Genomic DNA, 142,585 nt, shown 5'->3' with positions numbered 1-142,585 from the left:
TTAGTTTTTGGATGATGATATTAAAAATATATTTTTCTAAAACATATTTTTGTTTGCAATTAATATTAATTTTATTAGTTTTATTTTTTAGTTTAAAAATATTAATATAGTTTGACAATATTTTGTTTCCTTTTTTTAAGAGATACTGAATATGAAATAACGAAATCTTATTGGTTGGGTAAACCTAAAGGTTCACTCTAGGGGTGAACCCAAGAATTTCTCGAATAACAATCCAAGATTGTGTTTAGATTTAAAATCTATTAAAATACATTATTGAATAACATCACCTAAATAAATAAAAAGTGTATAGTAGCGAGGCTATGTTGTGAGCGGGTGGGGCATGCTCACCATGATTTATTTTAGTTAGCTTAATTTTCTATAAATTTTTTGTTATGCCCCTATTGAAAATTTCAATTTGTCAATATATTAGTACTGTTTTATAGTCTTGCCCTAGATAAAAATTGTTCATAGATCCGCCACTGTGTAAATTTGATGCCTTTCTTTTGTTATTTTAGGACTCAAGATGATGGAAAGAGCTGCATTTCTCGGTTTTGCTGTGCTCTTTATGTTTGTAGCGAGAGCATGTGGGAGAATACGGAAGAACAAATCAGGTATGCGACCGTACATTACATGTTATGCGAGCTCCTTAGGTTCTTTGATTAACACATTCTTCAACTCGATAATCACTTTTGCCATCAAATCGATCAACGCGATTCTCATTTTTAATATCGCTCTGGTTTAACTTCCGGCTCGAGTACCACTTATTTGTAAACTGCAGCCTTACTACCGTTTCATCTAGAGTTGAACATAATAGACGCTATAACTATGAGTCTATATCTCGTTGACAAAACCATTCGCTCTAATGCAATAGGAGAAGATAATCGAAAAAATAAATTATAAGGGAAGATCCCTTACAGTCCATTTACACCTCCAGTTAACAAAGTCTATTCATGGGTTTAACCCTTGAGAGAATTAAAAATCCAATACGGCGAACCCGGATTCAAACTTCACCGGCCACACGGATATGGACTATTGTTTTCGGCTCATTTGAACGTCCAGGAAAGGATCTATCCGTGGACTGTATCTCCACCCGGAGGTTAGGTCTGTGTCTTTAATAAATCTGAGTTTAACCTTTTTTTGCAAAAAAAAAAAAAACAAAGCCTATTCCCCATGATACATCTTGCTTATTATGTTATCTTGTCATAATTTGTTCACTAGTCTTTCGAACATATGTAGTTTGTATATTGTCTAATATAAATTCACCTGAACAAAATTATATTAGAATTTAGAAGTAAGCTACTACATTTGCTGTAGAAAAAGAATTTTGGAAAGACTAGATAGCCTGCTAGGTCCCAACCCAAAACATATAAGAAAACAAGAACACTAGTGTTTCCATGATAGTTTTTCTATCTACCCTTCTTATTAGTTTTCATCAGTTTTAAAACAAAATATATACAGCTTCTTCAAATCAGGAAAATATCAAAGGAAGTACTTTTTTGATAACTCCGTTATGAACAAAAAAATCAATTCTCATTGTAGTATGAACTCTATAAATTAATATCGGACAGACTAATAAATTTTTCTGAGGTCAAGTTGTACCATTGCAAAAATGAAATGCCTTTATACGATTATAGAATTTTGAATTTTTGAGAAATTATATATGACCATTTGATCCAGTTAAAATCACAAGTTAATAATTATTATGTACAGAATTAAGATAAATGATAAATCTTATATACACAAACAAAATTGTATTGTAAATTTGTTGTTTCTTCAAAAAAAAATCATTTCTTATATTTAGTTCCAGAATTTTTTATTTTTACCGGATTACAGCTGAACATATATTTGTATTCTAGGATACATATCATTGATACTAAAGTATAAAAATAATATAATAAAAGAGTTAAAAGCTAAATCTATTAAATTTAATCAATATAGAATACCAAAAATTTATTTGTCTTAATTTTAAATATATATATAAACACTTTTTCTCATGAAAGCACATCATCAACTAAAACACCCCAATTTGACGTTTCAGCAAAAAAAAAAATTAAAGTTTAAGAAATCTCCAATATTTCTTACTCTCTTATTTTTTTGGAGAAATTATTAAAACAAAACATCAGGTAGTCCATAAATACCTTTTACTCAATAATTCAATTTTAATTAAAAAAACTAATAATTAAGATTATAAATAATTATTTAAAATAATTTCTTAACAAATAGTAAAAATAATAAATTGGATAATACTAATATATGTATATTTTATATTTTAAAATTTTATTTTATTTTATATTAAATATTTTATAGTCAATACTATCATTTATATGTATTCCACATTATTTTAATATTAATATTATGTTTTGAATATATATACTTTTATTTATTAGTTTGAAATGAATATGGAATTTTATTTATCATCTATATCATTTAAGTACACGTAAATAAACTTAAAAGAATATAAAGTATTTATCATTTTTATATTATGAACTAAGAAATTAATATAGTTAATCAAAAATAATAAAATATAAATTTAATTATAGTATTAAATTTATAATAAATGTAAAGTTTTCAGTTCAAAATAATAATTTGGATAAGTAATTTGATTTAATATCTAGATTTATGGTATAATAATATTTTAATATTGTACTATTTAATTATTTATTTTCAGTAAATTATAACAAAACTGTTAAGATTTAATGATAGTTTTATTTAAGTATTATTTATACATAATTTTCGACTAAAAAATTTACTCATTTGTATATCAAAACATAGGCACATTACCATTTCATCAATTGTATTATGATATTTCGTTAACCACAACGAGACTGAAGCTTAATATTGTTACAACAAGAAGTTTTAAGGCAAAAACATGATAAAATAAAGCAAAATCAACCACAAAAAGAACTATATACCCAACGTAGAATGTTATATCTTCTCATGATGCCACCCATCAGGAGGTTGTCTAAAAATTTGACATCTATTCGTAATTTTTAAATTTATTTATTAACTACTGTATCTTTTTATTTTTATTTTATACTAAACATATTGATAAAACATTTTAAAATGTATAATTCCTTTTTAATTAATTATTTATTTTAATCTAATAAGCATTTGATAATTAACACGCTATCAAAAAATATTTTAATGAATAATACATATTATAATCCAAAATACACAACCTGTAAAGAATAGAAATAATTATAATAACAAAAACAGGAATATCCATTTATGATATTTTTTCATGTTTTATCAAACACATTTCAAACAAAAAGTAAGAATGGATTTTTGCAACTACAATATAAATAGTCAAATGCAAAAGTAATCTACGATTTTTTGAATTTTTTATTTTTTTATTCATCCTAAAAGTTCAGGGCATTCACGAAAATACCATTATTTCTCTTTTCAAAAATGTTTGTTTTATTCAATTATTCCTATCTTTCTTTTTTATTTACAACATTATCATTATCGTCAATATACCAACCACTATGAATAATCAATTTCAAAAACTAAATGTACTGAAAATCAACATTTACATCTTTATATTCTAACTTTTTACACACAAACAAATCATTTCTCTTTCACTTCCTCTCTTATTTCATCCCAAATTCCAACTCTTTGATTTCAATATTTCTTAAACACACTTGGTCAAGAAACGTGTAGAGAACTTTCATTAAGAAGTTATGTGTGCATGGAGAAGTTAAACGTGACCTTTACAGATCTAAGAATGATCTTTCAATTTTTCATATCTGTTTTGCGAAAAAGATTTCTTTGGAATTCTTCTCTATCGATAAGTTTTTTGGAGAAGTCTTCTAATTAATGTATATGTTAGTTTTATAATTTTCTTTTAATTTTTTCATAGAATATTTTTTTGAAGTTTTCTAACTTTTCTTTGTTTAAAAAGACCATAAACAGTAATCTGTTTTATCCAAAAAAAAAACAGTAATCTGAAGATTTAATTTGTTATAAAAAAAATTTCTCGACAAGTCTTTTTTACTGTTATATGAAATGTTTTCGCTGTCACCAGAAATTTGAGTAGGTTAATTTTGCAATTGATAATAAATAGTAAAACATTAAATATTAGTTAAAAATATACATCGGCAAATTCGGGATGTAATTTGCATCTATGGCCCGAGACATATTGCTCATCATAACTAGTATATAATCGGCAAATTTGGGATGTTTTCATTTCATATGTTCAGTTTCTCTATTTAGTTTTTAATTAAATACATAAATTTTGCACATACTTCATAACCAACATAATATATTACTCCCTCCGTTTCAATATAATTGATGTTTTAGAAGGATAATTTTGTTTCAAATTAGATGATGTTTTGAGATTTTAAGGTTAACTTTAACTTTATTGGAAACTGTTCAACCAATTAGATTTTATTGTCTTTTTTATTATTGGTTAATTGATTCTAAAGTAATTTTTTAAAATAATTTTTTTTAGAAAAATCTAGTTTTCTTAATCTTTGTGCACTAAGTCAAAATATCAAGTATTATGAAACAGATGGAGTATTTGTTTTAAAAATTATTTGCAGCAAAAATGATAACAGGAGCGATCATTACACTCGTATGTGTGGCAATCTTTATAAGGAAGTCAACAGTAGAATACATGCCACCTATGCCAACACCAACATATTCGTCCTCTCCATTTGAAAGCAGCATCATTCGTTCGAAAACATTTGACGTACGGAAGATCGTAACAAAGGTGTTTATCTTCTTGTTCGTTTCTATATGTGCTTCTGTTGGAATCTAGAAAAATAAACGTATGTATGATTGCTATGTATCTGTCTTTATTTTCCGAACTTATCCAAATTAATAAACCACATTGAGTTTGTTTTCTTGATTACTGATTTTCTTTTCTTTTTACTTAATTGTATTTATTGATTGAAATTGTTGGGGACAAAATTAGTCATGATGAAATCAATACCTAAAAATCCCTGGAAAATATTTCTAAGAACAAAATTTTCCATATAATTTTTTTAAAAAGTTCTCAAATTAGAAGATCCAATCTCTTCAACAAATAATTTTCGGAAAACAAAGATCCAACCGTCTCAACCACTTGGGGAAGGCCAAGACTCGGTCCGTCTCGACCACCTCGCTGGTGGCTAATCAGCAGCATAGCATTTAGAATTGCATTTTAAAACCAAAGAAAATCATTTTTAAAGCACAGTTTACATATGCTGTCCAAGCATATAAATATATTTCCCGTTTTATTGCATTTCGGATTTGCATCTTTCATACAACATATAATGTAGTTTAATTTAAATTTGGTTCAGGTGTTATGTATTCCTTTGATGTTCTCATTGCATAATTTGCATCTTTTAAGGCACATTGGAAGAAAAAAAAACCTTGGCAGGATGATCAATACATGTCTGATGAGGATGATGACTATTTAGATGATCAATGGACAAAAGACTGCCCAGACTTTGAAGAAGATCCAGATGGTGGAGATCATGAACCATAAGCCCCAGACCCTTACCAAGATGACACCAGCTCCATTAATTGGTACAGAGAAGAAACTGAATAGGAAGATCATTGAGAGGAAGACCATGAGAGCCAATAATGGCAGGAAGAGTGATTGTAATTACCCTCAAGAAGAAAGAGTCTTATGCTGAAGAAGAGACCTCTAATGAAATAGATGCATGTGTTCAAGTCATGCACTCTTGAGGAAAGAAATGATGAGTATGAGGTAAGATTTAGGAGATTGATTGACTTGGATTGAACAAGCACATGAAGAAGAGGAAGTTTGGCAAGAAGAAATATGGCCTGAGGAGAATCAAGGAAGCATAGACATTGTTTCAATGGAGAAACAGAGTTTGGATCAGAGGAAGAAACATAACCATGAGAACATCACAAAGGTGAAGAGACTGGTTTTCAGAACCGCCCATGAATCAGATCAAGATGTTGAAGAATGGCAAGATGGATCTTAGCAAGAATACAAAAGCCAAAGACCAATCGAAAGAAGATCATGTCCAGAAACTATATCAGCAGAAACCATGCTAATGAAATAGTTCCACTCAAGACAGGAACTCAATAGAAGATGAGTTCTCTACAGAAGATCAGACCTCAAAAAAACTTGTTAGTTATTTAAAGGAGTTTTACAACTAGATAAAAAAATAAGGCAGATACGTGGCCTACTACTCCAACAAAGGAAGAGCCCCAAACTCCGAAGCACAAGCAAAAATTAAGAAGAATATTGATCCACAAGGAAAAACAGTGTGCATTGTAAGTCTTCCGAACTTTCAAAGTTAGCTAGCATAACTTGTAATAGATGTCATTTAAGAGGTCATTATGCTATAGTTTGTCCGACTAGACCAGTGGAGACTTACCACATAATAGAAATCAAACTGATGCATCTAAGGATAATCTAGCTAAACGAATCTCTGAGATTTTTATTTCTAATATGATGCACTTGTGTTTTTCCAAAAGAGAGTATACATGGCATAATAAGGAGTCAGAGGATATAGAAGTTGAGAGAGAGGAAGAAACGTTGAGGAGCAATGTCTAGAAGCAGCCTCATTACAAGCATGTGAGATGATCAAATCTCGGAACAACACCAGCTCCTAAAGTCACTGGTCCCAAAACAGAGATGCTACCAACCTTCACACTTGCTATCCTAGTAAGTAAAACCTATGAAATCATTCAATATTGGAATAACCATTTAGCTAGTCATAGTTAAGAAAACACCACGAGCCAGATCTTAATTTTGGAACAAAGGGAAAAACCAGAGACACAGAAGGAGATTACAAAGTATTTTCAGATAAAAAAAAAACAAGAAGTTGACACAAGCAACATTCTTACTACAACATAGATAAAGTGATGTCCTTGGATCCACGATATGAGAAACATCCCTTCCACTTTCTATCAGGCAGTCAAGTTCTCCACTCCTTAGGGCATCAAGGGGATTAAGAAAATTTCCAGCTCTTGCTATCAAACAACCTTAAAGGATAAAACCAAAGTCTTATAGTAATTACAACAAAAAAAAACTCTAATCCCACATACAGAAGAGTCGGAGGTTAATGAACTCAACCAGCTGCCATTGGTCCAAGGGGACTCCAACATGAATCTCAAGATAGACTCGAAACTCCCAAAGGTCTAAGGCAGAGATTAATGTGGTAGTAGTTCGAAAAACAATCTGTCCATCAGGGTTGTTTAAGTCCTTGACAGCTCGGTGCTTACATCAACTTCTAACTTCTAAGCTTGACTTCTTCATTGATTTTTAGAAATTGGATAGATTTGGTAACAACTTTTAGTTACAACATTTTTGTGTTTAAAACAAGTTATTCGTACGTCTTACAGGAAAAGGATCGCAAGAGCTGGGGTTTTCGAAGCCGGTACTGTTTGAATCTCTGTCTTGAGTACTCAGCGTAATCGAAATCGATCTTGTTCACATGTCCCTGCACAATGACATTCACATTTCAGAACATTTTTCTTATTTGGTTTGGTAACATTATATCAGGCCTGGAAAAAGGAAAAGATCTTACAGAGATGATTCCCCATAATCCCCAGAAGAGATGGCTTGCCAATGTGTACTTCTCAGCATCTTCCAAGAGCTGTTCTATGTCTTCTTCTCTATGATCCTCCCCTAACAAAATAACCAAGCGCATTGGTCCACTTATGACTAAAAGAAGAAGGAACTATGATTCCTTGAGAAACTAACCTGAAGATCTGAGATAGTTATGTATGAATCTCCTCCGTTCTTCTTCTCCTGCAACCCAAAACCAATCGGTAAGAAGTCAGAACCACTGAGAAGTAAAGAAAAACTAGTCGCTAGTGAATACCTGGGTATAGAGAATAATAATCCAAGATATGGGGAGTGTCAGAATGGTAATTTGCAGCCATTTCACAGAAGTGATTTGCTATGTCGTATGCAACTGGGTTATAACTAGCGTACTCGTAGTCCTGTTATAGAAACTCAGGTTAGTTAATGCGTGATGATGATATTTTTTTGTAAGGGTAATGAGAAACAACTTACAATGATAGTAATGGCATTGGTGTCTTCATCAACCATGAGGTTACCATACTGCAAATCATTGTGACAAAACCCAATCTCCTGATTCTTATACTCATATTGCAGCTCATGTTCCAGCAAGTTGATCTCAGCTTCAATGTTGTCTAGACCAAACTCCGCTGAATCTTCAGGTGTACACAGACTCTTGGCTTGTCCAAGCCAATTCCTGTTTTTTTTAAAAAGATTTATGTTATTGATTTGACCACTTTAGTACGGAAAATCACAAAGATTAGTTACCTCATCCTATTCCAAAGGAGTACATTTCCATCACCAGGGACCTTAATACCATGAAATTCTCTTAGCTTGGCCGCAACAAGAGCAGATAGTTGCGGATCACGTAGATCAACGGTCGATAAAGTCTGTTCAAAAAATCATAAAAAATTCACTTTACATAGATTAACGGTCGATAAAGTCTGTTAAAAAAATCATAAAAATGCACTTTACATAGATTAACGCAAATCATATGTTGATGAATCAAAATGACTATCATCAGCATCTCAGCCAGTACACAGCTAAACCGGGTATACTTCAATTGGTATTTTCCGGTTCGACATTGACTCAAAATTCAAAATATCCAAGAAGAATTACAACAAAAGGGTTAATGATATCTCCTTCAAAGTTAAAATCAGACCAAACACTATCATGTGCTTGGAGTTAAGATCAGGTTTAGTTAGTGGATTATTGCGCAAGAAATCTGGAGTGCTACAGAGGAACATACCCGTGCATGGATAAACTCCTCGATCCGACCGCCGGAAAACCGACCAAGGAGTCTAGGACCGTGACCGTATCGAGAGACAACCTCGAAGGTACGAATCTCATCTTTCCTGTCGAAGAAGCGATCGACTCCGTCGCCATAAACGCGAACAAGAAGCTTCCTGTGGTGAAAGTTGTTATCCTTAGTGGGCCAATTCACCATGAAAACTTGGTTAGTCATTGCACCTTTCATGGGTTTCACCTGAATCCTCTCGAGGTCTTCCACTACGTCTCCCCATTTTCCCGAAAGCGTTTGAAGTACTTTCCGTAGGCTGTCTGGTGATGAAACTGGGATTAAACCCAACACTCCTCTTCCTATGCCCATTATTTCTTTTCTCTCTCCTCAAGTTCTGTGATGTCTTGAAGAAGCTACGACAGAAGCTCTCTGCTTTACGAAACATTTTGGAATTATTACAGATTACGAAGAAAACCAGAAAAAAAAACAAAGATCGAGAGTGAGAGGGACAGTTTCGATTTTAATTTTAAAGACAGGTTGAAGTTGAAATGACCCAGAATACAAATGCTGCAGAAATTTATATTTGACTGATTGTCTTAAAACTTAAAAACCCTAAATATTTAAAGGATTAAAAAGTAATTATACAAATCACAATCATACCTAGACTTCCAAAAAGTCCGAGTTACTATGTTTCTTTTAAAAAGTTGACTTGTAAGACCAGGACCAAACCGTGATCAACTTGATATTTCTCAACAGTGTAATAAATATAGAGACTGAATTTTAAAAGACACAAATATCTGGTGTGAAGTTATTTTATATCGAAAAGGTAGGGATGGATAGCAAATCAGAGGGCAGGATTGAAAGAAGGACAAGTTTCCCTGATACAGTGCATGCTGAATTTTGAAATCGACCATAAAGAAGAAAAGAAATGGGAATACGAATCTTTACCTAAAAGATTGCAGATGTGAGGATAATTAATTCTGGAAATATTATTATTGGAGAAAACGAAGAGAAACTCTCTCTTTGAAGAATACCATTGACAAAGAAAGTGTGGCATGTGTTATTATCTTGGTGCCTTTGTTGGAGATATGTTTTTGTGACTTTGTCAGAACTCAGAATCAACACACACACACACATCCGATTCCATTTTTCTTTTTGTAAAGACAATTTAAAGGGTGTTGATTAAAAGGACCGGTCGAACCGGCTGGTTCGATTTGAATAATTAATTTCCGCTTTTCGAGGAGGGTTTATTGACTAGAAAACCCCTCTGTGAGACTTCCGCCACTGTTGCTCTAGGCTCGCTCGCTCGGTTGCTGTGTAAATTTTGGGAGTTAGATTAGATCTTCATCTTCCATCTATCGTTTGATTCTTCGCATTTTTTTTTGTTTTTTGTTTTTTTTTTGCATTTCTTGTAATTAGATGGATCGTGGCATTGTTTCAAGTAGCGGAGATGAAGGATCTCAGACAGCTTTGCCTGGTAAAATTTTCCCCTTCTACTCAACCCGATCTCCCTCTCATACTTTGCTCGCTCTGTATTTACATTTTGGTGGAATCTTGACACAAAGTTTATTTTTTTTGTGCTTCCATTTGAAGACGTCGCTGTTCTGAATTTAAATTTGATTGACCACTAAAAAACAAAACAAAACAAAACAGAACATTACTCTTTTTCTTCTGTAAATTACTAAAAGTGGTTTGATCAAACTCCTGAGAAACAATTTTAAGACAAATTGGCTAAGTCTAGTGAACACATGCCTTCTCTAAATACAATCAGTTTCGTCGCAAAGTATACATTTTTAATTGATTCTCTTCATGTTTATGCTAATCGTAGATAAATTGGCATTCAAGAATATTAATAATCCTATCAAGAAGCAGACCAATGGTTGTGGCACAATCTTTGTTAAACAAGATGATCCATGCCATTTCTTGCGTCTCCTTTATGGTACAGTTGCAAAACAACATCTTAATGAGACTGTTTATAGAGAAATACCAATTTTATTTTTAATCTGATGAACTGTGTTGTTTGTAGAGAGTCTAATAGCAGGAGGATTAGCTGGTCTTGTTGTAGAAGCTGCTCTATACCCAATTGATACAATCAAAACTCGAGTCCAGGTACGTTTCTATAAGCTCCTTTTCACAGTTGTGGGAAGAGTCTCACTACGGCGTAGAATGTTTCTTTGCTTGCATGGAGAAGCCCCAATGTTTGACTTTCAGTTACTAACTGTATGTTTGTTTGGCACATGGGGTAGGTAGCTCGAGATGGAGGGCAGATTATATGGAAAGGGTTATACTCTGGTCTTGGTGGCAACCTTGCTGGTGTCTTACCGTAAGTATTTTAGTCAAAAAAGGAAAGAAGAAGAAAAAGACATGCTCTTACTTGATTGAAACGCTTCTGACACTTGTTTCACATTATAATAATGTTCTTTTTTCTTCTTCATGTGTAGTGCTTCTGCCTTATTTTTCGGTGTATACGAACCAACCAAACAGAAGCTGCTGAAAGTTCTACCTGAAAAGTTTAGCGCGGTTGCACATTTGGTATGTACAAACTTAAAAGACTCCTACAATAACGCATCAATATCAGTGCCTGACTACTATTTTTGCATAAAGATGCATGTTTTCTCAGGCTTTGTACATGAGGTTCAAAACTTACTGATCTGAGACAGATGCCCTTAGAATCTAATGTACTCTGTTGATATATTATAAGTCTTAGTGAGTTTGAATCAGGCTGCAGGTGCTTTAGGAGGTGCTGTTTCATCTATTGTTCGTGTACCAACCGAAGTAATCTTCTTTTTATTATTCTGAATTGGTTTTATATGCTTTGTATAAATCATCTAATGGGAAACTATAACAGGTTGTTAAACAGCGGATGCAAACTGGACAATTTGCTTCGGCACCTGATGCTGTTCGACTTATTATAGCCAAAGAAGGATTCGGAGGCATGTATGCGGTATATATATGTTACTTCTTGATTTATAATTCAACTGTTTTACTATTTTTATTTTTGAATTAGCCGTTCAATTAATCACATCTTGTAAGATGAACAAACAATAAAAGCGCTCCATCTTATTTCAGGGATTCGGATCTTTCTTGTTGCGAGATTTGCCTTTTGACGCGCTTCAGTTTTGTGTATATGAGCAGTTACGGATCGGATACAAGTTGGCTGTAAGCTTTTGTTGCTAAGTGAATCTGAACATCTAATTCTGCTAGCTTATGACCGTTAAGATAACGATATGTTTAGAACAGGCGAGAAGAGATCTAAATGATCCAGAGAACGCAGTGCTTGGTGCAGTTGCTGGTGCTGTCACTGGAGTTTTGACCACTCCTCTGGACGTAATCAAAACCAGGCTAATGGTTCAGGTATGTCATATAATAGGTCCCAAAAACTTAAGAGAACAAGAACACAAAGTTTACTTCAATTTTCTTTTCATATCTCATCTCAAATGCATCGACATCTATAAATACATTAAATAACAAGTAACTACTCTACTATCCCCACTAACATCACACGTAGACAATTCCCCTATTATAGGAGCAACACTAATACACGTGCTTTCTTAAACCATAATATTGGTTTAGTCTTATCATCATAACTAATGAACACACACATACTGAAAGAACAACATTGTTCTTCTTGGATGGATTTCCATTTTTCGTTTTTTGACATTTGGCAGGGCGCAGGAAATCAGTATAAAGGGTTCTCGGATTGCGTTAAGACGATATTAAGAGAAGAAGGGTCATCAGCTTTGTGGAAGGTGAAATTCATTTCTGCACTTTTAACACATTCAGTAGGCGTTAACATGATGGAAACTTTTGGGTATATGTTTCTCATATCTGTGCAAAGTTGCTGACAAGTTGGAGACTCTCTGTATTATACAGGGGATGGGTCCAAGGGTATTGTGGATAGGTATTGGAGGTTCTATTTTCTTTGGAGTACTGGAAAAGACTAAGCAGATTCTTTCAGATCGGAGCAGCCAAAAGATTCATAAGGCTTAAACACTTAGATTCTACTTCTGAGTGAGATTCTACATCATTGATGTTCCTGTGGAGATGTTGATTCATTACCTATCTTGCTTGATTTTAAGGTCATGTCTTCTATTTTTCGATCAATTTACACATTTTTATCGTTTTGCTCCATAACGACTTCGTTTCTTCCGGAAGGATTGCGATCTTGCTGTCTTATTAGAATCGCTAGAGAGTGATAAGGAGGAAGACGGCAGATGCCCTAATCTAAACGACGTTAAGATTAAGTCCACATATATCAATTAGATTAAGTCCACACAAATCAATAAGCCCACACATTAAGTCAGCCCACTCCATAAACCCATTTCGTTTTGAAAAAAAAAAGTGAAGTGGGGCCCACCTGATGCTGACGTGTCGCTTCATTAGCTTCTGGAATGAAGACACTGTCCCATTATATTATAGATTCCAAGTCCAATATTATCAATATAATCTATCAAATGACCAAAAAAACCTGGATATTTATTGGGGAAATTTCATAAATACACTTTGTGTAGTACCACAATTCATGTTTACACTTAAAAGGAGGACATTTTTATAAATACACTTCTCATTAATAGTCAAATGACCAAATCACCCCTTGACCTATCTCTTTGATCTTCATTCTTATCCTCACACTCTCTCTCGGGATTCTGTATTTCTGTTGATTTTCCCACCGGAGATCAGCCGTAAGTCCGCCTGTCTCTCTCTCACACGCCGGAGATCAGATGTTGAATCCTTCTCCTGTTCAACTTTCTCAGGGATGATTCGGTCATCGATGCGAGGACCGTTGACGAGTCGCTAGCGAAGATGAGTGTTGGGGATAGCCTCCTCGTCGATCGCCACCCAGAGAAGAGGCTCAAGGCTTCCTTTAAGGTTTATACTTACTAGTGTTTGATGTTTAATTGTAGGAAAATCGATTGGATTGATGTATATTGATATAGGCTTATGAAGAAGCTGAGATGCCAAGGCTGAAAGAGGAGAAGCCAGGTCTTACGCACACTAAGTACAAGGACTTGATTTGGAAGATGTAGAGAAGTCTTCTGATAATCCTCTTAGCCAAGAGTACACTGCAAAGTGCATTACGGTGATGGTGGTGACGAAGAAGATGCAGAGCTAGAAGAGTTATATGACTACAGCAGCAGGTTTCTCTCTCTCTATTCTTCTTCCTCTGTTTTAGTATCTTGTTTATCATAGAAACTGTTTGTTTATATTGAATGTGTGTGTTTTTGTATAGTTACGCCAATGAAGGCGAAAACCAGATGGTTGTAGCTGGTGAATCAGCTAATACGGTAGAGCTATTTGGTGGGTCTGAGCTTGTGATCACCAAGAGAGGGGAGAACAAAGTAACGTCCAGGACTCTTGGGTCTCGAGAGTTCATGCGTTACTACAGAAGCCACCACCGTCTTCTCAGAAACGCATTGTCAACTCTTTAGCCATGAGGTTTGTTTTTGAGACCCATCAGAGATGATACTCTCTTTCTACTCTCTTTTCTTTAGAATCTGATTTGTTGAATGGATGGTTAAACAACGCAGGTACAAAGAGCATGGGTTTGGCAACGGTGCAGTCAAAGGAGGATATAGTGAGGATGAAGGTGATGAGAGAGATGAACAAAAGAGGAGCTAGGATGCGTGTTAAGCTGGGAATGAAGAGCAACGTCATCAGAAATCTGCCCAACAACGTTACGTATTAATATCTCTCCAAACTAGTCTGCTGTTTGGTTTCTGTAATGCTGGTTTATGGATAAGCTTTGTATACGCTCGAAGCTCTCTTAAGCTTATGTATCCGACGTATCTGTCCTAATAGATCCACACAATCTTCTCCTCCCGAATTTCATCTCAGCTCTAAACCATGCTCACGAGCTTGATCGTGACTGGCTTCTCGTTTCTTAATATATTATTAAAGTATAGTTCATTTATAAGAGTTTATAAAATCAGTTTATAATGCTTTATAAGGATTATAAATAATTTATAAATGTTTATAAACCATTTATGAAGATTTAGAATCATTTATAAACCTTTATCAATAGTTTATATATATATATATAAATATTTATATAACTATTTATAAAGGCTTATAAAACCATTTATAAAATATTTATAAATTTATAAGAGCTTATAAAACCTTGTATCAACCTTGTATCAACCTTGTATAAATCTATAAAGTTTATAAAACGCATATAAATATTTATATTACTATTTATAAAGGTTTGTAAAACTATTACAAGAACATATAAACTATTTATAAGAGTTTATACATTTATTTATAAGAGTTTATACATTTATTTATAAGTGTTTATAAATTAATTTTTAAATTATTTATAAGTGAGAAGATGAACTCTTATAAATGATTTAAATATCTGCAGTGTTCTTTTTTAATATCTTCTCATGTTTTAATGTCAGTTGTAAACATTTTCGTTTTAAATAATGAAGATGATTATAATAAGGCCTCACAAGAGGAATGTTTCAGGTGGATTGGCACAACTTTTTCCCAGGTCACTTTCTTGCCTTTCTCCACTTAATACTCGAGAAAACTCACAAACATGTAAACACTAGTTATTAGAAACTGATAGTGACTAAACAAACACAAAAGAAGCTTAATGTATGAAAAAGTAGTACATTATCACCATTTATATGTTAATAAACAATTTATAAATGCTTATGAAAACATTAAAGTTAATAAACAATTTATAAGGTTTATATACGTTTACAAATCAATTTGAAAATCCCTAAATCATTCATAAGAATCTATAACCATTTATAAAGGCTTATAAAATAATTTATAAGAGTTTGTAAAATAATTTATAAGGGTTTACAAGAATATATAAATAATCAATAAGAGTTAATAACAGTCTATGAATCTTTTGTAAAGTTTATAAAAATAGTTTATAAAGTTTGTAAATCATTTTTAAATGTTTATAAATTATTTGTAAGAGTATATAAACAATTTATAAAGGCTTATAAAGAAGTTTATAAAGTCTATAAACAGTTTCTAAATGTTTTATAAAAGAAATCAGTTAGAAGGTCTTTAAATCATTTATAAGAGTTCATAACCATTGAGAAATGCTTATAAGACAATTTATAAGGTTTGTAAAATATTTATAAAGTTATATAAATAATTTATAAGAGTTTATAAAACATTTATAAAGTTCATAATTTTTTTTAGAAAATTTAGAAACTATTTACAACGGCTTATTAATCATTTATAAAGGGTCTATAAACCTTTTATAAAAGGTATGTAAACAATTTGTTTCTTCATGCCTTTATAAAGTCCATAAATCATTCATAAAAATACATCATTTGGTATGATCTGTCTTTCAATCTATTTATGTATTCTTGGATGGATTAATTGTGTTTGCAAGAAGGAAGTATTTATAATGATTAATAAAATTATTTATGTGTGTTTATACAGATTTATAAAACCAATCATATGAATATACAAAAACAGTTTTGTATATAAACAATTTATTATAGTTTATAAAAAATTATGAACCATTATTTATAAATTTTTATAAAGTCATCTGTAAAGTTTATAAAAACACTTGAAAATATTTATAAAACTAGTTATAAGGGTTTATAAAATAATTTATAAGAATTTATAAATCATTTATAAGAGTTTATAAATCTATTTATAAGAGTTTATAAAGTTTATAAAGGGTTTAAATGAATTTATAAAAAAATAATATAAGATTTTAAGGGTTAATAAAAGGTTTTAATGGGTTTTGAAGAGTTTATAAAAAATTACAAAGGTCTATAAAACCATATAAATATTTATATAACTATTTATAAAGGTTTGTAAAACTATTTAAAAGGGTTCATAAAACTCTCTATCTTTTCTTGTGTCAAAGCTCTCTATCTTTCTTGTTCTTAGAAGCATCAGTTCCTGAGAAGAGCTCTCCTATCAAACCAAAGCCTCTCGGATAAGCATCCTCCTCTGACAAATTTCCTCCATCATCTCGACCCACACTGTTTACAGAAAAGGCAGAAAGAATAAACTGCATTATAGCTTTGATGGAAGCAACAACAAGAAAGAAAGGCAAAGCAGAATTCAGAACTTGGGAAGCTTGTCACAGTCTGAAGGAATCCATCCAATCATCTGCTTCTCATTGTCGTAGATCACCATTATCCCTTGGAATGATATGTCTATCACACAGACACACACAGACACACACACACACACATAGCCGTAAGACATTTGATGTCAAAGTAAACATAAAACAAACTTGGTAATATCTCTTTACTTACCCCCAATGATGCTGTAGTTCTGAAGCCCAATCTCAGTTCCGTTTAGAATCCCCAAACACACGTTTCCTTTTTCCTGAAAAAGACAACACACAAACTCTCAGTCTCAGACTCTCAGCCATGGATCATACAGGTCATTTTTTTTTTTGGATACATACAGGTCATATGTGAGACTCACAGTGATGATGAGATATGACTCCGGTTGAATCTGAAACAGCTGACCCTTCTTTCGACTCCCAAACCGTAAAGTAATCGTCTTTAAGTATTTCTTGACATCATGTACTGTTTTCGAAGGCTTCTTGTCTTACCAACACACCGGTAAGCTTTTATCTTCTCTTGTGTCCTTCAAAGGCTTCCCTTTCAAATCTTTTCTTATCTACAAGAGATGCATGGCACACCAAATCAGTCATAAGACGTGGTTAAACACACAAAAACTAATTGAAACTGTCTCTTACAAGATCAAGAATCGCCGGGTATGCTTCGGAATTGAAGTAAATGTAGGAGCTTTCACTATCGAAAATGAAAGTTAATGCCTTTGACACATGTGGTCTTGTCATTAAAGAGAAGCTCTGCTGGTCCAGTCTTATAGTTTTTACTAAAAGAAATCACAAGAGTGTGCAACCAAAAAGAAACTCATTCAAGAATCATGATAACAAGCGATTTCGACAGCTTGTGAATTTCGAAAACTAACCCAAGGTCAAGTGGGGATGCATAGTGGAGCCATTTTTGAGTCTGAGAGGGAACTCATCAGAAACGAGAGTACCAACAGAGGATGCATGATCTGAATACCCAATTTCGTAGTCACACTGATCCTCAGGGTCATCACAAGGTTTGCTCTGAGGAAGGTCAAGGCCAGAACACAAGAGGTGGGAACAAGGCAAAGTGTTGTGATTGGGCTTGTACTGACTATCACGAGGCTGCAAGGGCAAGAGATAGCAATAGAGATTCAAGATATGGTATGACACACACTCATACTAAAAAAAGCAAAGTCAAAAAGGTGTGACCTTAGTGCAACCGTTGCAGGGAGCATCACACGGATCGTTGCAGGGAGCATCACACGGAACCCAAGTGAGGTCACTGCCAGTGTCAATGTCCAAGTCAAAGAGCTTAGGTGGATTTCCTATGTTCAGCAACACATAATAGTACCTGAGATGTGATAAGAAAAAAACATGAGTTCTTGAAAAAAAGACCTCAATGTCATCGTCTCCTGCTGATTCATCTGAGTAAGATTCTTCTGTTTTCTTCTTGCAAGCTTCTAGCTTCTTCTTACAATTTCCATTTAAAAAAAAAAAATGGAACAGTAACCTTTAATAGAATCCTCATCGCAAGCGAAATAGAGAGCTTTTTAGTGGTCCAAGCTTTGTGATACGACGCTGAATCCGTTCTTGGAGTTCAGTAAGTTGATCAAATCTCAGCTCTTTGTAGGTCATCTACACTCGCCACGAGTCCTATGTTTAACCCCAAAATCACACTCTGCAACCCGCACAATATCATAATCACAAAAGAGATTCTTCAAATTTTAATTGAATCAGCCTCACTCACCAGTAACTTGAGTTTCAGTGATTCAATTCCTTCGCTATCTCCCGATGTCTTCGGTTCGCGAAAGGAAACCTCCCCGACGGTTGATTTCACGACGAGGCTTCTCTTTTCAGGTGTAGTGAAGATTAAACGAGACGATCTCGGAGTGGCGATGAGCACCAGATCTCGTCGGACGTTAGTATCGTCGATTCTCGTCGTCGGTATCGTCGATTCTCGTCGTCGGAATCGTCAATTCTCGTTGTCGGAGTCGCAAAGAAGAATAGAGAATATGTTTGATTTAATAAATCAGGGATAGGGGTAGGATAGTACTTTGTCTTATAAAATTTTAATGGTAAAATTGATTAGTGTACTTTTGAAAAGTGGTATCATGAAAATGGTATTAGTGGCAATTTGTATATTAAAAGATATTTTCTCTTAACCACTAAACTTTATTTAAATGTCATTAACCATTACGTAAAAACACACCAAAATCTGTTAATGGAAATGATTTTTCATATTTTTAAATAATAAAAAAATATAAACATATTTAAAATATGGTTAATGTTCAAAATATTTGCTGCTAATGATTTAAAAACAAGATATTTATGTCTATAAAATTGAAATAACCACCCGCACAAGTTGCGCGGATCAAGATCTAGTTACTTTTAAAATTTAAACTTAGTTTGGAAGTTGATATCACTCATATTACCATAAGTAGTTAATTATTTTCTTTTATAAGGAGTTAATTACTTTCTCAAATAATACTTAGGGATCGAATCCACAGAGAGTTCGGACACACATTAAATCTTAAAAGCAATGATTAAGCTAGACCAAATATGATTGATTGAAATAAGCAGTGGTGAACAAGTAATTGTTCAGATGAATTGATTGGGTTTTAGACAATATTAATAAAGAAGTTAAGCCTATGGTTTCTATTCAGGATTTCAAGATTATAGAGGTATGGATACTAAGATGCATGCATGATATATAAGAATTCAACAAAAGCAATAGTTGATCAACTTATGTATTTTTAGACTATCTACTGTCTAGATCCTCAAACCTCAGCTTCCGCTTGTTGGTCTGAAAAAAGTGATCAATTACTCTATAGGAGTATCTATCGATACACCTTTCGTCACATCGATCGATTAGTATATAGGACTATCGATCGATGCACTTCTAGAGAAGCTTTAAGATCGGGTTGAATAATGTCCACTAGTCTTCCTAGATAAACTTCCACATGTTTCTAACAATCCTAGTTCAGAGTATATATTCAGGTAGATGACCAGGCTATTATTTGCCTCTTACTATCCGATGATCAAGGTTCTAGTTAGCTAATATAAAACACAAACATAAACACAATTCTCAAGATGAATATCTCTAACAACTTATGAATTTCATATTTTGGGCTAATCCCTCATATCCTATTTTAACCCTAAACCTAACAAGGTGAATTACTCAGACATAACAAAGTAAAACATAGCAATAGATAAATAAAACTGCATAGATAATAGATAACAAATATGGAGTTCCAAAATAATCTATGGATGAGTTTATGCTCTTCTCTTCAACTCTAAATCTAAAATATTTTGCTGTGAATGATAGAAAATAAGAAAGCGCGTGTTGTCCAATACAATGACAGAGCACATAAATATTAGGTTAAAACTCATTAGGGGCATCTTGGGCTTCATGTCAGCTGTGATCAAAGTGGGTTTCTGCACACTCGTTTTCGGTCGATAGCACTAAGTGTGCATCAATCGATTATTATCCCTCCTTGTTGACCCACATGCATTGGTCGACGGTCAGCTCAGGTGAAATTTCTAAAATACTCTGAAATGCTCCAAATCTCCACTGTACTCCAAATGACTCCTGAATATGAAAACATACTAAATAGACTCTAAAATATAATAATTATATCTTAAAACACTTATGTACCATGGTTGAAAATGGATAATTTCCATAGTATATCAGAGGTTTCAGAAATACATGCTTCTTTTCTTAGTTACGACCAAATATGATGTGGTGGACTTGATTGGTAGATCTGATAATAAAATAGTACCAGTATGTTATATAAAGAACTAGTATTGAAATGACTGAACCGGCTTACCTCTAGTATGTTATATAAGCAACTAGTATGTTAAGAGTACCATCATGATTAGTATGTTAACAGTACTAGTATGGATTACATGATTGAAGTGTCTTATTCGGCCTTAAGGCTAAACTACTTGATCATTATGCAAAATAAAATAAGTAAACAATCAAGTTAGATATAGAAGTATGTAACCGTTTCATCCATAGACCCAATCGGATCAACCGAAAGCAATGGGCGATGGCTTAACTGATCGATCCACTCACCTTAGACATGTGTTCACTAATGCCCACATGCTTCTTTTTCTCCTTTGAATTAATGTCTAGATCGATCTCGAGTGAGTAATCGTAGTCGAATGCCTTCTTTGCTTGACTCCAATTAATTCTTCCCCTTTTCTCGACCAGGTTTCTCCCTTACATTATACCAATTTTTGCTCACTGTTTGGTGTTTTTCTTAAGGAATTATGTGTCCAAAATCGAACCCAAGACTTGATATTTATATTAAAACTCGGCCAAACTACCTTCGAGACGAAAATGTGCTTTTTGGTAACCAAATAGACACATATCCATACGCGCCTCTTCAATCAGAAATTGCTCCAATCACTTAAAACGCTTGCCACACATACTAAGTCTTTGTAAGCTAAGTCCGGACTGGTTCATAATCGAACCATGCTTTACCATTGGTCCATAACGGCCATGAACCCGGCCTAACTGCTGAACTCTCCTCCCAGCTGTGTTGAGCTTCCCACCATCTGGTCCAGCTAACTTAGCTCAAACTGTCAGCTGATCCAACTGAGCTATCTTGACTGAGCTAAGACCTAAGCTCCTTCCAGAATGACCAGCCTATTGATCAATTCATTTCAAGCTCATTCTCATCATAAAATACTAAAAAAGAAATTTCTGGTCGTGGCCAAGCAAGATTTTTCAAAATTCAGCCAAGATTCAACATTTCGGTTTTACAAACTGCCTAGTTTTTTAGTTTCAGTCAAATTCTTGTTTTCTAACAAGTCTTTGCCTAGTTTTCTACTTTCTTTCTAGTTTTTCACACATTTTAAGACTATATAGAGAACTGCACGACCTGAATAATATTCATTATTTTTTTAATCAAAAATCTTTTTAAATATGTGAATATTTTATTCATATTTGAACATTGATTGATAGGACTTCACTTTCTACAAGAAAAACTTGTCCTTTGGTATTATTTGTGTGTTAATTCTCGCGATCAAGGACACTGATACACAAGTGATGATCAATCCATATATCCTCACTGAAGATCATCCAAACTATTCCATCAATCTTCAAGATCAGAATCAACCCAAACTCACTCAACCGTCCGAGCTTCCTTCAAAGAATCAGGGACAAAGAAATCTCATCATAAGGGATTCATCACTTGCCTTTGTGTATTTTTGACTGGCTTACATGTTCCCTTGTCCCATGATCCATATTGACGACCTATCTAGCTAGGATTGAAGATGTTACACTACCATTCAGTGGGTGATCAATCCTTTCATAGTTCAAATCATTTATGGCGCGTAACCTAGATATGCACATAGCCTGTTTGGCACATGAACTTGTGAGCTTGTGGCTATATATTTGACAATAGTCATCTGGTCTAGAGGGCACATGACCAGACCAGATGATAGACTAGTCGATATGCTTAATGAGCATGGATTATTCCTACTATAATGGCCTGAGCTGGTAAGTAAACTTGCTGACTTTCTACATTAAGTATATCATGGCATGGTTGGTAGTAATCACAGAGATATGCATGTAATAGGTATGTCGATGAAGATGGTCTTTTAGGTAAATTCATGTCCGTGCGGCTGTCGAAATGATGTGTTTTGTAGATGGACGAATTCTCCTCCTTTCTTTAGGGTTAGGAACACCATATTTATAGTAGAGATCATGCCTTCTTATAAGAATATCATTAGATAATAGAATATTTCCATTATTCTTGAAGATAATATTTTCTTATTCCAGTAGATTTAAGAAGATTCATTACTATCTAGGCTCGCTACCTTAGCTTGAGCAAGATTTTTATATATCCTTTGGTATGAGGAATCGCTTGATCCGAAATGAACCTGGAACCTGGAAGATGGAAGCTGGAAGCCGGAACCCGAAACAAAAAGATTGGCGTCATGATCTAACCCACAAGTTCTTCTAGTGGATTAATTATCCCTACCAATCTGCCCCTTATTTTTGATTTTATGTTTGAAGGTGAGAACTAACCTAATTTTCTTCATAGGATTTCCGTAGTTGCACCATGGCATTAAGATTCTTGTCGAATTGGAAATAGGATGTTGGCTCGTCTATCAACAGGATGTTAAAACCTGAGCCATTAAACTGATGTAGTGGTAGTTCTTCAGTGCAAGGACACATAGTCTGGAAAAATGCATAGCCTGATTAGATATATATAACCTGGAGAATGAACAAGAATCATTGGTCCAGTATAGACGCATGGCTTAGATTATACATACTTTATAATATAAATATGATTTAAGTTTTTTATTTGAAGTTGTTTTTTTCAAAATATTTTTTTAAGTTATTGTATATCCGATCTAATTTTTATGTTAAGAAAAATGATAACATAAAAGTCTTTTTATTTGGTTTGTTAATATTTTTTTGTTTTAAAATTTTGTTAAAGATGTTAGTTTATTAGTATGATATCATTATTTTTTTACTTTTTATTTTATTATGAATGTTTGTTTATCTGATTTTAATGTTATATATTATTTTTATTTTTACTTTATATTTAATATAATTTATGAATCAAATAAAATAATCCACAAGTAATTAAAAGAATTTAGAATATCCAGATTCCGAGTATTCAACGTTCTATGGATGGAAGTGAATAACAAATATATACATTCATTTGGAACAAAGCGAATCACGAATACTATAAATTTTCTGAATATTTTCTCCTAGTCCAAGCCTACAATTTATACTATTTAGTACTAGTTAAAACCCCTGTTCAAAAACGCGGGTGTCGTTGCTACTAGGACAACTTCCGCCAAAATTTTGGCATAATCGGCCAACTAATCGGGACCATTTAAGCGGCCCATTAAACCGATTAATCGATCCATTAGCCAATTAATCAGTTCAATTCCGACAAAATCGGGCCTAATAGAAATTTTAGTTATAAACTTGAAAGACCGAAGCCCAAATATTTTAACATCTCCTCATCATGTTAACTATATATATAGAGTCACATTTTGCTTCTCTTTTCTCCCATAGACGATGTGGGACTTTGATCCAATACAAACAAAGCAAAAAATATTTACATTTTGCTTTTTTCTCCCATAACCGATGTGGGACTTTGATTCAATACAAACAAAACAAAAATAATAAATAGCAGTTATGGAAAGCATCGAAACCAGGTTACTGATTGTTAGATCAAGTGACTTGGGCGCTAGGAAACATCAAATTGTTTGTGCTATTATATGCATGCATATGTTAATGTATCGATCACATAATAAAAACTCAAAACTAGTCTACATTAATTTATGTTTCAATTGTATGGCATTTACATATGCTAACAATCAACTTCGGTTAAAACAAAAATATATAATAACATACAAAAGTTCTATATTCTAGTATATTTTTTTTAGTTTAAATATTACTAGACTATGATCCGCGCAACCACGCGGATGTTTCATTTCATTTATATATATTTATAAAAATTTATTTTACATCATTAGTGATATATATTGACGTTAATTATATATTTAAATATTTATATAATTATTTTAAATATAATAATTTTATAGTTTACATGTCGTAATTAATAAATTTTTCAAACCGTCACATATATTTATTATTAAAGGATTTAAAATATACATGAAACATAATATTTTAAAATCAATTTGTATTTAGTTTATGTTAAATTCTTACTTCCACTTCAAAATCTGGATTACCTTTTAACAATTTTATGTTTATTTATTTTAGATAATATATTGTTATATATGTAAGTTTAAGATATACTAATTTGTAGACATTTAGTTTATAATTTACTATGTGATATCCCTTTTACTAACATACTATAGTATTTTAAGATAAGTATTTATATTTATAAAAATAAAATATGTTAATATATCAATTTAATATAATTTTATAATATTTAGTTCATTACAATAATTATTTTAATGTGAAAGACTATGATTAGAAAATAAATAAAAATGTGATAGAATTATTATTTTTGTTTTTAAATGATAAATGAGCATAAATTAATGTATAGCAGTATTTTAGTATTAATTACGAAATTAGATGAAATTACTGAGATCTGGTTAAAATATTTTTCAAAAAAAAATTGTTGGAATCTTTTTAACATATATATATATATATATATAATATCTAAAATGAAAATATATCAAAAGATTTTATAATTAAAGTAGTTACATAGATATAATAGATATAATGTAAAATTAAATGATAGGTATATTTTAATTAATGACTTTCTAGGAGATGCTCCATTTTAAATATCACAAATGAAATAAGTCATGACTTCTCTTTTAATATAATAGATGTATTACTAATTTTTCTTATTTTATTCTACAAAAATTATTACTAATATTAACTTAATATGTTTACAAATTATTTAAATAGTAAAAGAAAAAATAGTCTATTTGAAAGCCAAAATATTTTCGTGTTATATTAAAGATGACATAAAATTCACAAAAGTTTATAAAAAACTAACTATATTTATGGTTATTGGTATAAAATTGAATAAACAAAAAACGGACGGTACATAAACCAAACCAAACCCAAATAGATATGGTTTTAATATGGTAGTTATTTTTCTATAAATCGAAAAACCAAAAAAAACTAAACAGACCGTACTGATATCCAGATTGGACACCCCTCAATGTAATATATAATATTATGATTTAATTATAATTTATAGAAATATTATAAATATTTATAAATGTCTCAGTTGTTTATATTTTAGTAAAATGTTTTTTTACGGCAAACGGCCATTCAATTACTCAAACTTGAGGTGGTCTGGGTAACCAGACCGGAATAAAACAACCCATAAAATGTAACTTCCTATGGAAGGATCTAGCTGTTTTAGCTAAAAAGTCTGAAATCTGATTACACGTTCGAGGAACATAAGAAATGTTAAAATTCGTGAAGCATATCTGTAGCTTCTTTATCCTCTCCAATTCCGTTGGAAAGCTTGGCCAAGCATGAGGTTCCTTGATCATAGCAATCAGTTTCTTGCAGCATGTCCCGAAGCTCTGCCATGTCGAATGTTGAAGCATGTTCTCCATCGCCCATCGCAGTGCTTCTACTTCCGAGTGCAAAGCTGATTCTCGTCTAGGGAAATTTCTTGTGCCCATAAGTTGAGTGTTACCACCACTATCCATCCAGACCCATCCACATCCACTAAATTGGCCATGAGATGTCCATGATCCATCTAGCAAGCAAATATTATCCAAGCGTATGACTTGGGATTCCTCATTATTGTTCTCTTGTACCATAGGTGGTACCATCTCGTTTGCATTAAACCAGGCCTCGCATTCACTCTCAGCATATCGAACTAGTTCCAGAGTATCTCTATCTATCCCCCTAAAGAGTTTGTCATTTCGAGCCTTCCAAATATACCAGTTTATCCAGGGAAAAGGATCCTTGTCTTGTTCTGGTTCGATTATACTGTTCTTCTGCCATAACAGGTAATCCATATTGGTGTAGATGCTTGGTACTGGAAAAATATATGGACTTGTTGGAGTTGATGATAGTGACCAAACCTGTAGAGCTGGCGGACATTCGAATATAGCATGGATTACAGATTCTTCTGGTTCGCCGCACCTTGGGCAATAATTATCACACCTCATGTTACACCTTACTATGTTCCTCGTTACTACCACATGTCCGGTTAACAATTTCCATATAAGATGACAAATTTTCTTCGACGCCTTTAACTTCCAAACAAAGGCTTGGAGCTTAGTAATACTTGGCTCTAACACTTCCTTAACTTCATCGTTGTTTAAGAGATTCTGGGCAACCCAAGATCCAGATTTAACCGTATATTGGTCATTCCTTGTGTAGTTCCAGCAGAATGTATCTCACCGATGAGTTGTGCTTATGGCCAAACTCCTTATAAGGGGTATATCATCAGGATTGACATAATGCTTCAGCAAACCAGCATCCCATTCCTCCGACTCGTGATTAATAAGATCACTGACCCTCATATTTGGATGCATAACTGGTGCTACATGTGTAGCTGGCCTAGCAGGTGTCATTGGGATCGATGGATCCTCCCACACCTTAACCTTATAACCAGAATGTATCTTATGTCTTATACCCAGTAACAAAAGCTTCCTTGCAGTAGAAATGCTATCCCACACGTAGGATGGGCTGTTTATAGTGTTTACTCGTAAATGCTAGCTCAATCTATAATATCTTCCCCTCAAGACTCGGGCAACCAGCGAATCAGGGTATTGTACTAGCCTCCACAATTGTTTTGTCAGTAGTGCCAGATTAAACTCGTGGATCATACGAAATCTAATCCCACCCTCCTCTCTTGGTAAACAAACATTTTCCCATTTCGCCCAGTGTATTCCTCTTTTTCGTGGATTTGAAGTCCACCAAAATTGTGCAATGGCACTGGTAAGGTTTTCGCATATCTCTAATGGGAGCAGAAAAGTAGACATAACATATGTCAGAAGAGCAAGTAGAATGGATTTAATCAGCACTTCCTTCCCTCCTTTAGATAACCATCTACATGTCCAGCCATTCACTTTACGCATTAGCTTGTCCTTTAGAAATGCAAAAAGTTTGCATTTGGAACCACTAATATCTTCTGGAATACCCAAATAAGTCTCAATCCCTCCTTCATTTTGTTTTCCAAGTGCATCTTTAATTTCTTGCCTGGTGATCATTAATCCGCTTACCAAAGAGTAAGGAGGCTTTTTCAAAGTTAATGCGTTGGCCCGATGCTTTGCCATATACCTTGACTACTTTCATTACTTCTTCGCATTCACGGAGCTCCGCCTTACAGAAGAAAAGGCTATCATCAACAAAGAGAAGGTGGGATACCGAGGGACACGCACGTGTGACTTGCATCCCCGTTATCTTCTCTTGGTTCTCTGCATGATTGAGAAGGCTAGCGAGCGCTTCCGTGCATAGAATAAAAATGAAAGGAGACAAAGGATCTCCTTGGCGTGGCCTCTGCCTGGAATAATGTTCCCTCTCGGCTGTCCATCCATGGTAACTTTGTATTGTACTCGCGTAATGCATCTCATTATCCAGGTGATCCACAGTTCTGACAGCTTCAATAAACGACCATTCCATCCTATCATATGCTTTACTCATGTCTGTCTTAATGGCCATTCTTTTACTGTGTCCGCTTGGTTTGGTTCTAAGAGCATGAAACATTTCTTGAGCAATCATAATATTGTCAAAAATTTTCTTCTAGCAACAAAGGCTGACTGGGTTTCCGATATCAGACCTGATAGCATTTTCTTTAGTCTCTTGCATATGACCTTAGAGATAATCTTGTAGTTGACGTTATATAAGTTGATGAGTCTAAACAGAGTCATTTCGTTAGGCTTTGTTGTTTTTGGGATGCGACAAATATTTGTTTCATTCAATCCATTTGGCATTGTCCCCTCAGTAAGGTATTTATTAACCATAATAGTTAAGTCTTCTTTTACAATATCCCAGAATTTATGGTAGAAAAGCGCAGTCATCCCATCTGCCCCCAAGACATTTTCCGGATGCATAGCAAAGAACACTTATTTAACCTCACATTAAGAGACCGGAGCTGTAAGATTGTCATCCATTGGCCCCGTGAACGTGGTAGGAACTTCAGATAGCGCCTCTTCAATATCTTCTGGATTAGAAGACTCAAAGATCTGCCTAAACTAGCTATTAGCAATGGCTACTAATCCTTCTTCATCTTCAACAATATTTCCATTTGCATCTAGGAGTTGTGTGATCTTGTTCTTTGCTCTTCTTTGCTTTTTCAAGGCATGGAAATTTTTTGTATTTCGATCACCTTCCCTCAGCCAAATACTCGGTTCTTCTGTTTCCAGAACATTTATTCTGTCTTAAGAGCATTAGAAAGTTCTTTCAAAGCTGCTGCAATTTCCTCAGTTGTAACATTATCATCTGTGTATAACCCCTCCACTTTTTCTTTAAGTTCCTCCACCAATTTTGCCTAGTTAATATTATGTTGTCCCCTCCACTCGCTCAAGGCTTTTCTACAACTGGAAATATGTCAATGGTCCCATTGGGGGGGGGGGAGATCAAGAGATTTCCACCCCTCCAGAATGACTTGTCGTAGTTTTTCATTATCCAACCATCTTTTTTCAAACTTAAATTTTTTTTGATCTTCTCGTTGGTGTTGTATGTATGTCTGCAAGTATCTTCTCTAGTTTATTTTCTACACTGGTAGAAGAATTGTTCCTTTCTATTTGTATTTGGCCACTTCCTAAACATAGAATGATTCTTTCATCCATCAGAAAAGAGTATGAACCAAATCAATTCTTGGGATTTAATTTAATTTGGTTATGTTCTCAACTTATCTCAATGGTGAGCCAGAAGAACGGTATGAAGCATTCAGGTTTTCAATTCTTACATCTAACAAGTTGTGAAGATCATACATCCCGGTGAATTTGCCTTTGAAGTTGAACTCCAAAAACAGTCAATTTGTAAAATCGACTAAGTATTTCAATACGAAATTGATTTGTTGTTTACTGTCACAGGAGGTGTATCGAGGTTTTCTTTGACCAGATTACGTTTCGGAAAAATGATGTGATCCACATCCGACGAGAATGATGTAATCCATAGTTTGCCGAGCAATATAGACTGCAACAAGTGATTAAACTACCATGAAAAAGTCAACTTGATAGGGAAGAAAAAAGGGATGAAAGAGATGACCACATTTACCAAAAGTTTACCTAATTTTGATCTTAATTAACCTGAAAAAAATTTCGAAATTAATATAAACCAGATCGAAATTGAACATTAAATTAAGTTTGGTTTTCATAAACTTAGATTTCCGTCAATAAGTCTGTCACAATCTATCTTATTAAAGCTGAAGTACAATTTCGGTGTGTTTGAATATTTGGATAAGAGTATTAAAAAGATTTGATGTGTTTGGCTATAGGTGTAAAATTCGTTCACGATTATTGCTAACTTAAAAAAACAGTAAAATCTGTAATGAAATCTTACTCACCACGTAAATATCTTATATCTTATGCAATCTAATAAATTAAATATTACCTTCTCTTTCTCTTGATTTTTTCTTCCCAAATAAAAGACATAACCTAATTAAATATGCTTTCTCTTAATGCAACCAATTTTTTTGGATTCTTTGGAGACTTGAATAAAAGGATTAAAAAATTTAGAATGTTTAGAAACATAGATTGTAGTATTTAAAAAAAATATTTTGTTTGCAAACAAAAATAGTGGTATTAAACAAAAAAGTAATAGGCTTAAGTTATTAAGTCCATTATAAAAAAATGTTGTCAATATAAGCAAAATACAATGCAAAGCCCAATTTGAAATAGAAAAATAGATTAGAATAAAAAGTCAATAAATTTTGCATAATAGATTAGAATAAAAAGTCAATAAATTTTGCATTGAAATCATAAAACGACACTTATTTGAAACAAAAATTTTGCTCCAAAACGACATCTAATTCGAAACGGAGGGAGTAATGACTAAGGATGGGCTTTCAGGTACCCATACGGGTTTGGTTCTGATCGATTTGTGTTTCGGGTTTTCGGGGTCAAAGATTTCAGCCCTATTATGATGTTTCTAAATTTTGGTTTGAGTTTGATTCAGATCTTTGGTTCGGGTTTGGATAACCCATTTAAATTATTTTTAAAGTTTTAAATCATTATATATTTTAAATTTCTCAAAATATATAAATAAAATAATATATTACCTATAAATTTGAATAACATATGTCAGAATACCTAAGCTTAACATATCAATTGGCTTGATTTAAAATTTTGGATACATAATCAATAATTATTTTAAGTATTTTTGGTGATTTGAGTATACTTTAACTATTTCAGATATTTACTATCGACCCCTCCTTACCTCAGTTTGAGGATTAAAGGTCCAAAGTGACTAAAGTTGACAAAAACAAAAATTTACTATCGAGTGTCTATATATATTTTCAAGTGTTTATAACCAATTTAAAAGTATCATTCTTGATGTTTTATATAAGTTAAATCTAAATATATATATATAAGTATATAAATCTATTCTTAGATAAATTCAGGTATCCGAATAGTTCGGTTCGGATCAGATTCGGTTCTCTAAATAACAAAATTTTGAATAATTCGAATATTTAATCAATTTATATTCGGGTTTCGTACTATATTTTTGGATCGGTATTGGTTCTATTCCTCGGATTCATTTTGCCAAACCCTAATAATTACATGAAGAACAAATATCATCATATTTTTCAAAATATACATAAAGTTTATAATCATTTAATTTAACAACAAGCTAAATAAATATATTGATTGGAGAGGAAATAAAACAAAGTAAGAGAAATACATAATTTACTAGAAACACTCTATGTGTCGAATTTATAATCAACAAGTTTTACTAAGATAAATATATTCAATAATTACAAACAATTAATATATTTCATAAAATTAAAAAATAATATCCGCGCTTTCGAAGCGCGGGTCAAAATCTAGTATAAATTAAAAAGTCTGTCACCACATAAACAAAAAGTGTACCAACAATTTTAAATCTGATATATAATCTGTCATAAGAAAATAAGTCGAAAATAAAAAAATAAGTCGGTACATAAGAAAATAAGTTGACCACAAAAATTTACAATTTTTTAAAGATCTACAATTTTTAACAAATCTACAATTTTTTAAAAAAAAATGTTTTCTATTTAAACTGTCATGGAAACAAATCTGATATTTCTAAGAAAGTATGTCACCATTTTAACGATAGATTATTTTTTCTATGCAAAATTACTCGACAAATTTATTTCAAAAATATAAATCTGCTGTCAGTCAAATGTTAAGAGTACTTTAGTAATGTTTTTTTTTGTTATAACTATGGACAAGGACAATTTCAACCAAAAAAACATTCTTATAATTTTCAAAAAATATTAGTCATTCTAGTAATAACATAATTATTTTATGTCATTTTAATAATCTTCCTTTGTAAAATCTGTATGCATTATATTTTAGAGTTTCACATTGTTTATGTAAAAGTGAGAAAATTGCTTATTTTCTTTATTTCCTCTTTAATGCAAAACCAACTTTACCTTGAAAATAATCCAGTTATTTTCCAAGCTCTATCAGTCAGCTAGGCCTGGGCATTCGGGTATCCGTCGGCATTCGGATCGGGTTTTTCAGATTTTCGGGTTTACGCCTCTAGCTTCCATACTAAAATTTTATTAGTATGGGTCGGGTTCGGATAATAACACTTCGGGTTCGGTTCAAAATTGTATTGCTTCCTAAAACCCATAAAGTAACCATATATCGTTCGGATTCGGATTATATCGGTTCGGTTCGGATATAACCAAAGTAAAAAACAAAAACTTAAAGCAAAACATAAAGAAAAATACCTAAATTAAATAAAAATTAATCTCTCACACAAAATTGATAAAATAATAATAAAATGTTAGATCAAGTATCAAAACAAATATCGTTTGTAAACAATATACATTACATTTTAGAGAGTAGACTTGTTTTTTCAATGAGCAAATTATAAAGTATCTATTTATAACTAATTGTGTATTTAAAACATTTATAAAGTTTTTAATATTTATTATTATATATCATATTACCATAAATATTGAATTTAATAATTGAAATACTTATATATATATATATATATATTTCACAATATTTATATTAACTATTAATTTCAGATTTTTTGGGTTACCCGTTCGGGTTCGGTTAATAACACTTCGGGTTCGAATATTTTTTATATCATCCTACAAGACTCGTTCGAATATTTTTATATTTCGGGTCGGATAACGGGTCGGGTTTTTCGGTTCGGGTCGGGTTGGTGCTGTACTTAAGCACCAACACAATTTTTGTGTGTTTACAACGTTTGGGTTTTACTTCGGTGAGTTCAGTCAGTATCTTTGTAGCTTGATTATGTGTTCCGCCCATAGCTTACCATTTGTCTTCGTTATTAAGAGAATCTCTTGTGGATTTCAATCAAAATGGTTTTTTTTTGTCTTTAGTTAATTGTAATAATATAATAAACATTCTGATATCTCTATTGTGCGCTTTTTTCTGTCTCAAGTCTGATCAAAAATAAAATGTTTGAACAAAAAAAAAAAAGATTGCAACCGCGTGCTATGCGTGTATATATCGGGGTTGTGATTTGTGAGGACTAAAAAAGAGGAAAATGTAAGCTCAAGAACTTGGAGCTTGAGAAGATGTTGCAGTGGTGGAGTTTTGGTTCGTGTACTTGTGTTACATACATAGGATGGTGTGTGACACATGCTTCGAAGAATAAAAAGGAAATATCAAGATGTGATGATATGAAATATTTCTATATACTTGGTTGACGAAATATGCATTAAAGGAGCGTGATTAGATCACAAATTTGAAGATTTGGTGATGCTAAAATATAGGAAACTAGAGCCGGCCCGCCCTACGGGCGGGATGATCATTTAAAAATAATTTAGATAATCATAATAAATATTTTTGTTTTTTGTTTATTATTTGTTTTTATTTTAACATGTTTTGTTCTATATTAATATGAATCATTATATTTATTGATTTTTATTCTTTATTCAGTTTTATTATCATTACAATTAACTAAACCTTTCCTTACGATTAATAAGATTGTTTATTTGAAATTTTATTCTGTTTTTATTTTAATGGTGTAAAATTGTTGATTTATTTATTTAATTTGAAGTTATCTAGTTTTATTCACTCTCTTACATTATTTTATATTGTGTGTCTTTTATTTGATTATATAACTATATATTTTATTTTTACACAGTTGTGGAACTATGTTTATATTTTTTTAGAATTCTTGACACAAATATTTAAAATACATTCTACATTTATTTAGTTAGAATAACTTAACATATCTCTTAACATATTTGAGTTTTTACTACGGGCGGGTAAGTAAGTGAAAAATAACTAAAGACATATTATGCTTTAATATATGTGTAAGAATATTCAAATTATTACTCTAAAATAAACAAATATCAATCTGTAATATTTATTTCTGTGCGTTTTATTAGAAATCAAAAACCTGATAAATTATTAAAAAAAAACAAATTTCTTTGATGTAATTATTTTACATTTTTAATGTTTGCTACACCTTTATTAAAAATGTAAGTACATCACTTGTAATTACAGTTGAAATTCAATATATAAATCATGAATTATTTTTTTAATCTGTTGGTATTCTTCTTTTCTTTTATACGTTTTAAACCTATTCATGATTTAGATAATGTGGAAAATTAATTGTTTTAAAATTTCTCTCTAAAGTTAGTTAAATAACATAACAATTGAAATTGATTGTTTAAGAATACACACATTTTATTACTAATTTTATCAAATTAACCATATCATCCAAACTGATTAAGATTATTAAACAAATATTGTTTTCAAAGTGGAATTCATTGTTTCATTTTTATTTGATACCTTTTGGATATAATTTTTGCACATCGGTTTTATATATATAAGATTAGTTTATTATTTGCTCAAAATTTTGCCATAATTTTTTATTAATAAACTTCTTTTATTAAATGTTGTTGTTGTTTTATTTTCATAATATTTTATTTTCAATAGGTATAACGTGTACTACATTTTTTGATTGAGCAACACTGATTCACTGAATAGCTATGTTAAACATGATTTTGTAAAAGTATATTATTATGAAGTTAATTATCTATTATAGTCTATTAATATAATATAAAGTTATAAAAGTAGTAAATCCAAACCAATAAGTACTTTAAAATCATAATATTACAGTTTCTTTATTACTTGAAAAATAAGAAACAGAGAGCACCTTACAAAAAGATCATAATAATTTGTTCACTGATTACTACTGGAAAGTGTATACATGATTCATCTTCCTCTTGTTAGGTATTAGATGTATCTGGTTTTCCTTCTAGACGTTTTCAAGCATGTGTAAAATATAGTATAACCTGGATTACCTTGCAACACCTAAGTGGTTCCATCATAACAGGCTGTGCATTGTGAACATGTAAAACCACGCTGAATATAAGATGTAGCACCACTCATTTGCTGTTTCAATGCTGTCAATTTTCCGAGTGCATAAGAACTCTGCAGCCTGCAAGTGTTTGGGTTTGTAAGAGGGCAGATGAAGAATAAGGTGGAGGTTTTAAGTTGGAGGCTAACCTGTGGTGGTGAAGTGATTTCATAAGCATTCAACTCTGATAGTGTTCAGGGTTTGATCTTCTTAACCCCTCCATATATTTCAGCAGTAGAGGCCAACCCATCTCAATCCTCTAGATACTGAGAAAAACATAACGCAAAGCAAAAACCTCAAATGTTATTTGTGTACTCACTATGGAAAAAGAAAAGGGACACTAAGGTTGAATTGAGAAAGAAGTGACCTTTTTGAGGGGAAAAAAATTCTTAACACATGTCAATAGTTGGAAATGAAATATAATACAACAGGGAGTCGCCAGACCTATCTCCCACTATTTTTGGATTTAATCTCCATGCAACGATCACCTTTCGATCGTCATCAAAGACTAATAGTTTCTCATGGAGTTGCATAGCTTGGCTGTCAAAAACACTCACACAAACAGTGGTGCCACTTGCATGGCAGAAAAGTTTGGAGTATAAACCTTTAAATGAGTGAAAGAGTATGTGTTCTTTATAACTTTAAAAACAGTGGGGAATAGTTTGGTCTAACCTATGATTCTGAATAGGTAAGTTTCCCAAGATTCACATCGAAACAGTCAGAGCAATCAAAAGCTCTGGTTACTGGAACTTTCTTTTATTGATTTTGGCCAAAACTCAGCGATGTTAAAGTACATGCTATCATCTGGCCTTCAATTTGACATGATAATGAAAATAAGTTTCTGGTGTTGTTATGAGTTGAGGATGATGTTTACCGGAAGAAAACTGACATTTTTATATGTAATCATTCACCGCCTTCAGATATGGTTGTTAATTCTGACTTTAATGGATCTCGTAACGTTTCTAAGCATAAGAACTTTATACGAAACGACACCAATGAATCTCGACCACGGATTCTTCGTGACGATACGACTATGAAACGATCCCAATGAAACTCGACCAGTGATTCCTCATGACGATTCGATTCCACTCACACACCATCTTGGAACTCCGTTGTCAGAGATCGGAAAAGGACGATGAAATCTAGAAACCCTGAAGAAGATATTGTTTTCCTTCTGGACCAGCGTCAGTGAAGAAACAAAATAAATATAGGAAGCCCAATATTATTAAAAGCCCACGTAAGTGAATTCAAACAGAACGAAAAACTTGTGCTTAAAAAGACGTAGCAGGCATTTAACGATAAAAGCCCATCCGATTTTAGAATAAATGAAGTGATGAGTTTTAGTAAGGGGAGACACGTGTCAACGTCACAGAGCATGAATTTTTGACCTGGCATCTGACGTGTCAACATGAGAGAAACATCCCTATTTTATAGTAATAGATATTATATTAGATAATAGGAAAAAATTATTTAATATATATTGTGGCTTTTTCCTAGAATTAGGGTTAGAGCTTTTGACGTTGTAATTCTCACGGAAACATAGCAGCAGCTTTGGGGTTTCAGAGAATGAGTGATTTGTAGAGGTGATCAACAGGAGTTGGTTCCTCATAAGGGTAGATTAAGAATTGATCCGTGTCAAGCCGTGTGTGGCGTTGAGTAATTCGGATTTGACAAGTCTTTGTAAAAGATTGTTTCAGTGATTCTTAATAAAGAGATAATTGTTCTTGGAATTATTTTGTGCTGTCTGTTCTCGCTGTATCTCGAACTTACAATTGGTATCAGAGTAGGACACCTAAACGAAGAAGACATCTTCGAACCAAGGTGAGATCCTGAGAAGAGAATATGGCGATTTTGGCACAAAATATGTTGCTGCTGAATGATATGAACTATGGGTATTGGAATGTAAGAATGAGAGCAAACTTACGTGGAGCTGATGAAGATATATGGACAGTTGTTCAAACTGGATGGGAAGAACCGTTTGTGATGCAAGAAGATGGTTTGAAGAGACCTAAACTGAAGACAAAGTGAACAGCAACAGAGAAAAAACTTTCAAGGTTTAATGCAAAAGCACTGGATACAATCTTCAGTTCTGTAGATGCAAAGCAATTTGAGCTTATTCAGGGATGTGAATCAGCTAAAGAGGCTTGGGATATACTACAAAATGCTTTCGAGGGTACTGCGAATGTTAGGAGGATAAGATTGGACTTGCTTGCATCACAGTTTGAAGACATAAGGATGAGGGATGATGAGAAGATCAGAGATTTCAGTGCGAAGCTCAGCTCCATAGCCAATGAAGCACAAGTTTTAGGTAAAAAATATGAAGATGCAAAATTGGTGAAGAAGTTTTTGCGATGTTTGTCTACTAAGTTTGCAGCACATAAAGCAGCGATAACATTGACGATGAACACTGATGAACTGAAGTTTGCTGAGGTAGTAGGGATATTAAAGGCTGAGGAGATGGAATTGGAATCTAAGTGTTCAAAGCCTGCTCAAGACTCTCAAATTACAGTTAATGAAGACATCCAGAAAGCTAAGAAGCTTGAAGAATCTATTCACTTGGTGATTCAGAAACTTGAAGAAACCATGAATCTTTTGAATAAGATGTCCAGCGACAGACTGCCTAGAGAAGAAGAAAGACATAAATGGCAGGCAGTGGTGTGTTTTAATTGTCATGGTATTGTGCATGTCAAAACAGAGTGTCCATCATTCAAGAGAAAAGAAATCAAGTGTAATGGATGTAATGGTTATGGCACATAAAATCAGATTGTGTGAACACCAAAAAGATGAAGATGAAGAGAAGTTGCAATGATAAAGTACCAGAGAGAAAAGAAGATGCTCTCAATTTCGTGTCTCTTCATGGAGTTATATGATCTGAAAAAGACATCACTAAGGGTGAAATTCGTATGCCGGGTGTGTCACACACCAATTCAAATGCGTCACACAGTGATACAGAAAATGATATAGATGCAGATTTTCTAGCCGAGTATAAGGTTCTCTTTGGTAAATTTGCAGAACTCAGTCACGAAAACCTACAGCTCATCAAGGATAAAGCTGTTTTGAAAGATCAAGTCAACACCCTAGAGATGGAACGGACTGATGCGAAGGGTGAATCAAAGTGTAGGGTGAGAGAGGATGATAATGAAGACAAGCTTCAGTCTCTTAAGAGAGTTATTGCAGAGCAGAATCAAGTTCAACAAGAGTCTGAAATAAAGTTTCATCAGATGAAACAACTGTTGAATCAAGAACTTGAGAAGAGTCAGCTTCTGGAAAGACAACTTGCTGAGAACTACAAGAAAGTGAGAATGTTGAACACTGGATCAGCAAGTCTGGATCATATCTTGTCAATTGGACAGTCTCCAAAAATCAGTTGGGGTTTGGGTTATAAAGGGACGACTTCACAAGAGGTTGACAAGAATGAAGGAATCAAGTTTGTAAAACGCTCAATCCCAGTTGTTTCAGCTGAACAAAAGGATGAAACTCAAGCAAAGATTGTGGTTCCAAAGATACAAGACAGCAAAATTGTTGCTAAGCGAATGAATGGCTGTCTCTTTTGTGGTAAGACCGGACATACTGTTGCTTTCTGTTATTCTAGGAGAAACCAGACTGAGCGAGCTTGGAGGATGAACTTTTGTTATGTGGAACCTAGAAGATATGGACATGTTTGGATAGCTAAGAAGGATCTGTATCCTAAGTTTACGAAAGGTGTGTCACACGAGCATACTAGTGTGTCATACAATCGAATGGGTGATCAATATACTGAATTTGAAGAACCAGTTCGATGGCCTAGAAGGTACTGAGAGTTTTTGATGGTCCCACAAGTATCATGAAGTTGTTCAAAGAGTTTTTAACTCAAGTAGGGGGAGATGATACTTAATTCAGGGGGAGTTTAAGTTAGTACTTTGGTGGTATGTATGATGCATATTGTTCTTAGGCTTGAGTTGTAAAACTCAGTGAAAAAGGGGGAGAATGTAAGCTCAAGAACTTGGAGCTTGAGAAGCTGTTGCAGTGGTGGAGTTTTGGTTCGTGTACTTGTGTTACACACACAGGATGGTGTGTGACACACGCTTCGAAGAATAAAAAGGAAATATCAAGATGTGATGATATAGAATATTTCTATATACTTGGTTGACGAAATATGCATTAAAGGAGCGTGATTAGATCACAAATTTGAAGATTTGGTGATGCTAAAATATAGGAAATATTATATTAGATAATAGGAAAATATTATTTAATATATATTGTGGCTTTTTCCTAGAATTAGGGTTAGAGCTTTTGACGTTGTAATTCTCACGGAAACATAGCAGCAGCTTTGGGGTTTCAGACAGTGAGTGATTTGTAGAGGTGATCAACAGGAGTTGGTTCCTCATAAGGGTAAATTAAGAATTGATCCGTGTCAAGCCGTGTGTGGCGTTGAGTAATTCGGATTTGACAAGTCTTTGTAAAGAATTGTTTCAGTGATTCTTAATAAAGAGATAATTGTTCTTGGAATTATTTTGTGCCGTCTGTTCTTGCTATATCTCGAACTTACAGAAAAATCAACGGTAAAGACTATGAAAAGTCTTTAGAGCTTTAAGAGACAGCTCCTTAATCTCTTAATTATAAATCATCATCTCATCATGGCGGAAGATATTTGCTTTGCTTCGTGTAGAAGGATGGATTCAGAACAAGCTAAGACTCCTATCGGAGCTCTCTCATCATCCTCCTCCTCCACCCAAAACACTAACTCACTCTCTCTTCCTACACACTCCAGCCCGCACCACTTCGAATCCACAATCCTCTCCTTCCTTTTGTTTCCTGATTCTCCGTTGTTTTCCAACAGCTCTGTCTTTGACCGAGTGCTTCATGATTTTCTCTCCACATCTAGTGGTGATGATGACTCTGCTCATGATCAACTCATTCACCGCACTCTCCAACGTGTCTCACTTCTTCTTGAATCCACTAAACGGTGCTTTCGTAAGCGACTCACACTCTACAATTCCATCTCATGGTTCCTCCCTCAAGACCTCACAGTTAAGGTAGTAACAACATGAACGAATCTGAAACTTTGGGAGCAGTAAACATTTTTTAAAAACTTCAATTAAAAAAATATATAGTTTTAAAAATATTTGGAAATTTATATCTATGTGTATAACTTTAAAAAAAAAATTGGGCTCAAGACTAATGTTTTTAGTGGATTGTGGCCAGATCCGTTCTGCGTAACAATAGTATTCTGTATTTTTTTTTTTGGAAGAACATTTTCATGTGCTTCCTTCACTGACATTGATCTTTGTTCCCTTTCTCTTGTTAATGGATCTCTGAGTTTATCTTCGATTTCTTATGATTTAGGTGTTCTCCATGCTTGATACAAAGTCTCTAATGCAAGTTGCGGCTTGTTGCACCATGTTTAGCAAATCTGCCATGGACCCTTTATGTTATTCTCACGTAGACTTGACAACAGCATCTACATATCTTGATGATGGTGTTTTGCGTACTATGATCCATCGTGCTGGAAATAAACTCAGGTTACAGCTTCTTGTATATATATATCTTATGTTTTCTATTTGAACTTGATTATAGAAATGATTTATATGTAATCATTTCTCAGAGGTTTTGTTTATGCTTGCAGATCCCTTAAACTTGGTAATGATGCTTATAACTATTTCCACACTTTTCCTATAAGCTCTTGTCTTGCTCCACTATCATCCTCTGATCCTGAATTTACTTGGTATGGTTTTCTTCATCACCAATATGTTCAGTGACATTTAATTAGTATTTAACATGTTTGGTTGATATTATATATGTTTTTCCATTCATCTAGGAATTTATTAACAAGCCTACACATTTACAATCTCATATCCATGGACATGAATTCCATATGTTCTGTTTTGTCAGCCTGCCCAAATCTATCCGATTTGAAAATCGCAGAATTGTAAGTTTGCCATTGAGCTTACCTTTCCGATCCTTGCATCTTTAAATTTCATGACATCTCCATTTTTCTTTTAGTTTCCCATTTTATTCTGTCAATACCAGATTCTAATGATTCTTTTAGGAACAATATCCTCCATTATATGCCATAGCTTCTTTTTTTCTTCTTGACAGATCATATGATTCATCAAATCTGGTGCTAGACTTACTCACAAGGAAATGTCACTTGGTAGAGCATCTATTCTTAGAAACTTCTTTTGGAGGTAAAAGGTTTCCACCAAAGGTTCTTTCTTTTGTTATACTTCCAGTTTTTCCTTAAACCTCTATATGATTGGTGGGTTAGGGGATAATATAACATATTCTACCATCGAAGCGTTTGTGGCCAACTGCCCCAAGCTAACTTGTCTAACACTTAAAGGTTTTAACCTAGATGATGCAATGGCCCAAATTCTTGTGAAGGTATGGCTCCTTAAGTTCTATTTTCGTATATCGTTCTCTCTTCATTTGGTTCTACATGTGCTTTTACAAAACCAATATTGGAATTGTTTTGCAGGGTTTGCTTAAACTTAAGTATGTGAATCTGTCTAGCACATCCGGAATCCATGGAAGTTTCTTGAGGTTAGTTTTTGTCTGAACATATGGTTTAATAGTATACAATGAAAATGTATATCATCTTGGTCTCTGTTAGAAAGTTTCTCAAGATGAAAACTTCTGATGGTAGGGATTTGGGGAATACTTGCAAAGACAGTCCGCTTGAGATTCTAATATTGCGTGACTGTTCTCTAGAGGAGGTAAAATATTCAGCATAATAACTTGTAGTTGTGTATCTCAATCTTGTTGTTACCCTCTTAAATGTTGATAATTGTATTCCAGAGAGAAGTTTTAGAGTTTTTGAATTCACTAATCGCGGGAGACTTCAGGTTTATTCGACACATTGTAAGTTTGATCATGTATTGTAAGTAACATTGAAATTGTGGATATTTATATCATCTCGTTTGCATGCGTATTTTCTCTCCAATAGGATGTATCAAGTGGCAACGGTTTAGCTTGTGATGGAGATGAAAGAACTTTGGAACTAAAGTAACTAAATTATTCATTCACCAAACATAGTTGCTTTACACTTTCTTGCCAGTATTTTTACCTTATTATTATTTTTTTGTTTGAAACTACCTTATTGTTGTGTGTGTGTGTGTGTGTGTGTGTGTGTGTGTGTGTGTGTGTGTGTGTGTGTGTGTCTGTTGTAGCTTTCCTGTGGAGAAGCTGAAAGAAGAAAGATCAAATTTCAAGTTGGTGGCAGAATTTCCCTTAAGTCTGCAAAGGTAAATCAATTACTATGTGTTGTTAGTTAAGCTTATAAGGAGTTATATTAGAAGTAACTAAAAGTTAGGTAAAATAATCAGAAATCTCATAAATATAATTTTTAGTTTTTATCACGAAAATAGTACTTAAAAGAGAATAATTCTCGAAATAACATTTATTAATCAATAAAAGTACTAAATTACTTTTAATCATAAACTTTAACCCTAACCCTACTCCCAAATATTTTATAAACACTAAATTATAATTACTAAACACAATCCCAAATACAAATATAAGTATAAAAGGCGTATTATTCAATTTTAATTAATACTATTTTAGCGGTTTTTCATTGTGTGCTATTTCATATAAAATTTTGGTTTAGTATAATCTAAAAGTTTTCTCTAAGACAATTCAATATAATGGTTTTGTTTGTGTAGTTGGAGCCCATCTCCTTTCCACGAGAGCATAGATTATGACTATTATGGTTGCTGTTGGGGAGGATCAAGGCCGAAGTCCAAGAAACTGCGCTTCTTCGGTATCTAACCAGGCCCAGATGATTCTGGACCCTTTAGATGGTGTATTCAAGTAAACTATAGATGGTGTATTCAAGTAAACTTTTAAAATATTTGTTCAATAAGTAAAATATATGTTGTTCAGTTATAAATCTTTTGAAACACATTATGTATTTGTAATTTCATTGATCTATATTTACTACTAGGCTTTGAGGATGATACTTATAGTATGCTTTCAGGTATATACTTTTTAAAACTTCCCGTTTGATTAACATTCATTTGTTTCAAATATATATGTTTTGTAGTTTTTGCATATATTAAAAATATATTACATTTTGATTATTAATGAATGATTTCAAATATATTACAATAGGATGTATCAACTGGCAACGGTTTAGCTTGTGATGGAGATGAAAGAACTTTGGAACCAAAGTAACTAAATTATTCATTCACCAAACATAGTCGTTTTAAACGTAATGGAGATGACAATTCATAACATCCATTACGAGACGGCGTAACCTAGGGCTTCTCTCTCTATGACGGCTACATGGCGATTTGGCGATCTTCCTCAACATCGAGCCTCTTCTGCTAGATCTATACACTCTTTGGTGATAGATCTCGGAGATCAACATCATCCTTATCGGCTGATGACATACCTAGTATTTAATAAGAGATCGATCATTGTCGGTTTCTTCCTTCTCAAGAAACAGAAGCTCTCTGTTACATCAACGAAAAATCCTAGCAGTTCTGATGGTGAATTCGACTTGAGTAAACGTAACCTTCATCTAATTGATACACTCTTTGGTGCTCGATTACCCTCTCACACTAGAACGGTCATTGTCGTCTGGTTGTGACTCACTGTTTCCAACCGATCTCACTGTCTTCTCCATTCGATCAGCCGTGACTCTGAGATTCCTAAGGTTTCATCGACGTATCCATTATTATTGTTTATCGAGTATTGATTTCCATCTGGTTCCAACCGATCCAATACGACGTTTCCGGCGTATTTTTCAAAGTGATCTCTTTGTTCACTTTCACTGTATCTTTGTACGGTGATGATTGCGTCAAGCAAAAGGGAAAGGTATTTTATACCCAGCTGACGATGACAAGCCGATCCAAATCCCAGACCAGGAAGATGAAAATCTCATCAAGGAGTATAGCTTGTCTCTTATTGGCAAGATTTTAAACCCAAAGAAGCAGAATGTGAAGCGACTCATTGTACCGATGCCTGAACAATGGGGAATGGCTGATAAGATCTCGGCATGCGACTTGGGCTATGGAATATTCTTGTTTAACTTTGACAATGAGGAAGATCTTAAGTTTGTTCTCAATCAAGGGCCATTTTATCATAACTACTGCATGTTTGTCCTTGTAAGATGGGAGCCGGTGATCGATGAAAACTACCCATCTCTGATCCCGTTCTGGATTCAGCTTCAAGGAATACCGTTACACCTTTGTACGAAGAAGAATCTTGAAGCCATTGCGGATAGATTAGGGATATGAGAGTCTATTGATGCTGTAGATGGAAGGATCAAAGTTGCAATGGACTCAATTAGGCCCCTGAAGTTTTCAAGGAAAATACAAACGAGAAATAAAGAAGATATTACGATCAAGCTATTTTATGAGAAACTCTTCAAACATTGCTCAACATGTGGCCTTATGCCCCATGAGAGCCAGGACTGTCCGACAAAACAACTGACTGGGATTCCTCATACTGCTATAAGGGAGAATGTATTTGATAGAGTTAGTACACCAATGCAAAGAGAAGGAAGTTCTCGAGGCAATGAGGAGCGCACTAAGGAGGAGGCTTCTTATAGACCAAATAGGGAGGACAGGAGCTCTGTGTCTCGTGTTCAGAGGTCATCACATTCTAGTCGAATGAATCGTGTCAACAACTCCAGAGATAGCAGATACAAACCCTACTCTAATGGGCGATATGTAGAGATTCCTGACAAGAAGGACATGAATAAGGATCAAGTTTGGAAAGAGAAACAACAACCTTTGATAGATAAACGATCAAGTAAAGGAGAAGTTGACTATGGATACAGCTCGTATGTCTGCTATTCCCAAGGATGCTTACGCCTCGAGGACTACTCCGATAGAGACTTCTACGAACATGGGAAAAGTGGCTGCGTCGACAGTTAACTCTCAGCAAGCTCGGGCTGATAGAAACGTCACTTATAGAGCCTCTGCTGGTGACAACACTTCTATCTTAAACATAGACAGTGTGCGAGCTGAACACCTCATTCCACCGTATGATGCTCTTAAGATAGATGCTCTAAATGAAGATGATCACTCTGAGGACGGCATTGGTGATGTGGATATGCAAGAAGCTCTCGATGGTAAAGCTCTAATGGTAATGGCGGACGATGACCTGTTGGGAGAGGATCTTAACCAGATAGAGAGCCACGCACATCCTTACCAGTCACCACAACCTATTGGCATGATGGATCATGACGGCTCAATTCGTATGATTGAGGGACATGGAAAAGCAGAGGAGAAAGATACAAATGATGAATATGCAAAAGCTATAACCATGAGTGCAACGAGATCTCTTTTCGCATCGACACAAGCATCAAACCAGCGCCGAGCTTCGCCAAGAATCAATGCAAAACCTGTATCTATCCAAGGAAATGGAGCGAGAGGGCAAAGAGGTCATCAGCAAGCTGTACCGTTAAGGAAATCAAAGACAGTTCAAAAAGTGGTATGGGGGATGCCAAACATCCGCCCAACCTCACCAATGAAGACGCTCAGTTGGAACTGTCTAGGGATTGGAAACGATCTCATAGTTTGACGCCTCAAGGAGATGTGTTAGAAGCATCGCCCATGACTCTTGTTCCTTACTGAGACGAAGAATAAGAAGCTGCTGTTGCAAAACATTCAGGCTGATTTAGGTTTTGATAAATTGTTTACTGTTGAGCCTCTTGGCCAACGTGGTGGTTTAGCTTTATTTTTTTATGGATGAATTTCAAGTTGTTGTTTTATTTTCGAATAATCGAATGATTGATTTAAAAGAAAATTATTAATGGAATAAATGTCTATATGACATTCATTTATGGAGATCCTGTATTAGAAAAAAAGAGATCAAGTATGGGAATGCCTTAAGCGTTTTGCCACCACTAGAGATGGACCTTGGTTCATGATTGGAGACTTTAATGAAATACGAGGACACCATGAGAAAGAGGGAAGGAAAAAAAGATCGGATACATCATTTCTTTCATTCAATCAAATGATCTCTGACTGTGGTATGCTCAAGTTTTCATTTACAGGGAATCAGTTATCATGGGTTGGAAAACCAATGGGAATGTCCGATTTCATTTGGATCGTGCTCTTGGGAATGAGGATTGGCATGAAAAAATTTCACATACTAAAGTACAATACCTCCGAATGTGGGGATCAGATCATCATCCGGTACTAGCAAATATTCTCATCAAGAAACCGAGGAAAAGGAAATCTTTCAAATTTGATAAGAGATGGATGGATAGCGAGGACATAGGCCAAGTGATCTCAGATGGATGGAACTCTCCTGATCTCCCTCCTAATGCAACTATCATGGATCATATATCCAGTTGTAGAAAGGCACTTGGACAATGGAGAAGAGAGAAAGAGTTAAATGCCGCAAAACAAATTGAAGAACTCAAGGCAAAGATAGCTAATCTTTATTCTGACGATGAGGCTACAACATAAGAGATAGGAGCAGCGCTCAAAGAACTTACCAAAGCTCTTAAGGCTGACGAACGATACTGGAAGCAAAAGAGTAGGATATTTTGGTTGACAGAGGGAGATTTAAACACGATGTTCTTCCATGCTATTACAAGACAGAGACGAGTAAAAAAATAAAGTTACCGGTCTTTTAGATTCTGCTGGGAATCTAGTGGAAGATGAAGAAAAGAAGTCATCAGCAAGCTGTAGCGTCAAAGAAATCAAAGACAGTTCAAAAAAGTGGTATGGGGATGCCAAACATCCGCCCAACCTCACCAATGAAGACGCTCAGTTGGAACTGTCAAGGCATTGGAAACGATCTCACAGTTCGACGCCTCAAGGAGATGTGTCAGCAGCATCGCCCATGACTCTTGTTCCTTATTGAGACGAAGAATAAGAAGCTGCTGTTGCAAAACATTCAGGCTGATTTAGGTTTTGATAAATTGTTTACCGTTGAGCCTCTTGGCTAAAGTTGTGGTTTAGCTTTATTTTTTTTTTTGGATGAATTTCAAGTTGTTGTTTTATTTTCGAATAATCGAATGATTGATGTAAAAGCAATCATTAATGGAATAAATGTCTATATGACATTCATTTATGTGGATCCTGTATTAGAAAAAAGAGATCAAGTATGGAATCGCCTTACGCGTTTTGCCACCACAGAGATGGACCTTGGTTCATGATTGGAGACTTTAATAAAATACGAGGACACCATGAGAAAGAGGGAAGGAAAAAAAAGTTTTGATACATCATTTCTTTCATTCAATCAAATGATCTCTGACTGTGGTATGCTCGAGTTTTCATTTACAGGGAATCAGTTTTCATGGGTTGGAAAACAAACCAATGGGAATGTCCGATTTTATTTGGATCGTGCTCTTGGGAATGAGAATTGGCATGAAATTTTTTCAAATACTAAAGTACAATACCTCCGAATGTGGGGATCAGATCATCATCCGATACTAGCAGATATTCTCATCAAGAAACTGAGGAAAGAGAAATCTTTCAAATTTGATAAGAGATGGATGGATAGCGAGGAGATAGGCCAAGTGATCTCAGACGGATGGAACTCTCATGATCTCCCTCCTAATGCAACTATCATGGATCATATATCCAGTTGTAGAAAGGCACTTGGACAATAGAGAAGAGAGAAAGAGTTAAATGCCGCAAAACAAATTGAAGAGCTCAAGGCAAAGATAGATAATCTTTATTCTGACGATGAGGCTACAACATAAGAGATAGAGCAGCGCTCAAAGAACTTACCAAAGCTCTTAAGGCTGAGGAACGATACTGGAAGCAAAAGAGTAGGATATTCTGGTTGATAGAGGGAGATTTAAACACGATGTTCTTTCATGCTATTACAAGACAGAGACGAGTAAAGAATAAAAATACCGGTCTTTTAGATTCTGCTGGGAATCTAGTGGAAGATGGGGAAAAATTGGTAGCCATTGCTACCGAGTATTTTAGAAAGCTTTTTGCAACCTCCAATTCGGAGCTCATTGATGAAGCCCTGGCCAATGTTACAACGACGATCTCTGATCAAGTGAATACGGACCTGACAGCCCCCATTACAGAATGGGAGGTAAAATTGACACTTTTCGCAATGCATCCAGAGAAGGCCCCTGGACCTGATGGTATGACAGCCCTCTTTTATCATAAATTTTGGGATATAGTGATGATAAGATCCTAGGACTCTTCTCTGGATTGATGGGATAATCCTTTCTAGAAACGAATCAAGATACTCGAGTTTCTCAAAGGCAGTGGATCGAATGGTGATACAAGAGTTATGAAAGGGCTCTTGATACTCCTAAATATCTAATCCGGATATGACACACAGAAGAAGAGATCCTTGGGCTCTGGATATTACACACAAGAAGTTGGATATTACACACCAACACTCAATCTACTCGACAAGCAAGAAAAAGGGAGAAAACAAAGGTTTTTGATAAAAAGATGGATAATGATACAAGGGGGCCACGACCACAATATAAAGGAGAAGCCTTGTACATGCACAAGGTCAAAAAAGAAAAATAAAGACAAAGGCTCCTTTGGAAACACAACAGACTAGAGTTTTCGAAAACTAAATAAAATAAAAAGCATAGCTTAAAAATATAACATAAGGTCTTCATGTGGACAGACCAAGATCAATCATCTGGGATATAAGAAAAGTAGACTTGTGGCCTCGTTAAAAACCTTCCTTTGGAAAACCCAGTGGGTCAAAACCAAATGTTAGGTAAAGAGCACACACAAGCTACTTGCCTAGATGATGATCAGCTTGAAGGTGGAGTAGCTTGAATGATGGTAAAGTTGTCTTGGATGATCAAGCTTCGGCCAAGACCAATGTATTCTTCTTGTTTCCAAGCATTCTTCAATGTTGCATCCACATCTACAAGCTCTTCCGGATCAGGTTCATGATTCCATTCCCATGTGCTATCCAGAATCATATCATCCCCTCCCTCTTCAAAAATATTTGTCCTCAAATCTGTTTTACCTGCAATAAGAGGGACCAAGTTAGTAACATTAAAGTTTAAAATCTGATTACACTTACCTTGCACGACTCTTTGATAGGCATTGTTTCTGACTGGTGCTGTTATGTAGACGAGATTGATCCATTGGCTTCTCCTTACTCCTGATGCAATGAAACAAAACAGGTTAGCACATAAAAATTTAGCAAAGAGTAAGAGTCTTATCCCAAATTTGTTTCTGCTCAGGTCTGGCTTGTATGCTGCATCTGGAGGTGCTTCTTTGATGATGATAAAGCCCGGGACGTCTGGGTATCTCTCCTGATCCAGATCAGGTGGTTTGAATCTCTTGTCTTCCGCACACATGTGGATTCTTCTTGTATGCTTCAAAGCTTCATCATAATCTGCACATGGATCTTTTGACAAAAACAAGTGCATCATATCTGTGTAATCAATACTAGAATAATTCTTGAAGACATGATCAATTACCTTAGCATGCTCACCTGGTCGCCATAGATAAGATTGAGATGTTCTAAACTCAGAAAAGTTCAAACAAAGCACATACAGAATCACCCGACTTGTAGAACCCATAACTCTTTCACCTGAGAAGCTTTGGACATGATTCCAATTCGACGTGAGACCCTGATGAGTTAAGTTTCCATGACAGTCGAAGTTTGCTGATTAATTCCTTGTGGTTGTTGAGATATGATTCTCGGACTGCTCCTATGTCAAATCTGGCGGCTAGACAGCTTTCAAAGTTTTCTTGTTGCATCTCCAACTTAGCCAAGGACTCATCACTGGTACTCTGATCCTTATAGCCCCTCTTTTCACCTGTACCTTTCTCAGCTTCTTTTGTACAAGTCAAGTGGGTTATCATGTAAAGAAAGTATTGTAGACAAGAATGTTCACAAGGCACAAAACAATACATCCAGAAACAATGATCTCAAGCTTCAGAAGTGCAAGATGTTTATCAAAGAATGTGTTATACAGTAGAATATCATCAAAGAAAAATCTTACATTTTTAGAATCATTTTCAGCACACAAACAATCAATCTCAAACTCAGAGATATTTTCAGACTTCACAATTTCAAACCTAATATTAGCATGATACAATTTCGGTTTATGAAACTTTCTAGGTTCTTTCAAGACATAATTAGATGCAAGAAAATCATCAGTGAGCAGTTCATGCATAGGAAATTTCAAAACAAAACTTTTCTCTTCAGTTCTAGCAAGTGAATCACAAGGTGTTCTGAAAAAGAAATCAATTGGCTTGAAGACAAGTTCAAAAATCTTTTCATGATGATTCATAAATTTTCCAAGACTCAAAACATGACCAAAAATGTTGTTATTATCTTTTTGAAAACGTTTTTGATCAAAGAGGGTTTCTGGTTCAAGTTCTTTAGAAGATTTGAACATGTTTTCAAAAACAGAATTTGAAACACAAAAATCTTTAACCTTGCCAAGACCAAAACGTTTTATGTCTTCAGTACTAACTTTAACAAACATTTGAGGCACAGAAGTAACCATATTGAACTTCTTACAGTGCTCTTGCAGTTGATAAGACAAGGATGCAGGAGCTGATTCTGACTGCAAGATGTTCTGCTGTTCCAACTCTTCTCCTTGTATTGATTGCCCTGGTTCTTTTCTGCTGAGTTTTCTTTTGCAACCTGTGACACTGAAACAATTCTACTCGGTTGCACCGGTTCAAGACAAGTTAGCTCATCAAGGAAATTATTAAAATTAAATTCAGACTGAGGTAAGAAAAGAAAACACTCTTGTTCTTTCTCAGACTTCTCATTTTCTTTAGATGTTTCGGTTTGAGCTTCTTGAATTGATGCAGCTGAGTCTGGTTCTGCAACTTTGAGTTCTGAGACAGAAGTAACTGGTTCTTGATGCTGTGCTTCAATGGATGGACGTGCTGTGTTGGTCCTTTTGAGTGGTTTCCCCACGTCCATGATCAACTGAGACAGCTCTTTGATATCCTCCTTACTGACCCGGCTTGTTGTTTTGCTAGATAAACTAATGACACTGGTTGGACTTGATCTCATGCTGCCTTGTTGTTTCTGAACTGATTCTGAAGAGCATAGCTTTGCCTCAGGCTGCCTCAAGTAAGTGTCCTTTTGTCTTATCCTTCTCTGCCTTTGAAGTACTTCTTTGTAGTACTGTCTTGGAACATACTGTCTACGCATCAAAGAGCCCAGCTTACTCCATGTTTCCACTGGTTCTTTTCCATCAAGTCTTCTGGATTTTACCAATTGTTTCCACCAGCTTGAAGCATAACCACAAAACTCAGCAATGAATATTTGAACCTTCTTCCTTTCAGCATAGTGTTGACAGTTAAAAATCAATGTTGTGGTCAAAATCGGTCACGACGAAATCAATGTCTAAAAGTCCGCGGAAAGTATTTCTTGGAATAAAAAGTCTCGTATAATTTGAAAAGAAGTTCATACGACGTCCTCAAATCAGAATATCCAATCTATTTCAACGAACAACTCCTGTTGGGGTCAAAAATGGTTATCTCGAAATCAACGGCTAAGATTATTTCTTATCTACGGACTTTCCGCGAAACAATCACTGAAAGGAAAAACGGAAGCAAAACGAGCACGACCGCACCATAGCCCTGGGCGCCGGGCGGGCCAGACCACAGTCCTGGGCGCCGGGCGGCCAGACCACAGTCCTGGGCGCCGGGCGGTCAGACCACGGTTCTGGGAGCCGGACGGCCAGACCACGGTTCTGGGCGCCGGACGGCCAGACCGACGTCATGGCTCTAGGCACCGGGCGGCCAAACCATGGTCCTGGGCGCCGGTTGGCCAGACCACGGTCCTGGGCGCCGGTTGGCCAGACCACGGTCCTGGGCGCCGGGCGGCCAGACCACGGTCCTTGGCGCCGGGCGGCCAGACCGACGTCATGGCTCTGGGCGCCGGGCGGCCAGACCACGACCCTGGGCGCCGGGCTGCCAGACCACGGTCCTGGGCGCTGGGCGGCCAGACCGACGTCTCGGCTCTGGGCGCCGGGCGGCCAGACCACGGTCCTGGGCGCCGGGCGGCCTGACCACGGTCCTGGGCGCCGGGCGGCTAGACCGACGTCCCGGCTCTGGGTGCCGGGCGGCCAGACCATGATCCTGGGCGCCATGCGGTCAGACCACGGTCTTGAGCGCCGGGCGGCCAGACCCGTGTTGTGACATATCTTGATTGTTTTCTGGGCCCTCACGGTTTGAGATTCCTTTGCGTTCGGCCTGTCTAAACTTAGTTCAATTCCCGTGACTTCCGTATACTTTCGTATGGTCGTGTCATCTCAGCTGCGGACATAATGTCTCTCGGTTCGTCTCGATTGAAGTTATCATCGAAGTTTTACGACTAAAACTGAGAAGGTTGTTTTTCTCGTAAAGTGTATCGTGTAAAACAAGAACGATTGACTTGAACATTGATTCTTTAAGCTATACGATTTGTTTTGCGGAGAAAGACAATCTTTCCGAGAAATCGTATAAATCGTAAAGCGAAAGTATTTTAAATCTTAAAACACTATCAACGCGTTTTAAATTAAGTAGATTTAAAATTAACATCTTTCAAATTGTAAATGGTAACAATTATATTGTTTAGTTAATGAAGGTTTTGATTCAATTAAATTACTCTTTCGGGATGAAACTTTTTCGAATTTCAACATTTAAATAGACAAATAATGTTTATAATTACTATATTCTCTTTATAAAACCAATAAATTTTCAAATGAAACTTTATAATCCGTAAAACGTAATTAGAAACCGAGAATAAAGGGTATCCTTCGATATTCCATCGGTAATTATGGAATATCGACTAAACCCTAAATTTTTGGTGTATGTCGGTATTCGATTGGTAATTAGCGACATAACACCGACGGATACCCTTAATTCTCATCGTCCGTCGGTAATTACCAACAGATTACCGATGGAAACCCTAAATTCTCGGCCTCCGTTGGTATTCCATTGGTAGTTACCGAAGGATTACCAATGGACCCCCTAAATTCTCAGTTTCCGTCGGTATTTCACCAGTAACTATCGGTGGAATACTGATGGAAAACCACATATTTTCAAAATATGTTGGTATTTGTCGGTAATTTGTTGGTAATGTTTGACGAATTTGCAGTTTCGGCAATCAGTCAAAAATTACCGACAAATTTCCGACGGATGTCCGTTTTTCTTTTTCCAGCAGCTATTCATCGGAAATTTGTTGGTATTTTTTTAATGATTACCAACGATTGAAAATCCGTCGGAAATTACCAACGAATTACCGACGAATTCCTGTTTTTCTATTTTTGACAGATATTTTAACGACGGACTACATCTTAACCCGCGCAACCGCGCGAATTTTGTTTTCATTTTTTTAAATATACATTTTTCGCATCATTAGTAACATTAATCATATATTTAAATGTTATATAAATATTCCCTTTATAGTTTATATGTTGTATTAATCAATTTTAAACCATGTATTGATTGCTTCTTATTATATATTTATATTATTAAATTTGCATTTGATTATTAAACAAATTAATATATGCATGAAATATCATATTTCAAAATTGTTTTAGATTTAATATATACTGAATTTTGATCTAAGTTTCAAATTTTGATCAGCTTTTAGCATTTATTATGTTTATCATGTTGTATTTCAAATTTTGAACACATCTGTACATAAAGATTTAGGATATATTAATTTTATACATGTATTATATATTTGATTAATGTTAACCCGTAAATGTATTGTATAATATATATGCTTATATTTATGAAAATAAAAATAAATAAATTTATCATACAGTATAACCTCTTTAAATTAATAATCGATAGATCAATATCTCTTTAAATTAATATAATTTCATAGTCCCAAATTGAGTTTTTGGTTTAATTAGTATCTCGATAAATTAATAATCTCTACAAATTAATTAAAAAAATAGTTTTAGTGTAGTTCCAACATTATTAATTTATAGAGGTTTCACTGTATTTAGTTCAATATAGTAATTTGTTATATATCTTATGTTCAGACTTCAATCTATAGGATAATGATATCAGTCTAACAATAGGGTAATGTATTGGTTTGTAAATTGGTTTAACATTTAATAAGGATTAAAAATTAGTTATGTTAACATTGACGATTTTGTAAGAGATTGTTATATTATAAGGGATATATTATGGTGACATTTCTTAAGAAATAAATGAATCAGTTATGATATCTAGTTAGGGTCCATTTATTTAAAATCACACATGAATGAAAAGTCATGACTTTTTTTTTAATATATAAGATAAGCAATCATCGGTATTTTCGTCGGAAATTGCCATATTTTTTGTAGTGAATACAATTAAATTCGTTAGGTCATAAATTTGGCAAAAAAAAATGCATTTAAAATTTAAAATGTAATTGGATTTTACGATAAATGAAAAACGGATCAAAAATCTAGTTGTGTTACAAAAGTCCAGAAGGTTTCGTAAGGAGATGGAGATGGAGCCCATGACATTAATGTTTACAGTAATATTTGTCTAATTTTTGTCTATATAAGAAGTTGTATTGAGATCATTTTACGTTGCTCCTTTCGAACATAAATAATATATTTCTCTCTCTTTGGTATACTTCTTCTTCTTTGTATTATTTTCTTTCTATTTGTAGTATCTTTTATTATTTACGTGAATCATTTATACTATAATTAATAAACATAAATATGAAACACAAGATGAATTAATATATTTTAATTATAACACGTTATCAGCATGATCACTCTATTAGTAAAATTCTTCTTTTCATTATTATGTTCGGAGTGGGGCCTCCATTTTTATATGTTTTGTTTATGATTCTGTTATGATTCTGGAGTGCGGCACTGCCGCCCCGATTTAATTGTTAATATTACAATGGTTGCTTAAGGCACCATAATGGCCGGTATACCGCCTAAACATTTATTTTATTATTTTATAATATATGACTATGTTATCATAATTTATTATTTAATAAATATGATCACCTTAATATTTTCACTTTATAATCTGATAGATAACTTTATAACCATATAAAACTAAATATATTTAAGGATGCACCTATATTATATTTATGTTTAAACTGATAATTCCTTGTAATTTACAATTAATTTTTATCTTATCTTTTTACTTCCAAAGGTCGTAAATGAATTAAAAATAATAATAACTAGTTACTTTTCAAACGGCTAGTTAACGGCTAATGAATAGTGTTTTTCATCTATAAATACAACTCTTTTTCACTTTATTTTCTTATCCAAAACATTTCATCTTCTCTCAATTATTTTCAAAATCACTCTCCTTCGATTTTCGTTGTAAAAAAAATGATTTGATTGCTTTTAGTTTTATGTACGATTTTTTTCCGTCTATGTATTTTATTTTTGTTGAAGGAACCACTCGTAAATATTTTGGCATTAACATCACCTTATGTTTGTTAGCATTATGTTTACTTATAATTGCGTGTACTATCAATGTAATCGGTTCTATTTAAAATTAATGAAATTCTAATAAAATTTATTATTTTGTGGCTTAGAAATTCAAATGGCAAACATGGAGAAGCTCCAATTTCCCGCTCTCGATATCACCGGGACCAACTATATTTCTTGGGTTACCAATGTCGAACTCCACGTTGAATCTCTTGGTTTATCTGAAACCGTTAAAGAGAATAATACTTCAACGTCTCAAGACAAGACTAAATCGGTGATCTTCCTTACAAGACACCTTGATGAAAGTATTATTTATGACTATGCTAACATGAGAGATCCTAAAGAGCTATCAAAGTCTCTGAAAGATCGTTTTGATCATCAGAAAGACATAACACTTCCACTTGTTCGAGATGAATGGCAGGTCTGAAGTTCCAAAATTTCGACAAAGTGATGAATTACAATTCTGCTGTGTTAGGAATTGTGGCCAAATTAAGATACTGTGGTGAAACAATCACCGAGTCTCAAATGCTTAAAAATACATACACCACATTCCACAAAAGCCACATCACTCTGCAACAACAGTATAGATTGCGGGGATATACTAAATTTTCAGATTTGATTGTGGCGCTTCTCATAGCAGAAAAGAACAACGAGCTCCTGATCAAGAATCACATGACACGCCCAACTGGTTCCAAAGCATTTCCCGAAGCAAACGCATTAAATGCAAAGAAACCAGCAAAGGAAAATAAGGCTTTTCGCGGTCGCGGACGTGGTCGTCAAAACTACCATGGACGTGGATGAAAGTACAATCCACGGGATAGGAAATCATTCCAGTGGGTCCGTTCTGAACAATCCCCTAAGGGAAAAGAATAACAAGGAAGTACCTCCCAGAAGCGAGAAGATGCTTGTTTCAGATGCGGTACTAAGGGACATTGGTCTCGTATATGTCGTACCCTTGCACACCTTTGTGATCGATACAAGAAGTCCGTCAAAGGGAAATAAAAGGAGGTAAACTTTGCGGAACATTCTGAAGGTACAACGCACCTCGATGCGTCTGACTTTGTGAATGATTTCGAGGAGACCGCTATCACGGAAGCTTAAGTGTCCATCATGTGACTCTTGAAATTCCATAATTATACCATAAATAATTGTTTCTTGTGGAAGATTAATGTATAATTATTGTGTGTTTTTCACCTACTTATGCATAATTGTTATGTGTTTAAACTTTATTAATAACGTGTAATATTTTATGAATAATATTATTTTATTTATGTTAATTCTGCAGACTTGATTGAAGGGATTGGTAAAGCCCACTTCACATTGCCTAATGGGACGATATTCTCGTTAAAGGATGCACTATTTTCTCCAAATTCTAAAAGAAATTTGTTGAGTTTTAAAGACATATATCTTCAAGGATTTAGTACTCAGTCTGCAACTGAGGATGGAAAGAAGTATATGTATATTACTCATGAGAAATCGGGAAAACAAAAAGTGTTGGAAAAACTACCAAAACTCCCTTCTGGTCTGCATCATACATCTATAAGTACCATTGAATCAAATTTTGTGATTAAAGGAAATTCTGACGATTTTACACTATGGCATGATCGTTTTTGCCATCCAGGCACCACAATGATGCGAAAAATCATTGAGAACTCACATGGTCATTCACTGAAATCCCAAGAAGCATATCAGGGAAATAAAATGACATGTACGCCGTGTTCTCTTGGAAAGTTAATTACAAGACCATCACAAACCAAAATAGATAAAGAGTTACCAAAATTCCTTGAACGAATTCAAGGCGATATTTGTGGACCTATACATCCACCTTGTCGAGTACATGGACACACGTTTGTCTACTGTCCTCTGGAAATTTGGCATTTGCGAGATCTTTATCCCAGATAATCAAACTAAGAGCTCAGTTTCTTGATTATCCGATAAAGAGAGTTAGACTAGACAACACTGGTGCATTCACTTCCCAAGCATTCAATGACTATTGTTTGGTAACTGGAATTGATGTTGAACATCATGTTGCTCATGTTCATACACAAAACAGTTTGGCTGAATCAATAATTAAGCGTCTGCAACTAATTTCAAGACCATTAATCATGAAATCAAAACTCCCAACTTCTGTATGGGGACATGCTATTTTGCATGCAGAAGCACTGATTCGGGTGAGACCAAGTGCATATCACAAATACTCTCAAATACGATAAGCATTTGGACGAGAACCGAATATTTCCCATCTAAGAATCTTTGGTTGCGCTGTCTATGTGCCAATTGCACCTCCCCAGCATACAAAGATGGGACCTCGAAGGAGATTGGGGATATATGTTGGTTTGTGATTCTCCATCAATTATTCTCCACAAACTGGTGACGTATTTACGGCATGTTTTGCTGATTGCCACTTTGATGAAAAAGTATTACTAATTCTAGGGGGAGAAAATAAAGAAGTAGGAAAGGACATTAAGTGGTGTGTACCATCTTTACTACACCTTGATCCTCCTACAAAACAATCAGAATTAGAAGTTCGTCGGATTATGCATTTACAAAGCATCGCAAACCAACTACCTGATGCTTTTGCAGACACCAAATCGGTTACAAAATCACATATACCGGCTTCAAATGCTCCTGCTCGTATAGAAATGCCACATGAAAGTGGAGTAGAAGATAATACACGAGAGTCTAAAGTACGCTTGAAGCATGGTAGACCAGTTGGTTCTAAGGATAAGAATCCTAGAAAGCGAAAGGAGATGGAAAAACAGAATCCCTCCAACCATGGAGAAAAGTTGGAAGAAATGCACCATGAGGATGGTGACAATATTGAACATCATGATTCTGAAGAAAATCATGAGATTTCTATTAATTACATCCATAATAGAAAATCATGGAATCGAAACAAAGTGAATGGTGTTGATGATTTTTTCTCATACTTTGTTTCAAAAGAGATAGATGAAGAGAGTGATGATCCAGAACCAAAATCTATCTCGGAATGTCAAAAGAGACATAACTGGACAAAATGGAAAGATGCAATACAAGTCGAACTTGATTCGCTTAAAAACGAGAAGTATTTGGACCCATTGTGATCACACCTGAAGCTGTGAAGCCAGTTGGATACAAATGGGTTTTCGTTCGGAAAAAAAATGAGAAAACGAAGTAACGAGATACAAGGCTCGTCTTGTAGCTCAAGGATTTTCTCAAAGACCTAGGATCGATTACGAAGAAACATATTCACCTGTTATGGATGCAATCACATTTAGATTTTTGATGAGTCTTGCGGCTAATCAAAACCTAGAGATGCGTCTAATGGATGTTGTTACAGCATATCTATATGGATCCCTGGACACTGATATTTATATAAGAATCCCTGAAAGTTTTAAAATGCTGGAACCATTAAGTTCTAAACCTAAGGAGTTATGTGCAATAAAATTGCAAAGATCATTATATGGCTTAAAACAATCTGGACGTATGTGGTATAATCGTCTCAGTAAGCATTTAACAAAAGAATGGTATATAAATAGTCCTATATGCCCTTGTGTTTACATCAAGAAAACATCTTCCAGATTTGTAATAATTGCCATATATGTTGATGATCTAAATATTATTGGGACCCAAAGAGAAATACAACAGGCATCCGAGTATTTAAAAGGAGAATTTGAGATGAAAGATCTAGGACAGAAAAAATATTGTCTTGGCCTACAAATTGAACATACTCAAAAGGGTATATTTATACACCAATCTACCTATACAAAAAGTATTGAAAAGATTCAACATGGACAAAGCAACTCCATTAAGTACTACTATGGTCGTTAGGTCACTCAATGTTGAAAATGATCCTTTCCGACCACATGAAGAAAATGAAGAGATACTTGGTCCTGAAGTGTCGTATCTAAGTGTAATAGGAGCACTTATGTATCTTGCAAACTGTACTCGGCCTGATATATCATTTGCTGTGAATCTTTTGGCAAGATTCAGTGCATCTCTTACGCAAAGACATTGGAATGGGATTAAACATGTCTTTCGCTATCTCCAAGGAACAATTGATTTAGGATTATTTTATCCTAACAACTCAAATGGAGAAATGGTCAGGTTTGTGATATACCATGGATTTTACCCGTTTTTAACCATGGTATACTAGTATTTTATTATATATTTAATCTGTTTTCTAGCCTGTTAGGTATGTTTTCAGGTTCAGGAGCATTTTGTGAGAAAGTGATGTTTTTGGAGCATTTTGGAGTACAAGAGATGATATACCCGAGTTGACCATTCAAGACTAAGTCGGAAGTCAACATTGCTATTATTATCGATTGATACTCATCCTGAGTTTGTCGATCGATGTAGCTGAGAAGATCCGCGTACTAGAAGATTATAATCGATCGATACACATCCAGTGTTGTCGATCGATATCGAAGACGAAATGGTTTAGCCGACTACTTCACCAAGACTTCACAAAATTACGAGATTTCCACTGACGAGTTTTTAACCTAATGGAAATGCTTAAATATTCATGCTAAGTGTTTTTTGACAGAAACCTTCGAAAGAAGCAAGATTTTGACAACCCTCAAGAGAAAAGCAGAGAGTGTGAGAGAGAGACTAGAGTTTTATTTGTTTTGAGAGATTGGAGAGATTTCTCATCTCCTTTTGTATTTCTACTTTATTCTATCTATGCAATTCTTTCATCTATCTATTGTTATGAATTGCTTAGCTATGTCTGAGTAGTGTATTTGTTAGATCTAGGGTTCAAATAGGTTTGTGGGATTAGCCCCAAACTATAATTGCTAAGTTGTGATACTCATCAAATGGATTGCACCCTATGCTTGTTTTAGATTAGCTAACTAGAACATAGATCACTAGGATCTTTGATTATCTTGAATTATCCATTTGAACTTGTCTGTCTCCCGTTGAGAAGAGCGACAGCTCCTCCTTGATACCTTGTGTTCATATTCGGCTCGCGCCTAGGCAGATCTAGAAGCCGTCGATCGATATCCCGACAGGTGAATCGATCGGCGCTGCGAAAGGTGTATCGGTCGATATCTCAAAAGGATATCGATCGACTCTTTTTCTGTGTCATCATACGAGAGGTGTGGCCAGAGATCTAGATAATTTAACCAGTGAGATATCACTTGAGTTAAGCGGCTGAGATCTATAGTATCATGCAAGCAATTTGTTAAAGCATTTATAGAGATTATAATCTCCATTCCTGAATAGAAACCCTATGTCTAGCACTCTTTATCACATTTAAACAACCCATTATATTGTTAGTTAGAGCAACTACCTTGCTCATTTTAGGAATTATTACTTTTATTTCCATCATATAAACCAACCTTGCCTAGGATTGATTAGTAGATTTTATTTAATTGGTTCCCTACCTCCTTGTGATTCGATCCCTAAGTACTACGGCTGTACCTCTTATTTGAGAGAGTAAGCTCTACCGGGTAATTTGAGCAATATCAAATTTGGCGCCGTTGCCGGAGAGCTTTGAACGCCATTAGATTTAATCTTATTAATCTTAGGTTTTTCTTTTTACCCCCTTTCTAATTAAAATTTTTCTTGTCTTTTCAGGTACATGCCCAGCAGGGAAAATCAACTATTATTCTCAGAAGATCCTGCACACTTGGAACGCTCAATCCGCAAAGACCTATGCTCCGCATCGATCGACAGAAACGCAGTACCGTCGACTGATACTCATGTTCAACAGTCGACCGACACTCAGACAACACCGTCGACCGATACCGTTCGCCGATCCACATCGTTCGATACTTCTAACCGTATATCGATCGACACTACTCCGCGAAGCATGGTCGCGATTGTTATTCTCACGCAGGGCGAGAAAGGAAACCTGTATGACCAAGATAGTAATCTGGGTAATGCAACAGGTCAGAAGCTAGATGCACAGGGAAACATAATCCCTGAGATTGAAGCTGAGGCTACAGGAGAAGCTCAAACACGATCGTTGGCAGACTATAACTGTCCAGACGAGTACTACACCAACATATCAGCTATTCGACTTCCAGAGATTCAGAAGCCGAACTTCGAGCTCAAGCCTCAGTACTACTCCCTCGTGTCTCAGATACCTTATTCTGGACTATCACACGAACATCCTATGGACCATCTGGAGAGGTTCGAGGATCTTATCGCTGCTATTCGTATGGATGGAGTCCCTGAGGACTACCTACTCTGCAAGCTCTTCAAATACTCACTGATTAGAGAAGCTTCGCACTGGCTCAAGCAACTACCTACAGGATCACTGACATTCTGGGCCGACATCAAAAACGCCTTCCTGCGTAATTTCTTTGATGAGGCACGCGCTGAAGACTTAAGAAGCAAAATCGCCACTTTCGCGCAAAAGCCTAGTGAGATTTTTAAAGACGCGTGGATCAGATTTAAGTTCTACCAGCAAGACTGTCCACACCATGGTTTCAATGAAGTGCAGCTGCTAAGCACTTTCTACAGAGGTATCGCCTTAAGGTATCAGATGGCTCTTGATACTACTAGTGAGGGGAACTTCAACACTAAGAATCCAATAGAGGCTGTGAGACTCATTGAGAACCTAGCCAACAGCAGCAGCACCAAGAACACTGACTCTGACAAGAAGAAATCTGTTGCATCCATCGGGGAAGACCAGATGAATGAAGTCAGAGCCAAGATAGATGCTTTACCTGCATTTCTGGGGTAGCCAGTCTGCTCAGCTGATGAAGAAGAAGCTAGAGAAGATGATACAGAGGAAGATGTGAACTACATTGGAGGTACTGGATTTCAGAGATATGGAAACCAGAGTGGAAATAGAAACTTTTTTGGCAGTGGTCAGAAGAGTAACTACAACCAGAGTTCACAGTATCAGAAACCATTCACCAACACAAGGAACTACGGCAATTCAGCTTACCAAAACCCACAGCCACCCACCCAGGAGAGTAAGTTTGATGCCATGATTGATAGAGTTCTGGAAGGTCAGCAGAAGCTTACGGTAGACTTCAATGGGAAGATTGATTCTGTCTTCAACAATCTGACCACAAGGATAGACACCATTTGCACTCAAGTTAAGAAATTTGAGACACATATTGTCCAGACAGAAGACTCTATCAGGAGGATTGGAACTTCTAAGAAAGTAGGGGAAGGAAATAGGAAACACCACGTGAATGCTATCATAGATGATGATTTTTGGCAAGTGGTGAAACAGGAGAAGCTACAAGAAGGAGACTTTGAAGTGGAAAGTTCATTAAGTCTCGGTGGATCACAATGGTGTCGATCGACACCAACTAGTCCACATCGATCGACATCAAGTATGTCATTTCCGGATACGACTGCAGATTGCAACGCGGTTAGGATATTGACACATGCTGAATTCACGGCTTCTCATCCATACCCACCCACCCACACCTACGAAGATATCGACCGACGAGACGAGCCACTCGTCGATCGACACAAATACGAGAAACGTATCGATCGACCCTTTTCTCCACCTATCGATCGACACGCACCTCTCACATACCGAGTGTAACTACCATCGATAGACAGCAACCGAATCAATGCACTCAGACCCACACCAAAACCACAAGCTAACCCTACAGAGATCACTGGTAACCCTTCAGACACTACACCTACATCAGAGGGAACTGAAGGAAGAAGGTTAAGGAGTAAGAAGGAGAAGATTCCTAAGAACCTTAAGAGGGAAGCTAATGAAAAAGAGATTGATGGTTTCACTAAGAGAGTTATCAGAATCCCACCAGAGAAACCTTCTGAGGAGGTTTACTTCACAAGCAGATTGTGGATGTTCTTCAGAGAAACAAGGGAGACTAAAACTGACATTAGGAGAAGGTTTGACAATGTCAAAGAATATATGAGGAAAAGGATTACTTTGCAGAAGAAGAATGATCTTGGGAAGTTTGCAATACCCTGTGTAGTACAAGGGATTGAATTTCCTCATGCACTATGTGACACTGGTTCATCAGTCAGAATCTTACCAAAGGTCATGGCAGACCATCTGGGCCTGCAAGTAGAGCCTTCACCAGAGATCTTTACCTTCGTGGATTACTCTCAGAAAAACTCTGGAGGCTTCATCAGAGACCTGGAGGTACATATTGGTAATGCTATCGTTCCTGTGGATTTTCATGTCCTAGACATCAAGGTTAATTGGAACTCTTCCCTCTTACTTGGAAGAGCATTTATGGCTACAGTAGGAGCCATATGTGACATGAACACCAACAGGATGTGCTTGACTATGATAGATCCAGAGATCCACTACGACCCTGTCAAGCTTGGCAAACAACCATCCAAATCAGTAGTAAAGGAAGATGATACTGGTATCATAGCAGTTTGTCATTGTCAAGTCGAGTATGAGACAGAGTACTCGGGATCGATCGACAGCACTTTAACATCATCGATCGACACTTGCAAGACAAAGGAGATCGACAACAAATATAGATCATCGATCGACAGAGACCCACCAGATGATGAACTCGATCTACCAGATCATTGCTACCCGAAATTTCGCCATCCCACCCAGCCAAAAGGAAGATGATTACTTAGTAAGGAGTTGGGCAGATAGCGGATTTCATGAGAGTTTTGCAGTAGACATAGCCACCTCTTCCCACAGTGGAGACCACACTGAAGAACATGATGCAGACTATTGGGAAGAGAGAGCTTGGGAAAATTACTTGGAGAATGACAGATTTGTAATTCGATTCCCACAATTGATCGACATCAAACGCCCACCATCGATCGATTATCTACTTCATCCAGCAAAATGACATCGTCCATCGATCGATATCGCCAGTATCACATCGATCGATATTAACCAGGATGACTTGAAGGACAAAATTGGAATTTCACCGATTATGACAACACATGGGTATAAAAGGTTGACAACTCAAGCCACGAAAATTCAAAACTTTTCACCTTCTACCCAGCAGCTTCCAGCATTCAGAAACCTATCAATGGAGGTCTGCAACAACATGTACAATCGATCCAACCGTGCAGCTAGACGTGCACCATCCATCGCCACCACCACAGCACCATCGATCGACGACTTCAACAGGGCTCAACCTCGATCTCATGAACCTTACGATATCAGGAACGTTTCACTAACACCTGATGAATTTGGAATTTTCAGGGACACAGATGGCTATGCAAGAGCAATGGATGGAAGAGTTCTGCACATAACCAGAGAAGACATAGCAGACATCCTCCAAGTTGCTAATGGACCAGAAAACCTGTTCACACAGCAACGTAGCCATCCAGACATCCTAGCTCACGTCCAGGACAACCACAACACCAACACAAGGGAGGATACATTTCCTCAACACTTCGGTCAACCTAGGAATTCACCATCGATCGACATCGTTTCAACACCATCGATCGACGGCGGATATCCCGGATCGATCGACAGACAAAGAGTCAGATCGCCCGACAGACGATTGGAGTTTGGACGACGTGCCTTCAATACTGATGGATCCATGAGATTCAAATGGGAAGCTAAGGATGAATATGGTGTCTACAGAGATGAGTTTGGCTATGCTAGAGAAGTTGATGGTGAGATCATCCATGTTACCAAGGAGCAAGTAAAGAGAATTCTGGATAGAGAATCCCTTTTTCACAGAGGTTGCTTACGCCTTCCAGTACACACACGCCCTTACCATGCATACATACCACCACCAGTACCCTACAGTAGAGAGGAGATAGATGATATGGTGACTGATGTATGGAGAGCTCAGGCACACCTTGAGGCAAACATGCACACATTGGTGGAAGACACTTTCCAGCCTTTGGATGTCAGTTACAAGGACTTCCAGAATGATATGGCTGAGATAAGAGTGGAGCTTGGAAACATATTGACCATGCTTGAGAAAGAGGCTACACCACCAGTATCGACCGACAGAGTACATGTACCATCGATCGACATCGGCAAGACTACATCCATGGACCGACCAGAATGTTCATCACCTAAGAGAGATGAATGGGAGGTTGCTTACATCAATACACGGATTGGAGACGTCTACAGCCCTCTCAGCAACAATGTCGAATGGTTAAGCAAGAGGATCGATCTTCTACAGAAAGAGCTAGCATCAATTCGCAAGAAAGACCAAGCTAAGAATGCTACTTTTTCATCGATCGACATGCCTAGACCAATATCGATCGACATCAAGCCACCACCAGCGAGAAGAGCATGCACTACAGCAGAAGTTGATGAACTAAACATGAGTTGTACGAGGCTATGGATGCTATGGAGAAGAGACTTAACGGGACCTGTGATACCATTGACTACACTGTTAACGAACGAGTTAACAACCTATGCAGAACTACTCGCCATATGAAGGGCAATATACGTGCTCTGCAGTACCAATGACAGTGCTCACAGTCGACCGACACAGTAGATTCTGAGTCGACCGACAGACCCCTCAGCGAAATGACCGATGCGCATCTCGTAGCATCGATTGACACCGAGTCTTTACCAGATCGAGATCAGTTTATTCTTGACAGGATCGATGCATTACAGAGTGAGCTGAAGGAATTGTCTGTACATACCTACCAGACCATCGACATGAAGGTTGGCAACATCGAATACATTGAGAATTCTGTGAGGAAACTTCAAGATACAGTCCTCAAGATAGATAAGAAACAACTACGAGCGGATGATGCCACAAGAAGCTTCGTCGCCACATGGTTCAATAGTAGGAGACACAAGATTGATGATTGCTGTCCGGCAATCAGCAGTTTCTGCACCCCATGAGTCATTCACCTACCACAGTCGAGCTAAATGACTATAACAAATCGCTGAGTGGAAGGCAACCCACTATTAGGTTTTCTTTTATTTTTCTTTATTTTATTTATTTTTTCATTTTTTTACTTTTATTTTTTCGGATTTTTTTGCAGTTTTTATTAGATCTAAGTAGAATGATGATTCTATCGACCGACATTCACCATTCATATCGCTCGACACCACACGACCATTACTAACGATCGACGTACACCACTACGAATCGATCGACACCTTGTCGATCAGGTTTATTCATTCTAACTTGTTATATTTATTAATTATGATTTATTTTATTTACCTCACCACCGGCTGTGTTACACGAGGACAGTGTAATTTAAGTCTGGGGGGGGGGAGAGTTTACTAATATGTGTTTTTATTTTGGTTTTTATTCAAATTGTTTTTCAAAATTATTTGTCGCATAAGTATTAAATAGGCACATTGATATAGATTTATATTTGCTTGTCTGACCACTCTTTAGCACCATTCTAGATTACTGATTGCAGATAGTACTAAAAATGCTAAAGTGGATCAACCTGCCATCTATATTGACTAGCTTAGATTGTTTGAAGGAACCAAAGATGACCTCCAACACTAATACTGATTTATTTGCTTGTCTTGGGGCTTGGAAATCACAGGATCGGAATCCTCCTACAAGTCTGGAAGGTAAAAAGTCTGTGTGTTTCTGGTTCCCTTCCTTCTCTCTCTTCAGCGTTTCGAGATATAAGTTTATGTTATAAAGATTGAAATGATTTCTTGAGAGGCAGAGGGGTAAGAGTGTCTCCCGCGACCCCAGTATTCTAAATCTCAAAGATGATCACACATTGTGGAAACGAGGGATAGGTTGAGTACCGAACCCCATTATTCGCTACACTTTGCCAAAAATGTATGAGTTACAATGAAAATGTCAATGAAATGGACTAGATGACCTATGTGGCATCGAAACCTGTTGAAATTGAAACTAATAAGAGATTCAGAGAAGAGAGAAGAGGGGAGAAAGGGACCAGAGAAGACTACATGTGTGTTCAGATACTTGTTTGAGTTGAATCCATGTGTCATTTTATCGATACTCCCAAGGTAAAGCCTGCACTTTTATTTTATGTTAAGAAATGAGGTTAGTAGAGGAGAATGTCAGATGAGATTTGCTAAGTTGTTGAATAGATGAGTTTGGTTGCTAAGCTAGGATAAGGCATAATGAACTTTTGTGATTAGGATGTTTAACATGAATTGCAAACCCATAGAGTGATGACTTCAATATTTTGAATCTTTCAGTTTCTGTTGTTTTCAAACCTTTTCCAAAGACTACTGTTTTTGCTTGAGGACAAGCAAAGGAGTAAGTCTGGGGGAGTTGATATACCATGGATTTTACCAGTTTTTAACCATGGTATACTAGTATTTTATTATATATTTAATCTGTTTTCTAGCCTGTTAGGTATGTTTTCAGGTTCAAGAGCATTTTGTGAGAAAGTGATGTTTTGGAGCATTTTGGAGTACAAGAGATGATATACCCGAGTTGACCATTCAAGACTAAGTCGGAAGTCAACATTGCTATTATAATCGATCGATACTCATCCTGAGTTGTCGATCGATGTAGCTGAGAAGATCCGCGTACTAGAAGATTATAATCGATCGATACACATCCAGTGTTGTCGATCGATATCAAAGACGGAATGGTTTAGCCGACTACTTCACCAAGACTTTACCAAATTATGAGATTGCCCCTGACGAGTTTTTAACCTAATGGAAATGCTTAAATATTCCTGCTAAGTGTTTTTTGACGGAAACCTTCGAAAGAAGCAAGTTTTTGACAACCCTCAAGAGAAAAGCAGAGAGTGTGAGAGAGAGACTAGAGTTTTATTTGTTTTGAGAGATTGGAGAGATTTCTCATCTCCTTTTGTATTTCTACTTTATTCTATCTATGCAATTCTTTCATCTATCTATTGTTATGAATTGCTTAGCTATGTCTGAGTAGTCTACTTGTTAGATATAGGGTTCAAATAGGTTTGTAGGATTAGCCCCAAACTATAATTGCTAAGTTTTGATACTCATCAAATGGATTGCACCCTATGCTTGTTTTAGATTAGCTAACTAGAAAATAGATCACTATGATCTTTGATTATCTTGAATTATCCATTTGAGCTTGCCTGTCTCCCGTTGAGAAGAGCGACAGCTTCTCCTTGAGACCTTGTGTTCATATTCAGCTCACACATAGGCAGATCTAGAAGCCGTCGATCGATATCCCGACAAGTGAATCGATCGGCGCTGCGAAAGGTGTATCGGTCGATATCTCAAAAGGATATCGATCGACTCTTTTTCTATGTCATCATACTAGAGGTGTGGCCAGAGATCTAGATAATTTAACCAGTGAGATATCACTTGAGTTAAGCGGCTGAGATCTATAGTATCATGCAAGCAACTTGTTAAAGCATTTATAGAGATTATAATCTCCATTCCTGAATAGAAACCCTATGTCTAGCACTTTTTATCACATTTAAACAACCCATTATATTGTTAGTTAGAGCAACTACCTTGCTCATTTTAGGAATTGTTACTTTTATTTCCATCATATAAACCAACCATGCCTAGGATTAATTAGTAGATTTTATTTAATTGGTTCCCTAGCTCCTCGTGATTCGATCCCTAAGTACTACAGCTGTACCTCTTATTTGAGAGAGTAAGTTCTACTGGGTAATTTGAGCACTATCAGTTTGCAGATGCAGGGTATTTGTCTGACCCTCATAAAGCTTGATCACAAACTGGGTATGTATTCACGGTTGGAGGAACTGCTATCTCTTGGCGCTCTCAGAAGCAAACACTTGTGGCCACTTCCTCAAACCATGCTGAAACAATCACTCTCCACGAAGCAAGTAGAGAATGTGTTTTGGCTTAGATCAATAAGTCAACACATATATTCAAGTAGTGGAATACGCAGTAGTCCAAAACCAATCATTTTATATGAAGACAATACAGCGTGCGTCGCTCAAATAAAGGAAGGGTATATCAAAAGCGATAGAACCAAGCATATACCACCGAAGTTCTTTTCATATACCCAAGAACTCGTGAAGAATAAAGAAATTGAAGTGAGATATATTTGATCATGTGACAATGCTGCAGACCTCTTTACGAAGTCACTACCAACTACAATATTTAGGAAACATGTTTACAACATTGGAATGTGTCATCTACAAAATCTGTAACGATTGTTTATTCAAGGGGGATCTTCAGTTGTACTCTTTAACCTTGCTATGGTTGTTCCTACCGGGTTTTTCAAGTAAGGTTTTTAACGAGACAACTAAACGCAAGAAATATTAATGACAATGGTCTTCAAGGGGGAGTGTTACAAAAGTTAAGAGGGTTTCATAAGGAGATGGAGATGGAGTCCATGACATTACTGTAATATTTGTCTAATTTTCTGCCTATATAAGAAGTTGTATTGAGATCATTTTACGTTGCCCCTTTCGAACATAAATAATATATCTTTCTCTCTTTGGTATACTTCTTCTTCTTTGTATTATTTATTTTTGTATTCGTAGTATCTTTTATTATTTACGTTAATCATTTATACTATCTATACTATTAAAAAACATAAATATGAAACACAAGATGAATCAATATATCTATCTTATTAAAACTCAAGTACAAAATTGGAATGTTTGGAAACTTAAATAGGAGGATTAAAAAAATTTAGAGTGATTGGAAACTTGAATAGTATTCTTAATAAAATTTGTTTGGATGACAAAAAAAAGCATCTATTAATTGTGTTTCCATATTTTACTTAGTTTAACAATTTAATTAATTATATTACCTTAATAATAATTTATATCATTAGTTATATTACCATAATAATAATAGTGCATATTTTATTTATTAGTTAATCAATATTAACTTTGGGCCAATTATAAAATAAAAATGTTAAATAATTAGGCTTTACATATGATTAAATGTTTGGTTTAGTTTATTTTACTAAAACATTTTTATTTTAGTTTCAATCAGTGAAAAATTACTTACCCAAAAACATAGTTCAAAGATATGTTTTGTGAATAAAATAATAACTTAAATCAAAATAATTAAAATATGCTACATTTATTGCCACTTAATTTTTCACTCCATATAATTATTTTACTTGATAAAAACTATTTCTACTTCACTTAATTTAACCAAACACATAGAAAGTGTTTTTTTATTAATTTATAAAATCAGTTAGACGTGAACATCATCTGTCCATTTAGGTACATGTTGTTCCTTTCGGATATCGTTTTTTTTGTTTTGAAACCAAGTCCCGCTTGAATATTATAAACTTATGTGTGGATTTTGAGTTGGGTCATTCTGGATTTGGATGAATTCGATTATGATGTATATGACCCTAAAATTATCTAAATAACCAATATATCTAAAACGAGTTCGGATATTTATAACAAAAATAGCCATATAACCTGATTCGGTCCAGGTCTTTTGAATATTGTTAGTTATATTATGATACATCTAAAATGTATAACACTAATTATGAAAAATAAATATCGATGTATAAAAGTATATTTCAGGGGCCAGTTTAACAAAATATTAATTGGTTCAGTTGAAATAAATATATTTAAAAATTTTATATGAACTGAAAAAAATCAATATAAAAGTACTGTACATTTGGATTCAAAATCATTTCTTTTAACAACAAACTACACAAATATGTTGATTTTTATAGAAATTTAAATTACAATGTAAATATTTAATTAATATAGAAATATGCCACATTGTTTAAACAAAATATCAATGTAAAAGTATTGTACAGTTGCGTTTTAAAATCGTTTATTTTAACAACAAGTCAAATAATTGTATTGATTGGAGGGAAAATAAAACAAAGCCAGAGAAACATATATTTTACGAGAGACACTATGTATCGAATTTATTATAAAGAAAATTTTATTAAGATAAATATATTCAATAATTACAAACAAATAATATATTTCATAAAAGTGAAAAATAATATCCGCGCTTTCGAAGCGCGGATCAAAATCTAGTTTTAATTATAACAAGTTGAAATTATTAAAGTTGTTACATTATTCGCTTTAGTGGGCTAAAACACAAATAAAAATCTATAACACAAATTTCACAGAACTTGGGCCGTTTAAAAGACATTGCTTGCCTGCTTGGGCCCAACTGTACAAATATATAAACCCACTCTAAGGAAACCCTAGTATTTTCTAACCGATTTGCGCGAGAGTTAAAGTGTAAAACGGCGAGAGCTTCGCATCTTCTCTCTCAGGCAGCTCTCTCTACTCTACCGATCGAACAATGGTAATTAGGTCTTACGCTATCTTTTCCCTTTTCCAGTTAGTTCCTCGAATGCTCTCATTTCTTAGATCTATTTTATTGATTTACTGATTAATCTATAATAGTATAGTTTCTCGTTGAACACATCTACTCCGTTTATACTTTGTTAGTTTCCCGACTATAGAAGTTAGAAGCAGCCTAAAAACATGAGTAAAGACCCGTGTTTTGTGATTGTAACTGTGTAGTCGCTGGTAGCAAACGAGGAGTTCCAGCACATTCTGCGTGTGCTTAACACTAACGTTGATGGCAAACAAAAGATTATGTTTGCTCTTACCTCCATCAAGGGTATTGGAAGAAGATTGGCCAACATTGTCTGCAAGAAAGCCGATGTCGACATGAACAAGAGGTATGCTTTCTCTTTCTCTTTCTCTCTATCGTTTTTTTTTGTCTTTCAGTGATTATAATGTCATTGAAATTCACTCGAGATTAATTAAAATTTCCTTTTACATCGAACATAGTGCTGTGTTTTGTGTTTTTCTGTAAGTTCTAAGTCATGTTTGCTTTTGACGAATCAGTGATATGAATTATGTTTCCGCTTTGTTGTCTTAACTGTCTTTTAATGAAATTGTTAGCCAACGTTTGCTTTTATTATTGTTCTTCTGACTTTGCGGCCTTTGTCTGATTGATTTATATGTTCAGCGATAAGTTGTGTAGGGTTTCTAATGGTCATATGATCTCTAATTTCAGGGCCGGTGAGCTGTCTGCAGCTGAGATCGATAACCTCATGACCATCGTTGCAAACCCAAAGCAGTACAAGATTCCAGATTGGTTCTTGAACAGACAGAAAGACTACAAGGATGGAAAGTACTCCCAGGTTGTTTCCAATGCACTCGACATGAAGCTGAGGGATGATCTTGAACGTCTCAAGAAGATCAGGTAAAGCTCATTTACTAATCCTAATCATACAGGCTCGTTTTCACTGTCTTCTCGTGTTGTCTGATTTTCTTGACAATGAGCAGGAACCACCGTGGTCTGAGACACTACTGGGGTCTCCGTGTCCGTGGACAACACACGAAGACCACTGGTCGCAGAGGAAAGACTGTTGGTGTCTCTAAGAAGCGTTAAGACAATGATGCTAGCTGCAGCTGGATTGGATCTTTGACAGTCCCGTTTTTATGTTTTTGTTATTTCGTACAATTTTGCAAGTCTCAAAGACTCGATTTTAGGTGTTTTGTAAGACATTCTTCACTTGTTTTGTTATATTTCGAGATAATATTGTTGTCACGGGATCTTGAAGTCAATTCTTTTGTTTTCCTTATAAAACCATCCAAATGTTCTTCGCATTTCATTTTTATTGAAATGCTAATTTGGTTTGGTAGTAAAAAGAGATTTCATATATTATGAGAAGCTATCCGTTAATTCCGCAAAAACATTGCAAAACAATTTCATCCGTCTGCGAAGATCATAAATTAAGGCTAAACCATGAATCAAAACAGAGATGTAGATGTTTCTGATCATTTACTACTTGCTATTACTAAGAACATCTCCATCCCCACTCCATATTTTATGGAAAATGGAATAGTGAACAAAAAATAAAAGCATTACTAGAGTAATGCTTTTATTTTTTGTTTATTACTCTATTTCTCACTCCATTTATTTTATAAATAGAGTAAAATTAGGAGTAAAATTTGAAGTGGGGATGGAGATGCTCTAATACTAGGCTTTGTCTTCGTTGTCATCAGAATCCGAAGCAGCTCCGAGTTTCTGTTGACGAGTGGTTGGAAGAGAATAGCTTCGTCGCTCTTTGCCTCCTGGCTTGGAAGAGGCATTACCGTACCAGATCATACCAAGAACTGCAATAATCATTCCAATAACCACGTGCAAGTTTAGACCTTCTCTACCAAAGAAGAAGAATCCCATCACCAGCACCAGGATTGTCTTCATGTGCCCCAGGACTTGAAATGACACCGCTGTGAATCTCCCGATGCAGATGAACTGGCTCAAATTGGTCCCGATGGCTATTGTGCACGAGAGGGTTATAAACAGCTGCATAATTCCAAAAAAAAAACAAATCTATTCTTAAGATAAATAAGACGCAGCCATTGAATTGCATGTAAGAAACAAGCTAGCCTCGTGTACTTGGCTTAGTATGCTGAGTTTAAAAAAGGCTGTTACCAAATGGCAGAGATATAATAGCAGAGCATCAAAATCAGATTATCACAAGACTCATAAGGTGATGACGAATATTTACTGATATTCACATAAATATTCATTCCGGAGAGTCAAGTTATATGAAGTTTGTAGTGGCTTACCACGGAGACCAAGTTGTAGTCGTACATGTCTACTCTTTTTTCTGTGAGCCAATAATCAAGAAATGGACCAACAACCAGCAACGTTGCGGCTTGTGCTGGAGCGGTATGTCCCAATAGGTTGAATGAGCTAAGCGAGTACTTGCGCTGAAGGTAATGTACATACTGCAATCATGTATAAACAACACCAAACTTACTTTTGAGTTAAAGATAAAGGAAGGTAAAGATATGATTGAGAAGACAGACTTACGTATTGTTGGAGAGAAGTAGTCCAGACGGCAACAAAAGCAGCAAGAAAGCCTTTGGTATTGACACTAACATCAGTGACAGTGCAGACACCAACACCAACAAGAACGAGTCCAATGCTAAGCTTGGTGTCTCTGGAGTAACGGATCTTATCTAACACCATTTCCAACAAGCAGGAAACAGGAATCATGCTGAGCTTTGCAATCTGGGAACACAGATATATATAAACATTGTTAAATCAAAAGATTAGATGGTGCAATTTGAGAAGCAATAAATTATTGTTATTTACCTGATAAAAACCGACAGAGTTCCACATAAGACTAACGTTCATCCCAACAATGGAGAAGTTAGCAAAGAGAATAAATCTGAGAAGCTCGGTGAAGGGAAGATGAGAAGGCTGAATGTAACCAAGACATCGTAGAACAATGGTCATAAGAGTTGTAAAGGCGAAATGTAAACCGGTTAAGGTTGTAGCTGCATGCAGGCATGGGGGGTTAGGGTTCAAGACATAAGTAAAAGACTAGAGATGTTAAAGAAGAAGAAGAAGAAGAAGAAGAAGAAGGTTAAATTGATTGATTACCAAAGGTATAACCATAAGAGGCCATCAAAGCTTTATTGACAATGATGATACCAACAGAAGTGACGACATTGAACATCCAAGCAGCAGCATCTGCTGCTGTTTTCTTCTCTGCTTTACTACTCACAGGAGCCATATTTGTTGATCTCTTCCTCTAATCACCAGATCTCCACATTCTGCTTTAAGAAGAAGATCATGTAGGCAGGAGTCAGAGAATAAGCAAAAGCGATTATTACGTGTTAAAGCAACAGTAATGGTGATCGGAGCAGAGCACCGGCGCCGGAGACGGCGAGAGAGTGTGTGGTCAGTGATGGCCTGATGGATTAAAAAAGAGTAATCTAAAAAAAGAGTAATCAGTTGTGCAGCGTAGGGCTCGTGGAGCCATACTAGTAGTGCTCAGGTTCCCCACCTATTTCGTTTCTTTTTCTTTTTCTTTTTCTATTTTAATTTATCTGCAATCGTTGATCAGAAATTCCTTTTTTTTCATCTGCAATCATAACATTTTACTATTATACCCTCTTTAGGATTCTATGTCACAATTCACAAGTTCCAAGTTCGGAGTTCCACAGGAAAAATGGCTTATTCCCCTGCGAACTAGTTGTTCCCGGTTTTTTCACACACGAACTTTTAAACCATGCCAAAACCTACACGAGCAACGGAAATATTGCTTATTCCCTTATGAACTAATTATTTCCAGCTTTTTCACACACAAATTTTTAAACTTTGCCAAAAACCACATACACTATGCTATTTTCTGAATTACATACACAAACTATCAATTTTAAGCTAATTCCTCTAAAATCGTAAATTGTTTTATTTAAACATTAACTTAGTTTATAAGAGGTGGATAGCCCATTTAATTTGGGTTGATAAAAAGAATAATACATGTTTTTTTTTGTCAACTGCTCTTCTTCTTCAAAAATCGTTTTACTCTTCATCATCAATTGGAATTAAATTTATTATTTTGTAAAAGATTAAACGTTTTACATGATGCATAAAGAAAGAAGAACAGCAACATAGCGGATTGGTAAACTAGTAGTTGCTGCTCTCTTTTTTATGCATCATGTAAAACATTTAATCTTTTACGAAATAATAAATTTTATTCCCAATTGATGATGAAAAGTAAAACGATTTTTGAAGAAGATGAGCAGTTGACAAAAAGAAAACAAAAAAGAACAAAACGATATATTATCTTTTTTATCAACCCAAATTAAACCGGCTATCTACCTATCATAAACTAAGTTAATGTTTAAATAACACAATTTATGATTTTAGGAGAATTAGCTTAAAATTGATAGTTTGTGTATGTAACTCAAAAAATAGCGTAGTTCATGTGGTTTTTGGCAAAGTTTAAAAATTTGTGTGTGAAAAAGCTGGAAATAATTAGTTCATAAAGGAATAAGCAATATTTCAGTTGTTCGTGTGGTTTTTGGCATGGCTTAAAAGTTCGTGTGTGAAAAAGCCGGAGACAACTAGTTTGTAGGGGAATAAGCCATTTTCCCGAGTTCCACATGTGTATCATAAATTTTGGTCATGCTGGTTCCTTAAAAAAAATAAAAAAAAATATGTATATATACATCTGTATTCATCAATCCTGAAAAGACATTCTAACAAAATGATCTAAATAAATATGTTTACAATTCTAATTTCACATCACCATATATGCGTTGCGTTCTGCTAAAGAACTCGATAATAGACTACCAAAAGTGAATCATTTTCTTTTGTTGAATGGGAGTGCAAAAGCGGACCTACTGTCTTAGGTGTAAGATCCATATTTTATATGTATCACTCATAGCCTAGAATGTGTGCTTAGCTTACATCTTGTTGCATGGATTAGTTATTTTCTTGGATTAGATATCTTCAAGTGGAATTAAAAGAAACAGCCATTTTATTCTAGTACGTATAGATTTTTGAAGAATGTAAGGTTTGATAAAAGTGAGCAAGTTTGATTCTGATATTGTAAGCAAGCAGAAGCTACAAACTTTTTCCACGCAATGCAAGAGAACATGATGTCGTGGACATTGCTTTGCTGGCTTATCATGGAAGGAAATTGTAAGACCTTTATAAATCTACAGAACATCACTCACATATGCCAAGATTGGTATTTAGCATTATCTAGGAGAGTTAAACTAACCGGGTCACCGAATCGGTCTGCAAATTTTGGCAAACAATATGTTAAATCTGTTATATTTACCTTTATTGTGATGTCGATTATAGGAAGTCTTGCTCACCAAAATTTACTTGTACTTGGTATCCAAGCTAAACCCTCTCATTATATCACTATATAAAAAGTTCATTATTCATGAAATAAGACACACCAATTCCTTTCTTCTCTTCTCTTTTGTTCTTTACTCAAAACACGTTATCAGCACGAAGCTCTAGCCATCTTAAGCTAATATGTATAGATTTATTTATTTTCCTTTAATAGCTTTAATATCCAATCCTTCTTCAAATCATGCTTATTATCAATTCATGGTTTGTAAGAATGAATTCATATACAGTATGAATTTAAGAGCTTTAATCGACAATATTGATCTACCTTGTTTCAAAGAAAGAAAATCTTGATTTAAAGAGATTTTGTCGATGATTATAAGCTAATGCTTAATATGATTATATTTTACATTTGCGTATATAAGCTAATTTATAGCTGATTATTTTATGTCATCACGCTAGCATATATTGTTCATATAGATGCTTTGCTTTTACTCGTTATAATTAATTAAGTTGTAAAGATGTCTCTACGGCTGCATACCATATTTTATTAATATCTATGGTTGCAACCAATGTTTTTTCTTTAATCTCAAAGAGAAAAACAGACTAAAATCTATACGTAGATTGATAATTGATTAAGACGTGTAGGTCGTTAATTTATTACACACTTTTGTGGAGCTATGATTATTATTCTTTATTTCATTTAGTTAAACTAGAATGACTTAATATCAATGGCATTGAATCTTGAATCAATATGTCTTTATATGATGTGTGAAAGAAGTTAATGCAATGACCATAGAATATTAATACTCCCTCTGTTTTTTAAAGATAGATGTTTTAGAAAAATAAATTGTTTCACAAAGATGTATTTTTTATGTTTCCTATACAAAAATTGCAAATTTCAATAAAATTGATTGAATTTATTGAAAGACTATTGGTTAAAATGCATTGGAATTTGATAATTTCTAAAAATGATGTATAGTTAATGTGTTTTCTTAATATGTGTGAAAACACCAAAACATACATCTTTAAAAAACAGAGGGAATATTGCCTTAGAAGTTGTATATAAAAATCCATGCATATATAGTTTACGTTCTAAATTTATTAAGGATGATTATATTTTACTTTATTTTCCTTTTGTTCTATTTAAGAAATTTGATTATTATTTTATTGTTTCAGTGAATTATGTCAAAGTTTACTAGTCTTGAATTTAAAGTTCTTCATATCACTGGAAACAATTACTTGGCTTGAGCATTAGATGCCGAATTTTCCTTTAGTGCAAAGGGACTTGAAACTACAATCCTAGAAGAAAATGAAGCTGAAAGCCAAGATAAAACAAAAGCTATGATACTCCTTCGTCATCACCTCCATGTAAATCTCAAAAATGAGTACTTGAAGGTGAAAGACCCGCAAATTCTTTGGAACAACCTAAAGGAAAGGTATGACCACCAGAAAACTGTGATTTTACCTAAAGCTCAGTATGAATGGACTACATCCAACTGGTTCTACTCCATTCCCTGAAGTGAATGTGACTGAACAGAACAACACTGGCCGCAGAAATGGCAACACTCGTGGTCGCGGTCGTGGTTGTGGACATGGTCGTGGAGATACACGTGGACGTGGATATGGTCAAATTCGAGTCCGAGGAGTTTCTTTTAAGAACTCTAACTCTCACCAGAAGTGGGAAAACAAGGATGGTAACAAACAAGCAACTGAATGCTACTGATGTGGAAGTAAAGACCATTGGGCTCGTACGTGCCGTACACCAAAGCATCTTGTTGATCTGTATCAAAAATCAGTAAAACAAAAGGGAAAGAATGTGGAAACAAATATGGTGTACGAAGGTGGAGAGGGAGACTTTGATATGGTTGATGCCACTCACCTTGACATTTCCGATTTCTCATTGACGAAGAGAAAAAGTGATTGAGCAATAACTATTAAAGAGATGCTTTGTTTTTATTTATTTATGAGCTTTTAATTATTTGGCTTTTGATTTTTATTTATTATGGTGTTGTTTCTTTTGCATTAATGAATTTAATCTATTTTATTATTTTATGAGAATATAATTTATTTTATTTATTTATTTGAATAGAAATGGATTGTGGAGATTTATGCTTGGCAAACAGTGCAACTAGTCACACAATTCTGAAAAATAAGAAATATTTCTCTCATTTGATAAATAGAGAAGCAAGTGTGAGCACTATAACAGGAAGTGCAAAAATAATTGAAGGCTCTGGAAAAGCAAATATAATACTTCCTATGGGAGCACAACTTGAAATAGTTGATGCACTGTATTCCCTAAGTCTCAAAGAAACTTATTGAGTTTCAAAGATATTCGCAGAAATGGATATCATATTGAGACAATGAATGAAGAAAATATTGAATTTCTTCATATTACAAGTATTATCCATGGCTGTAAGAAAGTAGTAGAAAGACTACCAGCATTCTCCATTGGGTTGTATTACACTAAGATTAGTACAATTGAGGCAAATGCCATTGTAAACCAGAAGTTTACTGAAAATATTACTGTTTGGCATGACCGGTTAGGCCATCCCGAGTCAACAATGATGCGAAAAATAATCACAAATTCATGTGGGCATTCACTGAAGAACCAGAAGATTCTTCCTAATGATTTTTCATGTGCTGCTTGTTCTCAAGGAAAATTGATCATAAGGCCTTCACCAGCCAGGATAATTCATGAATCAATAAACTTTCTGGAACGTATTCAAGGAGACATTTGTGGGCCGATTCACCCACCATGTGGAACTTTCAGATATTTTATGGTTCTGATTGACGCATCAACAAGATGGTCACATGTTTCTTTGTTATCAACTCGCAACCTGGCATTTACGAGACTGCTTGCTCAGTTGATCAAATTACGAGCACACTTTCCAGATTTTCCCTTAAAGGCAATTTGCCTAGACAATGCTGGTGAATTCATGTCTCAAGCTTTTAATGATTGTTGCATGTCTATTGGGATAAGTCTTGAACATCCTGTAGCACATGTTCACACACAAAATGGTTTAGCTGAATCGTTAATTAAACGTCTTCAGTTGATTGCTAGACCATTGTTTATGAAATCAAAACTCTCAATCTCTGCATGGAGGCATGCTATATTACATGCAGCATCATTGATTCGCATAAGGCCAACGAGTAATCATCAGTTCTCCCCATCACAATTGATTATAGGTCAAGAACCAAATATTTCCCATCTTAAGATATTTGGATGTGCAGTATATGTTCCAATTGTTCCACCACAGCAAACTAAAATGGGACCTCAAAGGAGGTTAGGAATATATGTTGGATATATTCTGCATCAATCATTAAGTATTTAGAGCCATCCACAGGGGATTTATTTAAGGCCCGATTCGCAGATTATCATTTTAATGAGTCTGTTTTTCCAACACTAAGGGAAGAGAATAAACAGTTGGGAAAAGATATTAACTGGAATGAATTATCATTATCTTATCTTGATCCTCAAACTAAAGAATATGACTTAGAAGTCCAAAAGATAATTCATTTACAAAGCTTAGCAAACCAGTTACCAGATGCATTTACTGACCCAAAGAAAGTGACAATGTCACATATCCCAGCTGTAAATGCTCCAGTTAGAATGAATGTCCAAGAAGGACAAAATAAACCTGCTAATGAGTCTAAGGCACGCCTGAAGCGTGGTAGACCTGTCGGTTCTAAAGATAAAAATCCTCGGAAAAAAGGAGCAGAAATTGGCAATAATGAAACCGAGGTAATAACTATGAATGAAAAATCTCCAGAAGAGAACATGACACCAAAGAAAATTCAGGTACCTGATAATGAAGAGATCTCAACTAACTTTGTCATGTCTGGAATAACATGAAACTGAAATCAAATCGACGTCGATGATATTTTTGCAAAGTAGTAGTTGATCTTATGGATGAGGATCATGAACCAAAATCTATTGAAGAGTGTACACGAAGAAGTGATTGGCCAAAATGGAAAGAAGCAATAGATGCTGAATTAAAATCTCTTGCAAAAAGAGCAGTTTTTGGACATGTAGTCCGTACACCTAAAGGTGTGAAACCAGTGGGTTATAAATGGGTTTTGGTACGAAAGAAAAATGAAAACGGTGAGATTGTGAGATACAAAGCACATTTAGTTGCTCAAGGATTTTCACAAATACCCGGAATTGATTATGAGGAAACATACTCTCCTGTGGTGGATGCTACTACATTCAGGTTCCTTATCAGTCTGGCGATAAAGGAAAGACTTGATTTACGTTTATTGGATGTAGTCACAACTTACTTATATGGTCCATTGGATACTGATATTTACATGAAAGTCCCTGAAGGATTTAAACTGCCTGAAGCAGGAAATTCTAATTCTCGAGAAAGTTATAGCATAAAGTTAGATCAATCTTTTTATGGACTGAAACAGTCAGGACGTAAGTGGTATAATCGTCTAAATGAGTACTTGTTGAAAGAAGGCTATAAAAACGATTCTATCAGTCCATGCATCTTTATAAAAAGATTTGAAAAAGGATATGTTATCATTGCAGTGTATGTGGATGATTTGAACATCATTGGAACTCCTGAAGAGATCTCACATACAATGGAATACTTGAAGAAAGAATTTGAGATGAAGGATCTAGGAAAAACAAGATTTTGTTTGGGACTACAAATTGAGCACCTCAAGAATGGAATCTTAGTGCATCAAGAAACTTACACAGAAAAGGTGGCTAAACGATTTTCTATAGATCAAGCACATCCTTTAAGTAGTCCAATGGTTGTAAGATCACTCGATGTGAATAAATATCCCTTCCGCCCAAGAGAAAAGGATGAAGAAGTTCTTGGTCCTGAAGTACCATACTTAAGTGCAATAGGGGCATTAATGTACCTTGCCAGTCATACAAGACCTGATATATCATTTGCAGTGAATCTATTGGCAAGGTTTAATTCATGCCCAACTCGTAGGCATTGGAATGGGATAAAACATATACTTCGTTACCTCCAAGGTACGAAAGACATGGGTATATTCTTTCCTAATCCATCAACAGAAGATTTGATTGGTTTTGCAGATGCTGGGTACATGTCTGATCCCCACAATGCTAGATCACAAACATGATATATGTTTACTTGTGGTGGAACTGCTATATTTTGGCGTTCGATGAAGCAAACTATTGCAGCTACTTCTTCCAACCATGCAGAGTTTTAGCCATTCATGAAGTTAGTCGCGAGTGTGTATGGTTAAGATCAGTCATTCAACATATACGAGAAGATTGTGGTCTATCTACGGGGGAAAAAGCCCTAACAGTCATGTATGAGGACAATGATGCATGTATCGCTCAACTCAAAGATGGATACATTAAAGGAGACAGGACAAAGTACATTCTACCGAAATTCTTTTTCACTCATGATCTGCAGAAGAATGGCGATGTTCGTGTTGTTCAAGTTCGTTCAAGCGACAATCTGGCTGACTTATTCACCAAGGCGCTACCCACTGCTACTTTCAAGAAGTTGGTTCATCTTATCGGATTACGTCGTCTGAAGGATCTTGACGTCTGTACACATGAGGGGAAGTAATTGTGTGTTGCACTCTTTTTCCCTTAACCATGGTTTTTCCCATTGGATTTTCCTGGTGAGGTTTTTAATGAGGCAACATCTTACGCGCATAATAGACATCAAGAGAAAGTGTTATATTTACCTTTATTGTGATGTCGATTCTAGGAAGTCTTGCTCACCAAGATTTACTTGTACTTGGTCTCCAAGCTAAACCCTCTCATTGTATCACTATATAAGAAGTTCATTATTCATGGAATAAGACACACCAATTCAGGGGCGGATCTAGAAAATATTTTAATATGTGGCACATTATATATTTATATACTTATAAAATCTTATCATATATATATAAATTATAAATTTTATTATATATTAATAAATTGAATTATTCTTTAAATTATAATTTTGTAAAGTATAATTCTTTTAAAAATTTCTTTTAAAAAATTGAGTCAATTAATAAGATAAACAGGTTTATTATGTTAAATACTTTTATTGGTAATTTTAATATGTATTAAAAATAATAAACTAACACTTAAATGAAAAAATATATATATTTGAAAAGGTAAAAGCTAATATCAAAGTAAAGGAAGAAAAATAATTTTTTTTTCTATTAGATAGCAAAAAAGCAAAGAAGAAGAAATAGGGAAACTTGTTTTATAAAAATAAAAAAGTGAGTAAATACAATAAAAGTAAACAAAGCATGCTCAGGATATTGTTCGAACTTGGGCTGAATGTGACACTTTTTAGCTATTAAACCATAAGAGCTGACAACATCAATATGTATTTTTCTTTGTATTAGATATTTAGTATGTGGCATGTGCCACACCCCCTCAAAAGGTGGGTCCGCCCCTGCACCAATTCATTTTTTCTCTTCTCTTTTGTTCTTTACTCAAAACAAAATCTTCAATTTTGTTTTTACTTTTTTAACCATCCTCGATGCACACTGTATTTACAAACAGTTCTATTTCATGATCATTTACTTTACAATCAAAGTTATTGAATGAACGTAAGACGTTTTAAAAAAAGAAAGGATCTTCTAAACTAGTAATCATAAACCACTATTAGCATTTTTTAGTTAGAACCGGTATTCCGGTTAATGTAGTTGATTGATTGTCCTCCTATAATGTCAGATCGGAAGAAAATAAAGCAAGTTCCTAACATTTGAACACCCACCCAAAGTGATTTGAATTGATTCGAGAAAATCATATCTATATTATTAAAACTGAAGTACAAGATTGGAGTGTTTGGAGACTTGAATAGGAAGATCAAAAAAATTTATAGTGTTTGGAAACTTGAATAGTAGTCTTAATGAAATTTGTTTGGATACATGAATAGTAGTATCTATTAATTGTGTTTCCATATTTCACTTAGTTTAACAATTTAATTAATTATATTATCTTAATAATAATTTACATCATTAATTATATTACCATAATAATAATACTTCATATTTTTATTTATTAGTTAATCAATATTAACTTTGTGCCAATTATAAGATAAAAAATATTAAATAATTAGGTTTTTACATATGATTAAACGTTTTGTTTAGTTTATTTTACTAAAATATTTTTTTTTAGTTTCAATCGGTGAAAAATTACGTACCCAAAAACATAGTTCAAAGATATGTTTTTGTGAATAAAATAATAACTTAAATCAAAATAATTAAAATGTGTTACATTTATTGCCACTTAATTTTTCACTCCATATAATTATTTTACTTGATAAAAAACTCTTTCTATTTCACTTCATTTAACCAAACATAGAAAGAATTTTTTATTAATTTATAAAATCAGTTAGATATGAACATTGTTTGTCCATTTAGGTACATGTTGTTCCTTTTGGATATCTTTTTTTTTTAAAACCGAGTCTCGCTTGAATATTATAAACTTATGTGTGGATTTTGAGTTAGGTCATTCTGGATCTGGATGAATTCGGTTCTAATGTATAGGAACCTTAAAATATCTAAATAACCAATCTATTTAAAACAGGTTCGGATATTTGTAACAAAAATAGCCATATAACCTGATTCGGTCCAGATCTTTAGATTATAACCAATGTATAAAAGAACTCTTTCTATTTCACTTAATTTAGCCAAATACATAGAAAAATTTATAAAATCAGTTAGACATGAATATTATCTGTCCATTTAGGTACATGTTGTCCATTCTGGATCTGGATGAATTCGGTTCTGATGTATAGGAACCTAAAAATATTTAAATAACCAATGTATCTAAAACGGGTTCGGATATTTGTAACAAAAATAGTCATATAACATGATTCGGTCCAGGTCTTTTGAATATCGTTAGTTATATTATAATACATCTAAAATATATAACACTAATTATGAAAAGTAAATATCAATGTATAAAAATATGTTTCAGGGGCCAATTTAACAAAATATTAGTTGGTTCAGTTGAAATAAATATATATTAAAAAAATTATATGAACTGAAAAAAAATCAATATAAAAGTATTGTACATTTGGATTCAAAATCATTTCTTTTAACAACAAACTACACAAACATGTTGATTTGTATACAAATTTAAATTAAAATGTAAATATTTAATTAATATAGAAATATGTCTCATTGTTTAAACAAAATATCAATGTAAAAGTATTGTACAGTTGCGTTCTAAAATCATTAATTTTAACAACAAGCCAGATAAATATGTTGATTGGAAAGAGAATAAAACAAAGGTAGAGAAGCACATAGTTTACCAGAGACACTATAAGTCTATATGTGTCGAATTTATTATAAAGGAAATTTTACTAAGATAAATACATTCAATAAATACAAACAAATAATATATTTCATAAAAGTGAAAAATAATAAGCGCGGATCAAAATCTAGTTATAGTATTAGTATCAATCTATCAAAAAATGCAAACTACTTTCATGTCGAGTCGGTTTCTAAAACATGAGTGAAAAAGATCAAAACGGGACCCACACACGCGCCGCTACTTACTTCCTTTTCATCGCCAAAAGCAATTCATCAAAGTACCTCCTCTCTCTGAGCATACGCCGGCCATTTTCTCCGGTTATCTCTTCCTCCTCTCTCAGATCCGCCAGTGAGTCTGTTACCCTTTCACTTTATGTTCTTTTCCCCTTTTCCTTGTAAATCTGAAGGTGAACTTTTTTCCAAAAAAAAAAATCTGAAGGCGAACTCACTGTGTACAGTGATTGTTAACCTATTTTTAGTTTTCTGATTAATTAAATTGTTTTTATTTTTCTCTTTCCTCATGTTTTATTTTGCTGCATCCCGTCCATATTTTCAGAGAACAAATAAAATTGATACCTTTTGTTTTGAAAAAAATGACGTGACGTGATGTGATGTTGATGATGAAATCTTTTCACTTCACAGATGTTATTTGCAGTAGAAGGTGGAGGATTCTTCTCTTCATCAGCTTCCGGGTATAGCAACGGTCTAGCCCTTCTTCTACTAGGCCATAAGAATGAACAGAAACCTGTGAGGGTATCACCTTGGAGCCATTATCATTTGGTATCCGAACATACTGATACCAAGTTTCACTTTGATTCCTCTAAGAATTGGCTCTCACGTCGCTGCTCTTCCCTTATACGCTTTGGTCGCAAATCTGATAGACCGGGACAACCACAAGATTTGCCTTCTGACTCTTCAGTTCATAGCTGCGAGGGGAAGAAGGATCATGCACCACCACCTCCGAGTGTTGTTGACTATAACTCTGAAGTCAGTAATAGGTTTTCACTTAAGAGCAGCTTAAAGAAAAGATCATTTAGCGATGTTCTTCTTGCTGATGATGATGTGAGTAGAGACTGCGTGTTGGATCATGCTGACAGAAGGAAAGTTCAGTGGCCTGACACCTGTGGTATTGAGATTGCTGAGGTCAGAGAATTTGAGCCTAGGTATGTATGATGGATGCTCTCTCTTCTGAAATTACATTCATTTAAGCATTTGGATCAATCTTTATGTATGGTAATAGATGGTTTTAGAGTAGGGAATAACCAATGCCTGATATTTGATACTAAGCAGATGCATCTCACCTAGGGAAACAACTGACTTCCAATGAAAGTTAAGATCATTGCCTGATATTTGATAGTAATAACACTCTAAATCATGAATAAGCAGCCGTTTAATAGAACAAGAAAATATATTTAACTTATTTGTTCTTGAATAGATACTAGTAATAGCTATACCCTGACCGACAGACACAATGGTTTGTCTTCTTTTATAGAAGTTGTGCAATCGTTCATGTTGTCTTTCTTTTCTTGTTGTCATACCAAGAACCAATATGTTGAAAACATTTTTGCTATGATTGAATCTGCAGTGAAGTGGATGAATCAGATGATGAGTTGTATCATGGAAATAGAAAAAGCTGTATGTGCACAATCATGTAACCAGCTTCCCCCTTTAATTCGTCGGCCAGTATTTTAAACTCAACAAAGCAGAAGCTGAAGACATGTGTTCAGAAACAAAGGGCTTTCAAACGCAGCTCATATTGTTGAGGTAGATAGCTCTCCGAGTTCTTGTCCTCTCTTATCATGTGCACCTTTTTGATATTTAAATAGAGAGAGAGAGAGAGAGAGAGAGAGAGAGAGAGAGAGAGAGAGAGATGAGTATAGTTTGCCAAAAAAAAAAAAGATTGGATAAGAAGAGGAACTTTCGGATGTGTACCTTTTGTAGCCACTTGATGATTTGTCAATTCTTTGCTGTGTTAGAGAGATTATTCAATGTACAACCATCTCTCTAATGCTTATACCATGTCTTGTAATGATAAAATCCACACCACAGCTTTTGGAGTTGAAAATCCAACATTCATCTTTTTATACTTTCCTTTCTCAGTTTGTCCTTTATAACTTTGGAATTTAGATTCAGTAACTCAAGTTTAACTGTGGTCCACTCGCTATGGACGCGCGTGGGTGATTCCCCAGCACCTACCATTTGACAAAAGATCATTTGTGCAAAGTGGTGAGACTTGGCGATATTTCATCCACACACACATTACCAAAAGACACACTACAGAACCCATTAGAACACAACCTGAAGATTTCAGACAATTCAAAGTTAAAAAAAAGAGCCATTAACGGAAGATGTCATTAGCTTCACCGATTCAGTGCATCAGAATTATAAATCCATCATCTTCATCATCTTCTTTGACAACTTCGTCGTCTTTGAGATTCTCAACGAGTAAGCCATGCGTCTTCATCATCAGATGTTCTCAGGCCGATGGTCCTTTGAGAAGGCCCTCGGCTCCTCCTACTCTCCGGGAACCTACACCTCCCCAAAAACCTGCTCCTCCTACGCCGTCTACTTCTCCTCCACCACCACCACCGCAGAAAGCTGTGGCTGTTGATGGAAAGAGTGTAACCACGGTGGAGTTTCAGAGGCAAAAAGCTAAAGAGCTTCAGGATTACTTTAAGCAGAAGAAGCTTGAAGCTGCTGGTCAAGGTCCCTTTTTTGGTTTCCAACCCAAAAACGAGATCTCCAATGGAAGGTCAATTCTCGTGTATTTTGTTTGATGTGTCCTAATAGCTCCAACATATAATTATATATATATATATATAGAGAGAGAGATGGAATTTGATAACTGTGAGTCTTCTTGGATACTGGTAGTCTAGAGAACAAACTATGTCCAATTTGCTGATGTTTTCTGTTTCATTCATAAGCTTATATGCATCATGATCAGGCTCTTATGACACATTAGTTTGCAAATGTTATTATTGACATATCAATCAGTAAAACTGATGTTTCATCATCTGCAGCATAACTTTCAAAATCAAACATACAGAGGCTAAAGTTTCAAACTTGATGATTTCTGTCATGATTGTTTTAGCCTCTTGCCTGTGCATTTGTCAAAACTCATGAGAGTCTGCTATGCATCCATTTCTTGCTAATAATCACACAAAAAAAACTGTGGTTGATTCATGAATTAGTTGGGCACTTGCTGGACATGAGATATATCTATGTGTGTTGTTTTGCAGGTGGGCTATGTTTGGTTTTGCGGTGGGGATGCTGACAGAGTATGCAACAGGATCAGACCTTGTGGACCAAGTTAAAATCCTTCTCTCCAATTTCGGCATTCTAGACTTGGAATAATAATGAAAAAAAGAGTGTTGTTGGTGTTATATAGATATGATCTTTCTCTGATTCCCTTATGTTCAATCTTCATCTGCTTGTTTATTATTCTTCCTCCTGTATATGCTGCATCTCTTAAGATCTTTAAATACAGGGCCCTTTTGTTGTTCAACCACTTTTTTTCTTCAAATGTTATAAATATGATCTATGGATCGATTCTAAAAATGTATACAAAAGGGTATGTAAACATAAATGATCCCAAAGAAAAATTCATTCTCAATTAAGTATATGTTCAATATCCTCCTCTCCAAAGAAGTTGGTCTCAGATGATCGATCTTAAGGAATCTGTGCAATCTCGAGAAAGATCTTGTGGAGAGACTGAGGCTTTGAGAAGAAAGGAGAATGATCACTTCCTTTGATCTTGTAGACTCCTTCAGGGCTGTTCTCTCTCACTAGCTTCTCTTGAACGTCTGGTGAGAGTGCAAGGTCGTCTAGTGTCTGAATATAGAATCTTCTCCCTTTACCATATCTTTCTGTGGTCAGTGTTACCTTCTCCATCATCGGTCCAAGCGGTACAGGCCGCATCGACATCATCGCCAATGCTATATCCTGCAAACCATAAACCAGAATCAATTACAGTGATTACCAATCAAAAACGCTAACTCAGTGTGTAAAAGGAGTACCTTGTTGGGAGATTGATTGAAATACAAGCCTTTCATGTGTTGTTTCTCGAACATGAACCCTGTAGGAGGCTCATCTTTTCCATTTCCATAGATCAAGAACTGCGACTCTTTCATGAACCTCTCTGCGGAACCAAGCTGCAGCAGTGTAGACAGTTTCTCTCACAAATGCCAGAAACAAAGACTAAATAGTGTTTTCTTTAAAGGGATGATGGAAATGAGCTAAAAGAGTGTTTAGTATTTACCTCTTCGGAGAAAACATCAAAGGGTCTTTGGCCATCAGAAACCATGGTTGCACATACGAATATAGCTTTGGAGATTTTCTCTGGAAACCGCTCTAAAGCGTATGAAATGGACGCACCTCCAGTACTATGACCAACCAGAATAACCTGCATATAACAACAAACTCATCATGTCTCTCATTCTCCCAAATCAAGAGGCTTTCAATGCTCACAAAGAGAGTAAAGTCTAACCTTCTCTTCCTCAGGGAGATTTTCAAGGTACTCAATTAATGGTTTTGAGTATTCCTCCAAGGTAGAGACAGTGTTTGTGTCAGTCATATTAAAACCAGATCCAGTGAGGTCCACCGTAATAGGAGACAGTCCTGACTCTTCCAGTGAAGCAACGATTTTGTACCAACACCACGCCCCAAAGCCTTCACCGTGCACCAAGACGAATTTCTTCACAGTCAAGCTCTCTGATGAAAAATCTGGTACCTGGAGATACAAGGAAAGAAGATACATGATTTAAAACTAAACTTCTATAACCATTCATTGTTACAACATCTTAAAATGTCTCAAAGAATCAGGAGCTTCTCTTCTAGTCATAGCAGCATAAACTGTTAAGTAGCAGACAAGAGGAGAGACATAAGTTCTTCAGACAATAACAAATACTACATTCATAAGCTTTTATAGAACATCTGGTCCCAACCCAATGTCAGTATCAGACTAAACAACATTTATTTTCTAGATAAAGTTTGCATTTCCAACAGATAAGTTAGGAATCTCTGAGCACTTTCAACATCTCTTTTCTAATTTTAAACAAAAGAATCTTTATCTTCTCCACTTTAGTTATAACCTTTTATTCTCAAAAAAAAAATATATATATATAAAAAGGCAAAGACCCAGTTGAAATAATCATTACATCATATATAAAATGATTAGATGAGTAAAAAGATTTGAACTTTTCAAGAAAAGATTCACAATTTGTAGTGATTCAGAAGTAGTAGTAATGAGAAGTGAGAACCTGCTTGGCGCCATTAGAAAACGGGTCAGAGAGGGTCCGTTGTTTCCTGGTGCTAGTAGACCCGACCCGTCTAGACATGGATCCGTCGAATCTCTGAGAAAGCTGAGTCTGGTGAATGGCCATGGACAGAGCTCGACGATGCAGCATCTCTTCATCAGCAAGCAGTTTTCTCTGAGAACGATTCATTCTCTTGCTCTTAGATCCATCTTTGCTGTCTTTCTTCATCATGGACATGATCTTGTTACCCATCTTTTCTTCCAAATCAAAAGACCCCAAGAAGCTGAATTCGAGTTTCGATTCAAAGAAATTCTGGCATGTTTCCGAGAAAGTCAAAGTTCGTTTGCCCTAGATGGGATCAAGCAGTACCCTTATTACTTCCAGAGAGAGAGAGAGAGAGAGTAGGTGAAGGAAGCAATCGGTCATTAACTGCGTATACAGTTGTTTCTGAATTTTTGTACCACCGCAAGAAAAAAAATAACAAAGGACAGAGACAGATTTGGACATAAGGAGGCAAAACAAAGTGTGTTCTTTTTTTTTTTGACAGCAGTAAAACAAAGTGTGTTGATGCTGTAGATTGGACATTAGAGATTCACAAAATTCTAATTCACACTGCTGCTTCCTTCCAGCGTGTGGCATTTTTTTTTTCTGAACTTGAAAGTCAAAATATTATTTTACTTCCGGTGGGAATGTATACATGAGTTTTTGACTTTTTTTTCAACATACTGAACTGGATTTCATCCTAGATAAAACATTACATGTGACGTGTATTCCATTTTGTCTACCTAAGCATATTGGATTTGATTTTGGTAACGTTTTAGTTTGTCTCTGTTTTCATCTGGTTGTACAAAAAAGAACTTTCTGAAAGAAGTTTCAGATGTTTAAAAGAAATTAATTAATTTAACATTTTTGAAAATTATTTTCTTGAAAAATTATAGGCTTTAATTGGTAACCATGAAAATGAAAAAAATGAACAGAAAAAATTGAACAAATTTTCATTTAAGGAATTGAATTGGAAAAAAAAGTTGAACATTGAGGAACAAACGTTCCTTATCGATTTTGGAAGGGGAAAATACTTCTTCATTAATTCCTCTTTTTATGAGGAACATAGAGGAATTTGGTGGGGTCCATACATAATAATTTGACAAAAAAATCAACATAATCTAATCTATTAAAAGTGAAGTACAAATAAAAATTAACCTTTAAACTTGCATAATATTTACAATCATATGCCACTGAATTAATTAATAAATATAATTTAAGTATTTATTGTATTTTCCTTAAATGACTAATATTAAAACTACTACTTGCTATATTCTAGCTAACCAACAAACTTACCATATTTTGATATTCTATGCAATTAATTAAAAATAAATTTCTATTATTGTTATTATTTTAGTGTTGTAACTAAAAATAACATAAAATTTAAATATATTGACATACACACACAAATTATTTATTTAAATCCAGTATAACAATGTAAAACGTTAGATAGATCAAAAAAGTTGAAGAATGAATAATGGTTACTTACGTTGTTGTTTTAGTACATTCGGTCTCATGCATTGATGATGATTTAAATTTTGTGAAAATATGTCGTAACTATATGTAATTAGACATATGCAGTAATAATAATTATTATGCAGTTGAATAGAGAAAAATACAATACTGTTTTAAAATTACATACTTATATTTTACCTTATTTATTAATAATAAATTTATGTATCTATTTAATAAATTTAGAATGCAATATTTTTGAAAGCTATGTAGTTATATTTTTCATTATTTATTGGTGATATCTAAAAAATAAGAACCACATAAAAGAGTTATTTACATGATATATAATTAAAATATAAGTTAGTATGTAAATATATTAGACATATGCATTAATAATAATTGTCACGCAGTTGACAGAATACATATTATTAGTTTTGGTTCGGATTCAATCATGATGTATAGGAACCTAAAATATTCAAATAACCAATATCATTTAGTTATATAGTGACACATCTAAAATATATGATACTAATTATAAAAAATCAAAAATCAAAATTAAAACCCGCACGGGTGTGCGGGTCAAGCTCTAGTTGGTATTAATTTTGAGGAACAACAAATTCATCATAATTTTTTCATAAAAGGTGGTCACCAATTGGAGCCTATATCTAATTTTTTTATGAAGTTTTTAAATTAAATTCATTATCATGTATATGAAGCAAATGCTATTGTAATATAACTTCTTCTCCACTAAATTTATATATTAAATTAAATTTAATCGATTGATGGAATACCTATGTAGCGAAATGACATTGGCTCATTGTGATTTACATGAAAATAAAAATAAGAATTGTTTCATGTTTATATTTTTCAGAAAATTAGTAGATAGAACTAGACATTAGAAAGATGAAAAAGGAAGTCTTTGACTGAAAAATACTTTCAGAGAAACATTGAGCAGAAAATTTAGTTATTCCTAGTTATTCTCATAAATTATCAATGGTGAAAGTATTATTTTCTTTATTTTCTCCAATTACTGTTGAAGTGGAAGAAAATGGAGAAATTACCACTAATACTATTTTCAAGATACCACTTTTTATGTTTACACTAACCAACTTTACCACTAAATTTTTAATAGGCAAAATACTATTATACCCCTCATTTCATTAATTTTGACCAAGATCTATCTCTTCTCCATATCTCTGTCACGAGATGAAATTGAGATCAAATTGAGACAAACTCCGGCGAACTTGACCGACGATCTCGAATATCGCCACCGTCTTCGATTTGGAAGAGAGCGACGAACTCGTCCATGTCAATGAATCTGTTACCGTCGAGATATAACTCTTTCATCATCAACGCTGTTTCTTCCGGCAACGCCGTGGGACTGAGAGCTCCGATCACGTCATTGAGCTATGGAGATTTCCCGTCTCCGTTTTTTTTGGACCGTTGGAGTTATCTTCTTAATCCGACTCGAATTATACTCACTTCTATCTTTATTGGATTAGGTTATTCTTAGCATGTTATTACATGGGATCTAAATCAGTGAATGTAAGGTCGAGAAACTTTGAAACTTACACTTATTGGATAGGGAGATTACACATGCAGAGTTTGTGATATTTGTCTTTGCTACGACTTTTAGACATAGTTCTGAAGAGATCTAGTTGTTTAAAATGAGAAAGTTTTCTCTTTTGACTTTGCTACAGAATTTTCATGAGCTTACGGCTTGATGATATACATAATACATGCATATGTAGAGCTACTGATTAAGATGACACTATGACAACTTTCAAGCTAGACAATGAGATTAAGATGCGTGTATGCCTCTTGCAATACCAAGGGGTTTCGAAGTTAAATGAGAGCACGCAACTGTGTTACAAGTTGCTCAAGTTCATCAAAGAGAAACTATATGAGGACATGGGTAATGGATTGAGTGAGCAGTTTCTGATTGAATCTGAGATGAATGTACATGGAACCCGGCGTGGAACTGAAAGCCTCAAGAGGAGTTTGCAGACTGTCAACGGTTTGTTGGTTGAGAAAGACAATGAGATTGCATCAAACTCAGAGTCATTGATGTCTACTGAAGCCAAACAACCAATCAGTGGAGGTGAGTTTCATTTCAACATAGGTTTTATTACATGTTTGTCTGTGTTAAGTGTTTCACCTTTTGTCTGATTTTAGAAACTCCTGAGAGCTGCACTGAGAGCAGAGACTCTAGTAACGAGTTTGTTAAGAGAGAAGCTGTATTTCAAGGAACAAGAAATCGAACAGCTGCAAGCTGAAGTAGCAGCAGCTGTAAGAGGTAACGAAGTTCTCCAACGTGAAATCCAGAGCGTCTTAGACAGCCTCTCAGTAAAAACACACCAATTAAAAGACTTCAAGATTCAGGTACTTCATAAGTAATTAGTTAAGATCCTTGAGTGTTTTTCTGATGATGATGATGATGTTGACATCAGATGGTGAAGAAGGATGAGAACGTGAAACGGCTTGAAACTAATCTCCAAGAAGCTGCTAAACAGTTAGCTAGCATGAAAGTTGCATTACCAAAAGTGTTGGAGGAAAGAGAAGAGATGTGTAAGGAAGTGAATGACTGCAGAAAGATAAATATGGATTTGGAGTTAGAGAAGGAGATGTTGAAGGAGGTGAAGAAATTTGAAGAGGACACGCTCCTCAAGGAAGGACAGATCACAATACTAAAAGACACGCTTGGAAGCAAGCATTTTGATCTCCTTAGCAGTCCTGACTTCTCATACAACGAGTTCTTAGTCCAATATGACAAAGATAATAGATGTATAGGCTTACGTTTTTGCGTGCTTGGTTCTTTTTTGCCTTATAAATTATTTATAAATAGTGTATAAAATGTATAAACTTTACGAATGCTTTATAAATCCTTATAAAATATATTTTACAAACCCTTATAAATTCTTTTATTATATTTTCTAAATGGTTATAAACTTTTTAAATGATTTAGAATTCTTCTAACTGATTTATTTTACATTTATAAACCCTTATAAATTGTCTAAGCAAAGATATTCTTTTATGTTTTATAAACCTTTATATATATAAAAATATTATTCATATACTACTTTATAAAAACTTATAAATTGTTTTGATGTACTATCAGAATATCATAAATCCAGATTTTTAATAATATTAGTTTTAAAAGTGACATAAACTGATTTACAAACCATTTAAAACCCTTATAAACCCCTCATAAATTGGTGTATAAACTTTATAAATCATTTTTATAAACTTTATGATTTTTTTATAAACCCTTATAAATTATTTAAATGATTATATAAAACCTTATAAATATTTTTGTATATTCTTATAAGTGATTTTATCAAGGTTTATAAATAATTTGTAGGGATATATGTATAAACTATTGATAAAGGTTTATAAATGATTTCTAAATCGTTAAAATGATTTATAAACATTTATAATCCTTATAAAGCCTCATAGTCTGAATTTATAAGCTCTTATAAATCAAGTATACTTTAATAATTTATTTAGAAAGACATATAGACTGATTTTATAAACTCTTATAAAGTCTTATAAATTGTTTTCATAAACTTTATGAATTTTTATAAACCCTTATAAATTATGTATATATCATTAAACCCCCTTCTAAAAAAATTTACAAACCCTTATAAATTCTTTTATTAGATTTTCTGAATGGTTATAAACTTTTTAAATGATTTAGAATTCTTTTAACTGATTTATTTTACCTTTATAAACCCTTATAAATTGTCTAAGCAGAGATATTCTTTTCTATTTTATAAACCTTTATATTTATTATTCAAATACTACTTTATAAAAACTTATAAATTGTTTTGATGTATTATCAGAATATCACAAAACCCAGATTTATAATAATATTAGTTTTAAATGTGACATAAACAGATTTATAAATAATTTAAAAAGCCTTGTAAACCCCTCATAAGTTGGTGTATAAATTTTATAAATTGTTTTTATAAACTTTATGAATGTTTTATAAACCCTTATAAATTATTTAAATGGTTATATAAGGGTTTGTAAATATTTGGTATATTTTTATAAGTGATTTTATAAAGGTTTATAAATCATTTATAAGAATATATAAATAAACTATTGATAAAGGTTTATAAATGATTTCTAAATCTTTAAAAATGATTTATAAACATTTATAAGTTATTTATGATCGTCATAAAGCCTTATAAACTGAAGCCTTATAAACTGAATTTATAAACTCTTATAAATGAAGTATACTTTAATAATTTATTTAGAAAACCTTATAGACTGATTTTATAAACTCTTCAGGCTTGACAAAGAACTATATAAGCAAATCCGACTCGGCGGCTGATAACCTGCAGAGTCCACTTGTGGAGCTAACGCTTTAGCAACTGAAACCAAGTGCTGAACTTTCAACATCCCTCCTCTTCCTATTGTCAGCTTGCTTCCCATGTTTTCCCTGGCGACGTTTCCCGGAATATTTGCTGTTGTCGCCTTCAAAAACTTGTATTTATACCTAAGAAACAACCAGCTCTATGAGTTTTTAAGCCATAAGTTGTAGGATTCAATCAACTAACGCTAGAGAAGGGATTAGTTTAATTGTTACCTGTAAGAGACTTCAGTATCGCAATGAAAGATAAGGAGAAGATCAGTGTTGGCGTAATACATGAAGTCTATCTGGAAAAGAAGAGTACACCCAACATGATTCTCCCGATACATATCCAAGAAACTAACAAGTGAGAAACAAAACAAGACCTGTAAGTCTCCATGTCCTTCTCTTCTAAAGGTAACACAAGGAGGAGACTTTTGAAGGCTAATCTGCACGCTTGATCCAGGCCACTCAAGATCATCTATTGCTTCTTTCAACGCCGCTGACTGATACATTTTAACAATCATCTGAGAAAGCTCTCTGACTAGCTAGCAATGATACACTTCACTAGATCATACGTTACCTTTACAGTAAAAGTAATCGGTGTGGTTCCTGCCTGCTCAAAGTTATAGTCCCATTCACTAGTCTCTGGGATTCTCGTTCTTATCTCAGAGTAGATGCACGAGTTCAGAGTATCAACAGACCTAATAAACCACAAACATCATCTGCTAAAACTACACGAACTAAGAGGATGAATGATTTGTTTTATCATACTTGAGAAGAAGCTCCATGTCAGGGCCTGGATACTTGATCTCTATAGTATTTGAATGTCCAGGTGATGAGAATGTGTTCAGAAAGCCCTAAGCTGATTCCAAATCTAGGTCTCCCTTCAGCTCCGTTCTCGTACTTTGTGAATAGCTTCTCACATACATACAACGTTACGGATTCTACAGTTTGGTGAATTGAATTTGAAGATTTGGGGGGAGAAATCGATACCTCGCGTTGGAGATAGACCTTGGCTTGAAGACAGCCTGATTCCTCCACGATCAAGACGATTAATTCCTTGCTCGGATAACTCCACTAAAGCATCCTGTAAGCATCGAAGTGAATCTGTGAAGAAAGATCGATGACGTAAAACGCTAGATTGGGGGTTTTTAAGGAGAATGGAGATGAACCTGCTCACTCTTTCCAACTTCAACCATACAGCACATGGATCACGTAACACTTGCACTGTCAGTGTCATGATCTCTTTAAGTGAGCTCCTTGACACCAATCTACATACAGAAAGACAGCATATACAAACAAGATTAAGGTTTAATTTGGTATTTGAAAAAATCAAACAGAGTTCGACATCAATACTGCTGATTTATTATTTTATAAACTGAATTAGGATTTTATAAACAAGAGCAAATATTGACTTAGTTACCAATTCATCTTGTACTTTCGGATGCTTCTTAGCTTCTTCCTTTTGTGCTTTCTTCAGCTTCTTCTCAGCACCAATCATTATCTTCTTCTGATATATAAGAGCTGCTTTCTCGTCAGCCCTGGCCTTTTTCTCTTCTAACTCCTCCTACTCTTTCTTAAGCTCATCGGAGCCAGAAATCTACTCGAGATTCTGTCAAATTCCTGGAAGCAACGGATTCAACATCACGCTACATGAAATCGAAATCAAAACCACTTGAATCATTCCCAATTATCAAAACAAAAACCAATTCTCTTCAAATCAGGAAGAATCAAGCAACTGAAACACTAAAAAGTTACGAGCCTTAACAAGTATCTATATCGATCGGAGCTTCCCATTGCACTCTTCCCAATTTACAACCCTATCGATCGAAGCTGCACCACGACGACGACGGCAGGACTCGTCTTCAACGATGGCGGCCAAGCTCGATGAAGACGACGGCGGTACCTTGATGAAGATGACGATGGAAAGGTTTGATGAGGACGATGACGGAGATGCTTGATGAAGACGATGACGGAACTTGATTTAACATCGACGGCCAAGCTTCTTCGTCTCTTCTTCGAAAGGGGGACATCATCTCTTATACCCACCCTCCTTATCGGTCAATCTTTGAAAGACATGAAACAAAAAAGAAAAAATATAAAATGGCGAATTGCTGGAATTTACAGTTAACCCTAAGGAAGGTAAACTATTTACGGGTTTTACCAAGTTTAACCGGAGGGAAAACCGAATCGAATTGAAATACGAACCAAAGATCATAAATTAGACTTAACCGTCCCCAATCCAACTTAAACCCTCCGATCCAATCTCGATTTTAACCATCTCGAACCCGAATCCAAATAACCACTCAATTTCGATTTAAACCAAGTGGAGTCTCTCCAATTTCCCTTTATTCTTTATTTCTATTTCTCCCTCCCCCCCCTCTCTCTCAAACGGTTTCCCCTAAATTCGAAAACGTATCCCAACCCTAGAACATCCCACTTCGATTCCTTCGATTTCCCTTCGATTATTCACCGAAAACGTGTGAATCATGGTTGAAACTAGGCTGGGTAAGAGAAAGGATAGGCTTCCTCCAACGGATCCTCCTCCGCAAAAGAGCGGGACCTCGAAGAACTCGAAGAAGAACAAACCGAAGAACTTGAAGAAGAGAAAAACGACGGATGAGGAATCATCGGCGGTTGAATTTGTTGGAACCGTGGGAGTTGCGGAGGAGAATGAAGTAGAAGAACCGGCTAAGGATGTAGAAGATCGGGAGAAAGAGAAAGAAGAATCGGAGAAGGAGAAAGAAAGGGAAGAAGAAAATGGAGACGAAGATGAAGAGGAAGAAGGAAACAGCGATGCATCTCAAGAAGAGAAAGAAGAAAATGGAGACGAAGATGAAGAGGAAGAAGGAAACAGCGATGCATCTCAAGAAGATAAAGAAGAAAATGGAGATAAAGATGAAGATGAAGAAGGAAATAGCAATGAAGAAGTAGAGAACAAAGATGAAGAAGAAATACAAGAGGAGGAAGAGAACGGGACTCTCCCGACTCCCGAAGAGAACGGGACTCCCGAAGAGAACAGAGGTCAAAACGAAAATGAAAATCAAGAAGAAGGAGAGAAGGAACCCCCATTGGAAGCGGAATCAGGAAATGTTGATGGTGATGGTGACGGGGTTCTCGGGCAAGGAGAAGAGGTAATAACTGTAAAACTTGAATAGGGTTTAACTAAATATATTAGGAAAGGCTCGGATAACTTAGGAGAACTATGTTTTAGTACTTGAATAACTGATGTAGAACACAATGTTACTTGCAGGAATTAGAGGCAACCGAGGCAATCAAACCGTTGAGGATGTACTTCTATGAGTCGGAGTACAAGAAACAAATAAAGATAGCGACCAAATGTTTCGTCAATGACGTTATGGTTACATTTGCTAATCTCAAACCGAAGATGAGTGATACTGAGAGGAAGTGGTTTGAGAAGCATCCACAATTCTGTCACGTGTTCCACATGGAGAAGGACTCAAACCACATGGTCCAAGGAATGTGGATGTTGCTATTGCGGACAGTGGATGGCTCGAAGAGGAAGGAAGTGTGGTTCATTGTGAATGGTGTTCCCATCCGCTATGGCCTGAGAGAACACGCTTTGATCTCAGGTCTTAGCTGCCGCAACTATCCACTTGGGTATAAGGAGTTTGGTGATAGAAAGTTCGTGAAGCGCCATTTTAAGAAGGGAGAATCAATAAGGCTTGAGGATGTCAAAGCGAAGCTGTTGGCTATGGGAGAACACAGAGACCGGCTGAAGATGATGGTTTTGTTCTTTTTAGGAAGTGTTATCTGTGCGCAAACGAAAGTAGGAAAAGGCGCCAAAGATGTTTTGGAATTCTTCCAAAGAGCTGTGGACGATCTCGAGTTCTGCGAAAACTTTCCATGGGGGAGGTACTCGTTTGATTACATGGTTAAGGAGATATCGCATACCATGGATCATTTTGGAGGTCGGGTTAGAGAGAAGACTTTATGGCCACTTCCAGGTTTCTGTCTGCCACTGGAGGTAAGCAATTGAAGATAATTACCTTATCATTTATTAATATTATTGTGTTAAGTGTTTGTACATGATTGGTATGTAGTTGCTTGCTTTTGAGGCAATTCCCAAGTTTGGATTGAAGTTCAGACAAGAGGTTGAAGACGTCGATATAGACTGTCCTAGGATGTGCAGATCAGTCTTTAAATCAGCAGGGATGAAAGGGTTCTCACTTTCAAAATTGAATCGGGAACTGGACAAAATAACGGTATGTTTCTTCTGCTACAATCTTGAAAATGTTGTAATGTTTCTTGTGCTACAAACTTTGAAAATGTTGTAGCATTATACTAACATGTATTATTTTTTGGTTTTACTTTTTTGGTATCAGTCAGGGGATATCCACAGCATCCTTCCTACCAAGACAGAAGAAGAAGTAGCTCTTTTGGAAGAGCTGACTGAAGAGGAGGACGACGTTGATGTCGATGATATTTCTATTGACAGTTGGGTAAAGCGTCTTGCAGAAGGACATTCAGTCTTTTTTGAAGAGATGTATGATGTAGACGTTGCTGCGCGTGATCCAAATGCACAAGAGGCTGTCGACGAAGATCAGGATGACGAAGATCAGGATGACGAAGTAGGTGGAGAGGAAGGAGGCGCAAGCCAGAAGAAGATGATGGAGGAGTTGATCAAACAAGTGAAAATGATTGGCACTCAGCTAAAGAGAGTTAAGAAGACAATGGACAAGTTTGAGGAAAGGATGGTGGTTCCGTTTGAGGCGTTTATGAAGAAAGCTATGGATGAAGGGCAAGGAAGCGGGGAGTGAAGAACTCGGTTATGTATTTTGTAAACTCGGTTATGTATTTTGTGGGAAGTTGGACCCATTATTTTGTTGTTGTGTGGATGTTGGAAACCTCTTGACTTTTTAGGTATGTTGGATGGAACTTGTTCTTGTTATCATGGATGTTGCAATCTTGTTATCATGGATGTTGCAATCTTATATTTTGAATGTGCCTCTTAAGGAAAACTAGGAAAAGTAGGAGAACTTAATGAAAACTAGGACAACTAGGAGAACTTAATGAAAACTAGGAAAACTAGAAATACTAGGAAAACTAGAAATACTAGAAAAACTAATTCTTCAACACCACACTTAAACTAAGCATACAATTCTTCAAACTTCCTAACAATGTCATCTTCTTCATTTTCGTCATTCCCGCCCTTCCCTGTCTTCTTCTTCTCCAAATGACTTTTCATTTCAGAAATGATCTTCTGTAATTGCTCAATCACTTTATTCTTCTCTCGGATTTCATCACGGGTTTGAAGCAATGCTCTCCTTTGCCATTCTGTACCATCCTCTTCATCGAACCAAGAGAAGTACTTGCATTCATTTCCAAGCTGCAATAAGGGGAAGGTCAAAATTCAAACCCAATTCAAATCCAGATTCCATTATATCCAGATTCCATCATATATTCATACCTTAAAGCGCGGACAGCCATAAAAGTGTCGACCAGGATTTTTGTCAGTCCAAGCTTGCCTTATTTTCGCTGGCAAGCCACAGTGACACAACCTCAGACAAGAAAATCGGCGGCTCCTTTGCGATAAAGACGAACCCGAACCCGAACCCACTTCCATCTTCACTTTTTCCATCTCACTTGCTCGGCGAGGGGGGGGGAAGAGAATTCGATTCTCGAAATAGAGAGAGAGAGAGGGAGAGGAAATGGGGAAATGGGAGACCCGAAATAGAGAGAGAGGCTAGAGAAAAAGGGGAAAAAGTCAAACTGAAAGGGGCCCAACTGAAAGTGAGATATTAAAATGAGATAATTGCCCAAAAAAAATTTGTTCTTAGTTATACCCAAGATACTAGTATTCCCAACTTTGGTCATAGTTATATTTTTGTCGGTTTCTAATTTATTTAGTGTTACTAATCTATTTAAATTGGTTATCTAGTTTTACCTTCAATATTACTAGTTTAAATTGTTATTTATATAGTTCCATGCAATTATATTTAGCGAATAGATATAACTCGAAAGTTTCGTTTGTAAGATGTCTTTGGCCAACAAAGTGTTATTGGAATTGCAAGGTCTCGTAAGAGATACGTGAGAGTTTTTTTCCTAAATTTCAGAAATTGATAACCGAGTTTTGTTATAAATAGACAAGGAATCCAACAAAGATTTTTTTCCTAAATTACATTAAAAATATATTTTCTGCTTACTTAGTAATTATTCATTATATAATCTGTTAATTTTATTCTAAAATTCAGAAATTACATTAAAATTCATTAAAAATATATTATTCATTTATAAAAGAAACATTTAATTTGTTTGACAAAAAAAAATAAACGTTCTGAAATTGATAACCGAGTTTTGTTATAAATTGACTATACTCAAGTTTTACGCAGTTTTCCAAGTCATACAACACGACACAACACGAAATGAAACAAAGTTCCAGAGATTACAACATAAAATCAAGTACCCAAATGCATTACTCGAAATATGCATTACTCCAAATTCATCCAAATTTAAACCCTTTTCCTTCCTTGCCGCTTGATGCGATCTGGAGGTATGATCTTCACCTCCTTGATCTGATCTGGTACATTCCAAGAAGCCATGTCGGGCACAACATTAAGTGTTCTGGAATACGCCAAATGCCACATTTCCGTCCAGTAGTATTTTGAGCACAACTCATGGATATCAAGGCGCCTGCCATCAACATTCCTAGCGAAATAGATATAAGCTGCCAGTCCATGCAGACAAGGGAACTTTTCATAGTCCCACACCTTGCAAGTACAAGTTTTTCCAACCAAGGTCGCCCAAAACACCTTTCCTGCAGCGTCAGTGATCTCGTACTTAAGCTCGTAACTATCAAGTTCCCGCACAGGTAGCTTATGTGCAACAGCCCATAGATCGTGCAAGTAGTTCTCAACCCGAGGCACCAGTCTTGTATTCATTGATCTAGAAACAACATCCTTCCGTTGAGTGAACCAATCAGAGAATTTCCTAATGATACAATCCAGCATTGGTATTAAGGCCCACCTCGTTGCCTCTTTAAACACGTTCTTCATTGATCCCAGAGTGTTGCTTGTATCCAAGTTGTACCTATCACGTGGGAAAAAAACCCTTGCCCATTTGTCCTTTTCAATACCACATTCCTCCACATACTTGTACGCAGCAGGACATCTTATCTTAAATGAGTCGTAAGCAGAATTGAAGTCATCAACCGTGTAATATCTGCCCAACTCCATAAGTTTTTGCCCGACTATATTCTTGTTGACGTTACAAGCATGCAATTTCACCTTTTCCTTCAAATGCCATAAACAATGACCATGGTGAGCCTGTGGAAACACGTTTCCTATGGCGAAGATCAAGCTCTGATTTCTTGTACTAATGAAAACCAGTTCAGAAGAGTCTGGTATAACACTTTTAAGCATCTCGAAAAACCAAGTCCAACTAGCAAGATTCTCACCATCTACTACTGCAAACGCAAGTGGATACCTCTGACCATTAGGATCCTGAGCTTTCGCGAAAACTAAAACACCACCGTTCTTCAGACGTATCCCCTCCACAGCTATCACCTTCCTCATAACTGCAAACCCTTCAATGCAAGCTCCCAAAGCTATGAAAAGGTACTCAAATTTACTTATATCATCCAATTTCAAACAGGTTTTTGTCCCCGGATTCACTTGCTCTAACATGTACAAATAACTATACAACATCTTGTAGCTCTCTTTCGGACTACCAGGTATATCTCTGACGTGATTGCTCATTGTGTCCTGCCAAAAGGAACAAACAAAAGAAACTCACTACAATTTCCCCTACTATTATCCTGCTACAGTTTTACCAGTTATTCGAATTTTCCCTGTTTTCCTAATTCTACCAGTTGTACCCAGTTATTCAGTTTTACTACAATTTATCAAGAACAATTGAATAATCTAGGGTTTATCCCTATCCCTCAACTCCAATTCACCTACCGAAATTCATTATATACCAATTTACCCCGAAATTAAACAAAACTTGTCACAATTACAAATCTATTAAAACCCCCAAAACCTACTTCCGAAATAATGCTAGGACAGAGCATAACTTACCGGCTGCAACTTTATCCGCCCCGACGGCAACAGACGGCAGCGTTCGAGAAGCTGAGAGAGAGAGGAGTGGAGGAGGAGCTGCAAGAGGAGCTGCTAGGGAGCTGCTACGGGGGGAGGGAATCACTTTTTTCTTTTTTTTAGACCAAACCAACAAACATAAGAACCACTTTTAATTTCTCAACCCATTTTTTTTACAGACCAATCCAATTCAGATCCGACCAAACCCGAGTTATGTTGGATGCCGATTTTGGTTTGGGAAATGGGATCAAATTTTGGGTTCCAATTAAAATATGGGATGTCCTTTTGGTCTTTTCGCATATTCATTAATGGTTGATGGGTATAGGATATTTTATGGTGCATAGGAGATTGATTGAGGAGGAGATTAGGCATTGGAGGTGATGTCCCTTCGAAAGGTGAGAGTCAGAGTAGTAAGGTTATTTTAGTCATTGTCATTTAGCTTCTTTAGGTATTTATAAAAATGTGCATCTGCTTGTGGTAAAATTGAAAAGTGGTATCACCAAAATGCTATAATTGAAATTTCCCCATTCATTTTTTCAGCTAAACAATGAAACTACCTCGAGTTTGGTTCTAGTATCTAACTCTCTTGCTCGCTCATGGTTAATCAATAAAATAAATGATACAAAAATAACTAGTTTTTCGAATGGCTAGTTGGTACATCTCTTAAAGCTACTTCTCTCAAACTCCACCAGAAACCAATGTTAATATTAAGTGTTTTTTTCTCTTTTACAAGAAACATAAACATGAAGAAGACGATTCTGCAACAGCAACATTATCCCTTTTCCGCCACAAGACATATATTTTATAATGTCCTGTAAGATTAGCTTCTTGTGTTTTGGCTTCTAAAATTTGAAACTCCAATTTTCTCCATCTTTTCACTTGTAAAACTTGTCTTATGTCCAGTGTGGAATAAATGATTATTTTTTTGGGTCAAACTTCACAAACCTCCACCTTCAAGACAAAGTAGTCTTCTTTGTTTTCTCTGACGAAGAAAACGATCTTACGACTTTTCATTCGGTTTCTACTAGTCTTCAACATCTCAGATGTGTTATAATCAACACCAACATATGTCCTCACTGTGTCTGCAACTTTGATCTCCAAGCTCAGGTAACCCCTGAAGCCTAAGCCGTTCTTTTATGAAGCAAATGTATGTTTTCTTCTTGCCTGTGTAAAGTCAGAAAGCTCTAACTTTTCCTTTGGTTTCTCCATGCTTCCAACAAAATTGATATTTAGTGCTTCAGAAAATCCAAGTAACTCAATTCAACTTATATTCAGTATTTTCTAATGATTAGTATTTTGTCTTTGATAATTGCATGGTGCAACTTTTCCAGAGAATTTATTAGGCATGGGCGTTTGGGGGCTTATCGAATTCGGTTCAGTTTTGAATTTTAGGTATGATGTTTGTAAATCCCATTCATGTTTTATTAATAATCTGGTCGGGTTGTTCTTTCTGGATTCAGATCGGATCGGATTATAACAAATGTCTAAAATCACCAAAAATATTTGTTTAAACTAAAATAATTGATAAAGGATACTCAAAATATAGAAATGATTCACACCTAATAGGCCGATTTGTTGTCCAACAATAGTTTCTGTTATGTCAAAATGCCTATTCTAATGAAAGATTGGCTCACTTTTGATTGACTTGTTTTTACTAATTTTATTTTGTCAATCTGTTGAACAAAACGATGGTGCGTATGAAAGGGGTTACATCTAGATAAAAATTGATCGAAATTAGATCCTAACCCCCAAAAATTGAATCTTTCTATTTCAAATATTCTTTAATCTTACTCCACTTCAGAATTTCATAAAATCTTTGTTTATCTCTCTTTCTTTCGCTAGCTTTTGAGAGCTAATGAAAACTTTCAATTATGATAAACCGATTCTTTTGTCAATGGTAGGCTCATTATCAAGTTACAAATGAATTAGTAAAATAAACGGTTCAGGCGAGCTGAATTAGTAAAACTAGAATAAGATCCGCGCCTTACGCGGAATGAAGTTATTATTTTATTATATTTTGAAAAATGAAACAATAGTTCGGTTCCATTTATATTAGGGGGGTGTTCAATCCGGATATCGGGTTTCGGTTCGGTTCGGTTTTGTCGATATTTCGGTTATTAAAATATAACTACTATTCTAAATCCATATTTACTTCGGTTCGATTTGGTTTATATACCGTCGGTTTTCAGTTTATTCAGTTTTATAACAAAAACATAATTATTTAGTTTGAAATCATATTATATATTATACGAATTTTAGAGTCATGTTGTCAAAAAGTCATTTATTATAAAATATTATATATTTAAATAAAAGAATAAAAATGCTTTTATCATCTAATAAAATAATCAAATCTAGAAGTAATATCAAAGCTCTAAATTTTGAAAAAAAAAACAAAACAGAAGCATGAAAGAAAAGTTTTTATATTCTTCCATATTTGGTGTTCATCAAATTAATATGTCTTCTATTGAACACAACTCTGTTTGTATAAAGATAAAAAAAAATTGTTGAGAATTTCAACTAATTGTTGTCCATCAAATTTATAATCTTAACTTAAAATAAGCAAAAAAGATAAAAAAAAATACTAAGAAAATAAGAAATCTCAGTTGCAGTAAATTGTTACTTAATTATAGTTCAAGTGATTCAAGTGATTTACAAATTATAATTATAGTTCAACTCATGTAACAAATATGAATTTCATGCGTCATATATAAATATACATATATTTACATGTTTTAGTTTAATTGGTTATAAATCAAACCATATCCAAATCCTTTGGTTTTTATAAAATCACATACATTCGGTTTGTATGGTATATAAAATAAAATTCTTTTAAAAAAGAACTAAGATACATATTTTTTTTTATCATATATTCATTATTCATAATAATTAATTTTCATATATACGTGAATCATATTAGGTAATTTTGTAGTTTTATTTAAGGAAAGTGCGAGATTGTTTTTTGTACATTATTTATCGATTTGATAGTTAGTTTAATAAAAAGCGCGGGATATTTTACGATGAAAAATTTCACTAATAATTTAACAAATATTTGGTAATTTTTAAAGAGTGTGTATTTAAAATATTTTTGCATTTAAATCAGTATTTTTAAATTCAACCCGATTGTGATTATACCGGTTAATCCAGAGATCTGACAATTCAATTTATGTTTTTAAAATATTCATATTAAAAAATCACTAAAACCCGAGACTAACCGATTCAACTGATGGATGACCGATATGAAATCTAATTAGATTTAAATTGTAATAGTTTCATAATTTGTAATCTTATAATCGAAATTTTAAAGTTCACTATTTTGCAATTTATGAAATTATGACGTTTCTACAAAATTTTAAAGAAAAAATGATAGATATAAAATAACTAAGATTAATTATTGTATTATTTGGAAACATTGATAGTAGTATAAAAAATTGTTTGGAAACATTGATAGTAGTATAAAGAAATAAGTATATTGTTTGGAAACATAGATAGTAGTATAAAAAAATGAACATTAGTGATTTAATGTATGTTTAACTATAAAGTATAAAAGTGTATTTAATTTAAAAACTTACAAAATAAATGTTAGGTCCAACAAAATGTTTCTGTTTTAATAAGATAGATGTAATATAAGTTAAGACGGACCAACCTATTTTTCTAAGAATATTATATTTTATAAATAGTATATTTCATATGGTTATTTATTAAATGAGATTTCATAATCATACGGTTCTATGATCATTCATATCGTTTTGTAACAAATTATTTAAATCATTGATAACAAAATTTTTAATGTGAAAAATCTAATAAGTTTATAATTTATAAATGTTCTTGAAAATTCATTAAATTTTTTGAAATTAAAATATTTATGTAATCTTATATGGTATATAGTTTAATATATATATATTTTTGTTTTGTTATTAAAGGATACTTTTTACTCTTATGTTTTTAAAATCATGTGTATCTTTTATAATTAAAATGTTAAACCCTTGATCATTAATTTTTAACATAATAATTTTAACAGTTTTAGTAATTTATTGTCATTTTAAAAAATTCAAAATATAACATATACGAAAAAATCTAAATTTTAATTTTATAGCTAATTTTATTGTTTAATTTATTTTAATAATATAAAATTAAACAATAAATTATGGAGAAGATTTAGATTGTTATCAAATTTTTATTATTAGAATCATTAATTGTCATATATATATTAGTCATATTTGGAAATTCCGTAACTTTTATTTAAGGAAAGAAAATAATATATTAATTGTACACTTTAATTAATTTTATAATTAGTTTATTGAAAACTATAATATATAAGAGATATCATATAGTTGGTATTAAATGTTCCTAGTGAGATATAAAAATCGAATTGGACCAACATGTTTTTCAATGTCATTGTAAGGTTGACACGTAGGACTAATTAACTATATAATTGATTGCCACGTAGGAAGGGGTTATTTTCAATTAATACAAACTTAGAGTTACAACTTTTTAAATGTTTCTCTTTTAATATATAGGGGATACGCCCTCACATATTTTTCTATTATTTAGTTTCCATTAGTAACTTTGGATTAATTAATATCCTTGTTTTGGGACCAAAATCTGACAATATGAACCACTCGGATAAATGCCTAGACCTCCAACGCAAAGGTCACCTATAACGATAAGAAGACAGATACAAAAAGAAGATAGCGGGGAAGTTAAAGAAGATAGCAAAATAAAACTAAGGAAGATGGAGAACGATCTAAAAAATAACCTCCGAAGCTGATGCGGCCATCAAACCAGTAGCTGAACCGGAGGTCGACCCAACACCTTACCAAACCAGCCAAGGCGCTAACCAGGACATATGTGCACTAAAAATGCCATATATTTCAAAGGAGAAGGGTTTTTACCATGAAACCAATTTTCACGGATTCTACACTCAAGGAGGATTCCACCCCATTTGGAATTATACCCAAAGATATCCGGAGAAAGAAGATATCAATTTTACAAACCGGAAGTTTTCCAGCCCGTCCATCCGCGAGTACCCGAATTTAGAAGGAAATTCAAGCCTAAGGAAGGAGCGGCCTGAACCAAAGCTCATCATAGTAGTCAATAGGGATATCTCATCTTTACAACAAGCCAAATTTTAGGAGAAATGGACATGGAATTCAGAAGTTATGATCCATTCTCCAAAACCGGCCAAACCAGTTCTGCACTTACCTCAATTGGAAGCTAACCGATTCAATCAGCTTCAAACCAGACATTGGCGACCAGGAGATCATTTCAGCCAATCAGAAGGTATTCCATAAGTCCTTAGCTGCACCAGAGCCGAGAGGATCAGGCGGATCCTTGAAGAAGTCATTAAACTCAACCGAAGCTATTTATGGAAAGATTGGATCTTTCGGTTTAATCACTTCCAAGCCAATAAATTCCGACCAGAAGACAACCAAACTAAACCAAGGAGTCCAGGAGATATTATGCACGAGCCAAAGGAGTTGTATGAGCTCATTCCATGCACCAGCCAACATTGGATCAGGAGGATCCTCATTTACACCATCTTGCCTTATTTGGAGCAAACCGACATTAATGTCCAACATCTGTTTTCTTTTCAGATCAGGCACGACATCAGCACCTTACAAGCATCCAAGAATGTCCCAAGAATGCTCTCTTATCCCCTCAAACCTTCCAGGTTCAAGCAAAGACACATCTCTTACTTGGAGCTAAAATCCCACAAAAAGCTCCAACGACTAGTTTTTCAATTTATTGTTTTGTCTTTGATTTGTTTCCTTTCTTTTCTTCTTAGAACTTTGGCACATTTGTATATGAGCATTATATAAGCTCATAGACATCCATTGTATAAAGCACCCTCAATCACAAAGTTAATAAAAGTTTATTCAGTTTTTATCAAAGATTACTATTTGTATAAAATATCGGTCTTTAGGATTCAAAGATAGATTCTTTGTTTTTCTACTGATTTTGTGAGTCTAGTTTATTTGTGCAAATAAAATAAGCTCAGTACACAGATTGAGGGAGTGAATCACTTCGTTTCCATCAACCCACATATTGAGAGATTCAACAAACCTTCATCCGCAAATCCACTTCAATCCATCATTTGATCAAGCTGAGAATGATACACATCCAGCAGCTTGATTCCGCCATATCTATCATTTATCTTTGTTTATTTACTCTGATTTATTCTTCATATCATTATCATCTCATTCATCTTCCATTTATTCAGGTTAACAAGTCAGTTTCTAGACTTATCGACCAATAGATCACATCTTTGGTTGGTCCGGTTAGAACCTCAGAAACCAATTTGGACGACCCCCATTCTGGGCCGTAACATTTGGTATCAGAGCCTAAGCTCATGAATCAGGTGATATCTATCATTTCATCTCATATTTGCTTGCATTTTTTTTGCATTTATAAATCGAAAAAGCCAGAAAAACAGTTTCTGCATTTTTGTGTTCTTGTTGCATTAAAAAAAAAGTATAAAAAGGGAAGACAAGTTTATTTTAGTGTGGATCATCTAGGGTTCAAATTTTACTCATTATCTTGTTTGCATTCATTCCATCAGCTCCACTTTCCATTTTTAGTTTTTGTGCATTCATTTCAAAAAAAAAAAAATCTGCATTCCATATTTGTTTCTTGTATCTTGCATTAATAAAAATAAAAAGGCATAGAAAAATTTATTAGTGTCGTGCATATCATATTTGTTTCATAAGTTTGTTATTTTCATTCACAAAAAATAAAATAAAAAATGTTTGCATTCATTTAGCTATTTATTTCCATTTTTAAAAAAGTCAAAAATATGCATTTAAGTTGTTTCCATTTCTTTTTGCATTGCAAATCAAATCTGAAAATTCAAAAAAAAATCATCCTAGTTATTGTTTGAGATCATTTTAGTTGATCCATTTCGTGCTTGCATCAGAAAATAAAAAGAAAATATTTTAAGAGTTTAGTTATATCATTTGCATATTTGGTTTACTTGTTTGCATCAAAGAAAATTCAAAAAAAAAATCAGTGTTAGTTTTCTATTTCCATATTTTATTTCATTTTGTTTATTAGCATTCCATATTAGTTTCATTTCGAGCTTGCATTCAGAAAACCAAAAGAAAAATAATTTTTGCATAGTTGATATCATGTCGGTTCATATATGCATATTTATCGGTTTTGTTTAAATTAGTTTGCATTGTTTCATTGTTATTTTTCCAAGACCAGAACTTCCCCATATTTCACTTGATCTTTGAAATTGTTTTCAGGAATCAATGGTGGTAGAAGCACACGGCCTAACTCTAGAGGCCAGACTGAGCCAACAATTAGAAGCTATACAAGAGCTCAGTGATAAGATTGTTCAGTTGGGAAAAAGAAATAAGCCACAAGGCCGACCATCACCACATGGAGAAAGAAAATTTGGAGATGTACCAGAGGCTGGCTATGTTGAGCCCAATCCACCAGATCCTTCATGGATCATTCCACATCAACTTCTTGCACTCATGAATACTTAATTAACTCATTCTTATCATGATTTCAAATCTGTTAATGATGTTAAGATTTATTATTTTTCAGGAGGCATCTAGCCAGATGATTATCTCTCATGGGAGAGAACCATGGATGATTGGTTTTCACACCATGGCGTGCCAAAGGAAGAAAGACTTAGCCATGCCATCAAACAACTCACCGAAAGTGCATACAAATGGTGGAAAAGTGTAGATGGTGCAAGATGGAAGAGTCAAAGAGAGGTTATCAAAACGTGAGAAGATCTTAAAGATGCCTTGATCAGTAAGTATATATCCTCACTTCCAACACCAGATATTAGAGAAAGGTACCCAAGGAGGTTTTCAAGCCATGGGTATAAAGAGGCAAGGAGAGATGAGCCAAAAGGAGGTCATAGAAACTTGAACCATCAAGACCATATTCGGCCAAGCAGGAGGCCCACGGTTTTCTATGATCAATACCAACCTAATGAGGTCCCAAATACCATGGAGAAGAAGAAGTTCGTCAGCCAAGACACATTGGTCAGACACAAAGAAAAATCAAACAAACAGTTTTTTCAAGAAAAGGCCAAGGTAAGTCCTATACTTGATAAATTTGTTTATAAATCATCTCCCACTGGTATGAGTCACTTGTCTTTATCAAAGGATGCTAAGACAGGTCCTGAGGTCCAGAGAAACACAATCTCCACATCCTTGTTGGACTCAAAAATTTTCCAAGATTTATGTCCAAAGAATAAAGAGATTTCAAACTCAAAGAAAGAAGAGGCACCAAGCCAAGGTAAGTCTTCTAACTCTAAGGATTTAAAAGATCATACATATTATAAATATCATAAAAGAGGACACTTTGCTGTAGTTTGTCCAAATAAGAAAACATTGAAAGAAATATAACTAGAACAGAAAACAGATTATCTATAAAAAGTGATAGTTTTATTCAATCTGATTTATTGGTTCAAAATTCTTGTGTGATGCACTTGTCTTTGTCAAAAGGTGTTGTAACAGGACTTAAGGAGAAAGAATTCAAAGAGATGAACCACCAGGCGTCACTCTTGTGATGGACCAGAAGATAGTTCAAGACACAATGCAGTCCATTTTGCTTAAAGAAGCAAAACCAGTAGTAAAAGTATCCCACCAAGGTAAGTGTTTAACACCACCTTTAGATACTAGTACTGATGTGTGTGTTCCTGGAACAGGGAGTAAAAGTGAAAGCTATATGCTTACTGATGTTCCAAGTAAGGAACCAGACCATGTGGAAACCAAAATCTGAACAATTGATTGTTCAAATTCCAAAACCTATGGTAAGCTTCATTTTTAATCAGCATGTTCTTAATATTTCCATGAAAAGATTAATGCACTTGTCTTGTCCAAGAGAATGTGAAATATTTTTAGGAACCAAGGGGGAGTATACTGCCCAAAGAGAAGATACACAATCCATGATGTTACAAGATGCTGAATCAATGCCATTAAAAGTCAGCCAAAGAAAAGGAAGTGTTTCTAATTTAAAATTTCCCTTATTACTTGATAAAGAAGACATCCTGCACTTGTATTTGCCAAAAAAAATTGATCCAGGAATAATAAAAATAGATGAGCATCAGAACCGAGATCAAAAGTTGCAAGAAAGGCAGCTAAGTTACACAAGTTGTCCAAAGAAGAAATTCATTCTTCAACTTGTGGAAGCTATCAAAGTAAGAAGGTCCCAAGAATGCTCTCTTATCCCCTCAAACCGTCCAGGTTCAAGCAAAGACACATCTCTTACTTGGAGCTAAAATCCCACAAAAAGCTCCAACGACTAGTTTTTCAATTTATTGTTTTGTCTTTGATTTGTTTCCTTTCTTTTCTTCTTAGAACTTTGGCACATTTGTATATGAGCACTATATAAGCTCATAGACATCCATTGTATAAAGCACCCTCAATCACCAAGTTAATAAAAGTTTATTCAGTTTTTATCAAAGATTGTTCTTTGTATAAATTATCGGTCTTTTGGGATTCAAAGAGAGATTCTTTGTTGTTCGATTTCGTGAGTCTAGTTTATTTGTGCAAATCAAATAAGCTCAGTACAAATATTGAGAGAGTCAATCACTTCGTTTCCATCAACCCACAGATTGAGAGATTCAATCAAACCTTTATCCGCCAATCCACTTCAATCCATTATTTGATCAAGCTGAGAGTGATACACATCCATCATCTTGATTCCGTCATATATATCCTTTATCTTTGTTTATTTAATCTGATTTATTCTTCATATCATTAGCATCTCATTCATCTTCCATTTGTTTCAGGTTAACAAGTCAGTTTCTAGACTTATCGACCAGTAGATCACATCTTTGGTTGGTCCGGTTAGAACCTCAGAAACCAATTTGGACGACCCCCATTCTGGGCTGTAACAGAAGCAAACGTCAGGCTCACTAGATAGGGAATACAGGCCCAATATCAGAGTAGGAATCAATCTTGAGTTAGTCGAGATTATCCTCTGCAATCTTTGGGAAAACAGTTATACCAAGAGCTACATAAAAGAGAAAGAGAACAAGAGAGAATAACATCCAAAACCCTAGAAACTTTACACATCGCACATGACCTCGATATCGCCCTCTTATTCTCTCAATACTTTGATCTTAGTCTTAATTTTTAGTTATTGTAATCCCATCTCTTTGTAACCATTGTATTTGATTTATCTCTATCAATAAAGTTCATTTTGTCAATCTGAATGTGATTACATTGTTGTGTTCTGGGACTTAAATTGACATCTCTCAGTAACCTAATGAGATGACTAATTGGAAATGGGCTATGATATGTAGAGAAATTAGTGTACTGACAGAAAAGGAATTACTAACTCAGGTAGCCTGTCTCGCTACAGTACACCCATCCAATACTAGTTGAGAATAGAGTACTCCACCACACTTAATACACTGTGCATTTAAATGAACATATTTTCTCATCTTACACAATATTAAATCATAAACAGATCACAGTGGACCATGGAACCAACATGTGGACCGTAGACTGCTAACATGTGGCTAGTATGAACTAATTTTTGTAGAAATTAGAATACCTTAGTGTAATTCAAAAAAACCCGATCACAATGGATAAAAAGTAATGATCATATATATACTTTGAAGGTTCAGTTTGCAAAACTAATAAAGTTTTTTTTTAATAAAATATTCACGATAAACAAAGTTTTTACACGAAAGTCTTAGTTGAACAAATATAATAATAGTAATAAAACAGATTAAATGATCATGAAAAATAAACTAACTGAGATAAATAAGAGAAAAAAATGAATTTAGTGGAAGGGTCTTGAATGAGTATGGTTAGATCCTGATCCTCCATAGAAGAAATAATTACCCCAGTCATCTGTATGAAAATTATAATAGTTGAGTTCAACTTTTGGAATAAGCTCTCGGATTGACTGAAAGGTTTTGTTGCTGTCTACAGTCTCTAGGTTTCAGAAATAACTATCTTTCCAAAATCTTTTTTGGGAAAATAACCAGAGCCCATTTGGCTCTTTGTGTGCCGGTCAAACCTGTGTGAGTCTATAATCTCACCTCCCCACACCACCGTAGTCGCATGATCAACTAAGGTCGTAAAAAGTTCTTGTGGCCAATGATAAATGATATTTAGTTTCTTTTGTCAACAAATGATATTCACTTAAGCTTTGATCTAATGATAATGTTATCTAAATATTGATGTTAATAATGCTTTTAAGAAAATAGTGTTTTTATTTTTATTTGTAAAATACAAGGTATACTAGCATATGCCAAAAGGAAAGCACATGCAGACTTTTTTTTGACTTTTAAAACCCATAACCCACTTTGAATCATCTGAAAAACTGAAATTTCTAGAATGATTAAATGTTCTGGGACAAGAACATGTGTGATATGTAAAATATGGAATTCATAATGGAATAGCTGTTTTTTTAATTAATCATGCTATCAATCTATTAAACAAAACGAAGCATAATATATGAACAAAATAAGCAAAATACAAGTAAAACTAGGAAAAACACAAATTCAAAATAAGTAAAAATTATGGAAAACATAAAATAATTATTGTTTAGTTTTTTTATTGCATTTTATTAACGGCAAAACAAATAATTGTTTCTAAAAAAAGTTCCTATCTATTAGAGCATGATGTTTCATAAAACTTTCTTAGCAAGAAAAAACCAAGATAATTTTCAAGGCACAATATAATATTATTACTAATTTGTATAAAACCAGTTTCCTCAAAATTATAGCCCGCAGTTCTATTTTATCTGTTACTCTGAAAAATATTGATAATATTGCTACTACATTTTAATCTGCGTTTTGAAAGCGGATAATTTCTTTTTACTGATTAAGTTAATAGTATATTTGTAAATTTTATTATAAAATACGGAATTTATAAGTGTAATATTATAGTGATATGCATAAAGACCATGTCTCCCGAACAATCTCAGTACATATGGTGCAAAACGATTCCACAGATCGAGGTCGGAATGGGATCGGGTGTTTTTACGTCTAATTTATGTCAATTTTTTATTTTTCTTTTTTTTTGTTTTCACCCAGTAGATTCAAGTTTTTGCAGTGTAGAAAATATATATAAATGATATTTTTAGTTGAAGTATTTAAGTTTTAGATGAATTTTATTTTTTGCAACCATTAGCATAGTTGCGAAGGCTTAACTATTGATATTAAATTCGTAAAAAGGGTAGAATATGTTTTACTTGTCAAAACAAATACATTTTAAATATATTGAGTGTTTGAAATTTCAAAAGTATTTCCAATACAAACTACATTCTGGACTGTATTACCACTAGTAATTTAATAGAATATAATCTTTTATTTTAATAAGATACGTATTGTATTTTTTTGGGTACTATGTTTATTTTCTATTAATTTATAAATGATTGGTAAAAATTGTTAAATCCATTGTTTAAACATAGTTTATAGTGGAGATATTTAATATGCTACAAAATTGTTAAGAAGTATGATATAATAATTTATGAACTAAGTATAAGAGTACAATACATTAAAGATTTTGCAATAGTATAAATATAAAACATGGTTATAAGGTTTTCTGAATATAAAAATTATGTTCGCACAATCTACATTGTTAAAACTGAAGTAAAAATAGGTTTATTTGGAAACATGAATTTTTTTAAAAAAATATTTGTTTGAAAACATTGATAGCAGAATAGAAAAATAGATTTGTTTGGAAACATAAATAGCAGTTAAAAATAGGTATGTTTAAAAACATGAATAACAGTATAAAAAGAATATAATATTGTTTGGAAAAATAAATAGCAGTATATTAAGAAAAAATGGGTTTATGTTATTAAGAAAATTTAGAAATCCATTATATTACAAAAACTATCTATTTGGACGAGTTTTAAAATATACGAAAACGAGTTAATCTAATTATCTAAAAACATATTTTTCTAAAATAATCATAAAACAAAATTTAAACTTCATATTCATATTTCAAATCAAAATAATAATTTAAAGTTAATTTATATCGAAAATTGATTCAAAAATATACATATATTCAAAAATTATTTTTATTATAATATATTCCAATAACTATTATTAAAAATGTTTTCAATATATATAACAAAAATACAATACAAAGTCCAATTTCATATACTTTAAATTACGGTATTTCTATTTCACATTAAATTTTTAAAATATATTATATTTGATTATTATATGATAATACATATAAATACTATTAATTATATGATTAATTATTTGATGATACATATAAAACACGATTAATTGCTTGTGAGTGTTTATGTTATTAAGGTTTTGAGTAGGGATGGATGTTCGGGTACTCACTCGGGTTCGATTCGGGTCTGTTGGGGTTTCAGGTTTTCGGGATCAAATATTTCAGCACCATTCGGATATTTCTAAATTTTGGTTCATATTCAATTCAAATATTTGCGGTTTCGGTATGGGTTCAGATAACCCATTTAAATTATTTAAAAAATTTAAGTTCATTATATATTTTAAATTTCCCAAAATCTGTAAACAAAATAAAATATTATATATAAATTTGAATAACATATGTGAGAATACCTAAAATTAACATATAAATTAATTTTATTTAAATATTTGGATAGAGAATAAATAATTATTTTAAGTATTTTGGTGTTTTGGTATACTTTAGCTATTTTAGATATTTATTTTTGACTATTTATATATATTTTCAAGTATTTAATCAAACTTAAAAGCCATGTATAATCTGGATGTTTTTATATATATTAAACTAAAAATAATTAATATATATAAGTACATAAATCTATTTCGAATACATTTGGGTATCCAAAATACTTTGGTTCGGATTGGATATATATGTAAGGCACGTTGATGATATATATGTAAGGCATGTTGATGATCAATAACCTACAGAAAATTCTCAAACTCTCTGTTTCTCTTTATGGTATCAGAGCTTGAAACTTTTATTTTCGAAAAAATTTGAAAATCAATCATGGCGAACCGTACAAACACAGCGAACCCGATGACCGCTGCAGGAGCAGCTGGAACGACATGTTGGAATTCATGAGTGTTTGTCTCATGTCAAGAGAGTATTCAGTCAACTTGTGACTGAATCCTCACACAAAGCATACAAATATAACCATGAATCCTAGACAGTAAACTGAATATATAAGGCAGAAAATCTCTAGATTGAATCTAATCCTTGAGAAGTGACACAACACTTTAGAGTTTGTGCACTTAAGATGAATGAAATTTAGAATCAGTAAGCTAGAGTTTTGAGAAGACATAAGAAGTGTTTAGAGTGAGTTTTACAAATATTAGGCTGCCTTAAAAGAAAGAGAGTTAATGAAACTTCTAAACCATAACTCTAAACTCCTTACATTGTGAATATTGTTTAGACACAAGCAAGGGAGGGAGAGCCACAAAATTAGACTGAGAGAACTTATATTGATACTAGATGAATGTTATAAGTGATGAAGAAACCTTTAAATAGGCATTACACATGAATAAACAATTAATTAAACACGGAAACATAAACAAATAATTCCGTGGAGAATGAGAAGAGGTCAAATGGGATACAACCAAGGTATGGCACATACATGAAGAGTAGAAAGTAACAAGAGAGAGATTGGCACAGCCTGCTGAGTGAAAGTGACAGGCCAGCTGCTTCTCCAAAGCAATCCATGTAACTTCTTCTTTTCAAATTCAAACCAGCCTCTCTTATTTAAATTCAAACATGTTTCCTTGACTTCTCAGAGGTTCCCACGTCCATATTAAGTCTCTCCAACTCATTTCTTGCCTTCTAAGATAAGTTAGGTCAAGATGGTAGCTTGTGGAGCAAGTCTGTTTGGACAAAACCGATTTGTCTACTCTTGATGAACTCTCTTTGCATCATCTCTTAGCTTCTTCTTCTGGTCATCCTTTCTTTATTTCATCACTCTCCTTCAAACTTGGTCATAGGAGATCCTTGGGCAAGCTTGGAATTAAGAGTACTTGCCTCATTAAAAACCTAAGTGTAGAAAACCTCATGGGATACCCTCAGCCCAGGGATTGGCCAGTGGGTTTATGATTCTTATGATCAATTTTAAGAACTCATAAACCCTGGATCATGGCCTTACTTCAATGGCAAAAGGCTCCAGTGTCTTCCTTGCTTCACACTCAACAGATTTCAAGACACCTTTGAGCTTTTTCTTATTGCCAGAGCTTGTCTCCCCCCCTTTCTTTTGCTTTCTTGTCTTCATCATGGGTTGAGTCCAAGCCTGCCTTGTTCATGAGCTCAATAGGTACCTGATCCAACCAATGCACAAATACATGCATCAATTTTCAAGGGGCAAACCTATTCAATCATAAGAATGAGTATATATTTACGTACTTCCATTCCATAAGTTTCTGAAGAATGGACATTGACTTTTCATATTAATACCCCTCCTCAAGCTTGATCTGTGAATGAGAGTATGTGGTCAAGCTTGGAAGATGAGAACCAATGATGATCACCAATGTCTTGAGACCACAATCCTCGTGGCTTGAATTGTCGCATTTTCTCTTGCATGTACTTTCTGTTCACCTTCTTGACATCAGTCAAATCACTTCTGAGCATTCTCTCCACTACTCCATTCATCATCTCAACTATCTTGGGAGTTAATGGACACAATCAGTGTCCAAAGGATTGATGGGCAGTGGTCAATTTCCATGGTTAGGAATTGCATCTTGTGCAGATTCTAATCAACATAGGCAACCTGTCAAATAAATAACTAGATACAAACATCAGTAGACAAACAAAGATTAGAACAAGGATTTTCACCAAGTCTGATCTTTAAAACACATTTAGAACAAGCACATCAAGCAATGGACATATATCTTCGTGATTTTATCCTAACAACACTTTCTGAATCCTAATCATCAAGATTATGAATTCAGGCAACAAGACAATCAATTTTCCTAATCAAAATCTATTAAGTAAATTTGAACCATATAATTCTTTATAATTTTTGTTTAAAATATTAATAAAATATTTCAAATATTTTATAAACAAATATATGGCTTAAAATTTTCTCAACAGTCATTAATCGATTGCTTATTCAATATCTATATTTAATTCCAATAGATGGCTTTATGTCATAAGCATTTGTAAAGGTATTCATCATAAATAAGACGTACACATGTTAGCCAACCAACTCCACAAATGTTGAGCCCGATAGACTGATTGATAGATGTTCTTTCCAATGCTCAGGAAAGCAGTGAGCGAAGTGCTTTCTCATGTTGTCTTATTCATTCCATCTTGCACCAATTTTAATCTGCCAAACAATTGATCCCTTAGTGGATACCCATTTCCTTATGCCTTCATGAGTCTTGGAGATTGTGATACGAACTTTTTTTCTTTCCGTTTGCAACCAAAGTACTCAGGTTTTGACTCTAATTTGCGATCTATAACATTATTACTACTACTATGATGCATATAAATTTCATAATAAGACCCGGAAATCCTGGTGGCATGCCCAAACATTCTTTTGGTGGAATAAGTTATATAACAATCAGATGAAATAAACCCACTTCCCACAAGAAAAGTGATAAAACTATTATGGTTAAATCATGCAAATCACATTCCGAGACCTCTCAGGAACCAAAAATAATAACCCCGTACAGTGTATCCTGCTGCATATACACTTTTGACTTTAAGTCATTACTTAGGAGTAAGTTCTCACTTCTCACCCACTCGTCTGTAACACAACACAAGCCAAAAGGGGATGCAGGTACCGTGAACTGCTAAAAGCCTTCAAAAGCAAGTAGCAACCGAGTCTTTCTTGTCTTACAACCATAAATCTTGAGCTGATTCCTACTATGAGAAGGGTTTCTTTTATCTGCAATACTACGACCTACGACGATGGACCAAAAGTCCCCAAAAACCAAGAGTGATGTTGATAGAGTGTTACTCCCCATTTCAATTCAGATCTATAGATTCCCGTTGAAGGACATAGTCCATTGGAATTGGCTTGATATATAAAGCCTGAAAGGTAAGGGGACAAACATTGTGTTGATATATCCATCTTCTAATAATTCATGAAGAAAACAAGAAACTGATGTTAAACGCTGGAAATGATAGAAAGCAGGCATGCGTGCGACTACAGCTTACCATATGTAAAGCGAATATATCAAGTACCGGATGATGATTTTTGGATCCACTTTTGCTTCTGTAGAACATAAAAAAAAATGAGTCTTCGAAACATAGTTATAAGAGCATATCATAAGGCCGTAAAAAGGCTTTAGTTTGGCTTGCCTCATGTGAACTGGGACCCCCACCACCACCACCACCACCTCTCCGGGGTGTTTTACCCTCAATAGTCATGGCAAAGCCGTCTTCTTTTCTATTGCGAGCTCCACTACGGCGACTAGAATGTCTAGCAGAACCTGGATAGCGTTCCAATGTTTTGGCAAAACAATATCACTTTTCTTGATTCATATAACGACACAAGGCACATTATGCATTCTCCAACTTCAAATGAACTAACCATTCTCGAGAGTGTGTCCACCAGAGGAGTTCACCACTTCTCCATTGTTTGCTGTAAGGTCATATAGATGATAAGTTCAGATGTTATGCACAACGATAAAAAAAAAAAAAAAACTAAACTAATTACATATTTGTAAACATCACGAACAGAACCTGCTGAAGATGTCGGTTGATCCTCGCTGATATTGGAACCATCAGCCCGGCGAGGAGCCCACACAACACGATCAGGTCTGTCCTTGTTTCTTGCACGCCTCTCTAGCTTTTCACTGTTGGTACCAGAAACATGATAATCTTTCCCTGCACATTTACCATATCTATTTTAATTTATCACCCTAACTTGCGTAGCTCACTTTTTTACTTAAATCCTATTCCACTAAAACCTGCTCGAGTGTTGGATGGCCGAGGAGGACGCTTGGAGTTTTCTGCTTCTGTGGGTTCCACTCTTTCCTCAGGCTGGACAAAAGATGAAGCCTGGCTAGGCCGCGTCTCATTTCTCCGAAGTATTCCCTTGATCAACCTCCCACCAACATCAATCTTCTGATTCTGCCTTGAAGTCGAAGAGCTTCCGGAAAGATTAGCTTCCATCTGCTGTTCCTGTTGTGGTGGAGTATTCTGAATAGCGTTTGCAAAAAAGAAAACACAATGGAAAATGACTAATGATTCTCTGTCTACAACTATCAAAATACTGGAAGAAATAGAAGTCAAGGCTTTTTTTTGTTCTGCACAAGCCAAAAGCTTACAACAGGGTTGTCACGGTCTTTTTTCAGGAGCAAGATCTTTTTCTTCCCAGAATCCATAGTCAATGAAATCCCTGGGAGAGAGCTATCCATGACAGAGGCTGCAGTTGTGTAGATGGAAAGAGATAGATCAGAAACACAATGGGCCTTTTAAGAATAAGCTAGTTAGGAATACATAAAGGCTTTTGATTGATTACCAGTTTCAGTTGCTGGTATGTCTTTTCCACTTGAATTTGCCTGATTGTAATCTTGCTTGGAGCTGCCCACACCTTTTGAATTGTCTTTTTCCACATACTATTAAGAAAAGTAAAAAAAAAAACTGAAAATGGACACATATGTTTGTTCACCACAAGAAGGCAACACATACGAGTGAAATGGCAGAGTACAAGTACAAAGTCAGAGACGCACCTTTTTCTTTTCAGAGTTTCGTTTCGTAGGTCTCGAACTTGGCTTGTTTGCAGAGACTGCTCTGGCTCTTCTGCCTCCTCTTCGACCATCCAATAAACCCTGTTTCTTGAACAGAAACCAGAGATCAACAAAAAAATAAAACTACAAAGATATCAGTCCAAAGGAAAGCTCTGATTTTCTACCTGGGATCCAATCACAGAAGCACGTTTTTGACGTATGAATTCCATAAGAGGAGTAACAATGGGAGCCGATTTTGAAGCACCTAAAAAAGTGACCTTTGTTAGTAAGTCCAATTAATTCATTAGAGAGAGAAAAAAAAAAATCACAATGAAAGCCAAAGGGAAACTGTATACCAGACAGCTCAGCTTCTCTCCTCTCCAACTGGATTTCAGCACTGGGGAGATTCTCGACAGGTTGAGAAATAAGCTTAAGGAATTCAAGATAATCAGGGTCTTTGGTAATAGAGCCTTCACGAGGATCTTTCTTGTCACATGGTTTGGGGACACGCTGTGAAGGCGCATATTCAACTATGGCCTTGAACTGAGCACCTAACACAACACAATAGAACCATATAATCAAATCTCCAGAATTAAAAAAAAAAACAGATGCAGAGAGACAGATTAAAAAGTTCAAAAATACCCTTGTCATTAACAAAGACATGGCCGTTGAAAAAGGCAGCAAAGTCATAAACATCTTCTGGTGCCTTGAAACCAAAGTAGGCCCGTGAATGCTTCTGACTTTTATAGCTGTGAGACAACAAAACAAAAGAAAGATACACATCACATATAACAGAATCGATCAACTTATCGTAGCCCTAAAACAAAGAAACAAGAAACAAAAGAAGGCTTACTTGGACTTGCCAGGACGAAAGGAGAACCAATAGTAACGATCACCGAAACGAGAGTCGATTTGGGATAAGAGATCGGACTCAGAAAGAGAAGGCGGCAAGTGCCTTACCACCACCTTCCTCTTCGCTATAGGGTCCTTCATCATCAGATCAAAAGATACAAGGAAAAGTGAAACACATCAGTGAATAATAAATCGAACGCAATTTTGCCCTAATTTCTGTTCCCACTCTTCGTTTCCCTTTCTCTCTAGGATAAAAAGTTGAATAAACTGAAATCTTTTCATAAATTTCGAAACCAAACCAAACCGAACAAGATGGGCCAGGATTTGGGCCTATCATGTGCCTCGTCCTGCATCTGCATTCGAGTCTATAGAAACTAAACCAACCAAATCAAAATGAGATACCCTTAACCTCTTTTTTTTTTAAATTGAGAGATTGCTAAAGGGCAATTTAGCTCAAAAACCTATAACTTTCACAAAATTAGTTAAACAGGAAAGAGAGAGAAGTTGTGTCAGTTTAAAAATGCTAGAAGACATTAATTACCTTCTAGATTTTTTTTTTGTCGACAACATTACAGACTCATAAAAACTCTGTAAACCAAACTGGTTGCTCTATATCCATATGAACAGTAAACGACGACTGTTGCCTCACATCACGTGTTAAGCGATCCGCCATAATGTTTTGCGTCCTTGGTATATGAATAATCTCTAAGCTATGGTAACTCCTTTTAAGACTCATGATGTCTTCTAAATAACTTGCAAAAGCTGACCATTCTTCTAGTTCCGAAACCATCTTCACCAATTGAGAACAATCTGTTGCAAATGTAACATTATATTGCCGCAAATTCCGCATGCACTCCATTGCCCAAATGAGAGCCTCCACTTCTGTATGTAAAGGTGACTGACTAGCCCTTGTGTTTCTTACTCCCAAAAGTCCTTCAAATCCTTCAAAGGTACTATACCATCCTTGTCCTGAAAAAGTATCCTCCGTTTTCTATGATCCATCCGTGAAACACCAACATCCCGAACGAGCCGGGAGAACCGTATCCACTGTATGTATAACAGAATTCTGCCTCTGATCCACTTCTTTCTGTGCTTCCTTCCAAAGTAGCGCCTCTGTTGTTGCCGGTTGAAAAGTATTCCTAGGATCCATATCCAAATTACTAAATACTTTATTATTTCTTGCTTTTCATATATACCAAAGTATCCAAGCAAATTGATGATCTTCCATTGATGGCCTAATTCTCCAGAATAAATAATCCATATTCGAAAATAAAGATTATCCTGGAAAGTGATCATGATGCGTTGGAATCCCGGAGAGGGCCCAAATTTGAACTGCTGGTGAGTCCTAGGGCTAATGTCTGACAGGAAGAATTTATAAAGATTTGGAGCTGTAGTGTAAAGATTTGTTTGAGATTTTAGAAGACTACATTAGTAACCGATATAAAAAATAATAAGAAAATGATATTCTCTGAATGAACTGTGTTATGTTGCGCCAATTCGATTGTTTCTATATTAACGGTACATAGGTTAATAAACGCTTAACCCAAACAAAAAAATCCAATACCATGAATATTAAATTTTAAACCAGAAATACTAAACTCTAACCCCAATAGAAAACCCATAACCCAAACCATAGTCACTAAACCCTAAACCATAAATCCAATAGTAACCCCGGAACCCAAACCACCCTAGTCATTAAACCCTAAACCCAATACTAAACCCTAAAGCCAATAGGAACCCGTGAACCCAAACCTTCATGTAAGTGTAAACAAATTATCTAGAAAACTGATTTCTTATACAATTATGTATTTTGTTAACCGGCTAACTTGTTTTTTCATCCTAAACGATAATGTATTAAAAATCATCTTAGCCGGATATTATTAGAATTATCCATCGGTTGTAAATATTGACTGGTTAAATAGTTTGGCTCCATATTGCAAGTGCATGACTTTATAGGAATGAAGATTTTAACTATGACATACGAAATGAACGAATAACATTTAGGCAATATTTTAGTTGATCATGACAAATGATTAGATAGCTAAAATTATATATACACCTTTAAACAATGTGTTACTTGAGATTAAACCCAAATCCAAACCTAGTCATTAAACTCTAAACCCTAAATCAAATTCTAGTCACTAAACCCTAAACCCAATAGTATCCCCGGAACCCAAATCCTAATCACTAAACCATAAACCCAATACTAAACCCTAAAGTCAATAGGAACCCCTAAACCCAAACCTCCACATACGTGCAAATAAATTATATAGATAACTGATTTCTTATACAATTATGTATTTTGTTAACCGGATAACTTGTCATTTCACCCTATCTATACTATTAAAGCAGGATCCTATTGTTTTTTTTACTAAAAATACTCTTTTCTTTACTAACATTTCATATTTCATTAAGGGCAATCAAGTAATATTAATGACATATCTATATTGGATCTTTTTTTTATTCAGCCCACTACCCACATCATATCTCTCTTGAGTCATTTGGGCCTGGAGAAAATAATGTTTAATTTTCAAAACATAAATACTCATTAGACCTAGACGTTCGGGTATCCATTCGGGTACGGGTCGGTTTTTTTGGATATCGGATTTTTCGGGTTTTAAAATTAAACTCCATTCGTGTATTATAAAATTTCGGGTCAGGTTCGAGTCGGGTTTCGGGTTTCGGGTTCGGGTGGGTTTGGTTCTCATGCATAAGAACCTGAAAAATAACCAAATAACCAAAATATCTAAAACAGGTTCGGTTATTTGTACTCAAAATAACCAAAGTATCTGATTCGGTTCAAATTTTTGTTTCCAAATTACTCAAAAATAACCAAAAGTGACCAAAAATATCCATTATATACAGTTTTTTGGTTAAAATTTTATCCAAACTATCATATTTTATCCAAAAATACTCAAAAGTATCGAAAATAACTACTATTGTTAACTTATAATATTAGTTTAAAATATTAAAATAATTATAAATATAATTATAACATATATTTTTAGATATATATTCACATTTCAGATGTCTTCGGGTACTCATTCGGTTCTCGGTTCGGGTCGGGTTCGGGATCGGTTCTTCGGATATAGCAATTTAGAACTCATTCGAATATTTATCCCGAGTCTGATCGGGTTCGGAACCCTGATTTTCGGGTCGGTTTCGGGTTGGTTCTTCGGTTGCGAATATTGTGATCAGCCTATTCTCCTTTAAAATGAAACACGATAAAGAAAGATAAAAAGTTTAAGTTTTTTTATAAAAAAACAAATATATAAAAATATGATATTTACTAAATATTGTCAATTTTTTAAAAAAATAAAGGAAAATAAACCCGCGCTTTGAAAGCGCGGATCAAAATCTAGTCTATCTTATTAAAGTAGAAGTACTTAAGCTTTTGTTTGGTAATAGGGATAGGAGTCTTTAAAAAAAATTAAATTTTGTTTGGTAACAAAGATAGTAGAGAATTTTGTCTTTTCCTTATTTAAATGATAAATTTAAGTATTTAATGTCTTTTCCTAATTTAAATAATAGATTTCTTTAATAGAATGAATCTTAACCAAAATAGATTTCCTTATAAATTTTTTGTTAACATTAAATATTTTTCAATATTTACTAATAAAAATAATAAAATAAAAATCACACATCAAAATCAATTTATATATCATATAAATAAAATATAAAATATTGTATTTATAAATTGTTAGTATAACACTTTTATAATATAATTCCAGTTAGTTATAAATATTAGATTTTTATATGATACACTATGATATAATAGACGAATTAAATCACATAATATAATTATTTAAAGTAATAATTAAAAAATTTGTTTTAAAATGGTATACTAACAATTATGTAATACATATTAATTTACACACACATATATATATATATATATATTATCATTAGAATCTATCTTATTAAAATAGAAGTACTTTAAGCTTTTGTTTGGTAATAGCGATAGGAGTCTTTAAAAAAATTAAATTTTGTTTGGTAACAAAATAGTAGAGAATTTTGTCTTTTCCTTATTTAAATGATAGATTTAAGTATTTAATGTCTTTCCTAATTTAAATAATAGATTTCTTTAATAGAATGAATCTTAACCAAAATAGATTTTCTTATAAATTTTTTGTTAACATTAAATATTTTTCAATATTTATTAATAAAAATAATAAAATAAAAATCACACATCAAAATCAATTTATATATCATATAAATAAAATATAAAATATTGTATTTATAAATTTTAGTATAACACTTTTATAATATAATTCCAATTAGTTATAAATATTAGATTTTTATATGATACACTATGATATAATAGACGATTAAAATCACATAATATAATTATTTAAAGTAATAAATAAAAAGTTTGTTTTAAAATGTTATACTAACAATTATGTAATACATATTAATTTACACATATATATATATATATATATATATATATTATCATTAGAACAAAGAAAAAAATTGAAGTGAAAGCAAATATTTATACGGCCACGGGTCAAACTATAGAAATAAACAAACAATGGCGTAAGATTTTTTTTTAACAAATTTATTTTAATTTCAAATATGTTTATATATTTTATTTATTTATAAATTATTTTATTTGTTATTAATAATGCTAAGATTTGGAATTGGAAAAAATTATGACCCATCTCTATATATTTTCATTAGGAATTATAAATTTATATCAAAATATTTTTTAAAACTTTTAATTTTTATTATAACTACAAATGTTAATTTTCAATCTAAATTTATGTTTAAATATTACAAATATATCATTTATAAATAAAAAAACTAAAAACATAAAATAAATATCCGCCCAGTTGGGCGGGTCAAGATCTAGTAATGTATTAAAGTAATAAAGTTCATCTTAACCGATATTGTTAGAATTAACCGTCAGTTGTAAATATTGACCGGTTAAATAATTTAACTCCAGGTGCATCTATTCTATTAATTCTTCTGTATGACCAGTTGATAAAGGCCAGGTCCAATTAAAAAAAAATTATGATTGCTATATAACTGCTTATGTGTATATATATATAACGACATCTAAAAATATTAGCTTATTTACAACTGCTAAATATAACTGCTACGGTGCTACCCCATATCGTTCCTATTTTTTGTGTGGTAAAGTAGCTTCACCAACACAAATGAAACTCCACGTTACAATATTGGGCCAACTTCTCGAACTATGTTTGGATTTTTTTTTAAAAAAAATATTCGACTATATTTGGATTTCTACTTTGGCTGGGATTTTTTACTGCGAAATTTACATCGTAGTCCGAATGTAAATTTCGTTTACTGGGATTTTTTTTGTTTCGTTTTGTTTATGTGTTTATATGTTCCTCCTTTGCTCTGTTTCAAAACACTAATCACGGAAGATTGAGTTGTTCTATTTTGCTGGTTGCTTGATTCGTTGCTCAAGAGAGTTAATACCTAACTCGGTCTTTAGATTGGACATAGGAGTATAGGTTCTCTTTCGGGTAAGTTTCGAGATGATTCTATTGTTTGAAGCATGGTGTGTTGATTCAGTCCTTTGGTCGCGTTAGATAGAATTTATGTAGATTAAGATACAACAAACAATGGAAGACTCTTTTCTCAAAAAAAAAAAACAAACAATGGAAGACTGAATTTCATGGTTAATGCTACAGGTTTTGTCAGAGATGATGGGCTTTCATGGATTTTTCATTGGAGCCGGGAAAGAATAGCAGTGGAGAAAAAGACTCTGGCTTTTCTTAACACACCACAACAACATCACACGTGGGTTCCACTTCTTTGTAATCTATTAATCTTATCTTTTATTAATGTTAGTGATTTTATTAATGTTAGTGGTTTTTTCTAAAATAACTATTTTAATACAATTATTAAAATCTTTTAATAATTATTTAAGAAAAATATACTACAAAATTATGATTAGAAATGAATAAAATATAAAATATGAATTTTTAAAAAAATATAAAACAAAAATATGGGTATTTAAATATGATTTTAAAACATAATTAAAACACACAAATATATAAGTTTAATTTTTTTTAGAAAATATAAAACATAAAATTTACCCGCCGTTTTGAAGAGCGGACCAAAATTTATAGTTGGGTCTTATTTAAAATGTAACTGAATCTAAAATATAACTGCATAAAATATAATAAAACTGTATCTAAAATATAAAATATCTATTCTATTAATTTGCAGTTTGCTCTATTGATATATATTGGGTCCAATAAATATAAAACAAATTAAACAATCTGTACAACCATAATCACCTTCTAATAATCGATGCCTATTTTATAACTTCCACTCCAATATTTTCGGCACCACTTCTTTCTTTTACATATATTAACCTGACAGTTATATATATTATATACAATAACAGTTATTCATTTCTTTTCCTTTTGGGTTTATACCAAAATTGTGATCTGTAATCTATGTTTATTTATTAAAATATCAATGTGATATTATCATGTATGCGGTTACATTTTCTTTTTGTCAGTATTCTACCTAAATTAATTTCTTAGTTTTTACATATTTCCTTTTCATTTGACATACAAAATATCAAAATAGTTTAGAGTATTTAAATTATTTTTGGAACAAATTAAGATTTATAACATCTAACAAATATTATCAAGACTTAAAAATCATAAATATTTATATGTGTAATGTGAATAACAAATTAAATTTCAAATTCAAAGTAAATCAAAAATAAAACATTATTAATATATTAACTGAAACAAAACTGAAAAACCTAACTTATTAAATAAAAACTATACAAAACAGATTTTAGAAACATAATTAAGAACTAAAGGAAAAAAGTAAAAGTAAAATTTATCTATTAGTTCAACCAATGGTTTAATCGATAATTGGTTTCTGGGGTTTAACGAGTTTTAGCGGGTTTTATTAGGTTTTTAAATATTTGTTTTTCTTCACAAAATCCAAACTTTATTTATCTTGGATCACCGGATTTATCAGTTCAACCGTGGGTCCGTATCAGTTTTCAAAACACTGAGTATGAAACTTTGGTTTTTGGTCGATTCCGAGTCGGGTCTTTTTGAGTACGAATATTCTTAACTAATTATGTTAAGTAACTACTAAGAAATATAATATGTTGTAAATTTTATGAATAAAATTTTAAAATGGTTTCTGAAATACATATGGCATAGGTGTATAATTATACAACTTGACATATTTAATATAGATACTAAAAAGATATTAAATTGAATTAATATATTACAAATATAATTTAAAAACACACACACAAATTTAAAACTTAAGTTTCTCAAAAAAAACAAAAAATATACCCGTCTTTTAAAAAGGCGGGTCATAATTAATACTATTAAAATATGAAGATGTCATGTTGATAATAGTTGGGTCCAATAAAAAAAATATCATTGCTAGATATAACTGCTTATGTGTGTATATAACGTTATCTGGAAAAAAAAATTGTTCACGGTTACAAAACGTAAGATACAATAACTAACAATTTTTATAACTGCTTCTACATTCTATCATTCCTACTTTTTTGGTAAAATCTAGAAAAAAAATATACAACTCTTTTATATACACACGCATATAAATAACAAAAATATTTTCATAACCACTAATATCCTATTTTTTAAGCAATACGTACATAACAAATTCTATTTTCACAAAACCAAATATATCCTACTAAATTCTGATAGTATTGCCTATTGAGATTATATTTACAAAATCAATTTGCGGGTGCAGGTTATAAGTATTTTATGCGGGGTTGAGAATGGGTTGGTGGATTCTGGATCGCGGCTACCCGTCGATCCGTAAAGTATTTAAAAAATAATAATTAAAAAAAGTAAATATTTTTTTAAATACAGGAATTTGAAAATAATAATTTAAAATTTAAATCATGTATAAATTTTTTAATATAAATCTATTTTTTATAATAACTAAATTAAATAATAATTTTTAAAATATATATAATCCGCAGATAACCATAAAATTAAGCGGAGCGGGTAAAGATACAAATTTATTTGTTTGCGAATTGTGCGAGTCATATTTTTTAACCAAAACAAAATTGAAAATCCGCGGGTTGGCGGGTCAGCGCGGCGAGTTTGACCCGTAACCCAGTTTTAACTGTGCGTATATCAGATCAATTTTTAAATTGCTATTATTTAATAAAATATATTTTGATTAAAATTTATACACAAATATAATTACGAAAAATACAAATATAATCAGAAATAAAAACAAATATCAAAAATTAAATTTAAAACAAAAAAAGTACCCGCCCTTTTAAGGGCGGGTGAAAATCTAGTAACTTTATAAGAATGAAGATCTTAAATATGATATGTGAAATTAACGAGTAACATTTAGACAATGTTTTAGTTGATCTGGACAGATATAGAAGAGAATATGATAACATAAGCTTAGATCTTTGTGTATCTTAATAAAAGATTTGGTCTATCTGTAGCAAAGAATGAGATTTTATGCAGTAGGGATAGCAGGGTAAAATAACACGCTTGAACAGTAGTTATTTATATGTGATTGGTATATCGCTAGATATGTAGAAGTCTTTTGGTATAACTCCTAATTTCCCATTGCTAAACTACCCCAAAAACAAATGTGTTGTCTTTCTTACACATTCCCACTTTTTTCCTATTTTTTCTCTAATATATCCTTAACTGAAATAATAAATAAAATAAATAAATGTTTAAAATTATTTTAGAGCTTAATTGTTTTCAGTTTTTGAAATAGTTTCTGGTTTTTGCTTTTGAAAAACCATTTTTATTGCCAATCAAGATTTTGGTAAATGATCATTTTTACATTCCCAGGTCTATGATATATATTTTATTTTCTCACCGTAGTTTGGTAAATGATCATTTTTACATAAAATCAAGAAAGCCTAATATAATGGTGTGATGCTGATCATTTGTATTCATATAATTAAATAGTTTGAAATTAATAGTTTTAGTTATAAACATTATCAGATTTTATGCAAGGCATTTAACCAGTGAATATTCCCTCATTATTTGTTATATAATCAATTTTATTTTTGTAAGTGTAACAAAATACATGACGTAAATTATAGTTTTTTACTATCATTTATACAAATCAGTAAAATCAAAATGGCAGTATTTTATTATCATTGATTTCCAATTCGTTATATATAACAATTTTGAGTATAATTATATTGAGATTTATGCAAGTCACTTAATAGAGGGCTAGGTGGATACTTGCGATTTTGCGGGTTTGAATGTTTTGTAACAATATATTTATTATAATTTGTCAAATTAAAATATATTTTTATCATCAAAAAATTGAATATTTTTTTCTGTTAACTATATTTTTAAGAAAAAATGTTTTTGAAAAAAAGAATATGTCTATTTTAAATATCTGTTGTTATTTTGGTATTTAAAATTTGTAAATTAGTTATATAAAATATTCATAATTCAATTTCTAATAAAATTACTTAAGTTTTGAAGGTAAATAGCTTTGAATTTTTTTATTTTAAAATAATTTGTACCTAAGGTTTTATGTCTTTAATAAGATTAAAAGTTAAAACAATATAATTGTTACACATTTTCTACATATTCAATATTCAATTACATAGGAAATATAAGCAACCACATATTTTATTTGTCGCTTCAGACACTTAATTTAGTTGTTGGTCGTTTTTCTTCTCATCCAACAAAATTGTAAACCAACGCATTCTCTTTGTCTACAGACCTTTCTAAGCAATGGGTTGTTTTTATATCCAGCAAGTCAAATAGCCATAGTCTTTGTCTAGAGACTTTTAAAACTCATGTCTCAGAGTTTTTGCCTTAAGACATCTTTAAGCCGTTGGTTGTGTTTCTTTCCCATCCAACAAGTCTTATTTAAGCCATTATTAATAACTTCCATCTAAGGACATTTTCTGAGCCGTTGGTCATTATTCCCCATCCCCATATTGTCTGTATTATGTCTTGTAAGCCACAAGGAATCTGTTTAAATCAATAGCCTTTTCCTTAAGACTTTCTTAAGCCATTCCATCCAATAATCAAAAACAGATCCCATATAGCCTTTGTCTTAAGACTTTTAAGCCATGCACTACCAACCAATAGATTCCAAATCTTATTTTTCATCCATGTAACATATTCTTTAGACATGCACTACTAACAAAAAAAGTTCTTAGGGGACGATATTACCCAAATAAAAATCTGACAGAACACTACCTGTGATCTTTTTGGATTCTAAAATCCTCTAACTGACCAAATGTGTCGAACTTTCTCCTTGTTCGAATTCAATCCTCAATCATAAATTCGAAAAACAAAAACTGCAGACTAAAAAATAGACAGGGAATTTACATGTGTTACAAGAAAAAAAAAGAAGACAGAGAATTTTCCTCGGCACAACGAAGATGGTTTCACGTAGAGTAAGATTCCAGGTATGTAAGGCAGTAACTCTGGCAGAAAAAAACAGCAACCGATGCAAAAACAAAGGCAGGTGGGTTTCATCCTCCAAGAGATACTATCATCTGTTCAAACTAAAAAAAAAAACATGTACAAAACAGCAACCAAGGGATAAGTGTGACATTTATACAAGAGAATGAATTTGAGAGATTGCCAGGGGAATACCGACTATGAGGTTTAACTTAAAGGTGATGAATCTGTTTTGGGTAAACACAAACTTATGCATGTTGTGAAGACACGGATCTTTTCACCGACCTCAACCACCACAAAAATCAGATGTGAGCCTGTGACAGAGAAATGGACAATGTATGTGATGTGCACATAAAGAATGATTCAAATTAATCACAAAACTCAGTGAATGTAGCAACAGTATAAATACAAAATCGGTTCAAAGAAAACACAGTCTTATATATAGTGCAAAGACAACTTACAAGGCTGCAGATTCTTACAGAGTTGGAGTAGCAAAACAACTTACATGGTAAACTATTTCTTCCCATCCAATCTGTATCAAACAGAAAGAAGTGGAATCATGACAACTACAGAAATATAAAGGACACAGTGTCGAAAAGGTGATAACAGACGCTCCTTACCCATGTAAAGAAGCATGATGATCACATTCCGAGACAGCAAAACCAAAGCATAAACAAAAGATGTACCTCGATGATGGTCTCACGCGGAGTCAAGAAGCTTCGCTTCAAAAACGAACACGAAGAATCTCTTCACTGCAAAAATTTTAACTTTGAACATGTGGAAACTGAAGATGCTAAAACAAAATCGTGATCAGTACATATAAGAACCGATTAACACGAAGCTTACAAACCCTGATTAACATATAGAGACAGAGATGTACAAAAGATACAGCACATTAGGATTTGAATCGGTTGATGAAGAAGCAAATAGACCGACAAGATCAAAATAAATGAGTAAGCCAACACCAAAACCAGACTTGGAACTTAATGAATCGAAACAGAGACGTGAAATGAAACCACTAACCTGCAGAATTTCAAGTGACCAGCCTTTTCTTCTACAAAACAGAGATGTGGTTACTCTAAAACATTAAAGGCTTTATTTAAGAAACATTAATTCAAATGCAAAGTCTGGTGGATGTTTATGATAAGTTCTCACTTATCTTCTCCCTCCTCTTCTCTGTAACTCAAACAATGTAATCACAGAACAATCCTAATCAAAGGAATACTTCAATAGATTCAATCTCGAAATCCAAATACAGAATTACAAATCCAATACTGAGAAAGCTATGATCTCATGACGATCATAGGGAAGGTCTCATGATGACACTTCTCAACAATACTCAGCATAAACAATCCAAATGAGAAACAACAAGTATTTATTCAAAAGCGTAAAACAGAAACTGTAACCGCAAAGCCTCTCTCTCCATCCGCGGCTTTGCTTCATTCTTCCTGTCCCAAACCCTCCGAGTCAACTAGAGTCTCTGCCTCCTCTGTTTCCTCCGTTATATTTTGAATATCTCCCGCCACTCTGTTCTTTGTCTTCTCTACACCATTCCTCAACTTCTTCCTGAAATAGATACGCTGCAACGTATCATTACCCCGTCCCACGAGACTAAGCTTGTCTTCAAGCGGAAACGACGGGAACTGACGAGCAAACTCCCAACCCAACATCCACGACGACTCATGTGCAGGTAGACTAGCCCACTTAACCAGAACCTCCAGATACCCATCACTCGTATAACGCGTCTCCACGATAGACTCCGGAATCAACACAAATTCACCTTGATCCGAAAAAGTCGTTGGCAAAGGAGTGAATTGTTGAGAAGAGCTCACCACTGCTTTAAGTTGAGAAACATGAAAGACAGGGTGAACTCGAGAACCTTCAAGCAGCTTCAAGCGATACGCTACCTTCCCAATACGCTCCAAAATCTCAAATGGTCCATAGAATTTCGCAGATAATTTCTGGCAAATGCGACGAGTCACAGAATGTTGACGGTAAGGACAGAGTTTCAAGAAAACCGAATCACTAACTTGAAATGTCACTTCTCTTCTGTGTTTATCAGCCGAACGCTTCATCATCATCTGAGCTTTCTCTAGAAACAACTTCAACTGAGATAGCATTCTGTCACGTTCCACAAGCATACTCTCCAGATCAAAGTTAGTAGTAGATCCCTGCTCATAGCGAAGAAGAGAAGGGGGATCACGCCCATAAACCACCTTGAAAGGAGTAGTATGAATGGCTGTATGGTAACAGGTATTGTACCAAAATTCAGCCCAACTTAAGAAACGAAACCAAGTCTTAGGATGAGCAGACGAGAAGCACCGCAAATATGTCTCCAAACAGCGATTGAGTACTTCAGTCTGGCCATCCGTTTGAGGGTGAAAAGCCGTACTATACTTCAGTTGCGTGCCCGAGAGTTTAAAACATTCCTTCCAAAATGAACTGAGAAAAACCTTGTCTCGGTGAGACACAATGGAGGAAGGGAACCCATGGAGCTTCACCACTTCAGAAATGAACTTAGACGCCACTTCACTAGCCGTGTACGGGTGTTTGAGACCAAAGAAATGCCCATACTTGGTAAGGCGGTCAACAATCACAAAGACCCAACATCCACGACGACTCATGTGCAGGTAGACTAGCCCACTTAACCAGAACCTCCAGATACCCATCACTCGTATAACGCGTCTCCACGATAGACTCCGGAATCAACACAAATTCACCTTGATCCGAAAAAGTCGTTGGCAAAGGAGTGAATTGTTGAGAAGAGCTCACCACTGCTTTAAGTTGAGAAACATGAAAGACAGGGTGAACTCGAGAACCTTCAAGCAGCTTCAAGCGATACGCTACCTTCCCAATACGCTCCAAAATCTCAAATGGTCCATAGAATTTCGCAGATAATTTCTGGCAAATGCGACGAGTCACAGAATGTTGACGGTAAGGACAGAGTTTCAAGAAAACCGAATCACGAACTTGAAATGTCACTTCTCTTCTGTGTTTATCAGCCGAACGCTTCATCATCATCTGAGCTTTCTCTAGAAACAACTTCAACTGAGATAGCATTCTGTCACGTTCCACAAGCATACTCTCCAGATCAAAGTTAGTAGTAGATCCCTGCTCATAGCGAAGAAGAGAAGGGGGATCACGCCCATAAACCACCTTGAAAGGAGTAGTATGAATGGCTGTATGGTAACAGGTATTGTACCAAAATTCAGCCCAACTTAAGAAACGAAACCAAGTCTTAGGATGAGCAGACGAGAAGCACCGCAAATATGTCTCCAAACAGCGATTGAGTACTTCAGTCTGGCCATCCGTTTGAGGGTGAAAAGCCGTACTATACTTCAGTTGCGTGCCCGAGAGTTTAAAACATTCCTTCCAAAATGAACTGAGAAAAACCTTGTCTCGGTGAGACACAATGGAGGAAGGGAACCCATGGAGCTTCACCACTTCAGAAATGAACTTAGACGCCACTTCACTAGCCGTGTACGGGTGTTTGAGACCAAAGAAATGCCCATACTTGGTAACGCGGTCAACAATCACAAAGACCCAACATCCACGACGACTCATGTGCAGGTAGACTAGCCCACTTAACCAGAACCTCCAGATACCCATCACTCGTATAACGCGTCTCCACGATAGACTCCGGAATCAACACAAATTCACCTTGATCCGAAAAAGTCGTTGGCAAAGGAGTGAATTGTTGAGAAGAGCTCACCACTGCTTTAAGTTGAGAAACATGAAAGACAGGGTGAACTCGAGAACCTTCAAGCAGCTTCAAGCGATACGCTACCTTCCCAATACGCTCCAAAATCTCAAATGGTCCATAGAATTTCGCAGATAATTTCTGGCAAATGCGACGAGTCACAGAATGTTGACGGTAAGGACAGAGTTTCAAGAAAACCGAATCACGAACTTGAAATGTCACTTCTCTTCTGTGTTTATCAGCCGAACGCTTCATCATCATCTGAGCTTTCTCTAGAAACAACTTCAACTGAGATAGCATTCTGTCACGTTCCACAAGCATACTCTCCAGATCAAAGTTAGTAGTAGATCCCTGCTCATAGCGAAGAAGAGAAGGGGGATCACGCCCATAAACCACCTTGAAAGGAGTAGTATGAATGGCTGTATGGTAACAGGTATTGTACCAAAATTCAGCCCAACTTAAGAAACGAAACCAAGTCTTAGGATGAGCAGACGAGAAGCACCGCAAATATGTCTCCAAACAGCGATTGAGTACTTCAGTCTGGCCATCCGTTTGAGGGTGAAAAGCCGTACTATACTTCAGTTGCGTGCCCGAGAGTTTAAAACATTCCTTCCAAAATGAACTGAGAAAAACCTTGTCTCGGTCAGACACAATGGAGGAAGGGAACCCATGGAGCTTCACCACTTCAGAAATGAACTTAGACGCCACTTCACTAGCCGTGTACGGGTGTTTGAGACCAAAGAAATGCCCATACTTGGTAAGGCGGTCAATAACCACAAAGATCACACTAACCCCCCCCCCCCCCGAAGCTGGTAAGCCATCAATGAAATCCATGCTGATGTCTTGCCAGACTTGAGAAGGTATAGGTAAAGGTTGCAAAAAACCAGCAGGTGTGAGTGTAGACGTCTTGTGGGTTTGGCAAACCACACACTGAGAAACGTATTCTTGAACTAACAAATGCATGCCTTTCCATTGGAAAGATTGCTGAATACGCTTCAAAGTCTTGAGTACTCCAGAATGTCCTCCAGCCAAACTGTCATGACACTCTTATAGTATCAAGGGAATGAAACGAGATGTGTATGGAATAACCAAACGCTTCTTATACCATAGCTTGCCATCAACGACAGAGTAACCTTTTTTCACAGGTTCTCCGGCTAGAATCCGTTGCTTAAGAGTCCTAATGTCATCCGATAACTCAAGCTCTGCATAGATATCTTGTAGTTGGATGACATGGGGAACAATTAAAGACAACAGAGACGAGTTAGTCTCCACGACAGAGTCCTGCATCTGACGAGAAAGACCATCGGCAGCTTTATTTTCAATGCCAGGTTTGTACACAATATCAAACTGAAATCCCATTAAGCGAGTAAGCCAACGTTGATACTCCATAGAAACTTCACGTTGCTCCAAAAGGAATTTCAAGCTCTTCTGATCAGTGTGTACAACAAAACGATGACCCAGCAAATAGTGTTTCCACTTCAAGATTGCCATGATAATAGCCATCAATTCACGTTCGTAGATCGGTTTCAAACGTTCTCGAGGAGTTAAACTGTGGCTAAAGTAAGCATTAGGACGCTTATTTTGCATAAGCACAGCCCCCAACCCATATCCTGATGCATCCGTCTCCACAATGAAAGGAATAGAGAAGCCAGGAAGTGTTAAAACAGGGGTTGAAGACATCGCCTTCTTAAGTTTATCAAAAGCAGCTTGAGCTTCAGGAGACCAGATAAAGCCATCTTTATGCAACAAATCAGTCAAGGGTTTAGTTATAGTGCCATACCCCAAAACATAATTGCGGTAATAACCGGTCAAGCCCAAAAATCCTCGAAGTTCCTTCACGGTACGCAGAGTAGGCCATTTGAGCATAGCAGCAGTCTTGGTAGGATCAATGGAGACACCATTAGCAGTAATAATGTGCCCCAAGTAATCCACCTGATTCTGAGCAAAGACACACTTCTTCTGATTAGCAAATAACTTCTGCTCCTCCAAGACCTGTAACACCACACGCAAATGCTCCAAATGCTCAGTCTCATTAGCACTGAAGACCAAGATGTCATCAAAGAAGACTAGAACAAAACGTCTCAGGTAAGGGCGAAAGATCTGATTCATGAGGCCTTGAAAAGTAGCCGGAGCATTCATAAGACCAAATGGCATCACAAGAAACTCATAGTGCCCCTCATGAGTACGAAATGCTGTCTTCTCAATGTCACACTTCTTCATGCGAATCTGATGATAACCGGAACGCAAGTCAAGTTTCGAAAACACAGCAGCACCAGCCAATTCATCCAACAGTTGATCAATCATAGGTATAGGATACTTATCAGGTATCGTAGCTCTGTTTAGTGCTCTATAGTCGACGCAAAATCGCCACGAGAAATCCTTTTTGCGCACCAAGAGGACTGGACTAGAGAACGGACTGCAACTGGGGCGAATAATCCCACTCTTCAACATCTCGGAGACCATAACTTCTATCGCTTCTTTACTGGCATGAGGATAACGATACGGACGCACTGATATTGATGTCACTCCCGGAGTTAAATGGATCGAGTGTTCTCTGCCCCTCACCGGTGGTAACTCAGTTGGAATCGCAAAAACAGATGCAAATTGATCCAATATAGTTTGCACCGGAGGAGAAACAGGTATTGGAACATTCTCAGAAGCATTTAACTCTAACACTTCTACCATCTTTGAAACTTGAAGTGCGTTGAGCGCCACGGAACCCTTTTGTAGTGATGGATCCCCACGCAAAGTTAACATATTACCGCCATGCTTGAAAGACATCTCATGTGTTGCCCAATTCATCAGACAGTTCCCTAGTGTTCTGAGCCAAGAAATCCCGAGAATCACATCAACACCACCCAATTCTAAAGCCACGAAATCACCAGTGAACGATCCCTCTTGTAGTGAGAAAGGAACACGAAGACACACCCCCATAGCTTCAACTGTTACTCCAGTTCCCAGCAGAACGTGAAAACGCTTCTCAGTAGACAAAGGAAATCTCCCCCTCTCAACCACATGCGGAGCTACAAAATTATGAGTAGCGCCACTATCGATCATAACCACACATTCACTTGAGCCAAAGATCCCTTTAAGCTTGGTTGTAGTTGGAGTATCAATGCCCAAGAAAGCATTCAACGACCGCTCAATCTGCCTTTGATCAGTCTCAATACCCTCCATACTCACAGCTTCACAGTATTCATCCAAAACCTCCACTTCATAACCGTTAATGACTGTCAAAACCTGCAACTCTTTCTTAAGACACATATGAGGTTTTATATAAGGACCTTTGCACTGGAAACAAACACCATCACGCCTCATCTGATCCAGTTCTGCATCAGTATGACGTACACGAGGACGATCTGTAGCAGCTGTAGTAGAACCCCTCTCTGTTCCGTACGGCGCACGACTCGCATTTGCATTAGAAGAAGACCAAGTCTTGTTAGTGGAAACTTGTGTTGTCCTCTTGTAATTGGAGTCCTGAACCGCTGAACTGATAGACTTACAGAACGCACTACCTTCCATCCCAATCACTGCAGTAATATGATCAGTAAGTCCCTTAGGTTCCTTCATCTTAATCACTTCCTGCATCTCCGGTTTGAGACCATTATAGAACACATCCACCAAATTTCTCTCATCCACTCCTGTAACAATCGAGCGTAGTGCTTCAAACTCATTCACATACTCCATAATAGTTCCTGTTTGTTGCAAAGAGAATAGACGTTTGCCCGGCTCATCTTCCAAACGCTGACGGAAACGCTGCACCAGACGACGCTTAAACTGGAGCCAGTCAGTAAACGGCTCGTTTTCCATCTCTGCGTTGAACCAATCCAGAACTGGTCCTTCCAAACTCATCGAGACAAACTGCAATCTCTCTCTGCCATGAAAATTTCCAATACGAAAGTATCTCTCCACACGCGCCAACCACTCAAATGGATTCATACCAGAAAAAATTGGCATCTCAACTTTCTTCAACAAACTCTCATGATTTTCAAAAACCGAAGGAGGTAGTTGATAACCATGACCCATACCTCCTGGATTTGATGGCGTAGCTCGCGAAGAAGACGAAATATCCTGGATCGGAGGTCCTGGAGTCTCGATCTGCTTCCCTTGAGCTTTCTCTGTTTGTTGATCCAACAACAGCTGAGTCAACCGATCGAAACGCTTATCCAACGAGTCGAAACGAGCTTCATACGTCGAGATACGCATCTCGATCGATTTGAAGTGTTCATCAGTCACCTTCGCTCCGATCTGGAGTTGTTCGCACTCAGAGTGAAGAAACGAGAGCTCGTAGCTCATCATCATCTTCGAATCACCACAATCACCCGAAACCTCATCGCAATCACCAAATGAAGCCATCGCTCTGCTCGATCGTCACAAACGCACCAATTTGATAAGTTCTCACTTATTTTCTCCCTCCTCTTCTCTGTAACTCAAACAATGTAATCACAGAACAATCGTAATCAAAGGAATACTTCAATAGATTCAATCTCGAAATCCAAATACAGAATTACAAATCCAATACTGAGAAAGCTATGATCTCATGACGATCATAGGGAAGGTCTCATGACGACACTTCTCAACAATACTCAGCATAAACAATCCAAATGAGAAACAACATGTATTTATTCAAAAGCGTAAAACAGAAACTGTAACCGCAAAGCCTCTTTCTCCATCCGCGGCTTTGCTTCATTCTTCCTGTCCCAAACCCTCCGAGTCAACTAGAGTCTCTGCCTCTTCTGTTTCCTCCGTTATATTTTGAATATCTCCCGCCACTCTGTTCTTTGTCTTCTCTACACCATTCCTCAACTCCTTCCTGAAATAGATACGCTGCAACGTATCAGTTTATTCAAGCATACGTCTGGTGGAAATGAAATTAATCTTGATTTCACATATGTTTCTCCTACTTGTCAATTTCAGAAACTAATTCCAAGCAAATTTGAATAGTACATACCTGTCACAAAAGCCTGCTACACTTGAAATCTCTTCAAAATTTCTAACAGTTTGGTTTGAACTAGGCCTGGGCACAAAAACCAGATCCGAGGACCCGAACCGGAACCGACCCGAAAAATCAGGGTATCGGGTTTATTCGGTTCTTCAGAAATAACCGTTTGGATCCTAAACTGTTGTATCCGAAGAACCGGTATCCAACCCGACCCGAACCGAAAACCGAATGGGTATCCGAAGATATCCGAAATAAAATATATATTTCAAAATATTATTTATAATTATATGTATAATT

At 34.7% G+C, this 142,585-nt stretch overlaps 15 protein-coding genes, 1 long non-coding RNA gene, 1 other non-coding gene and 1 pseudogene across 21 annotated transcripts in view; 9 read left to right on the top strand and 9 right to left on the bottom strand.

Moving 5' to 3' along the window:
- The window catches only part of LOC108846653 (uncharacterized), a 2,591-nt gene extending 1,849 nt beyond the window's left edge, over positions 1 to 742 (top strand). Inside the window, exon 3 of the mRNA XM_018619865.2 lies at positions 516 to 742. Within this exon, the coding sequence (XP_018475367.2) occupies positions 516 to 742 (227 nt within the window). The remainder of the gene's footprint in view (positions 1 to 515) is intronic.
- A 5,910-nt stretch (positions 743 to 6,652) lies between these two features.
- On the bottom strand, positions 6,653 to 9,812 carry LOC108833209 (probable choline kinase 3). Of its 2 annotated transcripts, none has more exons than XM_056986717.1 (8): positions 9,675 to 9,812; positions 8,736 to 9,155; positions 8,255 to 8,376; positions 7,982 to 8,183; positions 7,788 to 7,908; positions 7,667 to 7,714; positions 7,491 to 7,591; positions 6,653 to 7,403 (listed from the first exon to the last, which is right to left on the bottom strand). In XM_056986717.1, the coding sequence occupies exons 2-8, from the start codon at positions 9,093 to 9,095 to the stop codon at positions 7,287 to 7,289; spliced, it is 1,071 nt and encodes a 356-aa protein (XP_056842697.1). In that variant the 5' UTR covers positions 9,096 to 9,155; positions 9,675 to 9,812; the 3' UTR covers positions 6,653 to 7,286. The 2 variants fall into 2 exon arrangements, with proteins under 2 accessions (XP_056842697.1, XP_056842698.1); XM_056986718.1 differs by lacking the exon at positions 9,675 to 9,812 and adding an exon at positions 9,387 to 9,526.
- Positions 9,813 to 9,922: 110 nt separating this feature from the next.
- On the top strand, positions 9,923 to 12,846 carry LOC108833297 (probable S-adenosylmethionine carrier 2, chloroplastic). Of its 2 annotated transcripts, XM_056986725.1 has the most exons (12): positions 9,923 to 10,056; positions 10,146 to 10,203; positions 10,555 to 10,665; positions 10,753 to 10,835; positions 10,973 to 11,049; positions 11,168 to 11,258; positions 11,448 to 11,501; positions 11,575 to 11,670; positions 11,796 to 11,885; positions 11,967 to 12,080; positions 12,395 to 12,475; positions 12,600 to 12,846. In XM_056986725.1, exons 2-12 carry the CDS (start codon positions 10,146 to 10,148, stop codon positions 12,714 to 12,716), a joined length of 972 nt encoding a protein of 323 aa, XP_056842705.1. In that variant the 5' UTR covers positions 9,923 to 10,056; the 3' UTR covers positions 12,717 to 12,846. The 2 variants fall into 2 exon arrangements, with proteins under 2 accessions (XP_056842705.1, XP_018462260.1); XM_018606758.2 differs by having other exon boundaries at positions 10,000 to 10,203.
- A 3,714-nt stretch (positions 12,847 to 16,560) lies between these two features.
- On the bottom strand, positions 16,561 to 18,179 carry LOC108846643 (aspartic proteinase Asp1-like; annotated as a pseudogene).
- A 21,080-nt stretch (positions 18,180 to 39,259) lies between these two features.
- On the top strand, positions 39,260 to 42,602 carry LOC108854909 (F-box protein At4g02733-like). The gene is made up of 12 exons (XM_018628594.2): positions 39,260 to 39,750; positions 40,061 to 40,236; positions 40,341 to 40,439; positions 40,533 to 40,643; positions 40,814 to 40,902; positions 40,983 to 41,098; positions 41,193 to 41,257; positions 41,361 to 41,430; positions 41,513 to 41,575; positions 41,661 to 41,719; positions 41,884 to 41,958; positions 42,376 to 42,602. The coding sequence occupies exons 1-12, from the start codon at positions 39,352 to 39,354 to the stop codon at positions 42,479 to 42,481; spliced, it is 1,428 nt and encodes a 475-aa protein (XP_018484096.2). The 5' UTR covers positions 39,260 to 39,351; the 3' UTR covers positions 42,482 to 42,602.
- Positions 42,603 to 55,155: 12,553 nt separating this feature from the next.
- Positions 55,156 to 55,832, top strand: LOC108846633 (uncharacterized). Its single transcript, XM_056990022.1, has 2 exons — positions 55,156 to 55,399; positions 55,507 to 55,832. The coding sequence occupies exons 1-2, from the start codon at positions 55,156 to 55,158 to the stop codon at positions 55,830 to 55,832; spliced, it is 570 nt and encodes a 189-aa protein (XP_056846002.1).
- A 5,508-nt stretch (positions 55,833 to 61,340) lies between these two features.
- LOC130497965 (small nucleolar RNA R71) lies at positions 61,341 to 61,448 on the bottom strand. Its single transcript, XR_008937003.1, has one exon. It is a non-coding gene; the product is annotated as a small nucleolar RNA R71 (small nucleolar RNA).
- Positions 61,449 to 70,947: 9,499 nt separating this feature from the next.
- On the top strand, positions 70,948 to 72,327 carry LOC108813302 (40S ribosomal protein S18). The gene is made up of 4 exons (XM_018585831.2): positions 70,948 to 71,067; positions 71,289 to 71,449; positions 71,791 to 71,979; positions 72,063 to 72,327. Exons 1-4 carry the CDS (start codon positions 71,065 to 71,067, stop codon positions 72,166 to 72,168), a joined length of 459 nt encoding a protein of 152 aa, XP_018441333.1. The 5' UTR covers positions 70,948 to 71,064; the 3' UTR covers positions 72,169 to 72,327.
- An 82-nt stretch (positions 72,328 to 72,409) lies between these two features.
- LOC108813295 (UDP-rhamnose/UDP-galactose transporter 6) lies at positions 72,410 to 74,465 on the bottom strand. The gene is made up of 6 exons (XM_018585819.2): positions 74,450 to 74,465; positions 74,179 to 74,351; positions 73,888 to 74,072; positions 73,603 to 73,803; positions 73,356 to 73,517; positions 72,410 to 73,089 (listed from the first exon to the last, which is right to left on the bottom strand). Exons 2-6 carry the CDS (start codon positions 74,309 to 74,311, stop codon positions 72,760 to 72,762), a joined length of 1,011 nt encoding a protein of 336 aa, XP_018441321.1. The 5' UTR covers positions 74,312 to 74,351; positions 74,450 to 74,465; the 3' UTR covers positions 72,410 to 72,759.
- A 10,250-nt stretch (positions 74,466 to 84,715) lies between these two features.
- Positions 84,716 to 85,359, bottom strand: LOC130495253 (uncharacterized). Its single transcript, XR_008934524.1, has 2 exons — positions 85,219 to 85,359; positions 84,716 to 85,054 (listed from the first exon to the last, which is right to left on the bottom strand). It is a non-coding gene; the product is annotated as an uncharacterized LOC130495253 (long non-coding RNA).
- Positions 84,834 to 86,728, top strand: LOC108808828 (uncharacterized). The gene is made up of 3 exons (XM_018580929.2): positions 84,834 to 84,991; positions 85,285 to 85,805; positions 86,228 to 86,728. Exons 2-3 carry the CDS (start codon positions 85,285 to 85,287, stop codon positions 86,295 to 86,297), a joined length of 591 nt encoding a protein of 196 aa, XP_018436431.1. The 5' UTR covers positions 84,834 to 84,991; the 3' UTR covers positions 86,298 to 86,728.
- A 146-nt stretch (positions 86,729 to 86,874) lies between these two features.
- On the top strand, positions 86,875 to 88,147 carry LOC108808845 (light-harvesting complex-like protein OHP2, chloroplastic). Its single transcript, XM_018580945.2, has 2 exons — positions 86,875 to 87,394; positions 87,882 to 88,147. Exons 1-2 carry the CDS (start codon positions 86,991 to 86,993, stop codon positions 87,994 to 87,996), a joined length of 519 nt encoding a protein of 172 aa, XP_018436447.1. The 5' UTR covers positions 86,875 to 86,990; the 3' UTR covers positions 87,997 to 88,147.
- LOC108808818 (putative methylesterase 14, chloroplastic) lies at positions 88,135 to 90,361 on the bottom strand. The gene is made up of 5 exons (XM_018580920.2): positions 89,901 to 90,361; positions 89,129 to 89,371; positions 88,901 to 89,044; positions 88,659 to 88,793; positions 88,135 to 88,584 (listed from the first exon to the last, which is right to left on the bottom strand). Exons 1-5 carry the CDS (start codon positions 90,147 to 90,149, stop codon positions 88,312 to 88,314), a joined length of 1,044 nt encoding a protein of 347 aa, XP_018436422.1. The 5' UTR covers positions 90,150 to 90,361; the 3' UTR covers positions 88,135 to 88,311.
- Positions 90,362 to 92,599: 2,238 nt separating this feature from the next.
- On the top strand, positions 92,600 to 94,151 carry LOC108846600 (uncharacterized). Its single transcript, XM_056986698.1, has 3 exons — positions 92,600 to 93,492; positions 93,567 to 93,773; positions 93,842 to 94,151. The coding sequence occupies exons 1-2, from the start codon at positions 93,165 to 93,167 to the stop codon at positions 93,665 to 93,667; spliced, it is 429 nt and encodes a 142-aa protein (XP_056842678.1). The 5' UTR covers positions 92,600 to 93,164; the 3' UTR covers positions 93,668 to 93,773; positions 93,842 to 94,151.
- A 1,518-nt stretch (positions 94,152 to 95,669) lies between these two features.
- Positions 95,670 to 96,657, bottom strand: LOC130494722 (uncharacterized). The gene is made up of 5 exons (XM_056990014.1): positions 96,520 to 96,657; positions 96,329 to 96,449; positions 96,132 to 96,251; positions 95,983 to 96,053; positions 95,670 to 95,892 (listed from the first exon to the last, which is right to left on the bottom strand). The coding sequence occupies exons 1-5, from the start codon at positions 96,534 to 96,536 to the stop codon at positions 95,670 to 95,672; spliced, it is 552 nt and encodes a 183-aa protein (XP_056845994.1). The 5' UTR covers positions 96,537 to 96,657.
- A 1,123-nt stretch (positions 96,658 to 97,780) lies between these two features.
- LOC130495251 (uncharacterized protein At3g43530-like) lies at positions 97,781 to 101,914 on the top strand. Its single transcript, XM_056986686.1, has 4 exons — positions 97,781 to 98,882; positions 99,002 to 99,736; positions 99,813 to 99,974; positions 100,095 to 101,914. Exons 1-4 carry the CDS (start codon positions 98,238 to 98,240, stop codon positions 100,527 to 100,529), a joined length of 1,977 nt encoding a protein of 658 aa, XP_056842666.1. The 5' UTR covers positions 97,781 to 98,237; the 3' UTR covers positions 100,530 to 101,914.
- On the bottom strand, positions 100,859 to 103,466 carry LOC130497090 (uncharacterized). Its single transcript, XM_056990011.1, has 2 exons — positions 102,228 to 103,466; positions 100,859 to 101,098 (listed from the first exon to the last, which is right to left on the bottom strand). Exons 1-2 carry the CDS (start codon positions 103,464 to 103,466, stop codon positions 100,859 to 100,861), a joined length of 1,479 nt encoding a protein of 492 aa, XP_056845991.1.
- Positions 103,467 to 120,231: 16,765 nt separating this feature from the next.
- LOC108816561 (regulator of nonsense transcripts UPF3) lies at positions 120,232 to 123,515 on the bottom strand. Of its 3 annotated transcripts, none has more exons than XM_018589464.2 (13): positions 123,251 to 123,515; positions 123,040 to 123,146; positions 122,754 to 122,948; positions 122,583 to 122,662; positions 122,401 to 122,499; positions 122,190 to 122,286; positions 121,996 to 122,093; positions 121,636 to 121,867; positions 121,409 to 121,552; positions 121,257 to 121,307; positions 121,025 to 121,155; positions 120,881 to 120,938; positions 120,232 to 120,754 (listed from the first exon to the last, which is right to left on the bottom strand). In XM_018589464.2, the coding sequence occupies exons 1-12, from the start codon at positions 123,391 to 123,393 to the stop codon at positions 120,900 to 120,902; spliced, it is 1,416 nt and encodes a 471-aa protein (XP_018444966.1). In that variant the 5' UTR covers positions 123,394 to 123,515; the 3' UTR covers positions 120,232 to 120,754; positions 120,881 to 120,899. The 3 variants fall into 3 exon arrangements, with proteins under 3 accessions (XP_018444966.1, XP_018445721.1, XP_018446466.1); XM_018590219.2 differs by having other exon boundaries at positions 121,636 to 121,849; XM_018590964.2 differs by lacking the exon at positions 121,257 to 121,307.
- Positions 123,516 to 142,585: the final 19,070 nt, after the last annotated feature.

This window comes from Raphanus sativus, chromosome 1 (assembly GCF_000801105.2).
Source record: "Raphanus sativus cultivar WK10039 chromosome 1, ASM80110v3, whole genome shotgun sequence".
NCBI classification, from domain to species: Eukaryota; Viridiplantae; Streptophyta; class Magnoliopsida; order Brassicales; family Brassicaceae; genus Raphanus; species Raphanus sativus.
The sequence above is the reverse complement of the archived record's forward strand: the minus strand, read 5'-3'. Positions and strand labels throughout refer to the sequence as shown.

Excerpts from the sequence above, each read along its gene's own strand:
- LOC108833209 (XM_056986717.1), bottom strand. The coding sequence starts at position 9,095 with ATGGGCATAGGAAGAGGAGTGTTGGGTTTAATCCCAGTTTCATCACCA. Across the intron at positions 8,377-8,735 it reads AGGAGTTTATCCATGCACGG|ACTTTATCGACCGTTGATCT; the intron begins GTATGTTCCTCT and ends TTTTTTGAACAG. Across the intron at positions 7,715-7,787 it reads TTATTATTCTCTATACCCAG|GAGAAGAAGAACGGAGGAGA; the intron begins GTATTCACTAGC and ends TTTGGGTTGCAG.
- LOC108833297 (XM_056986725.1), top strand. The coding sequence starts at position 10,146 with ATGGATCGTGGCATTGTTTCAAGTAGCGGAGATGAAGGATCTCAGACA. Across the intron at positions 10,204-10,554 it reads ATCTCAGACAGCTTTGCCTG|ATAAATTGGCATTCAAGAAT; the intron begins GTAAAATTTTCC and ends TGCTAATCGTAG. Across the intron at positions 11,259-11,447 it reads TTAGCGCGGTTGCACATTTG|GCTGCAGGTGCTTTAGGAGG; the intron begins GTATGTACAAAC and ends AGTTTGAATCAG.
- LOC108854909 (XM_018628594.2), top strand. The coding sequence starts at position 39,352 with ATGGCGGAAGATATTTGCTTTGCTTCGTGTAGAAGGATGGATTCAGAA. Across the intron at positions 41,099-41,192 it reads TGGCCCAAATTCTTGTGAAG|GGTTTGCTTAAACTTAAGTA; the intron begins GTATGGCTCCTT and ends ATTGTTTTGCAG. Across the intron at positions 41,720-41,883 it reads GAAAGAACTTTGGAACTAAA|CTTTCCTGTGGAGAAGCTGA; the intron begins GTAACTAAATTA and ends TGTCTGTTGTAG.
- LOC108846633 (XM_056990022.1), top strand. The coding sequence starts at position 55,156 with ATGGAGAAGCTCCAATTTCCCGCTCTCGATATCACCGGGACCAACTAT. Across the intron at positions 55,400-55,506 it reads ATCAAAGTCTCTGAAAGATC|GAATTGTGGCCAAATTAAGA; the intron begins GTTTTGATCATC and ends CTGCTGTGTTAG.
- LOC108813302 (XM_018585831.2), top strand. Across the intron at positions 71,450-71,790 it reads GATGTCGACATGAACAAGAG|GGCCGGTGAGCTGTCTGCAG; the intron begins GTATGCTTTCTC and ends CTCTAATTTCAG. Across the intron at positions 71,980-72,062 it reads GAACGTCTCAAGAAGATCAG|GAACCACCGTGGTCTGAGAC; the intron begins GTAAAGCTCATT and ends GACAATGAGCAG.
- LOC108813295 (XM_018585819.2), bottom strand. The coding sequence starts at position 74,311 with ATGGCTCCTGTGAGTAGTAAAGCAGAGAAGAAAACAGCAGCAGATGCT. Across the intron at positions 74,073-74,178 it reads CTCTTATGGTTATACCTTTG|CTACAACCTTAACCGGTTTA; the intron begins GTAATCAATCAA and ends GCCTGCATGCAG. Across the intron at positions 73,090-73,355 it reads ACTACAACTTGGTCTCCGTG|CTGTTTATAACCCTCTCGTG; the intron begins GTAAGCCACTAC and ends GGAATTATGCAG.
- LOC108808828 (XM_018580929.2), top strand. The coding sequence starts at position 85,285 with ATGTTATTTGCAGTAGAAGGTGGAGGATTCTTCTCTTCATCAGCTTCC. Across the intron at positions 85,806-86,227 it reads GTCAGAGAATTTGAGCCTAG|TGAAGTGGATGAATCAGATG; the intron begins GTATGTATGATG and ends TTGAATCTGCAG.
- LOC108808845 (XM_018580945.2), top strand. The coding sequence starts at position 86,991 with ATGTCATTAGCTTCACCGATTCAGTGCATCAGAATTATAAATCCATCA. Across the intron at positions 87,395-87,881 it reads AACGAGATCTCCAATGGAAG|GTGGGCTATGTTTGGTTTTG; the intron begins GTCAATTCTCGT and ends GTTGTTTTGCAG.
- LOC108808818 (XM_018580920.2), bottom strand. The coding sequence starts at position 90,149 with ATGGGTAACAAGATCATGTCCATGATGAAGAAAGACAGCAAAGATGGA. Across the intron at positions 89,045-89,128 it reads ATCTCCCTGAGGAAGAGAAG|GTTATTCTGGTTGGTCATAG; the intron begins GTTAGACTTTAC and ends TGTTATATGCAG. Across the intron at positions 88,585-88,658 it reads TCAATCAATCTCCCAACAAG|GATATAGCATTGGCGATGAT; the intron begins GTACTCCTTTTA and ends TATGGTTTGCAG.
- LOC108846600 (XM_056986698.1), top strand. The coding sequence starts at position 93,165 with ATGACAACTTTCAAGCTAGACAATGAGATTAAGATGCGTGTATGCCTC. Across the intron at positions 93,493-93,566 it reads CAAACAACCAATCAGTGGAG|AAACTCCTGAGAGCTGCACT; the intron begins GTGAGTTTCATT and ends GTCTGATTTTAG.
- LOC130494722 (XM_056990014.1), bottom strand. Across the intron at positions 96,054-96,131 it reads AAGGACATGGAGACTTACAG|ATAGACTTCATGTATTACGC; the intron begins GTCTTGTTTTGT and ends CTTCTTTTCCAG. Across the intron at positions 95,893-95,982 it reads GATACTGAAGTCTCTTACAG|GTATAAATACAAGTTTTTGA; the intron begins GTAACAATTAAA and ends GTTGTTTCTTAG.
- LOC130495251 (XM_056986686.1), top strand. The coding sequence starts at position 98,238 with ATGGTTGAAACTAGGCTGGGTAAGAGAAAGGATAGGCTTCCTCCAACG. Across the intron at positions 98,883-99,001 it reads TTCTCGGGCAAGGAGAAGAG|GAATTAGAGGCAACCGAGGC; the intron begins GTAATAACTGTA and ends TGTTACTTGCAG. Across the intron at positions 99,975-100,094 it reads GGGAACTGGACAAAATAACG|TCAGGGGATATCCACAGCAT; the intron begins GTATGTTTCTTC and ends TTTTGGTATCAG.
- LOC130497090 (XM_056990011.1), bottom strand. The coding sequence starts at position 103,466 with ATGAGCAATCACGTCAGAGATATACCTGGTAGTCCGAAAGAGAGCTAC. Across the intron at positions 101,099-102,227 it reads AGCGGCAAGGAAGGAAAAGG|CTTGGAAATGAATGCAAGTA; the intron begins GTTTAAATTTGG and ends CCCTTATTGCAG.
- LOC108816561 (XM_018589464.2), bottom strand. The coding sequence starts at position 123,393 with ATGATGAAGGACCCTATAGCGAAGAGGAAGGTGGTGGTAAGGCACTTG. Across the intron at positions 121,868-121,995 it reads AAGACCGTGACAACCCTGTT|AATACTCCACCACAACAGGA; the intron begins GTAAGCTTTTGG and ends AACGCTATTCAG. Across the intron at positions 121,156-121,256 it reads TGGACACACTCTCGAGAATG|GTTCTGCTAGACATTCTAGT; the intron begins GTTAGTTCATTT and ends AACGCTATCCAG.